This window comes from Diceros bicornis, chromosome 34 (genome assembly GCF_020826845.1).
Source record: "Diceros bicornis minor isolate mBicDic1 chromosome 34, mDicBic1.mat.cur, whole genome shotgun sequence".
Lineage (NCBI taxonomy): Eukaryota > Metazoa > Chordata > Mammalia > Perissodactyla > Rhinocerotidae > Diceros > Diceros bicornis.
Window position 1 is genome coordinate 24,943,096 of NC_080773.1, and position 106,848 is coordinate 25,049,943.

General features: G+C 55.0%; 7 protein-coding genes across 18 annotated transcripts; 5 read left to right on the forward strand and 2 right to left on the reverse strand.

The window, feature by feature from the left end:
* The first annotated feature begins 2,358 nt into the window (after positions 1–2,358).
* FCGRT (Fc gamma receptor and transporter) lies at positions 2,359–16,813 on the forward strand. 2 transcript variants are annotated; one of them, XM_058529866.1, is made up of 7 exons: positions 2,359–2,443; positions 3,274–3,345; positions 4,507–4,761; positions 4,833–5,117; positions 15,126–15,395; positions 16,100–16,216; positions 16,490–16,813. In XM_058529866.1, exons 1-7 carry the CDS (start codon positions 2,419–2,421, stop codon positions 16,567–16,569), a joined length of 1,104 nt encoding a protein of 367 aa, XP_058385849.1. In that variant the 5' UTR covers positions 2,359–2,418; the 3' UTR covers positions 16,570–16,813. The 2 variants fall into 2 exon arrangements, with proteins under 2 accessions (XP_058385849.1, XP_058385850.1); XM_058529867.1 differs by having other exon boundaries at positions 4,510–4,761.
* Positions 16,814–17,458: 645 nt separating this feature from the next.
* RCN3 (reticulocalbin 3) lies at positions 17,459–27,882 on the forward strand. The gene is made up of 7 exons (XM_058529868.1): positions 17,459–17,540; positions 17,946–18,193; positions 20,078–20,280; positions 21,350–21,522; positions 24,521–24,581; positions 27,086–27,285; positions 27,477–27,882. The coding sequence occupies exons 2-7, from the start codon at positions 17,952–17,954 to the stop codon at positions 27,582–27,584; spliced, it is 987 nt and encodes a 328-aa protein (XP_058385851.1). The 5' UTR covers positions 17,459–17,540; positions 17,946–17,951; the 3' UTR covers positions 27,585–27,882.
* Positions 27,883–36,196: 8,314 nt separating this feature from the next.
* On the reverse strand, positions 36,197–51,358 carry NOSIP (nitric oxide synthase interacting protein). Of its 5 annotated transcripts, none has more exons than XM_058529870.1 (9): positions 51,270–51,358; positions 41,320–41,390; positions 40,676–40,781; positions 39,541–39,622; positions 37,458–37,617; positions 37,266–37,384; positions 36,927–37,114; positions 36,704–36,812; positions 36,197–36,302 (listed from the first exon to the last, which is right to left on the reverse strand). In XM_058529870.1, exons 2-9 carry the CDS (start codon positions 41,387–41,389, stop codon positions 36,231–36,233), a joined length of 906 nt encoding a protein of 301 aa, XP_058385853.1. In that variant the 5' UTR covers position 41,390; positions 51,270–51,358; the 3' UTR covers positions 36,197–36,230. The 5 variants fall into 5 exon arrangements, with proteins under 5 accessions (XP_058385853.1, XP_058385854.1, XP_058385852.1 ...); XM_058529871.1 differs by having other exon boundaries at positions 41,320–41,418; positions 51,270–51,346; XM_058529869.1 differs by lacking the exon at positions 51,270–51,358 and adding an exon at positions 50,739–51,230.
* A 2-nt stretch (positions 51,359–51,360) lies between these two features.
* Positions 51,361–57,770, forward strand: PRRG2 (proline rich and Gla domain 2). 3 transcript variants are annotated; one of them, XM_058529876.1, is made up of 7 exons: positions 51,361–51,425; positions 52,859–52,956; positions 53,136–53,311; positions 53,483–53,522; positions 55,634–55,772; positions 56,578–56,730; positions 57,047–57,770. In XM_058529876.1, exons 2-7 carry the CDS (start codon positions 52,872–52,874, stop codon positions 57,063–57,065), a joined length of 612 nt encoding a protein of 203 aa, XP_058385859.1. In that variant the 5' UTR covers positions 51,361–51,425; positions 52,859–52,871; the 3' UTR covers positions 57,066–57,770. The 3 variants fall into 3 exon arrangements, with proteins under 3 accessions (XP_058385859.1, XP_058385860.1, XP_058385858.1); XM_058529877.1 differs by lacking the exon at positions 51,361–51,425 and adding an exon at positions 51,966–52,257 and having other exon boundaries at positions 53,139–53,311; XM_058529875.1 differs by lacking the exon at positions 51,361–51,425 and adding an exon at positions 51,967–52,257.
* A 145-nt stretch (positions 57,771–57,915) lies between these two features.
* PRR12 (proline rich 12) lies at positions 57,916–82,704 on the forward strand. The gene is given in 20 exon segments (XM_058529878.1): positions 57,916–58,447; positions 59,994–60,106; positions 61,063–61,224; positions 61,309–63,299; positions 63,301–64,061; positions 64,063–64,612; positions 65,144–65,810; positions 67,747–67,836; positions 67,839–67,880; positions 67,883–67,925; positions 67,927–67,996; positions 67,998–68,138; positions 74,199–74,315; positions 74,557–74,690; positions 75,051–75,523; positions 79,310–79,435; positions 79,547–79,644; positions 80,816–80,962; positions 81,061–81,156; positions 81,716–82,704. Coding segments are annotated over 20 exon segments (6,054 nt in total). The 5' UTR covers positions 57,916–58,361; the 3' UTR covers positions 81,863–82,704.
* A 4,257-nt stretch (positions 82,705–86,961) lies between these two features.
* Positions 86,962–90,912, reverse strand: RRAS (RAS related). 2 transcript variants are annotated; one of them, XM_058529895.1, is made up of 6 exons: positions 90,760–90,912; positions 88,771–88,858; positions 88,560–88,662; positions 88,367–88,475; positions 87,402–87,520; positions 86,962–87,328 (listed from the first exon to the last, which is right to left on the reverse strand). In XM_058529895.1, the coding sequence occupies exons 1-6, from the start codon at positions 90,910–90,912 to the stop codon at positions 87,244–87,246; spliced, it is 657 nt and encodes a 218-aa protein (XP_058385878.1). In that variant the 3' UTR covers positions 86,962–87,243. The 2 variants fall into 2 exon arrangements, with proteins under 2 accessions (XP_058385878.1, XP_058385879.1); XM_058529896.1 differs by lacking the exon at positions 90,760–90,912 and adding an exon at positions 89,047–89,262.
* A 409-nt stretch (positions 90,913–91,321) lies between these two features.
* SCAF1 (SR-related CTD associated factor 1) lies at positions 91,322–106,138 on the forward strand. Of its 4 annotated transcripts, none has more exons than XM_058529883.1 (11): positions 91,322–91,340; positions 95,297–95,410; positions 95,697–95,754; positions 96,466–96,560; positions 96,896–96,996; positions 97,085–97,200; positions 98,972–101,797; positions 102,503–102,585; positions 102,812–103,030; positions 105,240–105,368; positions 105,628–106,138. In XM_058529883.1, exons 2-11 carry the CDS (start codon positions 95,303–95,305, stop codon positions 105,817–105,819), a joined length of 3,927 nt encoding a protein of 1,308 aa, XP_058385866.1. In that variant the 5' UTR covers positions 91,322–91,340; positions 95,297–95,302; the 3' UTR covers positions 105,820–106,138. The 4 variants fall into 4 exon arrangements, with proteins under 4 accessions (XP_058385866.1, XP_058385863.1, XP_058385865.1 ...); XM_058529880.1 differs by lacking the exon at positions 91,322–91,340 and adding an exon at positions 91,617–92,609; XM_058529882.1 differs by lacking the exon at positions 91,322–91,340 and adding an exon at positions 91,617–91,902.
* Positions 106,139–106,848: the final 710 nt, after the last annotated feature.

The window sequence follows — 106,848 nt, forward strand, 5'->3', positions numbered from 1 at the left end:
AACCCAGGAGTGGGTTTGGGGACCCTGCTCAGCTTTACACCAGGAAGTGAAGGATCCAAACAGGCTTGGCCACGGGGAGGGGCCCAGGGCTGAGGGCACTTCGGGGCCCTCCCAGAGTGGGTGGCAGCAGTGGTTCCGTGAGGGCTCAGGACTGGTTCAGCTGGATTCCAGGGATGGGGTGGCTGACTCTGTGGGACATCAGCGTGGGCTCCTGAAGACGTTATCGCTGGGTCTCAGGACACTATCAGGGGACCCAGGGAGCAGAGAGTGGGGGCCTGAGATTAGTAGAGACCCAGGAGCAGGGTGGCGGCCTCCGGCCATGGTCCTGCAGGAAGCCGGGAGCGGCGTTAAAGCTGGTTGTTACGGCAGATCCGTGAGGGCTGCACTGGGGCCCCCCGGGGCAGTGCAGCAGACGCTGGGCCCCGCCACGGGGTCTTAATGGGCAACAGGCCTCAGAGTGGGATGACAGGGATACTATATTAGGGCTCAGGGAGCATTTAGATGAGTTCCGGGCCATCTTAGGGTGAGACCCAAGCAGGACCTCAGGGGGATGGTTTTCAAGCTTCAAGGAAAAGTATAGCAGGTCCGGGGGGGGTGGGTTGTCACGGGACGGTGACACTTTAAATCAGGGTCCAAGGAACATCCCAGCACAGTCCTGAGGGCCTTTAAAATGAGAGCCCAGGGGCTGCTGGATGAGTGCCCCGGGACACAGCTGGATCCCAAGGGACGTGGAGGGGACAGCTGGGCACGGCAGCCTCCTTGGGGTATTTTAGGAAAGAGCAGCAGGCGCCGTAACAGCGTTCATGGGACGTGAAAGCAGGATCCTTCTGTATCATGACAGGCGGACCCTTGGGTGGGTTAGTGGATATCCTAACAGGACCCAGGGAAAGTAATGAAAATCAATGGAGGCTCCTCAATAAATCGAACACAGATTTATCACCTGTAATGGTTAATTTCACGTGTCCACTTGGCTGGGCCGCAGTGCCCAGATGTTTGGTCAGACATTACTCTGGATGCACCTGTGAGGGTGTTTTTGGATGAGATGTACACCGGAATCAGTGGCCCCTGAGTAAAGCCGCCTACCTTCCATAATGTGGGTGGGCCCCATTCAATCAGTTGAAGGCCTGAGTAGAAGAAGAAACTGACCTCCCCCAGGCAAGAGGGAATTCTGCCACCTTTGGACTTCTTCTGCACGATGAGCTCGTCCTGCTTCTCCAGCCTGCCTGCCTTTGGACCTGAGCTACAACTCTTGCCTGAGTCCCCTGCCGGCCGGCCACTTGTGTCAGATTTTGGACTCGCCGAGCCTGTACGATCCTTGTGAGCCAATTCCTTGAAATAAATCTCTTTCCGTATGCGTATATACACATCCTATTGATTCCGTTTCTCCAGAGAACCCTGACTAGTGCATCATATGGTCTAGCAATTCCACTCCCGGGTATATATGTCAAAGAACTAGAAACAGCTGTCCAGGGGCCGGCCCCGTGGCGTGGCGGTTAAGTGCCTGCGCTCTGCTGCTGGCGGCCCGGGTTCGGATCCCGGGCGCGCACCGAGGCACGGCTTGTCAGGCCATGCTGTGGCGGTGTCCCCTATAAAGTGGAGGAAGATGGGCACGGATGTTAGCCCAGGGCCAGTCTTCCTCAGCAAAAAAAAAAAGAGGATTGGCGTGGATGTTAGCTCAGGGCTGATCTTCCTCAAAGATAAAAAAATAAAAACAGCTGTCCAAAAAAAAAAAAAGTCCAAAAAACATTGTACAAAAACATTCACAGCAGCATTATTCATATAGCCAAAAAGTGGAAACAACCCAAATGTCCATCCACTGATGACTGGATAAACAAAATGTGGTAGATCCAGAAAATGGAATATTATTCAGCCATAAAAAGGAATGAAGTTGATACATGTTACAATGTGGATAAATCTTCAAAACAGTCTGCTGAGTGAAATAAGCCAGACACAAAAGGCCACAATATTGTAGGATTGCATGTATCTGAAATGTCCAGAATAGGCAAATCCATAGACACGAAAAGCAGATTAGCAGCTGTTAGGGGCTGGGGGGAGGAGGGACTAAGTGTTTGTGTGTGCAGTTTCCTCTTGGGGTGATGAACAGTTCCCGGAACCAGACAGTGGTGATGGTTGCACAACGTTGTCAATGCACTTCATGTCACTAATGGTAGATCTTATGTTTTGTGCATTTTCCCACAATAAAACAAATGAATGGAAGCGTTATAGCCTGAGCGTGGGCTGGGGTGGGTGACTGGGAGTGATTTCCAAGCGTGGTCGTGGTATATTGGGACTGTGTTATTGAGGTCATCTGAGGTCATACTAAAGAACTGCAGGAGCACTTTAAGGGGACACTTAAGGGAGGAGTCCGAAGGAGGAAATATAGAAGCATCTGGAGACCTTCCATTATAGCTGGAGCTAATGGAGGCATGGGCCGTACAAGGGGGTAAGAAGGGAACCCACAGAGATCTCCCAATTTTGAACTCCGATAATGTTTATTCTCCACTTTGTCATGAATTCGCTGGGTGGCTGACACCCTCTAAATAAAAAATCGGAGCGGCAGAGAAAGAGACAAAAAAAAAAAAAGACAAAAAGTTTCAAGAGAGGCAGAAACCAGCACTCCGAGAGGCCGGGCGCGGGGCCCGGGGTGTGCCCTGCAGCTGGGGGCGGGGTTGGATATTCCTGGAGTCGGGGAGCCGTCTCCGGACAGGATGTGAGAGAGGAACTGGGGTCTCCAGTCACGGGAGCGGCCAGGCGGGAAGGGCCGTGGCTGCCGTAAGCGGGGCCGGGGCCCGGGTCCTGAAGGACAGGCTGGGGTCGGGGCGCCCGGTCCGCGGGAGGGGGGACCCCAGGGGGGAGGGGGCCGAGGGAGGAGGGCTGGGGGCCCGGGCTCCAGGGTCCGAGGGCGGAGGGGAGCGGGGGCCCGGAGTCCCCGGAGTCCTCCTCCTCCGAGGAGGAGGAGGGGGGGAGGAGGAGGAGGAGGAGGAGGAGGGGGGAGGGGGAGGAGGAGGAGGAGGAGGAGCAGGAGCAGGAGCAGGAGCTGGAGGCGGCGGCGGGGCGCGCTCCGAGAAAGAAACCTCAGCCTCAGCAGGCTCTGTAATTAATTAACCACCGGGGATCCCGTTAAGGGGTGAAAGGTCGCTGAGGAGGCGGGCGCAGTTGTCACCCGCCTGGACCGAGCCCGGAGCCCACAGCCCTGGTGGCCGAGCCGGCCGAGCAGGGGGAGGACGGGGCGGGGCGGGGGTCCCGAGCAGTCACGCGCCCCCTCCCGCCCAGGTCGCCCTCTCAGGATGCGGGTCCCCCCTCTTCTCCTCCTGCTCTTCCTGCTGCCTGGGACCCTGCGCGCAGGTGAGGGGCCGTCGGGCCGGGCGGGGGGCGCAGGGCGCGGGAGGGGTGGCGAGCTGTGCCGCCGGGAGCCCCGCGAAGGAAGCGAACGCTGAGGTTTCGCTCGAGCCCGGCGCCTCCTCCGCCGCCGCCTTTCACATTGTCGATCGCTTTCTCCTCCCGCGTCCGTGTGCCCGGAACCACCTGTCCCCTTCTGTCTGGGTCTATCTGCCTGACTCTGGGTCGTGCCCCGACTCTGGTTCTGTCCGCCCCTCTCTGAGTCTGCCCCCCAATCTGTCCCCTCTTCCCTGGGTCTGTCCCCCCTCTCTGGGTCTGTCCCCTCCTCTCTGAGCCTGTCCCCTCCTCTGGATCTGTCCCCCCCCTCTCTGAGTCTGTCCCCCCCTCTGGGTCTGTCCCCCCCTCTCTGAGCCTGTCCCCTCCTCTCTGAGCCTGTCCCCTCCTCTGCATCTGTCCCCCCCTCTCTGAGTCTGTCCCCCCTCTCTGAGTCTGTCCCCCCCTCTGGGTCTGTCCCCCCCTCTCTGAGCCTGTCCCCTCCTCTCTGAGCCTGTCCCCTCCTCTGCATCTGTCCCCCCCTCTCTGAGTCTGTCCCCCCTCTCTGAGTCTGTCCCCCCCTCTGGGTCTGTCCCCCCCTCTCTGAGCCTGTCCCCTCCTCTCTGAGCCTGTCCCCTCCTCTGCATCTGTCCCCCCTCTCTGAGTCTGTCCCCCCCTCTGGGTCTGTCCCCCCCTCTCTGAGCCTGTCCCCTCCTCTCTGAGCCTGTCCCCTCCTCTGCATCTGTCCCCCCCTCTCTGAGTCTGTCCCCCCTTCTGGGTCTGTCTCCTCCTCTCTGAGTCTGTCCACCTGACTCTGAGTCTGTCCTCCCTCTCTGGGTCTGTCCCCCCCTGGATCTGTCCCCTTCTCTCTGGGTCTGTCCCCTCCTCTCTGGGTCTGTCCCATCCTCTCTGGGTCTTTCCCACCCTTTCTGGGTCTTTCCCATCCTCTCTGAGTCTGTCCACCTGACTCTGAGTCTGTCCTCCCTCTCTGGGTCTGTCCCCCCCTGGATCTGTCCCCTCCTCTCTGGGTCTGTCGCCTGTATCTGGGGTTGAGTCTTCTCTCTCTCGGCGTGTCTGTCCCGCTCCCAGTCTAGCCCCCACCCCCTTCTGCTCTCTTCACCTGTTTCTCTCCAGCAGAGAACCATCTGTCCCTCCTGTACCACTTCACCGCCGTGTCCTCCCCTGCCCCGGGGACTCCTGCCTTCTGGGTGTCAGGCTGGCTGGGTCCCCAGCAGTACCTGAGCTACAATAACCTGCGTGGCCAGGCTGAGCCCTGCGGGGCGTGGGTCTGGGAGAACCAGGTGTCCTGGTATTGGGAGAAAGAGACGACAGACCTGAGGAACAAGGAGAAGCTCTTTCTGGAAGCTTTCAAAGCCTTGCAGGAAGAAGGTGAGACTGGGACTCCTGGGTCTAAGGGAGGAGGGACCCCCGGCTCGGAAGCCCTGCTCACGTGTGTGTAGGCGCCCCCGGTCCCTACACCCTGCAGGGCCTGCTGGGCTGTGAGCTGGGCCCTGACAACGCCTCGGTGCCTGTGGCCAAGTTTGCCCTGAATGGCGAGGAGTTCATGGAGTTCGACCTCAAGTTGGGCACGTGGAATGGGGACTGGCCCGAGTCCCTGAGAATCGGTAAGAGGTGGGAGCAGCAGGCCGACGCCATCAACAAGGAGAAGACCTTCCTGCTCTACTCCTGCCCCCACCGGCTGCTGGGGCATCTGGAGAGGGGCCGCGGAAACCTGGAGTGGAAGGGTGAGCAGCCTCCCGAATCCCTCACCACCACGATCTCTCCATCCCGGGGGCCCCGCCTCAGGCCTCCTCCTCTCCCCAGCATCCTCCCTGGCTTCCTGGCCTCCAGTTTCCCCGCTGCAGCTCATCCTCCACACAGCCCATAGGCTCTTTCTGTACCCAGAGCTGCCCCTGCCCCTCCCCTGCTCACAGCCCTCCATAGCTCCCCAGTACTCCCAGCGTAATGTCCTCATCAGACCCGTCCAGCTTTACTTGCCTCCACCAGGCACATGGCACCCCTAGCCACTCCACATATGAGCAGTGTCTTCCCTCTAAATCTTTGCTCGGGCAGCTCCCCCACCTCCCACCTCACCCACTCCCCCCCACCTCTGATTAAATCCCAGACATCAGAGGATTTCATTCGTAAATGCTTTAGTATGTAACTCTGTTCTGTAAGGGCTCTTTAAAACAATACCACAAAACCATTATCACGCCTACAAGTAATTAACTACGTTCCTTAACACGGTTAAGGACCCGGTTCGTGATGACATTTCCCTGATCGTCTTATCCATGTGTTTTTAAAGTTTGAATCAGGATCCACATGAGGTTTCAATGAGTCTATCTGTCTCTTCAGGGTCTTTTTCTTATTGTCGAGTTTTAAGACTTCTTTGTATATTTGAGATCCCATCCTTTATGGGATGTGTTTTGCAGTTATTTCCTCCCAGTCTGGGGCTTGTCTATCCCTTCTCTTCGCAATGTCTTTTGCAGAGCAGAAGTTTTTGATTTTAGTAAAGTCCAGTTTATCACTTTTTCTCTCATGGATCGTGCTTTTGGTGGTGTATCTCAGAAATCATCACCAAACCCAAGAACATCAAGATCTTCTCGTATAATATCTTTAGGAGTTTTGTAGTTTCGTGTTTTCCCTTTAGCTCTGTGATCCATTTTGAGTTAATTTTTACGATCTTAATTTTTGTGATCTTCACTGTCTTTTAATCTATCGGTCGCCCTATTTCTCTGGGTCTTTTTTCTTTGCAATTTTGCTTTGAGGAAAGTGAGTTGTTTGTCCTCAATCCCTGAGATGTTGCTGAATGTGATCCTTTTTCTGTTCTCCTGTTTCTCCTGTAAACTGGTAGCCCCCGATGTGGAGGCTTGATCACGTTCCAATTCGATTTTTCTGGCAAGAAAACTTCCTGGGTGGTTGGCGTGCGTGTCCGTGTGCACGGGCCCTGTCTGTCTGGTCGTCTCTGTGCTGTTCTGGCGCACCGTCGGGTTCAGGGGTTGTCATGAAATTCGCCGTCAGGTTTTCTCCTAACGGTGTTCGCTGCCATCGGTGACCCTTGCCTTGCTCCGTTATTTCATTAGGAGTTACAAAGCAATGGTGTATTCGTTTGCTTGGACTGCCATAACAAATACGACAGACTGGGTGGCTTAAATAACAGGAATTAATTTTCTCACAATTTTGGAGACAGGAATTTCAAGATCAAGTTGTTGGCAGGATTGGTCCCTTCTGAGGCCTCTGTCCTTGGCTTGCAGACGGCCGCCTTCTCCTCGCTGTGTCTTCACGTGGTCTGCCCTTCTCTAGGTGCATGTCTGTGTCCTAATCTCCTCTTCTTACAAGGACACCAGTCATATTGGATTAGGGCCCACTGTGATGACCTCATGTAACCTTAATGACCTCTTTAAAGGCCCTATCTCCAAAGACAGTCACATTCTGAGGTACTAGAGGGTAGGGCTTCAACTTAATGAATTTGGGGGGACTCAATTCAGCCCATAAAAGATGGCATTCTAATTCTTTCGTACCTTCTTCACTCATTTATCTGGAATTCTGAAAAGAGGGTCATCAGCTATCAGCTTTCAAGGGGACCAGTTAAGTTTTATTTTAAGTATTACTATGAACTCATGGATCTTATGTATGTTAATCCATTGAAGACCTTATTCTTTTTTTTTTTTCTAATTTTTGTTTATTTGTTTTTCCCCAAAGCCCCAGTAGATAGCTGTATGTCATAGTTGGACATTCTTCCAGTTGCTGTGTGTGGGACGCGGCCTCAGCATGGCTGGAGAAGCAGTGCATCGGTGCACGCCCGGATCCGAACCCGGGCCGCCAGTAGCGGAGCGCGCACTTAACCGCTAAGCCACGGGGCCGGCCCTAAGACCTTATTCTTTTGGAAGCTCACATTGAACCATCTTACACTATTGAGAGGGTCTTCAAATTGGCTCCTGAGTCTTTTCACATGACCCTACTAATCTTTTATGGCTTCCTTGCAGTATGCAATGAAAGGTCTCCAGGTCATCTGTTCTTGCCCGGCCCCAGTCCTGGAATGAGCCATTTCTCCGTGGACCCCTGGTTCCTTTGAGTGGGAAATAGTATTTAGAGACCACAATCTAGTCACTAGTGGTGTTTATTGCTGCTGGATTGGTGATTGTAAGCCTTTTCAGTGGACAGAGCTAGAAAGTAGACATTTTATTTTATTTTTAACTTTTTATTTTGAAATAACTATAGATTCAAATTTTATTTTTATTTTTAAAATTTTTTAAAATCTTTACATTTATTTATTTATTTTGGTGGGGAAGATTGGCCCTAAACTAACATCCGTTGCCAATCTTCCTCTTTTTTCTGAGGGAGATTAGCCCTGAGCTAACATCTGTGCCCATCTTCCTCTTTTGTATGTGGAGTGCGGCCACACATGGCTTGATGAGCGGTGGGTAGGTCTGTACCCGGGATCCGAACCTGCACGCCCTGGGCCCCTGAAGTGGAGCCCGTGAACTTGACCACTACGCAACTGGGCCGGCCCCTAAATTTTTTATTTTATTTTTTTAATGTGATATACTTGACATATAACATTGTGTAAGTTTAAAGTGTACAATGTGTTGAATGATACACGTATATATTACAATATGATTACTACCATAACTTTAACTAACACCGTCTATCACAGTCATATAATTATCATTTCTTTTTTGTGGTGAGAACATTTAAGATCTAGTCTCCTAGCAATTCTGAAGCGTATAATACAGTATTGTTGACTATAATCACTATGCTGTGCATTAGAGCTCCAGAACTTACTCATCTTCTAGTTGCACTCCACGCTCGTTGCAGCGTTATTCACAATAACAAAGATATGGAAACAACCTAAGTGTCTGTCAATGGATGAATGGATAGAGAAGTTGTGGTACATATATACAATGGAATATTATTCAGCCATGAGAAAGAAGGAAATCCTGCCTTTTGCAGCAACATGGATGGACCTTGAGGGCATTATGCTCAGTGAGATGTCAGACAGAGAAAGACAAATACTGTATGATCTCTCTTATATGTGGAATCTAAAAAAAGCCAAACTTATAAAAACAGAGTAAAATGGTGGTTACTGGGGGCTGGGGGTGGGGGAACTGGGGAGATGTTGTTAAAGGGTATATACTTTCAACTGGAAGATGAATGAATTTTTGTTTTTTTTAAGTGCAGTAAAATACACATAACATAAAATTTACCGTCTTAGCTGTTATTAAGCGTATAATTCAGTGGCATTAAGTACATTCACGTTGTGCAGCCATCACCACCATCTATCTCCAGAACTCTTTTCATCTCGCAAAACTAAAACTCTGTCCCCATTAAATGCTAACACCCCATTCTCCCTTCCCTCCACCCTGGCAACCTGCATTCTGCTTTCTGTCTCTATGAATTTGACGAGTCTAGGTACCTCGTATAAGTGGAATCATACAGTGTTCATCCTTTTGTGACTGTCCTATTTTACTTCACATAATGTCCTCAGGGTTCATCCATGTTGTCGCATGTGTCAGAATTTCCTTCCTTTTTAAGGCTGAACAATATCCCATTGGCTCTATACACCACATTGTGTTTATCTGTTCATCTGCTGATGGACACTTGGGTTGCTTCCACCTTTTTGCCTATTATGAAAAATGCTGCTGGGAACATGGGTGTAAAAATACCTCTTCAAGCCCCTGCTTTCAGTTCCTTTGGGTATATACCTAGAAGTGGAATTGCCCGATCATGTGGTCATTCTATTTTTACTTTTTTGAGGAACCGCCATACTATTTTCCACAGCACTGCATTATTTTAAATTTCCACCAACAGTGCACAAGGGTTCCGACTTCTCCACATTCTTTCCTCAAGTTTTATTTTTTAAAGGGAAAATATATCATGAATTCATGCTGATATTGACAAGTCACATTTAAATTTGCGGGGTTCTTACTTAAAACTTCTTTGATTTTGTGTTTGTATTTCTTTTGCTTTACTCTGAAAATTTTGGTTCCTCATGACATTAACATAATTCCTTACTTGCTCTATGCTAATATGTATGCGTGTGTTATTACCAACAATCTGATTGATTACTGAAAACAAGTAAAAATTTCTTGGCAGTTTTTTGGTCCTTAGATTGTAGCCATAAAGTGATATCGAGTCAATTTAATGTGGTTTTTTTTTTTCCTCCCAAAGCCCCAGTAGATAGTTGTCTGTCATAGCTGCACATCCTTCTAGTTGCTGTGTGTGGGACGCGGCCTCAGCATGGCCAGAGAAGCGGTGCGTCGGTGCGCGCCCGGGATCTGAACCCGGGCCGCCAGTAGCGGAGCGCGCACACTTAACCGCTGAGCCACGGGGCTGGCCCAATTTAATGTGTTTTAATGTTATTTGAATTAATTCCTGTCTCTGTGAAAACATCAGCTTGATGAAGACTTAGGTTCATTTATTTCATGCTGCTTTTCAGCTTTAGATATTGCTTTTCTTTTATCTGTTGTTTTCACATTTTTTGACCGTTTTGCAAAACAGAGTTCCAGAGTGGAATCTATGTGGCCAGGTGCATTCACAGAAGTCTGTTTCCTGTTCCTCTCCCCTCCACCCTTTTCCTTCTCTCCCTCATGGATAATAATTTTTTCGTTTTTGACTTGTTCTTCCTTTTTTTTTTTTTTTGTGAGGAACATCAGCCCTGAGCTAACATCCAATGCCGATCCTCCTCTTTTTGCTGAGGAAGACTGGCCCTGGGCTAACATCTGTGCCCATCTTCCTCTACTTTATATGGGACGCCGCCACAGCATGGCCTGACAAGCGGTGCATCGGTGCACGCCCGGGATCCAAACCCGGGCCGCCAGCAGCAGAGTGCGTGCACTTAACCGCTGCGCCACTGGGCTGGCCCCTGTTCTTCCATTTTTTAAAAATATAAGCACATGGAGTATATATCCAGAGAGGTCTTTCTACACCCACATCTGACTCCGCCCTCCGCTGGCTCACAGCCCTTGTGTGGCCCCCCGGATGGGTCCCAGCCCCTTAGCCTGGCGATCGCAGAGCCTTTCATTATCTGGTGACAACCGACCTTTCTCCCTGAGTTGCATACAGTGACTGTTCCTCTGAAGCCCCTCCTCCCCAGGCTGTTGGCCGTTTCTAGAACACAACAGGCTTTCTTGCAGTTGCCTGGAATGGCCTTCTTCGCCTTCTCCTACTGGCCAACTCAAATCCATTGCCTCCTCCTCAGGCCCCTTCCTCAGCTCAGACCCATCCTCCAACCCTGGACCATCACCACCCCAGCTTCCTCCTGGCCACTGGCCTCTCCCCTCCATCCACTCCTGGACACAGCTCGACTCCAAAGGGGCCTTTGTAGCCCCAGAGCTGACTCTGCCCCTCTTCTGCACACAGCCCCCCCGTAGCTCCCAGGACACGTTTTAAATCCCCCAGCCTGGCACTGAGGCCGCGCATGGCATGGCCTCCATCCCTCTCCTCAGCCTCACATTTCTCCCTCTGCTCCACTCAGCCGGAGTTCCTTGAGCTCACACCCACCCTCCCATTTCTTCCCCTTCGCCATTCTCCTTCCTGGTGTCACAGCCAGGGAGATGCCTCTGGCTGTAAGGCTTTCACTGGCCTCTGGGCTCCCACAATGCCTGTGTGACCTCCCTGACAGCACACATCCCTCTGAACTGCAATTACATGTGTCTGGGGAATTCTCCGGGGCTGGAATTAGAGCTCTTTTGTCCTCAGAGTCCCCCACATTGCAATCCCAGCTTCCATCTCGTGCCTCAATAGAGACCACCCTCTACCTAGCAGTCGGAGGAATATTTTAGAATATAAATGAGCTCCCGTCCTTCCACGGCTTGAAATCCTCCAATAGCTTCCACTAGTCTTAGACTAGAATCCAAACTCTGCTCATGGCCTGCAAGACCTGCATGGTCCGGCCGCCCTCCGCCACTGTAATTTCACAACGCCCCAGCTACAGTGGCCTTCTCCCTTTCCTCCAGCGTGTCAGGTTCTTTCCCTCCTCAGGGCCTTTGCACCTGCTCTGCCCTCTGCTTGCAATTCTCTTCCTTGGGATCCGGCCGTGATGGGGTCCTTCTCATTCTTCAGGTTTGACCTTGGATGTCAGCTCTTCAGCAGGGCCCTCTCTGACCACCCTGGGCAAGATCCAGAACATTCTCAGCACTTCAGGAGACTTCCTTATGTCCCCTCCCATTCCGTACCCTCAAGGGTAACAACCAACCTGATTTCTATCACCATAGCATTGCCTGATCTGGAACTTCATATAAGTATGAGCGTGTGGTCGTTTGTGACTGGCTTCTTTCACTCAACCTTGTGTTATGAGCGTCATCTCTGTTGTTGTGAATATCAGTAGTTCATTATTTTTCATGGCTGTGTTGTATTCCATTGCTTGGTTCATACCTCAGTTTACCAATGAATGGTTTATTTCCAGTTTGGGGCTATTAGAGATAAAGCTGCTATGAACATTCTTCTACCTGCCTCTTGATGAATCTATATTTTCATTTATTTTGAGTAAATACCCATGAGTAGAATTGTTTCATCATAGGGTGGGCCTAGGTTTAGCTGTAGAGAGTAGTGCTAACCATTTTCTCAAAGTGGTTGAACCAATTTTATGCTCCCATCAGCCATGTATGAGAATTCCGGTTGCTCAGAAGCTTGCCAGAATTTGACATTATCTGTCTTTAATTTTAACCACTCTGGTGGGTGTGTAGTGCTGTCTCATTGTGATTTCGGTTTTCATTTATCTGATGACTAGCGATGTGGAGCACTTTTTCCCATTCTTTGCCATTTCTGTGTCCACTTTTTTGGAGTGGCTGTGTGAGTCTTTGGCCTATTTTTAAATTGGAATTTTTGTCTTTTTTTCTGATTGAAGTTCTTAATATATTCTAGATATGAGTCCTTTGGATATATCAGATGATTCTATTTGAAATAACTTCTCCCAGTCCACAGCTTGTCTTTTCACTCTCTTAATGAAACCTATTGATGAACAAAAGTTCTTAATTTTAAGGAAGATCCAATTATCCGTCGTTTGTTCTATAGCTCTTTTGTGTGTTCTCTTTAAGAAATCTCTCCTCTCCCGAAGTTGTGAAGGTATTCTCCTGTGTCTTATTCCAGAAGCTCAATTGATAAATGGCTTTCACATTTAGCTATATGATCCATCTCAAGTTAATTGTGTGTAATGGTGTGAGGTAAGGGGTCAAGGTTCATTTGTTCCTCCTGTGGATATCCCGGTGACCCAGCGTCATTTGTTGCAAGACCATCATGCCCTCTCTCCCACTGACTTGGAGTGGAGCCTTTTTCCTAAATTAGATGTAGATCTGCTTCTAGACTCTCTCTTTTGTTCCACTGATCTGTTGGACTCAACTTCTGCCAATATTTAACCCTCTTTTCTTTTTTTTGTGAGAAAGATCAGCCCTGAGCTAACATCCATGCCAATCCTCCTCTTTTTGCCGAGGAAGACTGGCCCTGAGCTAACATCTGTGCCCATCTTCCTCCAATTTATGTGGGACACCGCCACAGCATGGCCTGACAAGCGGTGCATCGATGTGTGCTCAGGATCCGAACCGGGCCACCAGCAGTGGAGCACGTGCACTTAACTGCTATGCCATGGGGCCGGCCTCTCACCCTCTTGATTAATGTACCTTTATAAAAGGTTTTGCTATCTAGTACATAGTATCTAGTATTTACCTTAACTAGTATCAAGTTAAGTTCACCAGCTTTATTGCCTTGGTTTTTCTAGGTCATTTGCATTTCTATATACATTTCTGCCAAAAGAAAATCCTGCTGGAATTTTGATTGTGGTTGAATTGTGTCTGTAGATCAATGTGGGGAGAACTGACATCTTAACAATATTGTCTTCTAATCTGTGAAAGCAGTATAGGCCTTTACTTGTTTAGATGTCCTTTAATTTCTCTCAGTAATATTTTGTAGATTTTAGTGTAGAGTCTTACATCTCTTTGGTTAGGTTTATTCCTAAGTATTAGACATTTTTGTGACTTCCATAAGTGGTAATTCTAAAAATTTCATGTTCTAATTGTTTGTAGCTAGTTTATAGGAATAATACAGATTTTTATATATTTCCTTGTCTCCAGAAACTTTGCTGAATTCACTTATTTCTTTTTTTTTTTGTGAGGAAGATCAGCCCTGAGCTAACATCCATACTAATCCTCCTCTTTTTGCTGAGGAAGACCGGCTCTGAGCTAACATCTATTGCCAATCCTCCTCCTTTTTTTTTTCCCCCAAAGCCCCAGTAGATAGTTGTGTGTCATAGTTGCACATCCTTCTAGTTGCTGTATGTGGGACGCGGCCTCAGCATGGCTGGAGAAGTGGTGCATCAGTGCGTGCCCGGGATCCAAACCCGGGCCGCCAGTAGCAGAGCGCGCGCACTTAACTGCTAAGCCATGGGGCCGGCTCCCTTCACTTATTTCTTGTAAGTTTGTATAGATTCTTTTGGATCATGTCATCTTTGACATGTTTCATTTATTTTTTTCCTCCAATTTTAATAACTTTTATTTCTTTTTCTTATCTTATTGCACTGGCTAGGATCGACAGTACAATGTTGAATAGAGTGGTGATATTGAACATGATTATTGTCAAACTCACAAGGAAAGCGTTAAACATTTTACCATTAAGTATTATGTTAATCATAGCTTTTTTGTTGATGCCCATTGTCAAATTAAGGAAGTTCTCTTCAGCTCCTAGTTTGCTAAGGTTTTTTTTGTTTTTCTTTTCTTTTTATTTTGAATGGTGCTGAATATTGTCAAATGACGATTTTGCTTTTTCTCTCTTATTCCAATGTGGTGAATTATATTAACTGATTTTCAAATGTTAAACCAACCTTGCATTCCTGGAACAAACTTCACTTGATCATAATCACTTATATTATCCTTTACATAAATTGCTTGATTCTATCTGCTAATAGTTTGTTTAGGGATTTTGAGTCTATTTTCCTGTGAAATATTGGTCTTAAATTCCTTTTCTTGTTATGTCCTTGTGAGGTTTCGTTATTAACGTTATGCTGGCTTCATAAAATGTGCTGGGAGTGGTTTCCTCTTTTCCCTGGAGGAATTTGTGTAAGAGAACTATTCGTTCTTCCTTAGTTGTTTTGAAGAATTCACCGACAATATCATCTGGACCTAGAATTTTATTTGTTGAAAAGTTTTACATTATGGATTAAATATTTTAAATAGTTATAGGACTACTCGAGTTTTTAATTTCTTCTTGTGTCAGTTGCAGAAGGTTGTATTTCTAAGGAATTTGTCCGGTTCATTTAAATTTTCAAATGTGCTGGCATGAAATTTTTCATAATATCCTCTTACAATCATTTTAATGACTGTAGGGTCTGTCTTATATTCCCTCACCACAACACTTTTACAGTTTATTTCCCTTTCATTTATTTGTACACAAATATTTCTCTCTCTCCCCTTGTTAGAACATAAGCTTCATGAGGACAGGGACTTCTGTCTATCTTGTCCACTGCTGTGTCCCCTGTGCCTAGAAGCGTCTGGCACATGACAGATGTCTATTGTAGGAGGGAATGGATGAGAGATGGCGTCTTGAGGGGGATACCCTCACGCTGCATAGCTTGGGTCTCTAAGTCCTTCTGTCTTTACCACTATATTCCCCAGGCTCAGCACAGTGCAGGGCACATGGTGGGGGCTGCTGGGTATAGTGGAAGGAGTGGAGGCCTCTCTCTGTCCCTATACAGCCCCGCCCTGGGCCTGGCCCTGGGGGTTCGTGGGCTTGGGGCTTAGGCCTGTCTGCCTGTTTCTCTGCAGAGCCACCCTCCATGCGCCTGAAGGCCCGACCAGGCAGCCCCGGCTTCTCTGTGCTCACCTGCAGTGCCTTCTCCTTCTACCCACCGGAGCTGCAACTGCGATTTCTACGGAACGGGCTGGCAGCTGGCTCCGGTGAGGGCGACCTTGGCCCCAACGGCGACGGCTCCTTCCACGCCTGGTCGTCACTAACAGTCAAGAGTGGCGACGAGCACCACTACTGCTGCTGGGTGCAGCACGTGGGGCTGGCACAGCCCCTCACTGTGGAGCTGGGTGAGGGCCCGCTGGGTGATGATACTTCCTATTTCTGGCTGCCTTTTGCCCCTCTGCTGCAGCAATCCTTCCTGAGTCTGACCACCTTCCAACCTACTGCTGCCAGTCCTTCTTGAGTCTGACTGCCTTGTGCCTGCTATTGCCAATTCTCCCAAAGCTGGCAGCCTTCTGTCTTATGCTGCTTGTCCTCCCCAAGTCTGACTGCCTTCCGTCCTGCTGCTGCTGGCCTCACTGAGTCTGGCCACCTGTTAACCACTATGGACAGTCCTCCCCAAGTCTGACCACCTTCCATCCTGCTGCTGCTGTCTTCACGGAGTCTGACCATTCGTTGTCTGCTGCTGCCAGTCCTCACCAAGACTGACCATCTACTGCCTTGCTACTGCCGGTCCTCCATGAGTCTGACCTACTGCTGTTCTGTGCTCTGTGCCTGCCCCTCCTCTCCAAGTCAGAACAACACCCACGCTGCTGCCACAGGTTGCTTGGCCGGTGTGACTGAGACTCTTGCTGTGGCTGGTTTACATCCAACCTGGAGCATTCTGCCCCGACCCAAAACATAAGCAGAAGCCTCTGCTCTGCCCATACCTACTTCCCGAAACTTGGTGCTGGGATTTCTGAGGTTGGGAGGGACTGAGAACCCCCAGTCCCCTGTCATGACTCAGATGGGGTAGAGCGTCCATTCAACATCTCACATTTTCTGGCCGCAGAATCACCAGCCAGATCCTCGCTGCAAGTAGTTGGAGTCGTCATCGGCATCTTGCTGCTCACGGCAGTGGCCGCAGGAGGAGCTCTGCTGTGGTGGAGGATGAGGAAGGGGCTGCCAGGTGTGGGGCAGGACGAGGGAAAGGACCCGGAAAGAGATGGGCACACAGTCCTGGGGGGGACAGAGATCTAGAGAGAGAGAGAGAGACTCAGGGAGAAGTGGGGACAGAGAACTGGAGGGAGAAACAGACTCAGAGGGGGATGGAAACCCACAGAGTAAAACAGAGAGTGAGGGTGAGAAAGACACACACCCAGGGAAACGGGGGGGAGGGGCAGTCAGAGACCCAGAGGAGCTCAGAGATTCTGATGACCTCCCTTCCTTCCTCTTTCCTCAGCCCCTTGGATCTCTCTCCGTGGGGACGATATAGGGGCCCTCCTGCCCACTCCTGGCCTGCCCAAGGATGCTGACTCTTAGAATATAAAATGCATTCCCAGCAACTTCGTGACCCCATCCCCCAGCCTGGCTGCTACCAGCTAATGTAGTCAGGTCCCTTTCATGCCGTGAGACCTCGTGATATCCTGGTATTTCTGAGCCTCCAGAAGGAGTCCTGAGCCCGATGCCCTTCCTCTGGATTCCTCCTCCTGTGGTCTGCCTCAGTTTCCCCTCCCATATGTATAGCTCTTTTCCACCTCCACGTATAACATGAATTTGGGCCCGAGGCATTGTGTTCTCATCATTTCAACTTTTTAGGCAGGGGAGGTAAGAGAATGGGTGGGGGGAATAAATGGTGTAAGCCCTGGGCTTCAGATCTCTCCTGCAGCTAACGTGTTGCGTGGTGGAATCTCCAGTTTTATATACCAAGTCATGTATTTTTCATTCATTAAATTTCACAAATGTTTACTGAATGCCTACACTGTGCCAGGCATTTTGAGGAATTGTTGGCTGGAGTCTGACCTGAATCCTTCTTGGTGGATCAGAAGAGAAGAGTTGTTCCCTCTTTGAGGGAAGGGGTGTTTCCTCTGGCCCCTGGGTTCCCCTCTTCCTGAAACCATCCCCACAAAGGGAAAGAGATAAAAATACAGCTCCCATGAGGCTTTGGACTTAGTACAACTAGAGGTGGTCGGGGAGGGCGCCCCGACGCCTGCCGGGAGTTGTAGTTCTCCCGGGCCGCGTCACTCCGGCGTCGCCCACCCCGCCTGCCCGGGGAAGGGGCAGGGCCGAACCTCGTGGGCCGCGCTTTCCTTTGTGGACGTGGCGAGGGGCGTCCGCGGCCGGCCCGGCGCTCTCTGGCCCCGCCCCGTGGGGGCCCTCCTGAGCGCTCATTGGTCGGAGGGCGGGGCCTCTGCGCTGCCGGGGGCGGGGCCTGGCTGGAGAGCCGCCAAGTTGGGCATCTTTTCGGAGAACGCAGAGGGAGCGTGGAGAGCCGCGTGAAGCCGGATAACGGGGTAAAAAGAGGCGGGGGCGGGTGTCCAGGGAGGGCTGTCCGGGTCCACGCGGGTCGAGGATTAGGGTCCAGGCTGGAAGCAACGCCCGGGAGCCTGCCTGGTTTCTCTCTAGCCGCGACCCCGCCCTGCACTTAGCGTGGGAAGTGCGCCACGTCTCCCGCTTGAATCCCCCGCTTGCGGCTCTGGGACCCCTCAGAAGAGTCAGTCCCCACAGCTGGTTTTACCTCTGAGAACCCCGCGCCCCTTTTCCCCCATCCCCGGCCCTTCTTGAGCCCCAAACTTTGCAGCCAGCTACCATCTCTCTGTCCTGTTCGGGGTCCCCCCCCTCCCCTGCTCCTCATCCTCCTGTCCCGTCCCTGTCCTTTTTCCTGTGACCCCTGACTCCTAGCCTCCGCCACTCCCCAGGGACTGATGATGTGGCGACCATCACTTCTGCTGCTGCTGTTGCTGCTCAGGCGCGGAGCCCAGGGGAAGCCGTCCCCTGACGCCGGACCTCACGGGCAGGGGAGGGTGCACCAGGCGGCCCCTCTGAGCGAGGCCCCTCATGATGACGCCCATGGGAACTTCCAGTACGACCATGAGGCTTTTCTGGGACGAGAAGTGGCCAAGGAATTTGACCAACTCAGCCCCGAGGAAAGCCGAACCCGTCTGGGGTAGGCGAGAGATGGGGGCCTGGGGGGGGGAATTCAGGGTTGTAATTTTAAACAAGGAGGTCACAGGAGGCCTCAGAGAGAAGGTAATATTTGAACCGTGTAGGTATATGGGGGAATAGCCTTCCAGGCAGAGGGAAATGTAAGTGCAAAGGCCCTGAGGCAGGAGTGGGCTGGATGTGTTTGAGGAACAGTGAGGCCCGTGTGGCTGGAACCCAGTGATGAAGGGAGCGGGTGGGAGGTGATGGCAGAGAAGGAACAAAGGTCGTGCAGGGCCATTGGGACCATAGTGAAGATTTAAGCTTTTCTCTGATGAGATGAGAGCCATGAGAGGGCTCTGAGCAGAGGGAGGACGTGAGCTGACTTAAGTTTTAACAGAATCCTTCTGGTTGCCAAGTGGGGAACAGACTATAGGGAGCAAGAAGCAGGGAGCCCAGTGAAGAAGCAACTTCAATTGTCCAGGTGGGACACAAGAGACGATGGCGGCGAGATCAGGGTGGAGACAGCGGTGGTCGACAGGTCAGCTGCTAGGAGATCGTGCGTGGATGGGGTTGGGTGAAGGAGGGGTGGGCGAGGGAGGGCAGTGACAGGCTAACACATTGGCATAGCGCTACAATGCCAGACACTGTTCTAAGTGCTTTCATTTAATCCCCACAACCACGCTGTGGGGTAGATCCTATCATTTGTCCCCATTTTACAGAGGGGGAAACTAAGGCACAGAGAGGTTGAGTGATTTGCCCATGGTCACACAGCCAGCAAGAGGAGGCTGCGGGACTTGAGCCTCGAATTCCTGGCTATGGAGCCCATACTCTTAACCACAGCTCGAACCGCAGGGTACAGTGTGAGTCCTGGGGACAGAGCCAGCCCCCGACCCATCAGAACAGAGACAGCCTGGCGCGGGAGGGGGCGGTGCCCTGGGCAGGGCCGTCTCGGATTCGATCCGGGGACCGGGTCTCGGGGGCTTAGGGACAGAGAGGAGGGCTCCATGTGGGCCCTGTTAGCGGTTGGGCGAGGACCCAGACCAGTGGCTGGGCGTGGCCAGGGGAGACGGGAGGGGCCTGGGAGCCGACAGGAGCGGCCCGAGGGAAGGGGCGTGAGGTGGGAGCTCGATTTGAGATGCGGAGGCGCCCAGGATTAGGCTGAAGCACGGGGAGTGGGGCGTGCAGGCCCAGCCCGCGGGGTTGCGCATGGTGGTCCTAGGGCAATGCCTGACGACGGCTGGGGGAAGGTGGGGAAAGGGGCGGGGCGCAGCATGGGGCGGGGCTGGAGGGAGAGGGGCCTGCAATTGACGCGCGCAGCCATGGAGGGGGCGGAGCAGGGGCCGGGGTTAGAGCGGAGGATCCGAAGACCAGCAGAAACAGGGGAGAGGGCCGGGCCTGAGACAGCGAGAGGTCGGGGGCGCCATGGCAGCCGGAGTTCAGAGGGAGTCTTGAGACAGGAGCCCTGAGGGCGAGGGGCGCAGTGTGGCGCCTAGCCCCCTGACCCCACTCCAACTCGGTCGAGCAAGAGGAGGAGCACGTGCAGGATCGAAGGGCGGGGCCAGAGTGGAGGGTGTGGCCCTGGATTGTCGTAGGTCCTTCCCCCAACCCGGGCGTGTCCTGGGCGGCAGCTACAGCCATAGGCCCCCTGTGTCTCGGAAAGGGCGGGAGCCTGGGTTGAGGGGGCGGAGCCTGGATTAGAGGGGCGGGGCCATGTGGTGGGCGTGGCCCCAGGATTGACAGGTGCCTCTCCCCGGTGTGCCGGCGGCCCGTGGACGGCATTTTCAGCCCTATATGGAGGTGTGTCTCGAGTGGGGGCGTGGCTCTGTGTGAGGGGCGGGGCCTCGGCGAAGGCGGGACTCCGGGTGGGCGGGGCCTGAGACTGACTGTGCCCCGCCCCGGCTCGCAGGCGCATCGTGGACCGCATGGACCGCGCGGGGGACGGGGACGGCTGGGTGTCGCTGGCCGAGCTCCGCGCGTGGATCGCGCACACGCAGCAGCGGCACATACGGGACTCGGTGAGCGCGGCCTGGGACACGTACGACACGGACCGCGACGGGCGTGTGGGTTGGGAGGAGCTGCGCAACGCCACCTATGGCCACTACGAGCCCGGTACGCGGCGAGGCCCCGACCCCTGCTCCCCACACACACCGTGACCTTGACCTTTTTGACACCCTCATCCTGAGAACGTTTAGCGCCATAACCAGAATCCCTGACCTTTGACCTCCGACCCTTGACCAAGGTCTGCCCACTTCTTGGACCCCATCACACTGAAACCCTCAATCCTTGATTTCTGGCTTCTCATTCTGGCGTCCACGACCTCTGTAACCCCATGACTGGGGTACTTCTGATCCTTGACCAGGATGCCCTGTCATCCTGACCCTTGACCTCTGACCTCTCATCCTGAGAACTCCAAAGCCATTTACCCTGCCCCCTGACTCTCTGTCCCCACACCCCAGCCCTGGGCCCTCCACAGCTCTTGTTCTCTCCCTCCTGACCCTCACTCCAGCCTCCCCCTCCAGCTTGTCCCCCATATATCCCCCGAGGGATCTTTCCACACCAGAGCTGACCCTGACCCTCCCCTGCTCACAGTCCTGCGTGGCTCCCCAGGGCCCCCGGAAGAGAGTCCCAGCTCCTCAGCCCAGCCTGGCCCACCCCTCCAGCTTCGTTTTTCTGCATTTTCTGCCCAGCCAAGTCAATCTTCTGCAGTGTCCCTGAACTCGCCACGCTCTTCAAACCTCCATATTCTGCAGACTGTTCCCTCTGTTGCCAACACCCTTCCCCTCCTCTCTGTCCAGCAACCTGAGTCACTATAACCTATTGTACCAGAGCATGACTTTGAGGCCCAGTGGGCCCGTGTCAACTCCAAGGCCCTCATTCCTGGCTGTGTGACCTCATGACCAGTTTTCTGCTTCACACAGTGAGAATAAATGCAAGAACTCACCGGACTTGCTTTCTGTGAGAATTAAATGCAATTTTGTAGGTAAAGAGCTTGGCATATAATAAGCTGTCACTACGAGGTAGCTAATAAATACAAATAATGAACATATACTAATTAGTATTAATTCGGTGGCGGTCTCCCTGCCCGACTCCCCTGAGGAACATCCCTTTGTCTCGTTCCTCAACCGGCCTGGTGAGCCCTCCATTAAAGCCCATCTCACCCAGACCCCTCCTTCCCCAGGGGAAGAATTTCACGACCTGGAGGACGCCGAGACCTACAAGAAGATGCTGGCGCGGGATGAGCGGCGGTTCCGGGTGGCCGACCAGGACGGGGACTCGATGGCCACCCGGGAGGAGCTGACGGCCTTCTTGCACCCCGAGGAGTTCCCTCACATGCGGGACATCGTGATTGCTGTGAGCGAGGGCCTGGGGACCCGCTCCCTGCTTCCCACCTCCCTCCTGGGACCCAGGCTTCCTGTGCCAGGGCCGGCCTCCCCACGCCTACCTTGGGAGATCCAGTCACCTGGTCGTCAGCACCTTCCCCAGGGAACCCAGCTCAGTGGAGGGTGACATCTCCCATGCCACCTCCAACTCCCCGTGTCTAATCTCTCCTGGTCCGACCTCTCCCTTCCTGGGCTCACATTTGGGGTCCAGACCCCCCAGCTTGCCATCAGAAAAACCACATCCCCCAGGAGCGCCTTGAGAAGCCCTAATCCTGGCCGAACCCCAGGAAAACCCCAACCCCACACATGGAGTGTCCATCTGAGGCCTCTCCTGCTGGGCCCCCATCTTATTCCTTTATAATTTTTTTTTTGCCAGTTCCTTCTGTATTCTATAGTGGAAGGATTTTTTTCTCTTCTTTTTTTCCCAATAGACTAATTTTTAGAGCAGTTTTAGATTCACAGCACAATTGAGCAGAAGGTCCAGAGGTTTCCCAAATGCTCCCTGCCCCCATGCATGCACAGCACCCCCCAAACCAACATCTCCCACAGAGTGGTACATGTGTTACAATCGATGGACCTATATTGACGCATCATTATCACCCAAAGTCCATAATTAACATTAGGGTTCACTCTTAGTGGAAGGATTTATACCCACTCCGACCATGCCTAGCTTTTCACCAATTAATTTAAACATGTAATTATATGTATTTCTCAAATAGGTAACATATTGATGTGGTTAAACGCCCAAAAAATGCAGAAAAGGTGAATGATCTTCTGCCCTCCCCTCTCCCCCCAACCCTGCTCCCCACTACCATCCCCACAGGTGACCCCTTTCTTGTGTCTCCATTTCCAGAGCTGCTTTGAGGGTCTGTGGCAAGGCTGTTAGGATCAAGGGGTCTGAGGCCGGAAGGCCTGGGTTCAAATCCCAGCCCTGCAGCTTCCTGGCTGTGTGGCCTCGGGCAAGTTATTTAACCTCTCTGGACCTGGATTTCCTCATCTGTAAGATGGTGGTACTGATAATGATCCTTACATCGAGGGTGGTTATAGGGACTGTAAAATTGGCTTATGGTAAATGCTTATTACGTGACTTTATGCACACATGTCAACAGAGCTGCAGGATAAAACTTCTAGCAGTGGAATCACTGGATCAACGGGCTGTGCATTTGCAGTTGTGTTGGATATTTCTGAGGTATTTTAACTACTTTATGTGTTCATCTTCAAAGTGGGGCTTCCCACTTTGAATTCCAGCCCATTCCAGAGATGACTGAGATCCAGAGAGGAGAGATGTCATTAACCCAGGCTTCTGGAGCCCCCTAGATTCCCCATCCTGCAAGGCCCACGTCCCTCTTTTGTGACAGATAATGTCATACCTCCCCTTTACGCTCCTGAGTTGAAATTATTTAACAAACCCAGACTGAACATGTCCCATGTGCTAGGCACCCATCTGACACCTTTACCTGCATCACCTCAATGTAATCGTCATGGCAACCCTATGGGGGGGGCTGTCATCTTCATTTTACAGATAAAGACGCCTGGGCACAGAGAGGTGAAGTGACTTGCCTGAGATCACCCAGACAGGAAGTGGCAGAGCCTGGATTCGAACCCAGGCAGCTGAATCCATGGTCTAAACCAGGGCTCAGCAAACTATAGCCTGCGGCCACATCCGGCCCACAGCTTGCTTTTGCAAATAAAGTTTTATTGTAACACGGCCACACCCATTTGCTTACATATGCTACAGCTGCAGAGTTGAGTCCATTTGACAGAGACTGTACAGCATGCAACGCCAGAAATATTTACTATCTGGCCCTTTATGGAAAAAGTTTGCCGAGCCCTGGTCTAAACTCTGCTGTCATCTCCCACATTTGTGGATAGCGAGCCTAAGCGCCTCACACGCTGGATTTCCAAACAGAAACATTAGCCCTAACTGTGCTATGAAGGAGAAACTAAAGGAAAGTCACTTATAATAATAAGAATTTGGGGGCCAGCCCTGTGGCGTAGTGGTTAAGTTCGTGCGCTCTGCTTCAGCGGCCTGGGTTCGTGGGTTCGGATCCCTGGCGTGGACCTACACCACTCGTCAGCCATGCTGTGGCAGAGACCCACCTACAAAATAGAGGAATTTCAATGTGGAAGTGTTGTAGAGTTACCAGATTTAGCAAATAACACAGGGCATTCAATTCTGCTTGAATTTATAACACCAAATAATATAAACAACAAATAATTCTTTAGTGTAAGTATGTTGCACACAATATTTGGGACACACTTATATTTAAACAATTATTTATCTGAAATTCAAATGTAACTCTGTGTCCTGTAGCATAAGTATCTCCCATACAATGTTTGGGAGATACTTACACTAAAGCATTATTCGTTGTTTGTCTGAAAGTCTAATGTAATTGAGCAGCCTGTGTTTTATCTGTCAACCCTAAAATATTGGAGCTCGGCCTTGCTAGAAGCCATAGCAGAGTGTCAGAGGCCTGCACCCTCTTACAGGGAGTGAGTTTGAATGTGAAAGTGGGGAGCAGAAGCCGTTTGCTCGAGAAGTGAAGAAAAAACAAAGAACGGAGGTGTCGAGTGTGTGTCAAAATAGTCCACAAAGTACGTGGCGCTCGTATGCAAGGCGGAGTTAGAGTCGAGGCTCTGCTAAGTGGAAGGAGGCTTCTGCCCTTGGAGGGTGTCTGCTGGAATGTGAGAAGGTTGTTAGGGATACAGGACAGCTTGTGTGGCGCCAACCTGTGCATCCGGGTCCCTGCCCGCATCCACTAAGTGCGAGTAGAGCTGGCATCCTTATGACACCCCAGAAAGCCCCCAGATTTCCCACACACCCCTGGGACAGTTACACCCTGTTGAGACGGCTCCAATGCCTGGCCCCACAGCCGCCCCAGAGCGAGATTCTCCAAGGGAACCTCACGTCCTGACCCCAGGGGTCCAGCCCCCCTCGGGAGCCAGCCCCAATGCCTCTCTCTCCCCAGGAAACCCTGGAGGACCTGGACAAGAACAGAGATGGCTACGTGCAGGTAGAGGAGTACATCGGTGAGTGGGACCTGATTCCCTCCCCCAGGACGCCTGTCCCCTCCCCAGCATGGGTGGCAAACTGATGTGTGTCACCCATAAGAGAGCAATGGCCCTCTGAAGTGGCAGCAGGGGCAAAGCATAAGTCCATGCATCCACCAAACATTTATTGAGCACTTACTGTGTACTACGCCCCAAAAGCACTTATTGATCACCTACTGTGTGCCAGGCCTGCCAAACATTTATTAAGCATGTGTATTTGCTGGGCCCAGCAAATCTTTATCAAGCACCTACTATGTGCCATGCCCAGGAAACATTTATTGAGTAGCTTCTGTGTGCCAGGCCAAAAAAGCATTTATTAAGCACCTACTGTATGCCAGGATCAGTAAACATTTATTAAGCACCTACTGCATGTTAGTGGTTGAGGATACAGCAGAGAATCTCACAGACCAGATCCCTTCCTGGGAGAGTTTGCAGTTTCTACAAAATCAGGGCTCAGGGGCTGCATTTTCTTGGGGTGGGGAGTCAGGGAGCTTGTCTTGAACCTACAAATGCTGTGTCTCCTGTTACTCAGGATGTGAGGGAGCCCTCATGACACCCCCAAATTTCCCCTTGGCCCTTCCTCTGTCCCTGCCGCGGGGGAAAAGAATTTAGTTGAAGGGAAAGCTATTAAGCATAATAGTTTTTAAAGTTTGAAAACATTTTTTCTATAGAAGGTTGTTATGGAACAAACCCGCAGGCAAGATATTTTTATTTAAGCATAATTTGTCTTTTTACATCTGCGAGGAAGATAGAAGTCTTTTTTTTTTTTTTTTTTTTTTGGTAAGAAAGAACTTGAGCATCACAGTTGAATAATAACAGTAGCTGACACAGTCACCACATGCTAGACTCTCTTCTAGGTGGTTGACATCTTATGAATTCATTTAACCCCCACATCAGCCCTGTGAGATGGGTATTATTACCCCACTTCACAGATGAGAAAGCTGAGGCCCAGAGGGAGGTACTTGACTGAGGTGGAGCAACACCACCTCAGGCCCAGGCAGGCCGACCCCAAGGCTCCTTCCCTTCCCTGTGGGGTTCTGGGGACACAGATGTGGGCAGGACCCCAGGATCTCCCAAAGAAATGTAATTTCTCAACTTTTGAGTGGTGCAGGGAAGGACATCAGGGAGGCCCTGACCCGGGCTGGGGGTGTCAGGGAAGATGGGAGAGTGGGGTTGCACTGTGCTGAAGGGCACAGGTTCCGGAGCCAGCCTGCCTGGTGCCTACCTGCCACCTTCCAGCCGTGTGACTTTAAATGAGTCCCTTGCCCTCTCTGAGCCTCAGTTTCCTCATCTGTAAATGAGGGGAGTAGAGCACCCACCACGCACGGCCACGTATGGTCAACCCAAATGCCCATCAATGGATGAATGGATGAACAAAATGTGGCATATGCATACAGTGGAATATTACTCAGCCATGAAAAGGAATAAAGCACTCATAGATGGTACAACATGGCAACCTTAAAAATGTCATGCTAAATGAAAGAAGCCAGACATAAAAGGCCACAATATTGTATGACTCCATTTCTATGAAATGTCCAGAATAGGAAATTCATAGACATAGAAATTAGATTACTGGTTTCCAGGGACTGGAGGGCGGGGCGGGGATTAGGGAGTAACTGCTTAATGGGCATGGGGTTTCCTTTTGGGGGGATGAAAATGTTCTGGAACTAGAGGGAGGTGGTTGTTGCACAACACTGTGAATCTACTGAATGTCACTAATGGTGAATTTTAGGTTATGTGCTTTTTACCACAATTTTTTAAAACCCACACAACTCCCATCTCCCATTGCCATCATTTCCTATAAGAAATGATGACTTAGGACCAGTTAAAAAAAAAAAAAAAAAAGAGGAAGAAGCTCTGCGCTCCCCGCATCTTTGGTGACATTTTTGTGACAGCTCCCTGGCCTGGTCCCTGAGGGGAGGAAGGCACTTCGTCCTGATTATCACAGCGTTGTATCTGGTGTAAAAAGACTTCCAGGTTGTAATGTCTTCCAAATCCATCTGTGGAGTAGATCTTTCTCCAAGCCAGCCCCTGGGGCGGAGAGTTTTTCAAATATTTGCAAATAATTGAAATAAATGAGAGGCTCCACGACAGTCTTGAGGGAGTTCAAAAATGAGATAAGCTGTTCTAAGTCTAGCTTTACAGTATCTCCCGTTATCTGGCCAGACAAGTCTTCACTCATTCATCCTTTGTATGGGGTGCCACTGGGTGCCAGGCACTGCGCGACACCATGCGCACAGTATCTCATGTGTGTGTCAATCAAATTGATTGATCGTTCAGTCGATCAATGAACTAATCCATCAATCAAATCAATTTCACATGCAGCGTAAGGATGACCTGTAAGGCGGGTTTTATTAGTCCCGTGTAAATAGAAGAGAGGTGGGTTGCCCGAGGTCCGCGGGGGCAGGAAGGGTCAGAGCGGGGACTGGAGCCCCCTCGGGGCGGGACCGCCCCTGACGGCGCCCCCTGTCGCCCGACCCCAGCGGACCTGTACTCCGCGGAGCCCGGGGAGGAGGAGCCCGCCTGGGTGCAGACGGAGCGGGAGCAGTTCCGGGACTTCCGGGACCTGAACAAGGACGGGCGGCTGGACGGGGGTGAGGTGGGCCACTGGGTGCTGCCCCCCTCCCAGGACCAGCCTCTGGTGGAGGCCAACCACTTGCTGCACGAGAGCGACACGGACAAGGTGCGCGGGGCGGGGCGGGGGGTGATGCTGGGCCAGGTGTGCGGGGCTGCGGGGTCCCCGTGTGGAGAAAGAGGGGCAGAGAGACTGAGAGGGGGCCAGAGACCCAGAGAGACGGGAGCGCCGTCCTTAGGTTCCGAGAGGGCTCACCGGCAGGGCCCCTTGTCCCCGCTGACCGCGGAGCCTCCCTCCAGGACGGGCGTCTGAGCAAAGCCGAGATCTTGAGCAACTGGAACATGTTCGTGGGCAGCCAGGCCACCAACTACGGCGAGGACCTGACGCGTCACCATGACGAGCTCTGAGCCCCTGCGCGCCCGCGACAGCCTTGTCGCCCCGTGGGATGACCCGAGGAGGGGCCCCCAACCGCGGCCCTGTCCGGCTCTGCAGGATGCTGACACAGCCCCCGTGTCCCCCTGCCCTTGGGCTCTCAGGGACCCACTGGGTCAACTTCTCTCCCTGAGACACCACAGTCCCTCCCAGCCCGCCCCAGGGGCTCTCACAGACCCCAAGGGTGAGAAACCACCCATTTCTCACTGGCAGAATCTTCCAGCCCAGGCCAGGGCCCCCTACCCCAAGCTCAGCCTCCAAGAGCCTCCACTAACCACCAGATCTGAGCTTCAAGTCGCACAGACGAGAAACATTCCCCTGGCCCCGGCCCTGGCCCCAGCCCCGCACTTGCCCAGGTGGGTGGGCCAGGCACTCGCCCACTGGCACTGCCCCCAGGACGCCTCCATTCTGCCAGGGAGGCAATAAAATCCAGTGCTGGGGCCTTGTCTGTGTGTCTCTCTGAGAGGGTGACGGGGGCCTTGGGGAGGAATTGGGGGCTGTGACTGGGAAAGGAACATGCTGGGAGTCAGGGGGACTGTGGGCTCAAGGAGGGGACAAGGCATTTGAGGAGGGGGCTCTGGGTATTGACAGAGTTTGAGGGCATTCCTAGAGACAAACTAAAACTAGCGGCTTGGACCCAGCAGTGAACTAGCCAGATAGAAAGCTCTGCCTTCTGGATAGGGAGTGATGGTAGTGCTCTGGCAATAGAGTGGCCAGGAAAGGCCTCACTGGTACATGGAGTGAGGGAGTGAGCCCTGGGGAGATCTGGAAGGTGAGTGGGCCAGGCATAGGAAATAGCAAGTGCAAAGGCCCTGAGGCAGGAGTGGGCCTGGTAGGAGGATCAGCAAGGAGGCCAGTATGGCTAGAACAGAGTGAGCGAGGGAGAGAGGGCGAGAGGTGAGGGCAGAGAGGCAGCTGGGTTCATGTCATACAGGCCTGTGGGCAGGTCATTGTGCTCCCTGTTTGCTGGGACAGAGAAAGGCAGAAACCCAGAGGAAGGCAGAGACCCAGAGAGACGGGGACAAAATGTCCTGAGCAGAGGATGGCTGTGAGCTGATGACTTGGGTTCTAACCCAGCTTCTCTGTGCTGAGTTGGGGCAGGGGCGGAAGGATAGGAGAAAGGTAACAGGCATTCCAGCGAGAGAATGGTCAATCGTTTATTCCCTCTGCAGCCCCATGACGCCCACTGGTTACATTCACCTTTAGAGTTGAACATGCCTTAGTTCTGGCCCAGCAATTCCACTCCTGGTAGCTCTTGAACGGAAATGTAAGAACAAGGTCACCAAAATAAGGTTTGTAGCAGCTTTATCTGTAATAGCCCCAAACTAGAGACAACCCCCGTGCCCATCCGCAGGAGAAGGGGTAAATGCTTCTCCGTGGAGCCTTCACCCAGGGGAAGCACAGGGCAAGCAGCAAGAATGATGACGGGGAGGAATCTCACAAACATTATGCTGAGCAAAAGAAGCCAGATGCAGAAGAGCACAGGCCATATGATTCCATTTATAGAAAGTTCAAGAACAGACAAAACGAACCTAGGGATTAGAAGTCAGGACGGTGCTCCTTCTCGGTGGGGAGCACTGGAATGGGCCCGAGGGGGGTTCTAGGGGGCTCAGCTTGATCTGAGTACTGCTTCCCGGGGAGTGTTCAGCCTGTAAAATTTCATCCAGCTCTCCATGCATGATGTGTGCACTTTTATGCACAATAGACTTCAAAGTTTGCTTTCAAAAAATCCCCCTGATTTTCAGGGTAGTGAAACTATTCTGTGTGATACTTTAATAGTGGATAGGTGTCATTATACATTTGTCAAAACCCATAGAATGTACCATGCAAAGAGCAAACCCTAATATATTTGTGCACTTTAGTTAATAATAATGTATCAATATTGGCTTACCAATTATATCAAAGTACCACACTAATGCAGGACGTTAATAATAGAGGAAACTAGGGGCAGGGGCAGGGGGTATATATGGGAACTTGCTGTACTTTTCACTCATTTTTCTATAAACCTAAAACTGCTCTTAAAAATAAAGCCCATTAATTGAAAAAGTCATAAGCAACTAAAATAGAAAAAAATCTCCTTATAGATGAAGTCATAGATCTCCCATATTTGATTATTTTTTTCCTTCTTGGGGAAAGAGATGGAAATAACCCAGGGTGAGACTGTAGGTCAGTGTAGGGAAAGCTGGCATCTTAGTAATATTAAGTCTTCTAATCCATGAACATAGTATGTCTTCCCATTGATTTAAGTGTTGAAATTCTCTCAGCAATGTTTTGTAGTTTTCAGAGTAAAGGTCTTATATCTTTTGTTGAATTTATCCCTAAGTATCTTACGATTTTTATGCTATTGTAAATGAAACGGTTTTTTAATTTCATGTTCCAGTTTCTTGCTTCTAGAATATAAAATACTATTATTTTTGTATATTACCCTTGTATCCTGTGAACTTGCTAAAGTGATTTATTAGTTCTAGAATTTCTATTCCATTCTTTTGTATTGTTTTGTTTCTCCACTAAGATTTCTTTTTATTTCTTTTTATTCTTTTTTTTTTTTCTGTGAGGAAGATCAGCCCTGAGCTAACATCCATGCCAATCCTCCTCTTTTTGCTGAGGAAGACTGGCTCTGAGCTAACATCTGTGCCCGTCTTCCTCCACTTTATGTGGGACGCCGCCACAGCATGGCCTGACAGGTGGTGCGTGGGTGCACGCCCGGGATCTGAACCCAGGCCGCCAGCATCGGAGTGTGCACACTTAACTGCTACACCATGGGGCCAGCCCCTCTTTTTATTCTTTGTATGCATATTTTCTTTTAGGTTCTTGACCACAGCTATAATAGCTATTTTTAAGACCTTTTCTTATTCCCACATATAGGTCATTTCAGGATTGGTCTCAGTTAACGGATTGCCTGTTCTCTTGAGAATGGGTCGTATTTCCCTATTTGTTTCTATTTTGAGTAATTGTAGATTGTAGCCTGGATACACTGTAGAAACTCTGGAGTCCGTTATGTTCCTCTGAAGAGTATTGATTATTTTTTCGCTAAGCAATCCATTAACTTGGTTGAACTCAAACTGTGGTCTCTGTAAACTCTGTCTCTTCTGAAAAATTTGTAGCTCAAATTTCAGTTCCATTGTTTTTCAGGTGTAGCTGGGCTTCTTGGAGTGTATGCCATGCACGTGTGGTTCAAAGTCAGCTAGATATTTGAGCAGAGTTTATATAAAATATTTGGAGTACTCTCTCTCTGGCTTTCTCTTTTCCAGGATTTATACCTCACTTTCCTGTTGCCGTGGCGCTTCAGGCTGGGAAGACTGTGCATTTCCCCCTGGTATTTTAGGTGCCCCTCGTGGCACCGACTAGAACCTGCCCCCAGGCTAAAAGCTGTTCAAATGAGAAACTCACCCACTGCCTTGCCTTTTTTCTGAGTATCAGTTCCCCTCCAATTTCTCTCTGCTTCTGTTCATTTTCCAGTGCCTTTAAATAATCGTTTTCTGTTTTATCTGGAGTTTATAAATTATCTGCGGCAGTGTTGGAATTTGAATCCAAGTATATCTGACTCCAAGGTTTTAATTATGATAACACACTGCCCCCTAGTGGCTGGAGGTGGTTTAGGAAGGAGTAGGACAAATTTGTAGATCTCTAGGGCTACATGTTTGAAAACATTTTTGTTTTGTTTTGTTTTGTTATCAAAATAATACACATAGCAACAGATGACTTGTACAGAAAAGCTTATGATGGAAAACCGCCCAGCACCTTGTCACCCTTAGTGCCTCTCCCCAGAAGTTTTTTTTTTTTTTTTAATCTTTTGCACATTTTGTTTATTTTTAAATTTTGGCAATATACTCAGAGGATACAAAAGTCTAAATATACAAGATGCTATATACTAAAAACGAAGTCTTCCTTCCACCAAGTTCGCCTCCTCACAGGCAGCCAGTGTTTCTTTCCAGGGAGAATTTACATAGATTTAAGCAAATATGTACAAATTGTTTTTCTTTTTAGTAGAAATGATAACAGATGACTAACAATGTTTTTATGTTTCTTGTTTCTCTTAACAATACTTTTTTTTTTTGAGTCAGAATCCTCCGATTTTAAATTTTTAAAATTTATTTATTTTTTCATTGAGGTAATTAAGAATACATTTTGAAGACTATTTCAATTCGGTCCTCACAAAGAATGCTCTCATTTCCTTTGTCTTTTTTTTTTTTTTTAACAGCTGAGTAATACTCCCCTGCATAGATTATTTAACCAGTTCTCTACTGACCAACATTTAGGTTGTTTCTCGTCTTTTCTTTTACAAACAATGCTGGACAGAAGGCACTAGCACGTCTGTAATTTTCCATGAGTTTAACTGCAGATAAATTCCTAGAAGTGAAATTTATGAATTTGGTAAACAATGCCAAATGGCCAAGGACATCTGTTATTGTGAATTTAAGTAAATTTTTATGGGAGTATAACATAAGTATAGAAAAGCACACAACTCAAGTGTTGGGTGAAATGAATTTTCACAAACTGCACACACACACTTGCAACTAGTACTCAGACCAAGAAATGGACATGAGCCAGCCCCGTGGCCTAGTGGTTAAGTTCAGCGCACTCTGCTTTGGCGGCCTGGGTTCGGTTCCTGGGTGCAGATCTACACAACTCATTGGTGGCCATGCTGTGGCAGTGACCCACATACAAAATAGAGGAAGACTGACACAGATGTTAGCTCAGGGTGAATCTTCTTCAAGCAAAAAGAGGAAGATTGGCAACAGATGTTAGCTGAAGGCAAATCTTCCTCAGAAAAAAAAAAAAAGAAAGAAATGGAACATTATCAGGTCCTAGGAGGACCCAGACATCACCTCCCCAAGGGTAACCACTTTCCTGATTTCAAACATCGTAATTTTTCCTGTTTATTTACTTTTGAGAAATGGAACCATGCTGCATGCACTCGTATGTGTTGGGCAGATTGGTCCTTTTTCATTGCTGTATAGTACTCCACCATGAATGGCCCACAATTCATCCATTCTACTGTTGATGAACTTTGGGGTCATTCCCAGCTAGGGGCTATTACATCCTAGGTTGTGTTTTGTTGAGCCTGTTTGTGCGTCTTTTGGGTATGTACATCAGAGTGAGATCGCTGGGTCATGGGGTTAACATATCTTGAGCTTTATTAGATATTGCCAAATCATTTCCCCAGTTTCCATGCCTACCAGTGTGGTAAAAAAGTTCCAGTTTCTCCCCATCCTCACCAACACTTCTCAGAAGGAAATTCTAAACTGTTTCTTGCTTTAGTTCTTCCATTGGTGACCCCCCCCTCCCCACCCACCCAGATCAGCAGATTAAATCCACATGCATTGAGAGCCAGCCTGGGAGAAGCAGGTGGGGGCTCTGATGGTGTCAGATCTTCCGATTAAAAAAAAAATTGAGGGGGCCGGCCCTATGGCTTAGCGGTTAAGTGCCCATGCTCTGCTCCTGGCGGCCCGGGTTTGGATCCCGGGTGCGCGCTGACGCACCACTTGTCAGGCCATGCTGTGGTGTCGTCCCACATAAAGTAGAGGAAGATGGGCACGGATGTTAGCTCAGGGCCAGTCTTCCTCAGCAAAAAGAGAAGGATTGGCATGGATGTTAGCTCAGGGCTGATCTTCCTCACATACACACACACACACACACAATAATAATAATAATAATAATAATAATAATAATAATAATAATAATAATAATAATAATAAAAAAAAAATTGAGGGGTCAGCCCGGTGACATAGTGGTTAAGTTCGTGTGCTCCGCTGCGGCGGCCCGGGGTTTGCACGTTCAGATCCTGGGCACAGACCCATGCACCACTTATCAAGCCATGCTATGGTAGGGATCCCATATAAAATAGAGGAAGATTGGCAACAGATGTTAGCTCAGAGCCAGTCTTCCTCAGCCAAAAAAATAAATAAATAAAATAAAAAGAGAAATGGAAATCTACTCACGTGAAAGCCTCTCCTTTGTTTTTTGCATTTTTCAATTTTTGTGTGTGTGTGAGGAAGATCAGCCCTGAGCTAACATCCAATGCCGATCCTCCTCTTTTTGCTGAGGAAGACTGGCCCTGGGCTAACATCCGTGCCCATATTCCTCTACTCTATATGAGATGCCGCCACGGCATGGCTTGACAAGTGGTGCATTGGTGCGCGCCTGGGATCCGAACCTGCGAACCTCGGGCTGGCAAAGCAGAGCTCGCGCACTTAACCGCTGAGCCACCAGGGTGGCCCCTCAATTTTATTTTTTAATTCACATAAAGTCCACTCTTTTTGGTATACAGTTCTATGAATTTTGACAAACCACACAAATCATGGAACCACCCCAATCAAGGTACAGAACAGTTCCATCACCCTGCCCCAAATTCTCTTGCTAATCCCCTCCTTTGTAGTCAATCTGTCTTCCTCCCCGGGCAACCAAATGCTCCTTGTCTATATAGTTTTCGCTTTCCAGAATAAATCTCCCCATTTAAAAATCTTAACAAGGGGGCCAGCCCCGTGGCTTAGTGGTTAAGTGTGCGTGCTCCACTGCTGGCGGCCAGGGTTCGGACCCCGGGCGCGCACTGACGCACCGCTTCTCTGGCCATGCTGAGGCGGCGTCCCACCCACAGCAACTAGAAGGATGTGCAGCTATGACATACAACTATCTACTGGGGCTTTGGGGAAAAAAAATAAATAAATAAAATTTAAAATCTTAGCAAGTAATTGCAATCGTCTTAAAGTGCCATCTGTGGGTCTGTTGAGGCTGGAGCCGCCAGCAGGCACACCCCGCCCGAGATCAGCCCCACCTCGCCCATTTCTTGCTCTAAACTTTAGACCGCGGTCTGGGGAACTTCTGCTGAGAAAAGGCAAGATTTGTCTCCACTTCCTGTCTCTCCCTTCTCCTGCGGTGTGACTTTGGCTTCCTCTGTTACCTTTGAGACCTTAAACAAACCCTATTTCTTGGAGAGAGGACCTTGTCACACACCCCGGCCCATTCCCACAAAGGGTGGCCCAAAGGGCCTCAGAATAAGAGTGGAGATTTAGGTTCCTTGTGGAAATAAAGGTGCAAGATTGAAAATCCTTGAAGTTTTTATTTGGGGTGGGGGGTGGTCTGTACCACCCATGAACAAGACTGCAGTCCTTGAGGGGGCTGAGAGAAAACTGGAAGGACTGAGGGGCGGTTGAGGGCTTTTGGGAAAGAAGGCAAGGACTGGGGGTGTTTAGGGGAGGGGTGATTTGAAGCACTGTGCGTGTAAAGGGATGGGGTGGGAGCTTGCTAAGGTGGAGAGGTCTGTGGGGCAACAGTGTGGGAATAGCTGGGGGAGGGGGTACAAAGGATGGGGGAAGGGTGGCGGAGTTGGGGGTGAGGGTGGTTGACCTCTGGGTGAACTTGGCTTCCACCAGGGCCTTGAGCAGTGTGACTTTGGCTGTTTCGTCTTTTCAGCCTCAGTGGGCTGTTCTGCGAAATAGGTACAAGCATCCCTCTCCCAGGACTGTGGCAAGGATTCAAGGAAACCGTAGATTGACAGGCCCATGGAGGGCTCCTTGAATGTCAGCAGCAACTGGGGCAGTTTCCAGGGACTGTGGGCCCAAGAGTGGTGGGTAAGGACTCTTACGGACCAATGGAAGGTTCTAGAAGTGTCTAGGGGAGCAAATGCTGGGTCTGGGGGGCTCCCCAGGGTGCAAGGATGACACCACCCACCCTCCTGCTAAAATCTTTCCCTGCAGCCAGATGCACCACCAGTCCTGCACCAGACCCGGGCTTAACCAAATAGCCGTCAAGGACACTTCCTGGTCCTTTGAATTGAGTCTAGGCATTAGATGACGAGACCTTCTACCGAAATGAAAAGGCAGAGATTGCTCACTGAACAGCACAGTACGTGCACCGAGATCTCACTTGGCGGGAAAAAACTCGTGTGTGTGCACGCAGAGAAAGACCTAGAAGGACAGGATCTGGGTATCGCTCAGGGAGGCGGGAATGTTGTCTTTATTTTTTTCGTTTTTGTTTGTATGCTCTGGTTTCCACACCACCCAGAGAGTGCTTTGTGATTCACAGTTATGAAAAACAAAGTTTTGGGGCCAGCACAGTCGTGTAGTGGTTAAGGCCGCGCACTCCCCTTTGGGCACCCGGGGTCTGCAGGTTCAAATCCTGGGCACGGACCTATGCACGACTCATTAGGACATGTGTGGCGGCATCCCATATACAAACAGGAAGATGGGCACACATGTTAGCTCAGGGCTAATCTTCCTCAGCAAAAAGAGGAGAACTGGCAACAGATGCTAGCTCAGAGCCAATCTTGCACACACACAACAAAGCTTCAACGGCTGCCGTGCACTCCTGGTCAGGTCTGAGCTGCAGGCAGGTCCACCAGGGCCGACCCCTCCAACCTCCCCTCCGCCCTCTCCCCTCACGTGCTCTGCTCCTCAAACCCGCCCCTCCCCCGCGGCCTCCGCCTCTGCGGTTTCCTCTTCCTCTCCCCCACCAAGTGCCGGGGGAGGGTGTCCTGACCACCTTCCAGAGTTTCTAACTCGCACCCCAGCGCTGCCTGCGCGGCCCGGCTCCGCGCCCGCCGCGTCCCCGGGGCTCAGGGCGGCGAAGGAAGGCGCCACACGGCCGGTCGCGTCCCAGCCCGTTTATTTGGTCCCCCGCACTCAGGCCTGCATCACCGGCCTGGACTTTTCTGCCTGCAGCTTCACTCCGGAGCCCGCGAAGCCGGTGCCGCCCTGGGGGGGGTGGGGGGGAAGGCCAAGGTGGAGGTGGCCGGGGCAGCAGCCGCCCGTGGGGCACTCGAAGCAGAACCCCGGCTAGGAAAGGCGGGGGCGGGGCCGTGCCCGGAGGGGGCGGGCCTTCTGGGCGGAGGGCGGAGTCCCGGGGGTAGGAGTGGGCGTGGGGGAGGGGCCTGGGGCTGCAGGGGCGTGGCCGGGGCTGGACGGGCGGGCCTTCTGGGAGGAGGGCGGAGTCCCGGAGCAGGAGGGGGTGTAGGGGCGGGGCCTGGGGCAAAGGGGCTGGGCCTGGAGGGGCGGGCCTTCTGGGAGGAAGGCGGAGTCCCGGGATAAGGGCAGGTGTCAGGAAGGTGAGGGGACCGGGCCTCGGGGCGGGGGCGGGGGGGGCGTGGCGCGCTCACCCGCTGCAGCACGATGATGTCGCGGTCCGTGAGCTTCTCCCCGTTCACCGGGTCCACCATGTCCTTCCGAATGAGCTTCTCCACGCACTCGAGGGTGACCACGGCCCCACTGCGGTGAGAGTGACGGTGGGCGACGCCGACCAGAGGCCCCGCCCGGAAGAGGGGCAGCCACACCCCCGAGCCCGCCCAGCCCCGCAGACCCCCGTCCCCCCGGGGGCCTCACGAGGGCCGCAGCACGGCGCACGGCGTGGCGTTGCTCAGGCTGTCGCGGGTCACGGCGCACACGTAGCGCTCGCTGCGCGTGATGAGCCCCACGCGGTCCACGGAGCCGTCGAGCGGCGTGAAGCGCACGGGCGTCAGGTCCGACATGCGCAGCGGCTTCCCCGACATCGGGCAGGTCACGGTGCGCGACTGCGGGGCGGGAGGGCGGCAGGGTCAGCGCAGGGCTGCGGCGGGGGAGGGAGGATGGGGCCCCGGGGCGAGAGGGACGGAGGGGGCCCTCGGGACGTTGGGGGGACCCTCTGGCCACGTGCGCGCAGGGGCGCTCGCAGGCGGTGCTCACCGGCTTCTCCAGCTTGGTGGCCTTGGCCTCGGGGGTCAGCGACGGGATCCAGAAGCTGGGCAGCGCTGTGTCTTTGTCCTTGCCTGCGGGGCCCCCGCTGGGCCCGGCTCGGGCATCGTCTGCGGGGTGACAGCGGGTCGGATGCCGGGCCCCGCGGGACCCCCACCCGCCCGCAGGTCCGCTCCCCCTCACCTGGGCCGGTCCCCGAGGCGGCCTTGGGCGTGAAGGGGTTGAGGGGCCGGCTCACGATGGCCGCCTCCTTCTCCAGGAAGCCCCGCACCTGGTCCTGCGCCGCCGCCCGCTGCAGCTCTTTCTGCTCCTCCCGCCGGGCGCCCCGCTGCTTCTCGTAGGCCTGCGGGCAGCAGGGGAGAAGAGCACCGGCATCCTCCTGGGGCTTGTGGGTTTGGGACACCCTGGGGGGGGGGGGTTGGGGTGGTGCTTTCCATTTCACAGGTGGGTAAACTGAGGCCTGTGCCCCTGGGTGGGGGACAGTCCCGGCAGAGGCACTGTTTGGTAGAGGTTGGTGACCGCTTGGGTGTGCACCTTTAATCTGCATGTGTGGCTCTGCTGCCTTTGCTTGTCCCTTCTCCTACTGCAGGGCACAGAGGTCCTTTTGTGTTTAGCTGATTTGGGATTCAGTGGCTTCTTTGTTCCTTGGCAACAGAGATGGTTTATCAACAGCTTGGCTGGAGCTTAAACCCTGCCTCTGTCACTGATTAGCTCTGTGACCGCTCCTGGCCTCAGTTTCTTCATCTGTAAAATGGGCTAACAATGGCGACCTACCTTGGAGGCTCACACACAATGGTTTTGGTTTTTTGTTGTTGTTGAGGAAGATTAGTCCTGAGCTAACATCTGTTGCCAATCCTCCTCTTTTTGCTGAGGAAGACTGGCCCCAGGCTAACATCCGTGCCCATCTTACTCTACTTTATATGGGACACCGCCACAGCATGGCTTGACAAGCGGTGCGTGGGTGCGCGCCCAGGATCCGAACCTGTGAACCCCAGGCTGCTGAAGCGGAGCAAGCAAACTTTACCGCTACGTGGGCTGGCCCCAGGATGGTTTTTCAAACATGTAGAACTTTGCCCAGCACATAGTAAGTGCTCAGTAAATGTTACCCGTGGGCCATATTGTATTTATTATATAGTATATGTACTGTCTAATTTAGTTATCATACTGTGTATGTACTGTAGACCCTGTTCTGGCACAGGGGATGCGGACTCGTTCCTTCCCTTGAGGGGCTCAGGTTCCAGGAGATTAACAAGCAGCTAACGTTTATGGAGCCATGAATGCAGAGGCGGTATGTGAGGACGAGAAGATGCGCGGGCAGTGCGTGAGGACGTGAGGACGCGCGGGCAGTGCGTGAGGACGAGAGGACGCGCGGGCAGTGCGTGAGGACAAAGAGGGGTTACCGCAGTGCTGAGCTGTGACACTGCCCTGGGCCACCCAGCTGAGTGAGGAGGGAACAGTGACGGAGACTCATGCTCCTGAGGGCCTCCGACAGGGTCCCCATGATGAGGGAGTGCCCAGTCAGCCAGCAGGCTGTGGGGAGGACATGGGCACAGGGGCAGCCACTCACTCAAGACAAAGCCCAACCAGAATCTGACCCTCAGTGTTTCCCGAGCTCTGGAAAACCTGGCAGGAGGAGGAGGGAGATGCACCAGCTGTGCCTCAAACATGGTGAGAAAGCAGGGTGCCCCCCCACCCACAAAACGAGTCCACCTGTGGAAGGTGGGCCTGGCTCCAAGTAACTGCCTCGAGAATTCTGTTCTGTGAGCATGTTCCACGTGCCCTGCAGCGTCCTCTAATTTGGCCCTGTCGGCCCATTTTAGAGACAGTGAAACTGAGGCCTGGAGAGATGAGGTGACATCCACTCATTTAACAAGTATTTAACGAGAACCTAGGGCCACGGGGTGGGTGAGAGACCCGCCCCCTGCCCCTGGGGCCTGCCGTCTGGTGGGGTAGTGGACACATGTCAGACAGCCACGTGGAGTCACAACTGTGACAAGTGGCAAGAGAAGAGGTGACGAGGGCAGACCCTGAGAGCCCCGGACTATTAGGAGGTCAGAGGAGGCAAGGCCTGGGCTGAAACCTGGAGAATGAGAAGGACGGAACCAGGAGCAGTGGGTGGGGACGGTGCACCAGGCAGAAGAAACAGCACAGGCAGCAGCCCAGAGGGGAAAAGGAACTTAGGGGGAGGTCCAGAGTGGCTCTGCTTGTGAGCCCAGCATCCCAACCACCCACCCAGGCATGTGCCCCCTTCTCCCACCCCCATCACCTTCATCTGCCGGGCGATCTCCTTCTTCTGGTGCAGAATATACTCCAGGATCGCCTCCCGCTCATACAGGTAGCCATCCGGCCTGCAGAGACAGGGTGGGATAAGAAAACGGGCCTGACCCAGGCCACACAGCCAGGGGTTAACGATGCCAACATCGGCTCCCTGCCCTGGGCACCCACGTGGCATCTTACAGGCAGCAGCTCTGCTGTCTGACGTGTAGGGAAATCGTGTGCGGTCAAGGTGAGCTCAGTAGGCCTGGGTTGTCCAAACCCTGCGTGTTCTAAACAAACGCCCTTGACCAGCTCCTGGGAGACAACCTCTAAGCCCTTGGAATGTCCCGCCTGATAAAAGTGTCTTTGCTCCCCTGAGGAGCTTGGCGATGTGGTATCAGCTCGACATCTGGAAGGGCTGGAGACCAAGGTCTGCCACACAGCAGCCAGGCCTCCATGACCAACCCCCAATAAAAACCCTGGACACCAAGGCTCGGGTGAGCTTCCCTGGTAGGCGACACACCGTGCATGTTGTCACACGCTGTTGCTGGGAGAATTAATGCTGCTCCTACAGCTCCACTGGGAGAGACAACTGGAAGCTGGTCTCTCCCGGGCTCTGTCCCATGTACCTCTTCCCTTGGCTGATTTTAATCTGTGTGCTTTCGCTGTAATAAACTGTCACTGTGAGCAGAGCAGCTTTGCTGAGTCCTGTGAGTCCTTCTAGCGAATCACTGAACCTAAGGGTGGCCTCACGGACCTGAACCACAGTTTACTCCATCACTATCTCTGGGAAATAGACATGTAATCAAGCACTTATCTAGTCACTGGACTAAGTACCTTATACCCATTCTCTGGCTGAAGCCTTTGCCAGACCATAAGAGGCAGGTAATGTAAGTGTCCCACACGTGAGCCGTTATTATGGGCCAGGTGATGTTCCAAGAGCCCCACCCTCTACTACGAATGTCTTCTTTTCCACACCCCACGGAACAGATAATGGGATCATACCCATGTCTCAGATGAGAACACTGAGGCTCTGAGCAGTTAAGTGGCTTGCCCAGGGTGCCCTGGCTGTGCGATGGCCAGACCCAGGCGTGCAGCCCCTCCCTGCAGTCCCCTTGTCCTCACCACCCATGTTCCCAGCTCACGTGACGACAGGGTCGTGGCAGGGCTGCAGAGAGAGGCAGCAGCAGTCAAAGTCCTTGACGGCATCCCGGCTCAGTCGAATGTTCTGGGTCCCATAACCTGAGGCCGCTGGGGACAGAGACGGGCAGAAGAATGAAGGGACGGAAGACATGCCCCTCTCCAGACCCCAAGAGAGAGACACAGAGAGAACTCAGCGATGGGGGGACTCAGAGAGAAACAGACCGCCAAGAGTGTGGGCTGTGTGTCTGTGTGTCCCTGTGTTGGGGGCAGGGGCTGCACAACAGGAAGGGGTTAATCCCAGAGGGCAAGTGACAGGCTGTCACTCAGGGCCCATCCCTGAGGCAGCTCCGTGGAGAGGCCCGCCGCTGACTCCGCTTGGCCCCTCTGGCTCTGTGACCAAGCTCGAGTGCCTGAACCTCTCTGGGCCTCCGCTTCCTCCTCTGGAATATGGCCATGACAACAGCGACCCTTCCCTCCTCGAGAAGTTGGGCGGGGTTGGATGAGTTCACGTACACGAGGCACTTAACGCAGTGCCCACCACATGGGGGGAGGGGGTGGCTGGATGGTATGGGCTCTTACATGGTCGGGGGATAGAGACACACACAAACAGGTGCAAAGTGAGATGGCGGGCCCCCCACCCCAGTACCTGTGTCCTTCTTCTTCTCGTGGTAGGTGTAGACAGCCCCCGCCGTGCAGTTCTTGCCATGCCGCGTCATCCTGGGGTGAGGAAGGGACGGTGGCAGGGCTGTGGGGGCCAGAGGGGGCCTGCCTGAGGAGGACTGGACCCTTATGGCCCTCAGAGCTGATCTGCCCCCCAGAGGGGATAGCTGGGGGTGGGGCAGGGGAGGACAGTTTTACACACGTTAACTGGTGAAGAAATACCTACACACTCCAAAAAAAAATATGGCACTCTACCTTGAAAACGACCTAAAGTTGGCTTGTAGAAGTGGGTGTCGGAAGGGGTGCGCCTTGTAAGTTTCTGTGAGGTGGTGGAAGGAGGGCGATCTGAAATCCAATGGAAAGTTTTAGCACCAAATGCGGATAGGTGTAGCTCCTGACACACGTGGGGAACTGGGGTGCCTGGGGGATGTTCAGGGTGCGTGTGCACGTGTGCTCTGTGTATGATTACATGCTCATTTCAACTGAGCGCAGGTCTTGGGTTCCACTGGTCTTTCTGGTGGATGAAACCACTGGGATTTGCAGCAAAGGTGGAATTTGCGTTATGCTCAAATTGTTCCCTGATGTATTGATCACACTGGAATAAATGCTTGAGTTTTCACAAGTGTTACAGCAGAACTGAATGTCCGTGGAACTCTGGCAAATCAACAAGAAAAAAACCAGCCACCCCAAAAAGGGAAACGAGCAAAGGATATGAAAAGGAAATTTACAGACTAAGCAGAGTATGGAGAGATGCCCAAACTCTCCTCCAACGAAAACCACAGCGAGGTACCACTTGCCACCTATTGTCAGGCTGGCGGGCGAAACTTGCAAGATGAGTAAGACCAAGGCTTGGTGGGGATGTGGGGGTCAGTCACAGGACCCCTCGGGCCATGCTTGGGGGAGAGCGGACGTGGTTAGCATCGGAACAGGCTGGCAGTCGTTTGCAAAGTAAAGGGAGGCAGTTCTGCACTGGGGTGTATGTGCCCCAAAGACATTCTCAGAGACATCCACAGGGAGCGTGGACGAGGATGCTCACGCTGGTGTTCTTTATACCGGAGGGCAGTCGACAACTCAATGGCCCTCCCTGGGAGAACGGATGGTAACTCTCCATCCTGGAAACCACCCAGCCGTGAAATGCAACCGACTAGGTGTGTACAAAGCATCATGGGTGGATCTTAAAACCACAATACTGGGGCCGTCCCGGTGGCGCAAGCGGTTAAGTGCGCGCGCTCCGCTGCGGCGGCCCGGGGTTCGCTGGTTCAGATCCCAGGCGCGCACCAATGCACCGCTTGGCAAGCCATGCTGCGGCAGCGTCCCATATAAAGTGGAGGAAGATGGGCATAGATGTTAGCCCAGGGCCAGTCTTCCTCAGCAAAAAAAAGAGGATTGGCAGATGTTAGCTCAGGGCTGATCTTCCTCACACACACACACACAAAAAAACCCACAATGCTGGGTGAAAAAGGTAAGAAAGAAAACGGGATCGCTAACAATCTATGCATGCTCAAAACGATACGTTTTTTCAACGACCTACAAACAAAAGGACCACACATTAGAATGGGTGCCCGTGTAGCGGAGGGGATTAACTAGGGGTAAGTAAATGAAACAAGAAGGGGGTTGTATGGATCAGCGTGCGGAGGACTCAACAGTATGACCTTCTGCCTGGGCTTGACTCCAAGGTCAGCCCCCAAGGCTGTGTAACTCTGGACTGGTGGCTCCCTTTCTCTGAGCCCGTTTCTTTTGGTAAAAGTGGGGATAACTGGGGAATCTGGCTGATGGGACTGGATGGCTATGAGGACGGAATGGGGGCATGCTCAGAGCCTGGCACACAGCGGGGGTTCAGGAAACATTCTCTCGGGCTCTCTGGCTGCAGGGAGGGTCCAGAAGGCAGGGGTGGAAGTTGGGGGCACAACCAAGGGCTTCCAAAACGTGAACAGCAACTTCATCTTTATTTCCCCCTTCTGGCTGCTCTCAACAACTTGCCTTTCACGTTCAAAACTGGAACTGCAAACCTCTGTCTGAGCTACGGCTCTCGCGCTCCCCCTAGTGGCGTCTTCCTCCCACAAGCCAATTTTTGTTTTTGGGTGTATTTACATAGAATAGATGCACAGACCTTAAGGACGCAGTCTGAAGCGTGTTGACAAACGTATCCATCCTCGTAACCCCCACCCCAGTCGAGACACAGAACATTTCTATCACCGCAGTAGCGGCCAGTGTGGCTGACAGAAGCTAACCTTGGTCCAACACCCAACTCGACCCACAGCCCCTCCTCCCACCTCCCCTCCACGCCCCCCCCCCCCCCCCCCCGGCTTCTGAGCAAGTGTCCAGCGCCTGCCACCCGCTCCTCCGTCGTGGCTTCCGCCCCAGCACCCCCAACTGCCACTCGTGAAGGTCGCGCTGTCCTCCTCATGGACAAATTCCCCACTCTATTCTTAGTTGTCAACTGCCCTGACCCTCTGCGGTATTTGGCACTGGGCTGCCGGTCCTGTGGCCAGGAACAGGGGTTTCTGCGCTGTTTGGCTTCACCGACCGGGACGTTTTCCCTCCAAGAGTAAGAGGAACAGCTATAAAGGGAGCATTTTTTTACTTTGCCAGGAGATAATGGGAATCATCACAAGGAACATTGCTTCATGCCAGACCACATACCAACTCTTCACACCCCTATCTCATCCATCGTCCAACCTCACTACCCTCTGAAGTCCATCCCATCTCCACTTTGCAGATGGGCAAACTGAGGCTTAGAAGCAAAGCCATCTCCTTAGGGCAGTGGTTCTCAAATTAAGATCCAGGGACCCTGGTGGTCCCTAAGATACTTTCAGGGGGTCCACAAAACTATTCCCATAATGTTAAAATGTATTTGCCTTTGGTCTTCTTACTGTGTCGTGAGTATAGTTTTCTGGAGGCTGTGTGACATGGGAGAATGTCATCACTGTGACAGCTAACTGAATGTGTGCTCGTGCATCCCTGGGTTTTACAAATGTCTGTTATGTTATGCTAAGTGAAAGAAACCAGGTACAGGGCCAGCCCGGTAGCCTAGAGGTTAAGTTTGGTGCACTCTACTTTGGCAGCCTGGGTTCAGTTCCCGGGCACAGACCTACACCACTCGTCAGCAGCCAGGCTGTGCTGCCGACCCACATAGAAAATAGAGAAAGACTGACCACAGATGTTAGCTCAGGGCCAATCATCCTCAAAAAAAAAAAAGAAAGAAAGAAACCAAGTACAAAAGGCTATATACTGTTGATTCTGTTTATACGAAATGTCCAGAAGAGGCAAATCCATAGAGACAGAAAGTAGACAGGTGGGTGCCACAGGCTGGGAAAAAGAGAAATGGGAGTGATTGCTAAAGGGGTATGGGGTTTCTTTTTGGGGTGATGAAAATGTTCTGGAATCAGAAAGTGGTGATGGTTGCACAAAATAGTGAATATACTAAAAACCACTGAATTGTATCTTAAATGGGTGAATTTTGTGGTGTGAAATATATCTCAAAAAAAATTTGAATTTCTAATGTGGCAAATCTTGAGAGAGAGAACTCACACAAACAAAAGCTCTTTGGATTGAGAGCAAAATTTGAGGACCGCTAGCCTAGGGTGGAAGGGTGGGCAGGTGGTGGTGCCAGGATTTCTCTGGATTCTGAACTTGCACTCCTGCGCTATATTGTCTCCTTAGTGAGGCCAATTTCAAAACAGAAGACAGAACTACTGCCATCTACTGTTGCTAGTATTTCAGAGAAGACACATCTAAAATGCCGTCAGCTATTGTGTATCACCATCCCCCTGTAACAGGGGCAAAGACAGGCTCTCGGAAGCCCCCAGCTGGGAAGTGGCAGAGCCACGGACTTGAACCCAGGAAGCCAGACTCTGGAGCCGCCCTCTTAACCATGTGCCAACTGGCAGCCCTCCCAGGAAGGTCGCAATCCGAGACTAAAAGCCAACCCATTCTTGTTTTCATACGAAGTCCTCAAAATCCAGAGTATTTTTTACTCTTTCAACACATCTCAGTTTAGACACTAAATTTTCATTGGAGATATTTGTTCTATATTTGGGTTTCATAACATTTACAGTTGCAAACAGATCTTCACGTACTCTGGTTGTTCCAAACGTACTTAAAAGCTTTCCAATAACTGAATCAAATATTGGAGCTCAGGGGCCGGCCTGGTGGCCTAGTGGTTAAGTTTGGCACACTCTGCTTCAGCAGCCTGGGTTTGGTTCCTGGGTGCGGACCTACACCACTCATCAGCCATGCTGTGGCGGCGACCCACAGATAGAGGAAGATTGGCCACAGATGTTAGCTCAGGGCAAATCTCCCTCAGCAAAAAAAAAAAAAAAAAATCGGTGCTTAAATTTGAATTAAAACCAAATAATTAAAAAATTCGGGGCCAGCCCGGTGGCCCAAGTGGTTAAGTGTGCGCGCTCCGCTGCGGTGGCCCAGGGCTCACCGGTTCGGATCCTGGGTGTGCACCGATGCACCACTTGGCAAGCCATGCTGTGGCAGCATCCCATATAAAGTGGAGGAAGATGGGCACGGATGTTAGCCCAGGGCCAGTCTTCCTCAGCAAAAAAAGAAGACGATTGGCAGATGTTAGCACAGGGCTGATTTTCCTCACAAAAAAAAAAAAAAAAAATTCAGCCCCTCAGTGGCACTAGCCACATATCAAAGTGCCCCATGGCCTCTTGGGACTGGTGGCTTCCGTACTGGAGAGTACAGACAGCGCATGCTGAGACAGAAGGACTTACAGACGTGACCACGATACCATTAACACATTAATAATTCCTTGACATCATCTACTGTCCAGCTGGTGTTCAAATTTCCCTGATTACCTCCCAACTGTCTTTTTCTGCAGTTGGTTGGTTTGAATCCTGAACTAGTGGTCTGAATCTCTTGGCAGGGTGAGAGATCCCTCTGAGGATCTAAAGGATGCTGTAAGCCCCTCTCCCCAGAACAGTGTATGGTCCACAGACAGACGGGTGCAGGCCATCCCCGGGGGCAGAGGCCTCTGTGTTAAAGGAACCCACAGGGCTAATTACACCCAAGAAAATCACAGACAGGAAAAAGACGTGTTGAAAGCAGGAAAGAGAGAGTTCCCCAAGAGCGAGAGCGAGCATCTGAGATTTTCCATTAACAATGGCTCATATTTATTTAAGAAGTTCGGTGGGCGGGCCCCGTGGCTTAGCGGTTAAGTGCACGCGCTCTGCTGCTGGCGGCCCGGGTTCGGATCCTGGGCGCGCACCGACGCACCGCTTCTCCAGCCATGCTGAGGCCGCGTCCCACATGCAGCAACTAGAAGGATGTGCAGCTATGACGTACAACTATCTACTGGGGCTTTGGGTGGGGAACATAAATAAATAAATAAAATTATAAAAAAAAAAAAGAAGAAGTTCAGTGATCCCGGCCCTGTTTGAAGCATTTTACACTACTAACTCCACCGAACTCCATAACAACCCTACAGGTTGCTATGAAGGAGAAAACAGAGGCATGGAGAAGGTGCCCAGGGTCGTGCAGCCGGGGTTTAACACAGGCATCCAAGTCTGCAGCCTTGACCATCCACTGTGCCACCTGGCTGCAGTGACCTCAGGCATTGCAGGGGTCTCTCAGTGTGGAACAGGACAGCTAGTGTGTGTCTGGTCCTTCCCCTGGAAATCCTGTCCCATTCTTCCTCCCAGGCTCCTTCAAGGTGTCACCTCCTCCAGAAAGCCTGACCCTCCAAGCTGAGTTAGGTGTTCCTTACGCTCTGACAACGCCCTGAGTTACCCCCATTATAGCTGCTGCCCCTCAGGATTTCCCCCTCCAGACTAGGAGCCCCTAGGGACAGGGCCTGGGTCGGACCAGTATTGCCTGGCACCTGGGGGGGTTGCTCAGAGAGGTCATGATTGGCTCAGTTAACCCCTTCCAACCCTAGGGCTGGTGGAGGTGTGTAATCAATGAATCAACCCCCCAACCAATCAAAACATTGATCACAACAGCACTAAAGGAACAGAAATGATCATCACATCCTTCAAATATTTAGGCATCAGGGCCAGCCCCGTGGCTTAGCAGTTGGGTGTGCGCGCTCCGCTGCTGGCAGCCCGGGTTTGGACCCCGGGCGCGCACCGACGCGCCACTTGTCTGGCCATGCTGAGGCCGCATCCCACATACAGCAACTAGAAGGATGTGCAACTATGACATACAACTATCTACTGGGGCTTTGGGGAAAAAAAGGAGGAGGATTGGCAATAGATGTTAGCTCAGAGCCGGTCTTCCTCAGCAAAAAGAGGAGGATTAGCACGGATGTTAGCTCAGGGCTGATCTTCCTCACAAAAAAAAAAAAAAAAACTTATGCACTAGCCTTTGCAAAGCCCTTCACATGTCTGAACGCATCCAGTCCTCATGACAACCTCCTGAGGTGGGTTCTCCCCATTTTATAGGGGAGAAAATGGAGGCGCAGAGTGATTAACTGGTCTCCTCCTCAGTCCGTTCCTTGACAGACCAGCCCTGGGGAGCTTTTCAAAAGGGAACTTGGATGAAGTCACTGCCCTCAACTGCTTCTTGGATCTGGCTCAAGATAAACACAAACGGCTCCAATAAAAAATGTAGGCAGAATAATAGAACTGGAAACCACCATTTTGCAAGCCCTGATGACACAGGTGATCCAGGCAAGGACTGTCAACAGATTCCATTAAGAGAAAGATGGATGAGAACTGGATATCCGCAGGGTGCTAGTCCTCGCCAGAAAACGTAGCTTGACAATGGCAAGTTTGTATTCTTCCTACCTGTATTAGTCAGCTGGGGCCGCCAAGACAAAATACCAGAGACTGGGGGGCTTAGGCAACAGACATTTATTTTCTCACAGTTCTGGAGGCTGGAAGTCTGAGACCAGGGGCCAGCCTGGTGGGGTTCTGGTGAGAACTCTCTTCCTGGCTTGCACATGGCTGGCCACCTTCTTGCTATGTCCCCACAGGGCAGAGAGAGCACTTTCTGGCATCTCTTCCTTTTATAAGGACATCAACCCCATGGATCAGGACCCCACTCTTACGACCTCATTTAACCTAAATTTCTTCCCTAGAGGCCCCAACTCCAAATGGTCATATTAGGGGTTACGGCTTCAGTATATGAATTGGGGGAGGGGGGCAACAAGCATTAAGTCCATAAACACTATCTGAAGCCCCTGATCAGTTTCACCATCCTAAAAGTGGGACAACGAGGGTTAGGCAACAGGAAGCCACCAGCTCTGAAGTTGCCACACCAAAATGGCTGAACCTAAATTTAATCAAGACTTTAGATTTAATTTCCTGATTCTAGGAATTCAGAGGATATAGCAGGGATCAACTAAAAAGGGCCAGACAGTAAAGATTTTCAACTTGGCAGGCCATATGGCCCCTGTCACGACTACTCAATTCTGCCTTGCATGGCAAAAGCAGCCAGGCACACTATGTAAATGAGCGGGCATGGCTGTGTTCCAATAAAACTTTATTTATGGACACTGACATCTGAATCGCATATAATTGTCATGGATCACAAAATATTATTCATCCTTTGATTTTTTCCAATTATTTAAAAATGTTAAGGGCCAGCCCCGTGGCTTAGCGGTTAAGTGCGCGCGCTCCGCTGCTGGTGGCCCGGGTTCGGATCCCGGGCACGCACCATCACACCGCTTCTCCGGCCATGCTGAGGCCACGTCCCACATACAGCAACTAGAGGGACGTGCAACTATGACATACAACTATCCACTGGGGCTTTGGGGGAAAAATAAATAAATAAAATTATTAGAAAAAAAAAAAAACCACAATGAGATACCTGTTCACACCCACTTGGTTGACTATAATCAAAAAGTCAGATAATACCCAACACCTTCTTCTAGAGGGGGGACCCTCCCCACCCCCGGGGTCTGCCCAAATAAACTTCTTGGGGAAAAAAAAAAAAGTCATATAATAACAAGTGTGGAGAAACTGGAACCCTCATACACTGAGGGTGGGAATTGAAAATAGAGTGGCCACTTTGGAAAAGTCTGGCAGTTCCTCAAAGGTTCAACAGAGAGTTACCATTTGATTCAGCAATTCCACTTCCAACAGAAATGAAAACATATGTTTAGGCAAAAACTTGTACACAAATATTCATAGCAGCGTTATCTGTAATAGCCAAAATGTGGAAAGAACCCAAATGTCCACTAACTGATGAATGGATAAACAAAATATAGTACATCACATACAAAGAAATATTATTAGCCATAAAAAGAATGAAGTACTGATATATGCTACAAAATGGATGAATCTTTTTTTTTTTTTTTTTGGTGAGGAAGATCCGCCCTGAGCTAACATCTGCCAACCCTCCTCTTTTTTTTTTGCTGAGGAAGACTGGCCCTGGGCTAACATCCGTGCCCATCTTTCTCCACTTTATATGGGATGCCGCCACAGCATGGCTTGCCAAGTGGTGCGTCGGAGCGCAACCAGGATCTGAACTGGCGAACCCCAGGCCGTGGCAGCAGAGCGCGCGCACTTAACCGCTTGCACCATCGGGCCGGCCCCATGGATGAATCTTGAAAACACTGTACTAAGTAAAAGAAGCCAGTCAGAAAAAAGATTCCATTTATGTGAAATGTCCAGATTAGGTAAATACATAGAGATAGAAAGGAGATTAGTGGTTGCATAGGGCTGGGGGGAGGAGAGAATGGGGAGTGACAGCTAATGGGTACTGAATTTCCTTTTGGAGTGATGAAAATGATCTAAAACTGACAGTGGTGAAGGTTGCAGAACTCCGTGAATATACTAAAAACCAATGAATTGTACACTTCAAATGGGTGAACTATATGTTATGTGAATTGTTGGAATATGTTATATTCCAATAAAGCTGGTATTTTTCAAAAAGGAAGCCAGCAGACGGAATAAGTGAAATGAGATTAGAGAGAGGCAAAAAGACAAATTCAGATGGGGGAACCATCAACAGACTAACTGACCTAGTTTCTTCAACGCATCAATTACACCAAGAAAAAACCAGGATGGGAGATTGGCCTGGGGGGGGGGCAGTCCGAAATTAAGAGCAACTTAAGAGACACAACAGTAATGACTTGACTGGATTCTGATTCAAACAAATGAAACTTTTTTTAAAGGCATTTTTGAGACACATAATTGGCTTATTGACCAAGTAATAGGTGATATTCTGGAATTACGGTTGCTTTTGTAAAGTGTGATAACGGTATCGTGGTCATGTAAGAAAATGTCCCTAGTTTTTACACATGCATCCTGAAATCCTTAGGGGTGACATGTCATGATGAATAGGATTTGCTTTATATACTTAATTAAAAAATATATACCTAGCCAATACGGCAAAAACATTACTAACTGGTAAATCTGCGCTGTAGGGATTCCTACATTATTCTCTCATTTTTATAGAAGTTGGAACATTTTCATAATAAAACATTAAAGTAAAACTGCTTACAGGACGCTTCGAGGCCTAAATTCACACCGAATCAGCAGCACCATCAGGATGTGAACCCAGGACTACCAGACCCCAAGCGCCACGAGGAAAACGTGAAACCCTACACCAACCCCGAGAGGGCAGAGGCTGTCAAAAGGTGCAGAGAAGGCGGCGGCGGGAGACGGCACAATCCTTCTCCGCCCTTCTCATCACAGTCCGAGAAACCGAGGCCAGGAAAGGGGTCCTCGTCCTCAACTCCCACTCCTTGGGCCCCCAGGAGCCCTACTCTCCTCCTTCCCCTGGGACCCCCAGCCCATCGCCATCTATCTTGGAACAAATCTCGGGAGAACTGCCGGATGGAGGGTTGGCTACCCCCACGGGGTGCTGGGAGATGTAGTTCAGCTTCAAACTGGCGCGCCTGGAGCGGTCTATTAATGATGGACAGGGAGTCGGGAATTCGAAATCCTGTCCCTGTCTCCCTCAGGACCCCAGGACTCTAGCCCGCGGGAAGGCGATCCCAGCAACACTATCCCTTCACCACCTAGAACTCACCTGAAAAACGACTCCTCGCTCTTTCGTTGCTTCTCCAACTGTGCCCCTGCACCGGAAAGGAGCGCTGTTTTCCCTCTCCGCTCCGCCCACTTCCGCCCGGCAGAAGAGACCGGAAGTAAAGCTGCCCCTAGTTGCGGAGGTATCTCGTCTGGCTGGGTAAGTCCTCCCTTTTGCTCTGTCTCCCCCCGGAAACGTGAGTGGCAACTCAGAGGTTCCGGTTAGTGAAATTGCCGTGAATATGGGGCACGCTTAGTATATACTAGGTATTTCCCGGGGCGGGCAATTTCCTGTTTGTATCCAGGCTTTGCGTCTCTCCAAGCCCGAGTTTAAGGACTAACCACTTCCCCCAGAGATTGGAAAGCCCACTTCCCCAAGTATATCATCCACATTTCTTGCTGCAAGTTGAGACGATTGAGAAGGGACAATTCCTCTGTCCCCATTTTATAAACGGAGCAATTGAGAAATCAGAAGTCAAAGCCGTTCAAATCACCTCGGGAAACAGGAATTTACTATGGCACACCCTACCCCCAGGGACCAAGGCATACAGCTCCCGCCAGTTTCCAGATATCTAGATATCTGGAGACCTAGACGTTTATTTCCCTAACTTGCCACGGCGAGCTTGCGGGTGGGGGGGCGGGGAGGAAGACGGCGGGGGGGGGGCCCGAGTAGGAGGAGAGGAGGTGCATATGCTGTCGCCTAAGTGCCCCCACGGTGTCCGAGACCCTGGCCTCCCTATGGAGCTCTGGACCTTAGGCCTTTCATCATAAGGTCCCTTTAAATACTTTGTCCCTTACCTGAGTCCCGCCCAGGGCAGGTAATCGCAAGCCCCGCCCCTCGCCCAGAAACCTGGATCGGGCTGATTGCAGGCAGCGGGGGTCCTCCTCCTTCCTCTCCCCTCCCCTCCCCCTGCCCCCTTTCACATCTGGCCACAGCTGGCTCAGGAGGCCCCTATTACAGAGGAGGGGACAGTGCTCACAAGTCTGAGTAGGTAAGTAAATGTCCCTAGAGGCAGAGCCTGGCTTGATGACCCTGGTTCCTGGCTCCCCACTCCTCTGGGACCCAGAAGTTCAGGGGTCCAGGGCCCCTGGACCCAAGAATATAGGCCCCTGCTCTTGCCTCTCCTGCAATCTTTGATCTCTGTGGGTGGATGTGGCAATGGGTACACAGAAAAGCATCCGTGGAAATGACCAGGAAGGAAGCAATCCCCATCACCAATGGACGCCTTTATGCACACCTGCTATGTGCTGCAGACACAATGGAGAAAAAGAGAAGCTCCTTGCACCAGTCTCTGGAGGCACACTACCTTCCTTCAAATCCTGCCTCTGAATCTTGCAAACTGTATGCCCTTGGGCAAGTTCTTTTCCCTCTCCGTGTGTCCGTTTCCTCATCTATAAAATGGAGATCATAATAGCACTGCTGTGAAAATGAAACTGAGTTGATATAGGTAAACTACCTTAACAGTGTCTGGTCCAGAATACCAGCTACGTAAGTGTCTGCTATTATTGTTATGAGTCATGGACCAGAGTCCTGGCAGGGGATCTTGCCTCGTTCCCCAGGGGCTGAGATACCTGTGGTCTGTACCACACCAGGTGTCCACAAAATATGAGAGGCCCCCCCTCTCTGCTGCTGCTCTACCTGGGACTGATCGCCTGCCTGGACACCTCGCCCAGTGGGGAGCAAGATCAAGGTGAGTGTTTGGGGGAACAGCCTGTGTCCAGATGCTGACACCACCTTCCCTTGACCGAGGAACCCTTACCTCTAGTCCCTTCCTCCCCCGGGACCCCAAAGCTCTCCATCCCCTTAGGTTCAGGTTCCTCAATGTCCCCAGTCTTAAGAACCTTCCATTTTTCTGTCCTTTGGGCCCAGAAGTCTTCCTGGCGTCTCCAGAGGCCCAGAACTTTCTGGGCAGCCGGAGTCGGATTCCACGAGCCAACCACTGGGACCTGGAGCTCTTCACACCGGGGAACCTGGAACGGGAGTGTCTTGAGGAGAGGTGTTCCTGGGAGGAGGCGAGGGAGTACTTTGAGGACAATACTCTGACGGTGAGGGCCTGGGGGCCCTGGAGTCCCTCCATCCTTTCCAGGCCCTGGAGTGTCCTGGCCCTCAACTCCCTCCTCCCTTGGGTCTCAAAAATCAGGGTGGGCTGGTTGGGGGTGTGGAATCCTTCAGTTGACACGCTGCCTTTCCGCCTTCTCTACTCCTGCCCCTTCAAGGAGCGCTTTTGGGAGGACTACATCTACAATGGCAAAGGAGGTGAGTGGGGTCCAAGATCTCTTGTTCTGGGCTGCTAAGGCAGTCCCTTCCCGTGGGGGCTGAACCAACATCCCCCACCCCACATTCTGTGCTCCCTGAGTTCCTGGAGGTGGTTGTTCAAGGAATCCCCTCCTTTGAGACTAGAGCCCCTGCCTGAGGAACCCACCACACCTTATCCAGAGGAGGTCCCATGTCCCCAGGAAGGGGGAAGTGTGGGTGGAGGGGGCTACAGCCCTGGGGCCCTTCAGGGCTCAGAGGCGGTGGCCCACCTGAGCCCCTCTTTGGAGTCCAGAGCCCCAGCCGCTTCTGCAGCTTGGTTGCCAGGGGGCTGCTCCCTAGCAACGGGGCCGGGCCTGGCCAGGTGGAGGAAGCATGTCTGTCCTCACCTGCCCAGTCCACCCACTTCCATCCCTTCCTCTGAGTTCTGAGGCCCCATCATGGCTGCAGCTGTGTTGCTAAGGGGGGGGCTTCTCCTTAGCAACAAGGCCTGGCCAGGCCAGCCAAGGAAGCCGGCAGCACTCACTACCTGGCTGGCTTCCCCTCCCCCACAGCCCCATCCCAGCCTCCTTCTGGTTGCTAAGGAGGCCTTCTCCCTAGCAACTACACCTAGCCAGTCTCTGGACCCAAGGCCTCCTGCCCACTGGAGGACCCCCTCCGGGTACCAGGCACCCCACCTCCTTGTGGCCTGGTTGCTAGGGGTGGATGCTGCTTAGCAACCAGCCCTAGGTCTGGGCCGGAGTCTGCACATTGGAGCCTGGTTGCTAGGGGAGGTAACTGCTTTGTGACAGGCCTATCAAGGCCTGGTGGCTCCTTGCATCCACCTGAAACATGTCAGAATTTCGAGGGCTTTGCCTTCTTAGTACTTTTCGCTGAGAGCTAAAAGCCTGGGGTTTACTGTTTGAGGACATACCCCCGCTACCTGGGGCTACAGGAAGTATCCCCAGCAAACAAGACCTAGCAAGGCCTCAGGAAGCCAGAGTCCTCTCTGTACCCCCCTTATCCTCAGACACAAAGCCTTGGATTGCTCAAGGGGCTGGACCTCAGCAAAGAGTCCACATGAGTTCTAGACACTAGCAATCTGATACTGAGGGGAGGTCCCTAAATTCCTCCATTGATAAATGAATTTTTCCCAGCCTTCTAGTGAATTCAGAAGACTTCCTGTGGATTCTGCTCTTTTTCCAGAGTTGAGGCATGCCCCTCAGAGGCCTGGTTGGTGAGAGAGGTTGCATTCCAGAGGGGGCAAAGTTGCCAGATAAAATAAGGACCCCCCACTTTGAGTTAAATTTGAATTTTTTTTTTTTTTTTTGGTGAGGAAGCTTGGCCCTGAGCTAACATCTGTTGCCAATCTTCCTCTTTTTGCTGAGGAAGATTGGTCCTGGGCTAACATCTGTGCCCATCTTCCTCCATTTTTTTGTACATCGGATGCCATCACAGCATGGCTTGATGAGCGGTACGTCAGTCTGCGCCTGGGATTCGAACCTGCGAACCCCGGGCCGCAAAAGCAGAGCTTGTGAACTTAACCACTCCACCACTGGGCCAGCCCCTAAATTTGAATTTTAAATACACACAAATTTTTTTTTAGTATAAGTATATCCCATATATCCCATGGACATACTTACACTAAAGTTTTCATTGTATGTCTAAAATTCACATTTAACCTGGAGTTCTATATTATTATTTGCTAAATCTGGCAGTGCTCACTGTAGGGGCCTCGGAGCTCCCTCCCCTACCTGTAGTGTGTCAACTGCAGTCTTCGCAGACTGATTGCTCAGGAGGGTCTTGAATCACCCCATGTCCAATGCGGGGCCTCTGTCATCATGGGGATACGGCTGCTGTATTTTCTAGTCCCCGGTGAAGCTATCACAGGCCCTTCCTGCATTTATATAATCTGGTTGAATTTTGGCAACCTGTCAGGGAGGGGTTATGGGTCCCATTTTACAGGGCAGGAAATGGAGGCCCAGAAATGAGTGAGATGAGTTGCCTGAGGTCCCGCAGCTAGGAAGGGGCTCCAGCTCTGCGTGGTTTCTTGGCCAGTCTTCCTCCCCCAGGGAAAAGGCGTTTGGATGGGCGAGGTGACAGCCTCTGAGGCCGTGGCTCCCCTCACCCCACAGGGCGTGGACGAGTGGACATAGCAGGCCTGGCTGTGGGTCTGACATGTGGCATCCTCCTCATTGTCCTGGCCGGCCTGGGAGCCTTTTGGTATCTGCGTTGGCGACGACGGCGGCGAGGCCAGCAGCCCTGTCCCCAAGAGTAAGGGGCCTCAGGGAGGAGGGGGGGGAGGATGGGTCGATCTAAAGAGATGGGCTAAGGATTGGGGGCAGGTGGGTGCTGATGAAAGATCTGAGGAGACAGTCATATGGAGAGTGAGTCTGTGAGATGTGTGTCTAGTTGTGGCATCCGTCTGTCTGACTGTATCCTCTGTCCCTGGCACACAGTAGGAGCTCAATCAATATTTGCTGCCTGCCTGTCTCTGCAGTACCAGGTTTCTGTGTAATTGTCACTCTGGGTCTTGTATCTGGTGAGGCTGCAGTCTCTGGTCTCTGGGTGTCTGTGGTATGTCAGTTTCTGTGGTGACAGGGTGTAGCCTGTGCTTGCGTGTGTCTGGATGAGTTTTCTAGGTGTGTCATTCTCGGGGGCAGAGTCTAAGGGTGCTTGCAGTCTTGAAAGTCTAGGGGGTCTGGGGGTTTTGAGGAAGAATTTATTGTGAGAGTGGATCTGGGAAATTTGTGACTGTATTTCAGCGTTGTGTCTGCCAGTTTCTGTGTGTGTCAGCCTGCCTCTCTGCAGGGCTGTCTTTTTCTCCATTACTCTGCCTGTATCTGGAGAACGTGTGTGTCTGTGAATGAGAGTCTGTCTCAGCAGTTGTTGATTTCTCTGTCTGCCTGTCATTCTGTGTGTAGGGTCAGGTTGCAAGTGACCCTCTATTTCCCTGGTCCATTTCCCTTCCACCTCTGTCCCCCTACCACTCAGAATCTCTGTCTGCCTAAATCTTCTTCCTCCCAAGTCTCGCCATCCTGTAGGTTTCCCCTGCTAAGAGAGCACCTTCTATCCCCAGGGCCGAGCTCGTCAGCCCCCTGAGTGCCCTGAGCTCTCTGGGCCCGCCGACGCCCCTGCCTCCACCTCCACCCCCACCCCCAGGCCTCCCCACCTACGAGCAGGCGCTGGCAGCATCTGGGGTGCACGACGCACCTCCGCCCCCCTACACCAGGTACAGGGCTGGGCGTCTGCCCGGGGGCGGGGCGCAGAGGGGAGGGGCCTGCCGGAGGAGGGGCGTGAGCTCAGGGGCGGGACTTGGAATTTTGAGCCTATTATCCGGGGCGAGGCTTGGAGCGCGGGGGCGGGACCCTGTGCAATTGTCTGGGGGCGTGGCCCAGCGTTGTGTGTGTGGAGCCTTATAGGAGGGTGGGTCTTGTGCCCAGAGGGTCCGGGATTGGCTGAGACGCCCAGGGCGAGTCGGAGTGGTCTTGGTTGAGGGGGGAAAAACAGCCGGGTCTTTGATCCCCACTGTGCCCCTCCCCTTGCAGCCTCGGGAGGCCTCGCTGAAGAGCTGCTTCGGAGCCGGGGATCCCCGAACCGTGCCCCAGATTCACACTGGATTGCGGAAGCCCCCAGGCCTCTTAAACTCTGGACGGAGCTGAGCTTGGAGGGTGGTGGGAGTAGGGGTCGTCCGGCTCTGGCCCTACGCCTATCCTGGCACACGTGTTTCCGCCGCGTACGGATACACGCCTGTCCCGGGCCGAGGTGTTCCGGGGTCCTGGCCCTTCGTAGGCCCCCACGCTCTCCTGACTGTGGGGGTACCCGTCAGCCCCGCCCCCGGGGTAGGCGTGCGTGGAAACTCGGACCGAGGCGCGCAGGCCGGGTGTGCAGACTCGCGTGTGCAGGTGTGACATAGCCATCGCCTTCCAAGTGCCACGGGCCACGCACACGCAGGGCCACGCACACGCAGAGCCCCGCCTGTGCACACGCAGGTCTTCGTGCGCGCACAGGGGCGCTTTGCAACCCAGGGACAGGGTGGGGGGCATATTTGCAAGCGTGCTCGGTGGGGGCAGGCTCGCATTGCACCCGGGGGACTGGAGTTGAGCTCTTCCCCTAAATAAAAACCCTTTGGAAAGGAGACCAAAAAAAGTGAAACAATGCAAAAAAATTAAAATCAAATAAACTGAACCGCGTTCCCGGGCGCGTCTGCGCGCGGTGGAGCTGGCTTTCTGTACAAACGCAGCGCCCTACACCCCCAGGCCCTGCTTGCTCTCTGTGTGTGTGTCTCTCTCTCTCTCTTTTTTTTTTTTTTTTTTTTGCATTTGCACGGGATTGTGGGAGGAAGCGGAGCGCAGCCAGACACCCCGCCGCCCGCCCCCCCTTCCCCTCCCCCCCTCCCCCAGCCGCCTTGTGCAAAGATGGCTGCACCGTGAGCGCAGAGGAGGAGGAGGCGGCGGCGGCGGCGGCGAGAGAGCGAGCACCCAGCGCCCGCACCCACCCCGGGGCCGCCCGGGACGCCCCCTCCTGAGCGCGCGCCCCCCCGTCTCTCTTGCAAGCGCCGGGGCAAAGGCGGAGACAGCGGGGTCCCTCCTCCCCCCCGTTCCCTCCAGGGGGAACCCCCCTTCCCCCCTCCTTGGCTCGGCGGCTGCACCCCCTCCCTTGCCCGCCCCTCCGCCCCTGCCCCCTCCCTCCCCCGCCTGGGGCCTTCCCGGGCCTTCGGCGGCTGCAAAGAAAAAAAGAGAGAGAGAGAGAGAGAAGGGGAAAAAAAAGCAGTGGAGGGAGCGGCGGCGGAGGAGAGCGCGCGCGCGCCCCCTCCCTCCCTCCCTCCCTCCCCCTCCCCCCAATTTCCACCGCGGCCAATTCATGGACAGGAACTACCCCAGCGCCGGCTTCGGGGACCCGCTCGGCGCCGGGGCGGGATGGAGTTACGAGAGGTCAGCGAAAGCTAGGTAAGGAGCCGAGGATGGCCTGGTGGAAGGGGCCAAGGGGTGGGGGCCCAGCCGGGCCAGGCCGGGCCCGCCCGGCGACGCGTGCATCGCAAACTCCCCTCCGGCTTGCAAGGGAGCGGCCTTCCTCGGTTTGCAACAACGCCGCCGCCCCAGTTTGCAAATTGCAAACTCCGCCAAAGCCAGCTTCGGCATGCAAAGGGAGAGATGCAGCGGGAAAATGGGGGTGCAAAACAATTTCGGACGGAAAGGCCTTGGGAAGGTGGGAGGGACTGGCGAAGCAAGGCCTGGACTTCCCCCCATCCTTGGATTCCCGGCTTGCTGACCCCTCCCCCTCGCGCCCCAGGTTCTGCTCTTGCAAAGGTGGCAAGAAAAGAAGGTTCAGAACGCAGACCTGGGGGGCGCGCCCCCCCTTCCAGGTCCTATTGTTCCGGGACTGCGCGAGGCCGCGCCACTCGGGCCCCCCCCCCACGAAATTCCGCGCGCAGAGTGGGCACGGGGCCCCGCCCCCTTCCTAAGCTGGGGTTCTGTGTGTATAAGGGGGGGTCCTGGCATTTGAGACACGCCCCCTTTAACTCCCCCACCCCCAAAGGCAGAGAATCCTAGTTGATGGCGAGGAGCGGAGTGTTTGACCTCTTGAGTCTGGGCCATGGCTTGGGGCCCTTGCATGGGAAGATTGGGATGTTTCCCGGGCGTGTGGTTGTGTGTGGGAGCTTGGGCCCTGTGCGTGCGTAGCTAGCTGGCAGCCTGTTCACCTGCGAATCTGCCCCTTTCCTGCTGTTTGTGTGGCGCCCTCACTCTTCACCTGCCCCCCAAGCCCCCCTTCCCCCACACACCTGGGTTTCCCAGCATGGCTGGGCATGACCCCACGTGCATTAGGACTTTCCGTTTGGGACTCTTCGCTCTGTATCTTCCCTTCCCTACGGGTGAGTTGGATACTCGTTTGCATACATACCTGGCTTTGCATGGGCCCATGCATTTGAACCTCAACCCCGGGGGATGGACGGTGTTCATGTTCACACTTGTACCTGGTACTTTCCCCGAATCCTATCCCCTCCCTACCCTCCATCCCTTCCGTTTGGGGAACAATCTGCCTCCTGCTGCCGACTCGGTTTGTACCAACCCTTGAGGCTCAGGGGCCTATGTGTTCCCACGTGTCTGCAGAAGAGGGGGCGTCCATGTGCCGCTCTGGGGTTGGCCCCAGGGCCTTGTGTTACCAGCGGGGTCGGGGGCTGTGGTAGGAGGTTTATGATAACTCGAGCCACTTCCTCTGACTCTTGGCCCTCTCTGTGTTTGTCTCGTCCCTGTGATGTTTGTTTGTAAACGTGAGACAGGAGTTCTGTTTACTGGGGCTCGGGTGGGGACCATTTCTGTGGCTTCTTAGTTGGGTACCCCGATTCCCTTGTTTTCTCCACTTTAGGGCCCAAGGTTCCATAGGATAACCCCCAGTCACCTGGAAGATTTCCCCCAACTCCCGGGGGATTTGCTGAGTTCCCTTCTCCGAGAGCAGCTTCGGAGGACAACCTAACATCTCCCCCTTCCCCCCCAGCTTGGTCTATGGCAGCTCCAGGACCTCGCACCCCGAGACGGACATCTTACACCGCCAGGCCTACGCGGCCCCCCACCCACTGCAAAGCTATGCCACCAACCACCACCCGGCAGGTACGGCCCCCGTCCCGCCCCCCCGCGCCGGCCCTACCTCCGAGGCAGCTGATTGGCTGCTGAAAGTTCCACCTCTCCTAATTGGCCGTGCCCTGCATCCTGGCCCGCCCCTTGCTCCCTCTCCTCTGATTGGTTGCTCTGACGCTGCTTAATTTCACGCCGGATTTGTCCGCCCCTGTCTCTGGCCCCGCCTCTTTCGCTCCTATTGGCCCCATCCTTTCAGCCACCAAATCCCACCTTCTCTTCCAGGCTTTTCCGCCTCTCCAGCCCACCCCAGTCCCTTCCCTCTGGGTTTGCCCGTCCTCTTGGCTCCTTGGTTCTCTGAATTCTTTCTTCCTGATTCCATGGCTTCCTGATTGGCTCCGATTGTTTGGACCGCCCCCTTTTTAGATTTGCCCACTACGTTACTCTCCTCCTCTGGCCCTGCCTCTAACGTTTCTGATTGGTTTCCTTCCTCTAATCCCGCTGCCCTCCTTCCTGGACCAGCCATGAGACTGTTGTCCAGTTTGATCCTTGACCCTCCTGGTTGGCCCCTTCCCTTTTTTTTCTCTCCACCTTTTTTTTTCCTGGATCCTCTTACTTAGACTCAGCCCCTTTCGAGTTGTTCTCTATTCTTCCCAGTGGGTCCCGTCATCACATCCCTTCCCCTTCCTTGCTGGAAATGCCCAAATCCTTTGCCCCCCACCCCATAAGGACGCTCTGCTCTTTTGCTCCCCCTTCCTTCACTTCTGGATTTTTCTACTTCTTTGTCAACCTTTCTTCTCTGGGCCTCCCTGCGCTTATTATTGCATTGCATTACATCCCATTCTGTTTATTGTCTGCACTGTCTCCTCTTTGAATCTGCCCCTTTCCTTCCCTTCAACCCCTTTCTCTGACTCAGCTTGCCTTTGGCCTTTTCCTTTTCAACCCTGCCCTATCCCCCACCTAGCTGACTCTATCTCTCCGTCCCTGGCCAGGCCTCTCTGGACTCTTCGACACTGGCCTCCATCATGCGGGCTCAGCAGGGCCCGACGCCTCCGTCATGAACCTCATCTCGGCCCTGGAGTCCCGGGGCCCGCAGCCTGGCCCCTCTGCCTCCTCTCTCCTCTCCCAGTTTCGCAGTCCTTCCTGGCAAACAGGTAAGCCCATTGCCGGCCCAGGAGGGCCAGGGTGGGGCTGGCTTGTGGTCTGCTCTGACCTGTGGTCTCCTTCGTCATCCCCAGCCATGCACACGCCAGGCCCCACGGAGCTCTTCATCTCAGGCGCTCTGCCGGGTTCCAGCACCTTTCCATCTTCCTCTGCCCTGTCGGCCTACCAGCACCCGGCTTCCTTTGGCAGCCGCCCCTTCCCAGTGCCCTCATCCCTCAGCCTCCAGGACCCCCCATTCAGTCCCCCAGCTAATGGGCTCCTGTCCCCTCATGATGTGCTGCACCTGAAGCCCTCGCAGGCACCCACGGTGCCCTCCTCACTAGGCTTTGAACGCCTGGCTGGGGGCGGTGTCCTGGGGCCCGCTGGTCTCGGCCCAGCCCAGACCCCTCCTTACCGCCCTGGTCCCCCAGACCCACCACCACCTCCCCGCCACCTCCCAACTCAGTTCAACCTGCTGGCTTCCTCTTCTGCTGCTGCCGCCGCCGAGCAATCCTCCCCACAGCTCTACAACTTCTCGGGTGCTGCCCCGGGACCGCCGCCGCCAGAGCGGGCCCTGCCCCGCCAGGACACCGTCATCAAGCACTACCAGCGGCCGGCCAGTGCCCAGCCCCCACCGCCTCCGCCACCAGCCCACGCCCTCCAGCACTACCTGAGCTGTGGAGGCAGCTATCCCTCTATGGGCCACCGGGCCAACCTGGCCTGCAGCCCCCTGGGCGGTGGGGAGCCCTCCCCGGGCGCTGGGGAGCCTAGCAAGGCTGGGCCCAGTGGAGCCACGGCCGGGGCGTCGGGCCGGGCTGCAGGCCCTGAGGCGGCCGGGGGAGGTGGGGCCGGGGGTGGCGGCGGAGGTTACCGCCCCATCATTCAGTCGCCTGGTTACAAGACGGGCAAAGGCGGTTACGGAGCAGCTGCGGGGGGTACCAACAGGCCCCCACCGCCCCGTTCAACCGCCACGCCCAAATGCCAGAGCCTGGGTGGGCCAGCAGCGGCCTATGCCACTGGGAAGGCTTCTGGGGCTGGCGGCACAGGAGGCCAGGCTTATTCCCCTGGGCAGCCCCAAGGGCTTCTAGGACCCCAGGCCTATGGGCAAGGGTTTGGAGGGGGTCAAGCACAGGACTTGAGCAAAGGCCCTAGCTACTCAGGGGGGCCCCCGCAGCCCCCCAGCGGCCCCCCGCCTCCTGGCTTAGCCACGTGTCAGAGTTACTCCCCTGACCAGCTGCAGGGGCAGCTCTATGGGGTGCAGGGCGAGCCGTACCCAGGGCCAGCTGCCCACTCCCAGGGGCTGCCCACGGCCAGCCCCTCGCTCAGCTACAGTACTGGCCATTCCCCAGCGCTCTCGGGCCACGGGGGTGGCTGGGGTCCCAGCTCCCTTGGGGGCGGTGGAGAGGCCAGCCCTTCCCACATCATCCGCCCGTTGCAGTCCCCGCCTGCCCCCGGCCGCCCGCCTGGAGTCGGCTCTCCGGGAGCCCCTGGCAAATACCTGAGCTCTGTCCTGGCCTCAGCCCCATTCCTGGCGCCCCCAGGAGCCGGCAGCTATGCGGCTGGAGCAGGTGGCTACAAGGGCAAGGGGGACGGCTCAGAGCTGCTGGCGGGCCCCGGTGGGCCTCCCGCCGAGCGCACGGAGGATGAGGAATTCCTCATCCAGCACCTCCTGCAGGCGCCCAGCCCCCCACGGACCTCAGGGGCGGATGGCTTGGTGGGCGAAGATGGGGCGGCGGACGCCTCTAAGGGACTTGGAGGGAGTGGCGGGGCCGGGGGTCCCCCAGGCACACCCTACGAGCTGGCCAAGGAAGACCCCCAGAGGTACCATCTGCAGAGCGTCATCCGTACCAGTGCCAGCCTCGATGAGGGTGCCACAGCCGCCCTGGAGCTGGGCCTGGGGAGGCTGAAGGAGAAGAAGAAAGGGCCAGAACGGGGCGGCGAGACCCCTGAGGGGTTGGCCACCTCAGTTGTCCACTATGGGGCAGGTGCCAAGGAGCTGGGGGCCTTCCTCCAAAAGAGCCCGCCACCCCCACCTCCCACGGGCCAGCCCGCCCAGCCCACCCCCCACGGCCTCCTTCTGGAGGCGGGGGGGCCCTGACCTCCCTCTGGTGCTGCCCCCACCTCCCCCCCAGCTGCTCCCCTCGGTCCTCAGCCACGCCCCCAGCCCCTCTTCCAGCGCCCCCAAAGTCGGTGTCCATCTCCTCGAGCCAGCCACCCGTGATGGGGCGCCCCAGCCGCCCCCGCCGCCCCCTCCTCCACCACCCATGCCTCTCCAGCTCGAGGCCCACCTCCGCAGCCATGGCCTGGAGCCCGGCGCCCCCAGCCCCCGCCTGCGACCTGAGGAGAGCCTGGAGCCTCCGGGGGCCATGCAGGAATTGCTTGGGGCCCTGGAGCCGCTGCCCCCTGGGCCTGGTGACACTGGTGTGGGCCCGCCTAACGCCGAGGGCAAGGATCCCTCGGGCGCCTACCGCAGCCCCAGCCCGCAAGGCACCAAGGCCCCCCGCTTCGTGCCACTCACTTCTATCTGCTTCCCTGACTCTTTGCTCCAAGACGAGGAGCGCAGCTTCTTCCCCACCATGGAGGAGATGTTCGGGGGAGGGGCAGCCGATGACTATGGCAAGGCCGGGCCACCCGAGGACGAGGGTGATCCCAAGGCGGGGACCGGGCCACCTCCGGGCCCCCCTGCCTATGATCCCTACGGGCCCTACTGCCCTAGTCGGGCACCTGGAGCCGGGCCGGAGACGCCGGGACTGGGCCTGGACCCCAACAAGCCGCCTGAGCTGCCCTCCACAGTCAACGCCGAGCCCCTGGGCCTGATCCAGAGTGGGCCACACCAGGCAGCCCCGCCGCCCCCCGCCACCCCCGCCGCCACCTGCCTCGGAGCCCAAGGGAGGCCTGACCTCGCCTATCTTCTGCTCTACCAAGCCAAAGAAGCTGCTCAAAACGTCCTCCTTCCACCTGCTCCGGCGCCGCGATCCGCCCTTCCAGACGCCCAAGAAGCTGTACGCCCAGGAGTACGAGTTCGAGGCCGATGAGGACAAGGCCGACGTGCCCGCAGACATCCGCCTCAACCCCCGGCGCCTGCCTGACCTGGTGTCCAGCTGCCGCTCCCGCCCGGCCCTCTCGCCACTGGGCGACATCGACTTCTGTCCCCCCAACCCGGGCCCCGATGGCCCCCGGCGCCGCGGCCGCAAGCCCACCAAGGCAAAGCGCGATGGCCCACCCCGGCCCCGGGGGAGGCCCCGGATCCGCCCGCTGGAGGTCCCCACCACCGCTGGGCCCGCCTCCGTCTCCACGCCCACCGATGGGGCCAAGAAACCCCGGGGCCGGGGCCGCGGCCGGGGCAGGAAGGCTGAGGAGGCAGGGGGCACCCGGCTGGAGCCCCTGAAGCCGCTCAAGGTGAGGGGGACTGGAGCCCAGATGCCTGAGTCTTAGAGAAAGGAAAGGATGGGGGCCACACCTGAGGTTCTTGGGCGTGATGGAGGATACGGTTTACATTCCTGAAGCTTTTAGGGAAATGAATGTGAGGGCTGGAATTCCAGGGTTCTTTTGTTGGAAAGATCTGAGAATTGAAATTTGGTTCTAGAGGCAGGCAGGGAGTTGAAACTTGGGTTCTCAGCTTCTAGATCTCAAAGGACTAGTGATCAGAAGGGTCTAGATTCCTGGGTCTTACGGGAGGAGGGTCTGGAAACCTGGACTCCTGGGCTGTAGGCAAGGAGAGATCAGTGAGTAACAAGGGAGGGACTTCAGCCTTGTCATTCTGGAATCTGAGAGAAGGACTGTGGGCTTGAATTCTAGAATTCTGGGAATTTGAACTTTAAGGTCTTAAGTGTGGTGGGGGCGGGGGGCCCAGGCTCCTGGGTCTGAGGGAGGGGGAGACTAGGGGCTCCTGACTCATGGGCTCTGACTCCCAACTGCCCCCATATCTAGATCAAGCTGTCTGTGCCCAAGGCCGGCGAGGGTCTGGGAGCCTCCTCGGGTGACGCCGTATCGGGCACTGACCACAACAGCCTGGACTCGAGCCTGACTCGGGAGAAGATCGAGGCCAAGATCAAGGAGGTAGAGGAGAAACAGCCAGAAATGAAGTCGGGCTTCATGGCCTCCTTCCTGGACTTTCTCAAGTCAGGCAAGCGCCACCCACCACTCTACCAAGCCGGCCTGACGCCCCCACTCAGCCCCCCCAAGAGCGTGCCGCCTGCTGTGCCAGCCAGAGGCCTGCAGCCACAGCCCCCCACCGCGCCTGCCGTGCCACACCCCCCACCCACCGGCGCCTTCGGGCTCGGGGGCGCACTGGAGGCAGCCGAGAGCGAGGGGCTGGGGCTCGGCTGCCCTTCGCCCTGCAAGCGCCTGGACGAGGAGCTGAAGCGGAACCTCGAGACACTGCCTTCCTTCTCCTCGGACGAGGAGGACTCTGTCGCCAAGAACCGGGACCTGCAGGAGAGCATCTCCTCGGCCATCTCCGCCCTCGATGACCCGCCCCTTGCTGGGCCCAAGGACACCTCCACCCCCGACGGGCCCCCCTTGGCTGCAGAGGCTGCAGTCGCGGGCCCACCCCCTCTCCCGGGGCTCCCCAGCGCCAGCAGCAGTGGCACACCTGGTGAGCTCTGGGAAGATGGTGTGGGGGCTGGGCAGAGGTTTCCTGTTATTCGGATCACTGGGTACGGTTGTTTAGGTTTCACACTGTTTAAGGGACACATTCATGTTGTTGGTGATGTAGATTTGCGTATTTATGAAAGTAGCTTCCTGACTGAGGGCAAACGAGTGTTTTGAGAAAGGGATGTCTTTTTTTAATCTGCCCACAGCTGCTAAGTAGACTAGTGGGGGCCCCAAGGTGGGCAGTGGAGAACGTTGGGGGACAGGGGAGTGACAGAGCACTGAGAGAACTTTTAAAACTGGTGGTGTATATTGGCCTGAGAAAGGCTCTGGGAGTTAGAAGTGTGTGATAAAGGACAGAAGGGTGTCTGGGGGGCAGAGAGACACAGGACCATTGACTAGTCAGGTCTTGGGGGCAGGAGGGAAAGGCTGGGGGTGCAGTCGGATCTGGATGGGGTTCTGTCTTGAGAGAAGCTTTGGACAAAATTTAAAGGGCTTTGATGGGGGGAACAGGCATTGGGGGTTGAAGGAGGTGGAGTTTGGAGGGAGATACTGGGGTGGTCAGTGAGGCACTTGAGGGCTCAGGGGGTTCTTAAGGAATGGAGAGGGCTTCCAGTGGGTTGTAGAAAAGTGGGAAACAAGGAGTGAGGAAGCAGGAGGTGTGAGGCTGAAGGGAGACATCAGAGAAGAGATGAGAAACACTGGAAGGTTCTACATGGAGTGCCAGGGTCTGCTTACCGGGAGAGAGCATGAGAGTGAGAGCCTTGGAAGGGTCAGAAAGGCTTGGAACTAAGGACCCGAGGATGGAGAACCAGCACTTTTAGGAGTCAGGAGAGAGTTCAAGGCGATAGAGGGGAACGGTACAAAACCCGCTGGGCAGTTAGCAGGAAAGAGGGGGCGTTCGCGGTCCCGAGAATCCAAGGAAGGCCCAGGAAGGGCATGGGTGGAGGAGAACGAGACCTCTGAGCAGGACATGAGGTAGAGGCACAGAGGGAATGACTGAGGAATTGGGAGGAACGGTAAGGAGTGGCTGTGAGGCAAGAAAGAGGCATTTCAGGACTAAAGGGGGCATTAGGGATAGGAGACAGGTTGCAGGGGCTCAGAGTAGCCAATGGAGCTGGGAAGGGGCAGTCAGGGAGGGACTTTGATGTAGCAGAAGGGCTATGGGGGAGCTGGGTGGCTGTAAGGGGCAGAGGGGCTGTTGGCACAGGAAGGGATATGCAGGGACTAGAATGAGGCACTACGGATGGGTGGTGAATGGCATTTGGGAATCAGGAGGCATGTCAAGGAAGGCAAGGAGCTTTGTGGGGACTAGGCTGGGGGCGGGGCACGGGAGAAATGACCGGGGTGGGGGATGGTTTTGATGGGACAGGAGACGACTCTCGGCCATTGCAGGAGGGACATTGAGCAATGGTATTGGGACACAGAACTACACTAAGAGACGGGTCTTTGGAGGCTGGGGAAAGATAGGCAGGAACAGAGCCGCATGTCTGGGTGGGAAGGCTTATTTTAGGACATTGGAGAGAGAAGTTAGAGGGACATGGGCTGCTTGTGGGTGTTTGGGGACAGGGGTGGGTAATGAAGGTCAAGGAGGGGACAGGGGACAGGTGAGCAGGGTCACACAGGAGCTTTGAAGAAGGAGGAGGGGCAGCAGGAGAGGAATAAGAAGTGGAGATGGAGGGGGATTGGGGGCAGAGATGGTGTTAGGTGAAGAACTCAGTTTGATTAGGAGGGATGCTGTGGTGCAGGCTTGGAGACAGCCAGGAAGGTCTGGGAGCGTCTTTCACTGACTGGAGATGTGCGGGGCACTGAGGGCCTGAGTGACGTGCGGGGGATGTCGAGGGGCAGCGAGTTGATGCTCGGAAGCCAAGCCCGGGAGGAGGGGGTGGAGGGGGGCTCGCGGCCCCGACGTCCAGCCCTGACGCCCCTCTCGCCCCCAGAGCCCCCGCTGCTGGAGGAGAAGCCCCCGCCGTCGCCGCCCCCCGCCCCGACGCCCCAGCCGCCGCCCCCCGCCGCCAGCCCTGCCCTCGCCGCCCCCCGCTCGTGGCCCCCGCGCCCAGCTCGCCGCCCCCCGCCGCCCCCCGCCGGCCCTGCCCTCGCCGCCCGCCCCGCCGCCCCCCGCCCCCCGCGGCCCCTCCCGAGGAGCCCGCCGCCCCGTCCCCCGACGACCCCGAGCCGCCGGACGCGCGGCCCGCTGCACCTGGCCAAGAAGCAGGAGACGGCGGCCGTGTGCGGGGAGACGGACGAGGAGGCGGGCGAGAGCGGCGGCGAGGGCATCTTCCGCGAGCGCGACGAGTTCGTCATCCGCGCCGAGGACATCCCGTCCCTCAAGGTGAGTCCCCGTCGGGGACTTGGTCCCTCGAGCGTTTGTTGAGTGCCTGTTGGATGACAGGCCCGGTGATGGGGCTGCAGGTCCAGGGGCCCTCCTCAGTTCATGGTCTGATGGGGCTGCTGGAGGTGGCCGGCTGGCACCGTGGGGGACGCATGGGCCTCTGAGATGTGGTTTGGGTGTGTATACGTCTGTTACCTATAAGTAAGATACAACCATTGACGTTTATTGCCGATCCCCTGCTATGGGTGCTCAGGTTATGGAAGGAACAAAGCAGGTGAGGGTCTGGTCTCATGGAGCTTCCAGTAATGGCACAAGCTAAGACAGACGGCTTTACAGTGTGGTGGAAACCTGAGGTGGTGACATAACGTAGCTCTGAATACACACATAACTTGCAAATAAAATAGCCAATGCATTGTTCGAGAATGCTTGTATGTCAGGCCACATCCTGAACACTTTATGTGGACCAGCCCAGTCACTACTTGTGGTTACTCTACACCAAGGGTTTGCAAACTCCCGGGCCAAATCCAGCCCTCTGCCTGTTTTTATAAATAAAGTTTTATTGGCATATAGCCACGCCCATTCATTTATATATTGACCATGGCTGCTTTCCCCATACCATGGCAGAGTGGGGTAGTATAAGTGTTTGACATGGGGAGGTGACATCAGACACGTGTAGTGCCTGTCACAGGGCATGAGGGTAGGTCAGCAAACCGTTATCACCCTGATGGTGACACCAAAAGCTAAGGCCGTTCTCCGTATTAGTCACTGTCGCTGACTGGGTATTGACAATGAGGCAGCAACCATGTAGGGCCCTTGATGAACATTGTCATGTTTAGTCTTGGATGTCGTTTCTTCTAAAATATGGATGGAGAACTTGTGGGATGAATTAATTATAAGGATAATGACTATTATTATACTTTCTTAAGTATGTTTTGTGAGATGAACTTTATGTGTTTTTTGCTGTATTATTTTTAATGTATTTTATTGGGGGAAAAGTAGAGCAGATGGAATCATGGGACTGTGTGTACCCATTACTCAGCGTCCACCATTGGCACCTCCTGGCTGGTCCTGTTTCCTCTCCACTCCAGCACCTTCTGCCCCCTGCTCTACCCCACCAACCCTACACAGCATATCCTTTCATCCATACTTTATCATCTTTTTAGCATATTTGATACATCCAGAAGGACATCCATAAGAGATATGTAGGTTATAAAGCAAAATGCTAGCGTGAACACTCATGTCTCCACCACCCAGCCAGCAACCAGAACATTCCTGAGGCCTCGAGTCTTGCGTGTCCCTCGCCGGCGAGGCCTCCTGCGTCCCCCACGGTCATACTCACTCCCGTGGTGTCCGGTGTACATTATTTCATTTTAACTTCACGACTTCTGAGGCCTATTTGGCCATCAATCTTGGACAGGTGAGGAAGATGTCAAATGAACAGCAGTGATAGGAACAGCTGTCAACTCCCAGGCGACAAGATCTGGGAGATGTCACAGTCAGAATTTAGTTTGATCCTTTTTTTTTGTTTAACTGTGACCACGTCATATGACGGAATTTATCATTTTAACCTTTTTTTTTTTTTTTTTTTTTTTTTTTTGGTGAGGAAGATCAGCCCTGAGCTAACATCCATGCTAATCCTCCTCTTTTTGCTGAGGAGGACCGGCTCTGAGCTAACATCTATTGCCAACCCTCCTCCTTTTTTGCCCCAAAGCCCCAGTAGATAGTTGTATGTCATAGCTGCACATCCTTCCAGTTGCTGTATGTGGGACGCGGCCTCAGCATGGCCGGAGAAGCAGTGCGTTGGTGCGCGCCCGGGATCCGAACCCGGGCCACCAGTAGTGGAGCACGCGCACTTAACCGCTAAGCCACGGGGCCGGCCCTTAACCATTTTTAAGTGTACCGTTCAGTGGCGTTAAGTCTTTATGTTGGGCAACCATCACTATCATCTGTCTCTGAGTTGTATCTTTATAATCACCTTTTGTTATAGGGGTTAATATCCCCATTTTACAGGGAAAGAAACTGAGGCTCAGCGTGGTAAAGTAGCCATCCCAGGTACCCGCACGCAGCTCCACCGGCCCCGGGAGCCTGTGCTCTCAGCTCCTGATTCACTGTTCTCTCTGTACATTCTGTCAAACATTGATGATGGCAGCAGCCAGTGCGGCTGGGTGCCCAGCACTGGGCCAGATGAACAGAGCTCTGGAGTGGAGACTGTGCCTGTCCCCAATTTATAGATGAGGAAATTCATGTTCAGAGAGAGGCAATCATTCAGGTGGCAGGTGCCAAGCCGGGATTGGAGCCAGGGCCATCTGATACCACCTCCCAGCTGGCACGGGGCAGGGGAGAGGGCCAAGGAAGGGCTTAGATGCTTAAAATACAGCACGAGTGTGCGTTATAATGGGGGACACAGCTCCAGGACTGAGCCACTCATGCAGACACTGGGGACTCATTCATGTGACTGGAGTCGGGGCAGGCTGGCAGCATGCTTATTGAGAGCCCAGCTTTGATGTTAACATGCCTGGTTCGAATCTCTGCCACTTCTGAGCTGGACTGGTGTCGAACCTTCCTGAGCCTCCACTTCCTCATCTGTAAAATGGGGCTGATCGTTTTAGTAGCTCCTTCATGCAATGTGAGGACTCGGGCATTACGGCTTGTCCAGCGTTCCAACTGTGGGTGACACGCAGAAAGTGCCCTATAAGCTTTGCTTCTGTTGCTCATCTTGGTGATCTTGGGCAAATCTCTAGTGTGGAACTTGGCATACTTTTTCTGTAAAGGGCCAAATAGTAAATATTTTAGGTTTTGCAGGCCGCGTAGGGTCTGTGCCACATATTCTTGGTTTTTGTTTGTTTGTTTGTTTTACAATCCTTTAAAAATGTAGGAACCATTCTTAGCTCGTAGATCTATAAAAATGGGCCACAGCCCGTAGTTTGTCCTAGAACGATGAGTGCAGTAGAATTTTCATATGAGCCATGTACATCATTTAAACTTTTTTGTATCCATGTTTAAGAAAAGTTAAATGATGGGTGAGATTAGCCACAGGAATGTATTTTCTTTAACCCAGCATGTCTAAGATATGATTTCAGCATGTAATCAATCTAGAAAAAGTTAATGAGATGTTGTCCGTTCTTTTTTGCATACCAAGTCTTCGACATCCAGGGTATGTTTTACGCTCATGGAACATATCGATTTGGATCAGCTGTATTTTAAGTGCTTAAGAACCACGTGTGGGGAGAGGGGCTGCTGAATTGGGCAGTATGGGGTTAGCCCCCTCTTTGCTTCTGCTTCCTCTGTAAAATGGGAGTGATAGTATTAACTCCCTGTACTGGGGGATGTTGAAGATTTAGCAGGATGTAAACTCTGAGCATGTAATAGTTTGTTAGGATGGAGAAAAGTATGGGGAGGATGGTCCAGGCAGAGAGAACAGTCTGTGCAAAGGCCCTGTGGTGAGGGGCAAAGCATGGTGTTTGTGATGTGCAGGGATGCAAGGGATTGAGTGGCTGGGCAGTGAGTGCTTAGGCTGGGAAGGTGGGCAGGGGCCAGATCGTCCTGGGATGAGATCAATGGGCACCTGCTTGAGAATCCATTCTGGGTTGTCCAGTGGTTGCTGGAACCCCTGGCCAGCAGACAGATGGCTGGGGAAGTATCCAGTCCTGATGACAGTCTGTCCACTGCCTCAGTTCTGTGACACTGACTCCCCTATTGGTGAACCCTGTAGCTTTCTCCTTAACACCAGGCTCCTTGCTTCTAGCTGACTCACATCCTGCTGCTTACCACCCTTGTCTCAGCTTCAGTTGTCACAGTTCAGATTCCCAGAAGAGCGTCTGATGGGTCCAGCTCAGCATTTGGAGTCAAGATGGGGTTCAGGATTTGCCTGTTGATTGGCTGCCGCTACTCTGATCTCCTCCAATCAGCTGTGGCTTCCATTGAGTAGGGGCTGTGGGTGGGGCAACTTCCCTAGGAAGGGGAAGTGGGCGTGGTCAGTGATATGATGGACATGAGGAGAGGCAGGAAGGACCTGGCTTTGGGACTAACTGGCTCTGGTTGGGGAGCAGGCAGGGATGATGTCAGGGGCTTGAGCCCAATGACTGGGGTCGGGGTTGGGGCTGGAATCCTGGGAGGAAGAGTGGTTTTGGGGGAAGATGCCAAGCCCAAATGGAATGTGGTTAGCCTAGGGGCCCCAGTCCAGCTGGAGAATTAACCGGTACCTTGGAGGAGGCAGATAGGCAGTGGAAGGAGACACAGAGGAGGGGGTGATCTCCCCAGGCTGTGGGGGCTGCTCTGGTGGAAGGAGACACAGAGGAGGGGGTGATCTCCCCAGGCTGTGGGGGCTGCTCTGGTGGATTTCTACAAGCTTCTGAGAACTGAAACAGGGAACATCATATTCACATTAAGAGGGAAAAGGCACGCCTGGTGGGGGCCCTGCGTATGCAAAAGCCTGGAGGTCAGAAAGTCTGGGGCTTGTCTGCTGAGTTTTGAGAGATCCAAATGGCCTGCTGGGCAGGGGCAGGAGAAGGGAGAGGAAACTGAGGCAGACTCTCTCTGTGCCAGGCTGCGGAATCTGCAGTGGGGGCCCCGGAAAGTTTTGGAGCAGGGCAGGATGCAAATGAACTTTTCAGTCCTTGAAAAGGATTTGAAATGGACTTTTCAATGCTTGGTCCTCTGGTCCGGCTCCCTGAGGAGCCAGGAGGGAGGACAGAACCGTGGTATCCTGGAGGAAGGCATTTGGGGTTGGGAGGCCTACACCCCTGTCTCATCCTGCCTCACTCTTTAGCCAAGAGCCTTTCTGGACCTCATTTTCATCAGGTTATTGTAACCCCTTCTTTGTATTCCCCTGACTGATCTGAGGGACATGAAAAATCGTGGATGTGGACAGCAATTGACCCAAAACCAAGGGTAGACAGCCAGTACCTGGCACGCAGGATCAAGTGTTGTAGCTGCTGCCAGTGGCAGACATCACTAATTGATCCCAACACATTGAGCCTGGTGCTCAGGGCAGCCACGATCAATCAATTAGAGTTATCATCTGAATCCCGTTTATCACTTGACTGTGGATCCTTTGACTGCAGGGCCTGCCCCTCATTCATCTCTGGGTTATCACATGCCCAGTGCCTGTTTCCCGCCATGTTCTTATTCTTTACTTCTCTGTGCCTGTCAGTTCCTCTCTTCTAGAGGCACAGCTGTCGCACACTTTCCCTGGCCTTCCCTGGTCATCTGCCAGCCCCCTCACAGAAGACATGGTCCCTCCAGGACTCATTTAGTTGTCCCTTCCAGGAAGCATTCTTGGATTTGGATTAAGTTCAGAGTCCTTCTTCTAGGCTCCCAGGGCATCTGCCACTAACACATGTATTACTTGTGCTGTTATTTTTTTGCGCCCATGTGTGGCTCCCCTGCCACTCCCCGCTCACTGCTGAGATCAGATGCTGGGTCTGACCCACAGCTGCCCGTTCCCAGTGCCCAGCCGGGGACACACAAGCCTCGGAGTGGGGGTAGTGGTCTGAGTGTGGTGGGGGGAGTGGAGGTGGGGGAGCCTTTCTATCACTGTGTCCTGCCGTGCTGTGGACAGGCTGATGAAATAAATGGTCTCAGGTGACCTGTCACCTGTCTGTCCTTGGCACCAGCCACAACCTTGCCCTGTTTTGTCTCTTTGCTTGTCTTTCTTGTTATTTCTGTAATGAAGACCCCACGAAAGGCTTTGTTTATCTCACTTGCCGCTGTACCCCCGGGGCCCAACACGGTATCTAGAAAATTGTCGGTGGGTGCTCAGGTTTTGTCATTATTTTGAGTCACGCGGGAAGCTTATACCATCACACCGTAAAGCTGTAATAACTAAAACCTTGGAGCCCCAGAATGAGCATCCTGGTTGTGAGTATTGGACCAGACTCGAGCTGCATCCCTGCATCCCTAGGGCCAGAAGAGACCTGTCAGCCGCATGTTTGTTGATGCTTGTTGACGATGATGTCTTTTTTCTAAGGGGGTGTAGGGGGAGGACAGGGGGCTAGGAATTGGGGGCGGGAGGGGCAGGAATGGATGCTGACCCTGTTGGCCTCGCTGTGCCCCCGCCAGCTGGCATTACAGACAGGGCGTGAGCCCCCACCCATCTGGCGAGTCCAGAAGGCCCTGCTGCAGAAATTCACTCCAGAAATCAAGGATGGGCAGCGGCAGTTTTGTGCCACCAGTAATGTAAGTCTGCAGAGGGGAGCGAGGACTCGGGGGGGGGGGCCGGGGGTGGGTGTCTGGTAGACGGGGTCCCCCTCACACATGGCTCTGATTCACCCTTGGTATAAAGTGTGTCTGGAATGGGGTCTTCACCTCCCTGCAGGCTCCAGGCGGCTGCCATGGTGGCCCCAGGGCAGGGTGGGAGTCCTGGTTTGTTGGGCTGCCTATCTGGGGTGGGTGAAGGAGTTCCTCTTTCTCTCCGTAGTATTTGGGGTATTTTGGGGACGCAAAAAATCGGTACCAGCGCCTTTATGTCAAGTTCCTGGAAAACGTGAACAAGAAGGATTACGTGAGGGTCTGTGCTCGGAAACCCTGGCACCGGCCCCCAGTGCCCGTCAGGTAGCTTGGGGGCTGAGCGGTTGGGGGTGGGTAGGGCCAACAGGCATCGCGATGGAAATATGCAAGAGAGGGAATAGAGTAGGGGGGAAGGGACGGGGGGCGGGGACAGAGAGAGCCAGAGGGATGGAGACAGATACCCAGAGAGATAGATCCTGAGGTGGGGGAACAAAGACTCAGAGAGAGATGGAGAGAGGCCCAGAGTAGGGGAGACAGAGAGCTGTAGAGAAAGGAAACAGAAAGTCAGCAAGAGCGAAGCTGGTTCTGTGCTTAGAGCTGTGGGCTAGGCCGGGGGTTCCCAGGGAGGAGAATTTGGGTTTCTTGGGGGCTGCTGGCTGCAGTCTCTTCTATGTTTCCTTCCAGGCGCTCCGGGCAGGCCAAGGGCCCCATGTCTGCGGGGGGCAGCTCTGCACCTCCCCCCAAGGCCCTGGCACCACCTCCTAAGCCTGAGACCCCTGAGAAAACAACATCTGAGAAGCCCCCAGAGCAGACGCCCGAGACAGCCATGCCCGAGCCCCCTGCCCCTGAGAAGCCATCTCCCCCACGGCCCGTCGAGAAGGAAAAGGAGAAGGAGCGGGTGACACGTGGGGAGCGGCCGCTGCGGGGTGAGCGAGGCGTGACTGGGCGACAGACACGGCCTGAGCGGAGCCTCACTGCGGGACAGCCCGCCACGTCCCGGCTGCCCAAGGCCCGGCCCACCAAGGTGAAGGCCGAGCCGCCCCCCAAGAAGAGGAAGAAGTGGCTGAAGGAGGCGGCGGGCAACGCCGCAGCGGGCGGGGGCCCCCCAGGCAGCTCTTCGGACTCGGAGTCATCCCCCGGAGTGCCCAGTGAGGACGGTGAGGCCCTCGACGGCCACTGGACTGGAGGGGAGGCAGGGAGCAGTGACCCCGGGGCCTCCAGAAGGAGGCACGGGTGAGGGTCATCGAGAGGGCACCGCGTAGCATCAGCAAGACAGTAACAATCACAATAAGTAAATTAAAAATCATAGCAATACTAACAGTTATGTGGCACCAAACTACGTGACAGACTGTCTTCTAAGTTCTTTACGTATATTAACTTGGTTAATTTTCACAGCAGTCCTAGCGAATAGATACTCTTATTATCCTCATAGACAGATGGGGAGACTGAGGCACCAATAGGGTGCTGGGATGTGGCGTCCCACCCAAGTTGGAAGGCAGCCAGCCAAGCCTCAGGCTCTGTTCTTCCATGCTGTGCTGTTTTGTCTCAGAATAGGCAGGATCTGAGGGAGATGGGGGCCCAGCATCCATCCTGGAGGCCCGGAGATGGTGGTGTTCCTGGTGACCTGCTGGGTGACTCCAGGACTGGGGCATCACCTCTCTGTGCCTTAGTGACCTCACCTGTAAAATGGGTATAATAGGTAAAGCACGGAGGAAGGTACCAGCTGTGAGCTTCGTTGCTTAGAATGATGTCTGGTTTGTGAGGACAATCACAACCACAGAAATATGTGTAACAGCTCACTTTTGTTGAGTGCTCACCAGGTGCCAGGCATCATTATAAGCATTTTACACATTTTTATCTTTGCATAAACCCTGCGTAGTAGGTGCTATAAAATTATCCTCATTTAAAGATGAGAAACTGAGGCACTGGGAGGTGACGTGCCTCGCTCAAGGTCACACACTCTTTGAGGTATAGTGGAAGGGTGGCTGTTTGAACAGAGACTGAACATACAGCTAGTCAAATGAGAGATGGAATTCTCTCCATCAAAGCCCTGATGTAGGTTCATGGAGAATAAGAGGCTCTTCTCTACCTTGTCCGGGGTCCCAGGGTCTCACCTCTTTTTGCTCTGCTGTCCCCCAGCATGCTCTCCTCAACCACATGGTCAGAGTAGGAAGGGACACAAGGGCAGGGGAATGGGCTGGCCTTTTAAGTGTGAGATCTGGGTGTGGCCCACATCCTGTCTTCTCATATCCCATTGGCCAGAACTAGTCACATGGCCACACCTGGCTGCAAGGGAGGCTGGGAAGTGTAGTCTTTTAACTGTACCGTGCTCCGTCACGCCAGGTGGAAATAGGTAAAGCTGGGACAGGGGAGGGTGTGGAAAGGGAGGTTTGCGAAAGGCCCAGGTTTGCAGGTCTTTCCTTCTCTGGCACTCAATTTTCTTTTCTTTTTTCTTAAACAACTTGATACATCTAATTCACATACCATATAGTTAACCTATTTAAAACATATAATTCGGTGGCTTTTAGTATAGTTGTAGAGTTGTGCTTCCATCTCAGCAATCAATTTGAGAACATGTTCATCACCCTGAAAAGAAACCCTGCACCCTTTGGCTATCACTCACCTTTCTCCCTTCCCCCCAGCCCTTTGCAACTAGTAATTTCCTATCTCTATAGATTTGCCTATTCTGGACGTTTCACGTGGGTGGAATCACACAACGTGTAGCCTTTTCTTCACTCAGCGTAATGTTTTTGAGCTTCATCCATGTTGTAGCGTGGATCCGAACTTCAGTCCTTTTTATGGCCAAATAATATTACATTGCGTGGATATACCACATTTTGCTTTTCCATTCATCAGTTGATGGACATTTGGGTTATTTCTACTTTTTGGCTATTGTGAATAATGCTGCTATGAACGTACATGGACAGGCACTGGATTTTCTGAGCCTGGGGAATGGGGGGGACTGAACTCTATACTCTTAGGGGAGCAGTTTCCCCGCCAAGGGTCAGTAGCTTCCTCTGGGTCTGGGTCTGGATGCCCTGAAGACTTCGCCCAGCCCATGAAGCCTTAGAATCAACCCTCTTGCTTGTCCAAGAACGGTCACCCTCCACGTGCTGGACGCTGATGCTCTTCTTTCTTGTATTCACAACGAAGGTTTTAGAAAGGGGCTGTGGTGATGTCCTCTTTGCCTCTTTCTTTCATCCACTCCCATCTGGCTTCCTCAGCCCCTTTCTGTAAGCATTTATTGAGCACCAACTATGTGCCATGAACTGGGGTGCCAGCAGTAAACAGAACAGACGAAAATATGTGTCCTCGTGGGAGCTTACAGTCCCGCTGGGGGAGTCGAGCAGATAAATATGTTATGTAATAGGATACAAACCAATATGAAAAATCATCAGTGTGAGGCTGGGCGGGATGAAAGAGTTAAGAAAAATAAATCCAGCAAAGAGGATCCAGCGGGATCCTGGGTGATATTTTAGGGAGAGGGGGGTGTGGGGAAGGCTTCTGGAAATGCCATTGGAGCAGAGATCTGAATGCGATGGGGTTGGGGTCGTGTGACTTTGGGGAGAGAACATTCCAGGCTGAGTGTGTCTGAGGATCAGGAAGGAGGAGCGAGTCAGTAAGGGGAGATGACAGGGAGAAGGGAGGACAGAGAAGAAAATGGACCAGATGTTGGAGGGATGAGGGGCCTGGGGCTTGGTGACCCCATGGGAAGGATTTTGCCGTGAGCGAGACAGACGCCGTAGGAGGGTTTGGGCCAAGGCCTGACAGGGTGTGACTTCCACTGCCAAGTAGTCACTCTGGCCCCTTGAAGCAGCTGTCACCAAGGTCACTCCCCCATGTGGATAAATCAAGTGGACTTTTCTCGTGCTTCTTCCTAAGGGTTGTTTTGGGGCCTTCTCATGGGCATCTGCTTCTCTGTCCTCCCTGTACTCCTTCTTGAGTTTCTCTGGGTGTCCCTCAAGTCCTACCCTTGGCCTTGTTGCTTCTTCTTCTGCACCTTTCACTTGGCAGGCTCCCAGAACTTTCCAGCGAGCCTCAGACTCATTGCTTCCCCTGGCCACCCTCCAGGCCCCTCCCCCCAAGTCCCCTCCCTCCGGATCCCACTGAGCTCCCTGTCCTGGTTTCCCTATCTCTGTGACGGCCCCACTGGCTACCCAGTCACCAGTCCAGACCCTCCGGGCACCATCCTTTGCTCCCTTGTGTCCACAGCAGAGAGGCCTCAGCCCTTCCCCTCCCGCCTTGACTGCCCCCATCCCCTCTGCTCTTTCCCACAGCCCTGGCCCAGATGCTGGCCCTCCTGCCCCCTCTATTGCTGTATCTTATCCCTACGGCCCTGCTTCATCCTCATCCTGTCTTACCTGGTCCATTGCTCTGGTCTCTGGTCTTACCCATCCCCCACATGGCCTGGGAGGGGTCTTTCTACACTGACCCTCGCCCCTCCCCTGCTCAGAGCTCTCCCATAGCTCTCTAGTACCCACCAGAAAAAGCCCTTGCTCTTTCCGCCTCACATTGGAGGCCCTGCGTGGTCTGGCCTGCACTGTCTCAGCTCCCATCTCCCTCAGTTTTGCCCTTTGTGATCTGATCTCTCTGACTTGATTCCCTGGTTTGGAAACTAACTATGCTGCTGCTTCAGACTTTATTGAAGCCATATCGAACTAGTCAAACATGAAGTTCACTGGCCTGGAATGCTCTTTCCTATCACTCAAGACTCAGCTCTTGTGTGACCTTGAACAAGCCTTCCCCAGCTCACCGGGCCAAGCTTGTTCAATGCTTGTGATTTTCTGCCGTTAGAGCGTATTACACCGGTGCTTGTCAGTGTTCCCCAGCAGACTGAGGGCAGAGGTTTCTCTCCGGGTCCCCGACGCTTAGAACACTGTCTGCCAAACAGGCAGCCTCGGAGGAAGTTGGAATAGCGAGCCCATGTCCCATTTTTCCCCCAGAGCGGGCAGTACCCGGGCGTCTGCTGAAGACCCGGGCGATGCGGGAAATGTACCGGAGCTACGTGGAGATGTTGGTGAGCACAGCGCTCGACCCGGACATGATCCAGGCCCTGGAGGACACACATGGTGAGCCGAGGCCTGGGGAGGCAGGACTGGGGACCCAGACTCCCGACCCCTCCTTTGCCCTGTTGCATTGTGGGGCCGCAGCTCTTCTGACACCCCTTCCTCATCTTTCAGACGAGCTGTACCTCCCGCCCATGCGGAAGATCGATGGCCTTCTGAATGAGCACAAGAAGAAAGTCCTGAAGCGGCTGTCACTGAGCCCAGCCCTGCAGGTGCTTGCGGGGGGCCTGGGCAGCAGGTGTCTGGGGCCCAGGGGTCAGCCATGAGGAGGCTTGTAGGTGTCAGCCACCGCGGTGGTCCCCAGAGCATCAGGCCCAAGAGGGGGCAATCGTTAGAAGGATTGGGCTTGGCCAGAAGGAAAGTTGAGGGCAGGACTGTCAGGAGGAGGTCTTGCAGGCCCAGATGGAGGGGAGCTGGGATGGTGTGGAGGGGTCATTGTGAAGGTCTGTGGTGGGTTGCTGGGCAGGCCCAGCAGAGCCTGGTTATGGAGTGCAAGCTTGGAGACAGAAGGTAGACTAGAGCCTGCACCCAGTTCGCTCGGGGGCAAAGCGATAAGCAGATTCTGGTGGCTTTTCCTTAGATGTAATGCAGCCTATTATAATCTCACGCTTAATATTAAGTCATCTACATAATTTCCCTTCTAGAATGGCCTAGGGTTCTGGGATGGAATAATAGGGCGGCTCTGAGAATTCTGTGATAGAATGTTAACCTGGCTCTGAGAATTCTGGTGGTGATGTCAGTGCGGTGCTGAGAATTATGAGATAGAATGTTAGAGCGACTCAGAATTCTGGGATGGAGTGTTAGTCTGGCCCTGAAAATTCTGGGGGGGTGTTAATCTAGTTCTGAGAATTGTGGGATGGATTCTAGGCTGGCCCTGAAAATTCTGGGTGGGATGTTAGTCCAACTTAGAAAACATGGGATAAAATGTTATTCTGATTCTAGAACTCTGGGTGGGATGTTAGGATGACTCAGAGAATTCTGGGTACGGTGTTAGGCTAGAGTGAAGAATTCCATTGTAGAATATAAGGATAGGTCTGAGGATTATGGGATGGAGTATTAGTTTGGTTTTAGAGTTCTGGGATTGAACATTAGCCTGGCAATGTGAATTCTGGATTCTAGGCTGACTCTGAGAATTTTGAGTAGGATGTTAGGCTGGTGCTGAGGATCCTGGGTGGAATGTTAGTATCTCTGAAATCCAGGGCTGGGCCACAGAGCACATTGTAAGGGTCCCCAGACAGGGCTGGGCTCCTTTGCCCTTTGAAGAGACCAAGACTCCTGAGTGTCTCTCCTGATCTGCAGCCTGGGGGAAACTGAGAACTGGGTGGTGGGTTTCAGGTGTGTGGGTCCAGGGAGGTGTCTTACTGACTCGTCTGCTCCCCGCAGGATGCCCTGCACACGTTCCCCCAGCTGCAAGTGGAGCAGAGCGGGGAGGGCTCCCCGGAGGAGGGGGCCGTGCGGCTGCGGCCGGCCGGGGAGCCCTACAACCGCAAGACGCTCAGCAAGCTCAAGAGGAGCGTGGTCCGAGCCCAGGTGGGGCCCGGACGGGAGGGGCCGGTGTGGGGGCGGTGGGGAGAGGGGCTGCCAGCGCCGGGCAGTGGGGCTGAGGCTTCTCCATTCTGTCTGCCCAGGAGTTCAAGGTTGAGTTGGACAAGTCGGGATACTACACGCTCTACCACTCACTCCACCACTATAAGTACCACACCTTCCTGCGCTGCCGGGACCAGGTGAGCGCGCCCCCCCCCCCCCCAGCCCCACCGACGCAGCGCCCTGGGCTTCTCCCCCATGCTAGCGCTTCCAGGGCCCCAGCTCCTCCTCCCTCAGACCTGGAAGTCCAGCCCCGGCCCCTCCTCCCTCAGACCCGGGAGTCCAGCCCCGGCCCCTCCTCCCTCAGACCCGGGAGTCCAACCCCGGCCCCTCCTCCCCAGACTCACTATCTGTTTCTCCGTGTACTTGTTGGAGCTCAGCAGGGTCACGGCCTCCGTGTGCCCAAAGTCAATGTCGTGGCCAAGCAGGAAGATGAAGAGCAGTTTACACACATATTTCTTCTTACTGTAGCCATCCAAGGCTTTGTCCCCTGGGGCCAGAGGAAGGAGGAAAGGGGAGGCAGAATGAGGATCACACCTAGAAGTCTCAGGAATCCTGGCCCCCAGCCCCTCCTCCCTCAGACCCAGGGGTCCAACTCCCAGCGCCCCTCCCCCTGGGACACTGATCCCTAGGCCCCCAGCCCCCTCCCACCGCAGGCCCTGTAGCCACCTGCCCCAGCTCCGTGTTTCACCCCTGCAGACCCTGGCCATCGAGGGCGGCGCTGAGGACCTGGGCCAGGAGGAGGTGGTCCAGCAGTGCATGCGGAACCAACCGTGGCTGGAACAGCTCTTCGACTCCTTCAGCGACCTGCTGGCCCAAGCACAGGCCCACAGCCGCTGCGGGTGACCCCACCCCACCTGCGGGGGGCGGGGTGCCTCCTCCATGAACCGAGAATTGGGACAGAACTGTGTCCTCAGGAGCTAACCCCGGGGCCCGTTGCCAGGGAAGGGGGGGGTCATTGGTCAGGGTGTCTCCATGCTGCCCCCCAGGGCAGGGTTCAAAGTTCGACTCCCCCCACCCCGACCCCCAAGCCCTCACCACTCCTTCCCCATTCCTCCCACTGTCCGGTGTACAGAGAAATTATTTATATATATGTATAAATGTCTATTTAGTAACGGTTTCCCTCCCCCCTTGCCCCCAATCCCCCCTCCACGGCCATAGCCCCCGCCCCCTCCACCTTGTACATAATGTATAGGAAAAGTCTATGTATGGTTGAGGGGGTGGGGCGGCTTCAGAGAGCTGGGGGACCCCCTCCCCCCCAAATCACTCCTTAATAGGCCAAGATCTTTGCTAAAGGCCATTCCCTCCCCAGGGCATTCGGCATCGGGTGGGAGGGGGAAAATGCATCTTGTTAATTATTTTTAATCTTATTTATTGTACATACCTGGGGCGGGGGGCTGGGGAGGTGGAGGGGGAGAAGGGTCCCCTCCTTTTGCCCCTCCCATTCCTTTTCTACTGCGATTTGTCTGTGTCTGCCCCTCTTCCCCACTGCCCCCATCCCATTGTCGTCTGGATGTGGTTCTATTTTTTATCGGTTTCCTATCCCCTCCTTCCTCTCTCTAACCTCTCTGCTCCCACCTCCCCGCCACCCTTCGTCTCTTGCTCTTTCTTGGGCTTCTGTACAACTCAACTTGTATACACTGTGTACACACAACCAGCCAAACGAAAACCCAACGGCAAACACTTTATCAGCTGGCTGGAGTATCTCTGTCCTGCGGCGTGCGGGCGGGCCTGGAGGTGGCACGGGCAGAGGGTCTGGAACCGAATGTGGCTTTTCTGGAGCCCTGGCAGGTGGTTGGGCTGAGGTCGTTGTATCCATTATGTCTCACCGTGTAACAAATTGGCCCACCCCAAACTTGAGTGACTTAAAACAAGAAACATCATTGTTTCTTGTTTGGTTGTTGGTGTCTGAGGATCATGGGAGCAGGTTAGCTGGGTGGTCCTGGCCTAGGGGCTGTCTTGAGGGTACAGGCAGTGGTCAGGCAGAGTAGTAGTCATCAAGGGATCAACTGGGGTTACAGGATCTACTTTGAAGGTGGCTTGCTCATGTGGCTGTTGGCTGGCGGCCTCAGTTCCTTGCCACGTGGGCCTCGCCCCTATGGGGATGGCTGGCAGCTGGTTTCATCAGCAGCAAGTGATCAAGGGGAGAGAGCAAGGAGGAAGCCATGAGATTTTTGTGTGCTTATCTCGGACATCATACACCATTACTTGTGCCACGTTGTTCATTAGAGGAGTGTCATTAAGCCCAGCACGCTCAGGGAGAGGGAAATTCAGCTCTGCTTCATGAAGGGAAAAGTGTACGAATTTTGGGATGTGCTTTTAAACCAGTACAGGCAGTGATGGCTGTCGGAAGTTGACCCGCTTTTCTTGGCTCCGTATGTAGACTTGAGGGCGGGTCTCTATTCTGGAACCCTGAATCCACAAGGTCGCCAGGGGACTGGCAATTCAGAGGCCGGCTGCCAAGTTGATGGATTCCTCGAGCCTTGTGGCTGCTCAAGGTGTGATCCAGGACCACCAGCCTTGGAGTCCCCCAAGAGCTTCTAGAAATGTAGACTCGGGCTGTTTTTCAAATCTATTGCATCACAGCCCACTTTTTTTGTGTGTGTGTGTGAGGAAGATCAGCCCTGAACTAACATCCATGCCAACCCTCCACTTTATATGGGATGCCGCCACAGCATAGCCTGGCAAGTGGTGCGTCGGTGTGCGTCCGGATTTGAACCCGGGCCGCCAGCAGCGAAGCACGCGCACTTACCTGCTATGCCGCAGGGCCAGCCCAACACAGCCCACTTTTTAATAAGATTCTGGGAGGATTCTATGATTTTATTTATTTATTTATTTATTTTTCCCCAAAGCCCCAGTAGATAGTTGTATGTCATAGCTGCACATCCTTCTAGTTGCTGTATGTGGGACGCGGCCTCAGCATGGCCAGAGAAGCGGTGAGTCTGTGCGCGCCCGGGATCCAAACCTGGGCCGCCAGCAGCGGAGCGCGCACACTTAACCACTAAGCCACAGGGCCGGCCCTGGGAGGATTCTATACGCGTTCAAGTTGGAGGAGCGTGTTCTAGAACAAAAGTGTTAAAAATGTGGTGGTCAACTGGCAGTATTCTAGAACCCAACCTATAAAGTAGTGAGTAGGCCGTTGTCATTCTGGAACCTGGACCCTTATCATCAAAGATGGACTGTTGGTACCCAGAACCCTCGAGTCAGCATTGAGGATGGCTGGTCGTGGGTTGTGAGATTTAAGGCTGGATCATCAGCGTTCTAGATTCCTTTCTGGGTGAAATTGAAGAACAGCCCACGTTCTAGAACCTTGGATATCGTCTAGACCGTCACCAGTGTTACTGATTCTAGAGCCCTGGTTTTACAGAATAGAGGATGGATAGTAGCATTTCAGAACCACAATGGGAGAGTCGATGATGGACCATGAACTTTCTAGAATCATGGCGTTAAGTGGTTGTCCATTAGTGTCCTTGAACCATGGCCTGTAGCACACTGGAGGCGCAACCTCTGAGAGGTGGTTGCTCATTCAAGGTTCTAGACTGGGTTGTCAAATTAGGGCCAAAGAATCAGGATCGGTGTTGTCCCAGGTCAGATAGGATAGAAAGTGGATGGAGCGTTTGGAAGGTGGACGGTGGGGGCAATATCATCTCTTCGGGGGCAGAATAACCTTGTGGTTGGCCTTTGGAATTGAATTGCCCAGACCTGAATTCCAGCTCTAGCACTAACCAGGTGAGTCGGATAATAGCCTCCATCCTCAGCTTTGTCATTTGTAGAATGGGTTTTTGTCAAGATGGAGGAAAACAATTCATTTGTTTTCATGATTTAGCTCCTGTCACCCATAGCAGGAGACCCCAAGAGGCTTGGTGGAGGTCCAAGAGAGATCAAGAAAGGAAGAGAGACAGGACAACAAAAATGGATAAAGAGGAACATCAAAACCTGGAGTGACTTAGAATCATTACCAGGGCCCGCCAAGCCTGGGGGTTGGGGGGAGGGCAGGAACCAGAGTATCAGGCACACACATGTGCCTTGAGATGCCGACTAGTCCATCCCAGCCTCTTCGCTGTTGTCTGGTGAGCTTTGGAATGGTGGCCATGAACCTTCCAAAAATGGCCTGCCAGTTGTCGCGTGGGTTTGTACGTCTGCCTTTTGCTGGGAGCAGGCCGTAGGTTTCGTCACCTTCTCCAAGTGCATCTTGGCCCTTTCAGAAGCAGAGTGTCCCGGCCAAGAACTTGGCCCCGTGAGACGATGCAGAAAAGACAGACCTACTAAGGAAGTGTTGGCGGTGGGACCCGGGGAGAGAGAAGTTGGCCCAGGACGCTGCTGGTTCCTCTTGAGGGCTCCTCACCCCCGGCTGGAGGTGTCAGATCTTGTCTGGAAACTGATGGAAACGCCCCCCCTCCCCCATCCCACAGGGGTGGGCCCCTGAGGCTCTGGAGGAGAGGGAGTGGATTTGTGGCACAATACATTTGAGCCACGCTTATTCCCAGAGCGGAAGGTTGAACGCAGGCCAAGGATTCTGTGATAATGAAACCCGGAAAGGGATATTTAGCTAATCATTGTTCTCATCTGGAGGACAGAGGGACATTCATGGTTCTGGGGCAGGAGAACCACAGGGCCTCGATCATTGGTACAGCGCTTAGTCTGTGCCCGACGCTGTTCTCAGTCTCTGCGTGCAGATTGGCTCCTAAAAGCCTCGGGCCCTGGGACGTAGCTCTGTGATCGCCCCCGTTTTACAGATGAGAAGACTGAGAGGTAGCAGAGCTGGTTTGGAACCCAGGCAGCTGCTGCCAAGGGCCAGGCAGGGCCATGACCTACCCCAGAACCAGGAGGCGGATTCTGGGGTGCGAGTGAAGGGAGCATTCCAGGATCAGGGGCTCAGAGAGATTCTGTTGAAACTTAGCAGATGTGGGAGTGAGGGGAGCAGATAGAGGCCAAACTTCCAGAGCATGGGGACATCTTGGTTGAGTTTAAGTAGGTGTTGGAGTTCATAGACCACCTGTCAGATGGGCTTGGGAGATGGGTGAGTGGTGGTCTCCAGTTCTGGCTCCAGCCTTCCAGGTTAACAATTAGACCACAGAATTGGGGGTCTTGGGTTGAATGTGGGGGGGGGGTCTAAGGGTTCCCAGACTGGAGTGTGTCGTCAGCTTATCTGCCGTGGCCTTGAGATGCCCAACACTTCAGCCTGTCCCAAGAGAGAAGCTCAGATGGGGTGTGTCCACACCTGCCTCAAGAAGGATTCCAAGTTGAGACTCAGACATCAGCCCAATTGGGAACTTTCTGGAACTGATAACTTGCCAGCCAGCTGCTTGGACACCATTCCACCCACCTGTCTCTTCTCTCTCTTCCAGCCAAAAGGACTTTTTCAATATACATTGGAAGTGAGAGGGGGGCAGGCAGTGTTTGTAGCAGTTGCTGCCTGTCTCCAAGGTCCCGGAACCTTCTAGAACACCACTATTAGACCTGTTTGCAGTAATGAAGATGTTATATATTTGCCCTGTCCATTAGGACAGGTAGCCTAATTCACAGGTAGCCACTGGCTACCTGTGAATATTGAGCTCTTGAAATGTGGCTAGTGTGACTGAGGAACCAAATTTTTAATTTCACTTAAATAGCCACATGTGGCTCCTGGCTCCTGGCATATTGAACAGTGCAGTTCTAGAACTTTCCAGAAAATTTTTTTTTGTTTCTCAGACATTGAGGTCCCAACAAAACGTCCACCAAAACAGAAAAGGGTAGAATCGCCCTGTTGAAGGGGAAGTGGGGGTCCAGATGCTTGGCTCAGGCTTGTCTGTGACCCCTGCCCCCCAACCAACCAAAGGGTTCTAGATCTGATGGTTCTAGGTAGAGCGAGGCTTTAGCGTCTGTGTGCCTTGTGTGCCGTGTGTGTGCGCGTGCGCGTGCGTGCCCCCTGAGTTCACACACCTCTCCTGAGCCCTTTTTCCTTTTTTAAAAAGCACCTTTTGACTTTGGCAGTGACGTTTATTTCTCTGGGGAGGGGAGTTATATACAGCAGTGACCCGGATGCCCGGGAGCCCCTCACCCCCACCAGGGGCTCGGGTGGGGGAAGGAGGCGTTGGCAGAAGGCACACAGTGGCAGTGGCCCGGAGGAGGCCAGGAATTACGGGAGGGGGTGTAGTGTATCCTGGGAGACCCAGATGGGGAAACTGAGGCTCGGCGAAGGCAGCTGGTCCCGAGAGCTCGTGTTGGTTGCTCCTCTCACGCCCAGGCTACAGGAGGACGCAGGGGCAGCCCCTGTCCTTCTTCCTGGGGGCACTGGGCGGGCTGGGTGGGAGCTCTTGTTCTTGGTACTTCCTGTGGGAGGAGGGTGGTGAGTTTGGGCTGCGGGGGCTGGGGACAAGGACGATGGGAAGGGGGCTCCGCTCACCGGACGGCCCGCACCAGCTGCTCGAAGGCTTCGTCCACGTTGAGGCGCAGTTTGGCCGAGGCCTCGAAGTAGGCCATGTGGTGGGAGGCGCTGAAGGCAGAGGCTTCAGATCGGGGGACCTGGGGTGGGGGTGGGGGACATGGGGAGAAGTCAGGTCCCTGCCTTCAGGGCGGGTCCCGGCTGGGGGAGGCAGAAAGACACACTGTCACACACCTCTAATGGGGGTTACATACTGGGGGGGCTCAAGTGAAGAGGAAAAGTTCCAGCGAGACCACGGGGGAGATGCCGAAGGGGCTCAGCACCATCTAAGTAGGGAGTCAGGGAAGGTTCTATAGACGTTTGCTCTTCTGAGCCATTAGATCATTTAACTGTGAGTTCGTGGGGCAGAGAAGTCAGCGTGTTCCCAGCAGAAGCCTGAGCAAAGCTCTGAGGGCTGGAAATCCCCAAAGGCTTGATCTAAAAGATGAGTTCTGGGTGGAAATCAGGCAGTCTGTGTATACAGGGAAGTCATGAAAGCAGAGAAAGGAAGGGACAAGACCATGCTGGGCATCAAGCGCCAGGTGGGAGAGCTGGCGTTTTCTCCCAGGGGTGCTGGGGAGCCATGCGAGGGCTGGGAGCAGGGGAGGGGCAGCTCGGGGTGGGGGGTGGGGTGGGAGGTTGACTGGAGAGAAGAAACAGGAGGCTGGGGCAAGGGTCCAGGTGGGAACAAGAGGCAGGGACAGGGCAGAGATTTGGGGCTGGTTGACCTGGGGAGGCGGGGAGGTGCCCTTCTTTCTATCCAGCCATCTCTCCTGGGGACTCCTGTCTGCAATGCTGGGGACTCAGGAGGTCCCCCTTGGGGGCAACACATCTAGTGAGGTGTGTGACAAGGGAGGGAGCAGGACTGAGGAGCCAGAGGGAGATGCTGACGTGAGGGGATGCAGGAGGTGTCCCGACCGAGATGGGGTCCCTGGGGGCTCCCAGACCTGGCGCTGTGTCTCCAGATCTGCCTTGTTTCCGACCAACACGATGGGGAAGTCGTCGCGGTCCTTGACTCGGAGGATCTGCGTGAAGAGCTTGCCTACCTCGTTAAAACTGTGGATTGGAAGCCGGAGGCATGAGGTCCAGCCAGCCACTCGGACCCGGTCCCCCCTGCTCTGCCATGGCAACCCCTCTCACCTCTGCCGGTCGTTAATGGCAAACACCAGCAGGAAGCCGTGGCCGGCACGCATGTACTGTTCCCGCATGGCACCGAACTCCTCCTGGCCCGCAGTGTCCAGGACTGCAGAGAGGGGGAGAGGGGCCGTGGTGGGGACGAGGTTCCCCTTAGCTACCTCCAAGAGCCCTCAGCCCCGCCACCATCCCCCCATCCACTCCCTGCCGCCCTCACTGTCCAGCCGGGCCGGGACGCCATCCACGGTGCAGATCTTCGTGTAGGAGTCTTCAATGGTGGGGTCGTAGTCAGACACGAAGTAGGACTGGGGGGGTGGGGAGAGGACACTGTTACTGCAGCGCCCCAGCAGGGATGATGGAGCCCTGCCCCTGGGCCCCGCCTTTCTCTGCCCCTCTCTCTGGGTCTCTGTCCCTCCCCAGTCTCCTCTCTCTGAGTCTCTCCTGGTCCTCTCCCTCTCTCTGGTATAAAGTACATCTCCCACATTGTGATTACGTCCTGGCTGTGTGGCATTGAACAAATCGCTTTCCCTCTCTGAACTTCAGTTTCCTCATTTGGAAAATGAGGATAAAAATAGCACTACACTTAATCCAGTGTTTGTGAGATTCAGGGAAAATCCCTGTTAAGCATTTAAATATCATCTGGACATATTAGGTGCTCAGTTATTGGGAGACGCTGTTGTCCAGAATGTCTCCCCGTCTCTCTCTCTCCCTGCTCTTTCTCTTCCCTTTTTTTCTTTTCCTCCTCCTCCTTCTCCCTCCCCCCTTCTTTTTCCTCAGGCGGCTTCCAGTGTCTCCTCCCAGGGGAAGGTCCCGGTTCCAATCCCGCTGCCGAGACGCTGCCCCGCCTGCAGGCCGGGCCCCTCCCTTCCTGCCTGCGTCCCGCCCGCCTCCAGTGAGGCCTCTGGCCAGCTTTGGGTCTGCCCCTGGGTGCAAGGGGCCCAGGGCCAGGGCCTTTCTCAGCACAGGCAGGGGCTCCCATGCAGGCACTGGCTGGGGTCTCTGGAGGGGCCTGGGGCCCAGGGGCTTCTGCGGTAGCATCTCGGGAGCAGACACCGTTCTAGAGTTTCTCCGAGGTGGGAGGGTTTTCCTTGGGAATGGGGTGGAGGTTTCCTGAGCAGGGGTGGATTTTCAGGAGAGAAGGGGTGATCTGGCAGGTGAGGGTCTGAGGGCTGCATCCTGTCTGTTAGGGGGGCACTTGGTGAGGGCTTGTCCTGGAGAGAGAGTGTAGGGACCAGGCCCTGGGGGGATTAGAGGCGTGTCTTCAGAGCACATGGGGAAAAGTTCAGGGGTGAGAACTGGGAGAGAGCCCCAAGGTGGCTTGGGTGCATTGGGGACGTTTGTTATAGAATATAGGTGTGTGTCTGGAGAGTCTTAGAGACCCTGAGACGCATTTACGGGATCAGAGAAACTCCCAAGGAGCGGGTCTTTCTGGGGGTGTCAAGAATCTGGGGGCTAACTAGGGTTTCTGAGAGGGGCTCAGGGAGCCGGAGTGGAGGACAACTCAAGATGGAGGAGTGGTTGGTTTTCCTTGGGGGAGAATGGAGGTCTGGGTCTTGGGGGATGGGGCATCCCCAGGACTTGGGATCTTAGAGTTCTCTGAAATGGCCCAGGGGCAGGATCTTTGAAATCTCTTGGGTTTGAGAGTGCCTCTCAGGACTGGGTGGTCCCAGATAGGTCTCAGGGGCAAAGTCTGGGTATAAATTCTAGATTCTGAGGGAGGTCCCTGAAGGGGCTAAGCACTCAGACTGGGGGACTCTCAAGGGTGTTGGGCACAGGTGTTCTCCCAGTTAGGCTCTGAGTGGCTCAGAGGGGAACCTGGGGTCTTGGATTTGGGGGAGATGGGGATCCGGGTGGGGGGAGGTGGCACCTAGGGGCATGGGGGCCCATGAGAGTGCTTAGGGTCTGAATGGGGCCACTCTTCTAGATTTCGGGTGCTCGCAGGAGGCGCTCAGGGTCAGGTCAGCAGTGAAGCGGGGTCTTGGGTATTGAGGGGAGGGATGGTGGGTCTCAGGATACAAGTATACGACGAAGGTCTCTCGTGTAGGAGGTGGAGGCCCAGGGTCACAATATGAAGGGACTTTTTAAGATTAGAGGGCCTCACGGGAGGGTCTCAGTGATGGGTCGAGGGGAACTCGGGGTCTCAGGGATCTCCCAAAGGGCTCAGTTCTGACTCCCGCGGGCACCCCCCCGGGTGAGGGCCCACTACCTGGATGAACTGGATGGTCAGCGCGCTCTTGCCCACGCCGCCGCCGCCCACGACCACCAGCTTGTGTGTCTCGCTGGGTGGGGGGTCCCCGGGCCCCGGCCCCCCGCCCCGGGGCCGCCCCCGCCCCGTCCCGGACGCCGCCCCGCTGCTCATGTCGCCACTGCTGCCGCCGCCGCCGCTACCGCCTGGGGGAGCCGGGCGGGGCCTAGGGGCGGGCCACGCTAATAAGGCTACTGCATAATCATGAGCTCCGGCAAGAGGGGCTCGAGTCTCGGGACACTTAAGGAGGAGGCAAGGCCAGGGAAAGGGAGGAGCTATGCTAATAAGGGCAGGAGAGCTGCGGTCGCTGCAGAGAGGAATTCCGAATGGGGGCGGGGATATGCTAATGAGAGAACTGTGCTCACCCCGAGCCGCGCCACGCGCCCTGGCCTGGCGGGACGTCTAGGGGCGGGTCTATGCTAATAAGGGCTCTCATTCTTTCGGCAGACCGGCCTGGAATATCGTTCGGGGTGGGGCTATGCAAATGAGAAGCCTGCGACGCAGCTTCGCAGGGCAGCATCCCGGAGGCCGAGTTCTAGTAGGTGGGGCTTGCCGACTCGCGCGCGGCCGTATATAGGCGCGCTCTGAGGAAGGAGCATGTCCTGGGATCCTAGCCAAGCTCCCGACCCGGGTGTCTGGGCTGGAAGCTGGAGTCTCCGCCCGCTAAGGGACCCAGGCTTCCGGTTCCTGCTGTCCCAGCCAAGCGGAAGACAGACTGGGAGGGGAGATGGGGCCCTGGAGGGGGACAGCCGGGTAACGGGGCAGGGAGGGGCCGTGAGATCACTGCATTCCTAATCTATGAGCCAGCTCGTTCAAGCCCGGACGCCTGGGTCATGAAGGGCCTAGGGCCAGGCTTTCTGGGTCTTGAAGGAGGAAGAAGCTGAGGGCCCAGACTCCTGGGTCTCTAGGAAAGAATGGGCCTGGAGGCCTGGTCTCCTGGGTCCTGGGGAGGAGGGCATCCGGGGGTTCTTACTACTAGATTCTGTAAAGGAGGGAGCTGGGGCCCCAAACTCTTGGGTCCAGGGGTTGGAGGGGCAGAGGACTCAGAATTCTGGATCCGAAGGAGCTCGGGTGGGGAACCCGAACACTTGTGTTCGTGTTAAGGTACGAGCTTGAGACCAGGAATAGTCTAAGGGAGGAAGGCCTGAGGGTCCGACTCTTGGACGTAAGGAAGGAGAGCTCGGACTCCTGAGTCGTAGGGAGGAGGGAAATGGGAGTCCAGACTCCTCTGCTCTGAGTGAGAGGAATCGGAATTTGGACTTTTCTAACCTAAATGAGGAGGAGGCTGTAGGGCCGGGCTCCTTGGTTCTAAATTTAGAGGGTACTGGGAGATCGGGATTCTGGGATCCCCAGGATGTGGGCGGGGCAAATCTCAGCCACTCCAGCTGTTTTTCTACCGCCCACTCCGCGGAACTACAATTCCCTTGCATCTGTGCCGTGGATGCGCTGTACGTCACTTCCTGTTCCGCAGCTCTTTCCGCGCGCGCGCAGGGCATTGTGGGCCTCATCGCGGGCCACCGCCACCCCGCCCACTTCACCTCTCACCCCCATGCTGTCCCCGCGCGACGGAGGCGACGCGCGGACTACGCCTCCCGGCGTGCGTCGCGCACACCTCTGCCCATGTGCCCCGTTGACTGCTGGGAAACTGAGTCCGGAGCCTTCCCACTAGCCTTCAGGGCACCGTGCTCGGTACTTGAAGTCCCGGCAAGCTCGGCGGCGTTTTAGCTCCGCCCCTCGCCTCCCTCCGCTCGCGAGCCCCCCCAGCCCGCCCCGCCCCGCGCCGGGGCCGGAGCCGCAGCCCGAGCGGCGGGGTAAGATGGCGGCGGAGGTCCGGGCCGCGGGGCTCAGGCCTATCGGGGTGGGCGGGGCGGAGTCGGGTCGCTAGTTGTCCCCGAGTCCTCCGCACACGCCGCGGGGCCTGGAGGGCTTAACGGGGCGGCCTCGGACCGGGCAGCGGCGGCGGAACCTGGCGCCGAGAGGGGGGCCTTCTCCAGGCCCCAGGACGCGTCTCTGGGTGCCGGGGGCATCTACGGGGCATCCCCGTGAGGACTAGGGACGTCCACAGGGCCTGGACCGAGACTGGAGCCTGCCCTCCATCATATGGCTGGCCTGGGTCATTTCTGTAGGCACTGTTGATCGTCTTTATGGACTGACCGGAGGCTAGGGTCTGTTTAGAGGGTTCTGGGGCCATCTTGAGATCTTGAGATATGTCCCAGGGGTGAAGGAGGTCTGCAAGAACTGAGGAGTATCTGCAGAGCCATCTGTAGCGCCTGGGGTATGTCTCTTAGGTCTGGGAAGTATCTGCATAGGCTGACCTGAGGATGCAGCTCACCTATATGGGTCTGGGGCCATTTAGCGGGCCTGGAGAAACTATCCAGGGCTAGGAAGTCTTTTAGGGCCACGCAGAGGAGTGGGATGTACCCACCAAAGGAGGGAGGCAAATATCGAGATGTGCTGAGAGGCCTGGATGGGTCTCCAACGTCTGGGGAGTGTCCAATCTGGGTGACAGGAGGCTGGGGGCAGTTAGAAGGACCTGGAACCATCTAGGTGGCTTTGAGTGTGACTGCAAGAATGCAATCTCTATGCCTGGAGCAAATTCGAATGCCTTTTGGGGCCCGATAATCGCATGGAGAATGAGACAAAGAATATTGGAAAATTTGCCCAGCTCAAATGTACTAGCACTTTAGAATGTAATTCAAATGAAAAATGTTTGAAAATGCTGCGATGCCCTGGGGCTACGGAGAGAGGATTAGTCCACGTTAGTCTGGGAAAGTCTATAAGATCATGTAGTGTCATGTTTTTCAAACTCTTTTGACCTTGATCTACAATAAGAAATACATTTTTCATTGAGACCCAGTACATGCCCACATACGTATTTAACTAATGCCCAAGTCCCATTAATTAACATTTCCAATGATTACTTGTGATGTACTGTGAAGAATTTTCTGTTGTGTTCGATTTACTTTTTATAACAAGCTATTTGTGAAGCACTATACTGCTATCAGACTCTGTAGTTTGGGAAACACTGGTCTAGAGGGCCCTAACAATGGCTGCAGAGCTTTCTCATGTTGAAAAGATCTAAGGAGCCGTGGGTGTGTCTGCAAAGCCTGGGGCACGTCTACATGGGCAAGGGAGCATCTTCCTATGCCACAGAGCATTGGGGATCTGAGTGTCTGAAGTCAGCAGATCTTGATCAAGCTTCTGTTATGTGACAGTCACTGTTCCACGTTAGCATAGGCTTCCCCCGGAGGTGCTGAAGGGTGGCTTCAGGGCTGGGAACTGTCCGTAGGGGCTTATCAGGGCGGGACATGTCAATGGGGGTTAGGGAAGGAGCCGCAGGCTCTTAGAGAGCTGGGAGGCTGCATGTGGGAGCTTTGGCATGTGTTGAAAATCTGTGGTCGGGGGAGACCAGGACCCAGGTCTTTTCTTTGCAGATATGCAGCTGGGCGCATAGGGGAGACAAATGTAGGGGAAACCTGGGCCTTAAAGGCTAAAAATGATAATTATTGGTACTCCGTATTGAGCATTTGGGCTGTGCTAACTGTGTGGCAGAAGTTAGTCTCCTTTCAATTCCACAGCCTTTCTCAGAGGTAAATTCTCCCATTGAGCCCATTTACAAATCAGCACAAGAAGTTGGAGGTTAGGGGTTTTGAAACTTTCTAGGAACTTGGAGACTGGATATTGTTTTTAGAGTAGCAGATTTGGTGGTCGCAGGGAAGCCTACAGCCAAAATATATTTTCTGAAGCGCCAGTCAAGACACTCACCAGTCTGAAGGATGATCTTTCAAGTTCAGTATAATCTGAGAATTTCTGTGACATTGCAAAGCTTCAGCCCTCTTTCCATACAGTGGGCAGATAGGCAATAGGCAGGTGCCCCTATGGGGTCTGGTGGGACAGCATCCCTTTCTGGAATTAGTGCTTTCCTTTTAAAAGTGGCATACTGGTTTTGTAGATCACACTCTCACAGTTCCATCTTATATTAGGTATGTAAATACATTTTTTTGGCCCCTCACCATCAAGGAAAATTGATGCTTTAGAAAGTTGTGTCATGTTTGAGGCGCACCCAGCACCCTGGCACATACCTCAGTTTGGGGAAGGTGGGTTTATGAGGCTGTGGAATACACTATTTGAAATCACAGTTCAACAGAAAGAAATCTTGGCATTGAGCTGGCTCCCATGAGGGTGGGCAGTGAGGTCTTAAAGGAAGCTGTGAGAACTGGGGAGAGGAGAGTTGAAGTAGAAGGCCTCCCTTCCACAGAGGAGGCAGCTGAAATCCACACAAGGGAAGAGAGTTGCTCCAGTCCCTTGGGTGTCTGCGCCGGAGTTGGTACTGGCCCAAGGCCTGGGATGAGGTGGGGGAGGGGAGGGATGCTGAGGAGGATGCTGATGGGCAATGCTGGACGCCCTTCCTGTTCATTCCCTGCTTGCACCGCCTTCTACTACCACTCCGTCCCCACCCCCAGCCTCCACTCCAAACTCTCGCTCCCTCGACCACCAGGTGACCATGGAGGAAGAAGATGAGTCTCGAGGGAAGACAGAGGAGTCGGGCGAGGATCGGGGCGATGGTCCGCCCGACAGAGACCCCACGCTTTCTCCTTCTGCCTTTATCCTGGTGAGGCTGCCAGACATCTGGGGCTGAGGGAGGGAGGGGCTGGGAGTCCAGACACCTAGGGCTGAGGGTATGGCGGGGCTGGGAGTCCAGACTCCAGGGCTGGCCTCCTGGGCCCTGGAGGGGAGGAGGGGCTGGGGGCCTGGACTCTTGGCTCCTCTGAAGGGTTTGAGTCTGGTTGTAGGGGTGTCTGGAATGGCCGTCTCTCAGGAGCAGAGCTCGTGGCCATTGCACGAGTGCCCTGACAGCCCTTTCTTTCCGCCCCCTTCGCCCTCCACCTTTTCCTCAGCGGGCCATTCAGCAGGCCGTGGGAAGTTCCCTGCAGGGGGATCTGCCGAATGATAAAGGTATGATGAATTCTGATCCCCTTAGCCCCCTACCCCATCTCTGCGTTCTTTATCCTGATTTCATTCATGTATACTTTTCTGAGGGCTCCTGGGTGCCACCCTTGTGCTGGCACGGAGAGCCAAAGGTGGGTCAGACCCTGCGGCTGCCTTAGGGGGGTTCACAGTCTGGTGGAGGGGAGACACAGTCACAGCACAGAGGTAGCCCGTGAGAGGGCAGGGGGCCAGCCAAGCTAGCATGGAGGGGGATGGAGTCCTGGAAGGCTTCCTAGAGAGGGTGACAGGTGAACTGGGTCTCTGAGGATGTACTGGAGTTGTCTGGTAAAGAAAACAGCCTGATAGGCAGAGGCAACGGCAGGCACACAGCACGGGCTTGTTGCAGGCCTGAGTCGTGGATTTTAGGGGCTGGTGGGCAGGGGGAGGCAGGAGAGGTCCGTGGGACTGTGTCACAGCAAGGCTGAAATGCCAAGCTGACTTGTCTGGACTTCATCCTGCGGGCAGCTAGGAGGCCAGGTGGGTGAGAGTTGGAGCCTCAGAAGGGTGCCGGGGAAGTCCTTCTGGGATCCTTGTTGGGAGGTGGTGGACGGAAGCCTGGAGAGCAGGCAGGAGCTGGGTTCCCTGTCGCGAGCTAGGGCAGGCTCCTCTTTCCTCTGCTCCTCAAGGTCTCTGCATCTAGTCCCTTGTCTCCAATCCCCCGTGCAAATCTCTCTCCAGATGGCTCTCGGTGTCATGGCCTTCGATGGAGGCGCTGCCAGAGCCCACGGTCCGAGCCCCGTTCCCAGGAATCCGGGGGGACTGACACGGCTACTGTGAGTAAGAAGAGGGGGCTGGGGGCCAAGACTCATGGGGCTGGAGGAGGGAGGGCATTGGGGCCTGGATGCCTGAGACGGAGAGATGGGGTGGGGACCCAGACTCCTGGGGCTGGGCTGCTGATCGAGGGCAGTGATGGAGGGTCTGGGGCCTGATCCTTGGGGGCCAGGCCTTGGGCCCTGGAGGCCGCCAGGATGAGGGAATTGGTTAGATCCCCGCATTTTCTTGGGGTCTCAGATGCCTGGATTCTTGAGTTGTTAGGGGCTGGGGAAATGGGATTTGTGGGGCCCCACGTGAGCAGGGACAGGGCAGAACCCCTCCTGGCCTATTCCAGGTGTTGGACATGGCCGCGGACAGCTTTCTCGCGGGGCTGGTGAGCGTCCTGGATCCCCCAGATACCTGGGTCCCCAGCCACTTGGACCTGCGGCCTGGCGAGTGAGTAGCTGGGCAGCCGGATTGGGAGAGGCCCCGACGTGGGACCTGGAGGCGCCCCTGAGGCTCACTCACCCCTTCCACCTTGCAGAAGCGAGGACATGCTGGAGCTGGTGGCCGAGGTCCGGATCGGGGACAGGGATCCGATCCCTCTGCCTGTGCCCAGCCTGCTGCCCCGTCTCAGGGCCTGGACGACGGGCAAAACGGGTACGTGGTGCCGGCGCTGTGCGGGAGTCAGCTACTGTTGGTAGGAACGGTAGTGATGATCGTGTTATTTAGACAAAAGCTTTATTTTACCATTTTTTCCTATCAGACTGAGTAAAGGTTGTACGTAGGTACAGACGTACATGAAGTAAAAACGGATACGATAGCTAGCACATGTGTGGCACCCAGTGTAGGTGCATTGGGAATTCGTCCCCCCAGGAGGGGGGCTTTTAGCATCTCTATATTCCAGAGGAGAAGGCTGTAAGAGGGAAGCCACTTGCTCAAAGTGGCACAGCCAGAGGCTCTGTGGTCGTCCTGGGCCCTGAGCCCCAAGCCCGGGTCCGTCTGAGTGTAAAACCCAAGTGTTTGACTTCTGCCATGTGCAGCTTCCTGTGAGTCTGCTCCCCAACCCTGCACGCCGTGAGTAGGTGCAGGTGTAAGGCTGTGAGCAGTGCAGAGCAGAGGTTCTTGAAGTGGAGCAGAATCACCAGGAGGACTTGTTAATCCACAGGTTGCTGGCCCCACTCCCTGGGGTTTCCCATTCAGCAGGTCTGGGGTGGGGCCTGGGAATTTGCATTTCTAACCAGTTCCTTGGTGGTGGTGCTGCTGCTGGCCCCCTGGGGCCCTGATGAGATCCCCAGGTTTAGACTTCCCAGAGAGTGCCTGGCACAAAATAGGTGGTCAATAAATGCGTGTTGACTGAATGAGCAAACTCCTATTTTATAAATGGGGAAACTGAGGCAGACAGAGGTTGAGTTCCTGGCCAGCAGTCGTGTCGCAGGTGAGGCTGGAGCCTGGGATCCGGATTGGGAGGTGGCTCCCGAGCTGCCCTCTCCACCTGCTACTTCCCTGGCACTGTCCCCATGGCTGTACTGGTGTCCTCACCACGGCAGGCTCCTTGCAGTTACATGGGTTGAGAGAGTGGCCTCTGGACTCTTACGTGTGTGTCTGAGTCCTGGCCTGGCCACCCGCCCGAGGTGCAACCGTGGTCAGTTGTCTCCACGTGTGTGACTTATGGCCCTGGGACTGTGTAGTGCTTAGCAGGCAGGGTCTCAGGAGGGCGGACGAGGCGACGTCAGAAAGCACGATGCCTGGCCCGTAGGAGGGAGTGAGCACTGGTTGTCACTGTCACTGGTCAGTGATGTCTCTGAGTCCTGAGCACAGGTGGCCCCTGGGATGGGGCTTGTCACAGAGTGAAGAGCATGGGCTGAGGACTCAGGCAGTCAGGGCTCGGCCACTTCCTGGCTCTGGGAAGGGAATTTCACCTTTTCAGCCTCACCTTATTCCTTCTGGAAAACAGGATAAATTCCTGCAAAGGCAGCTGGTGCAGTTGGCCGGAGCTCGGCCTCGTGGACGGTGTCTCCCGCCCCAGCCTGTGCCTCCTGTGGTCACGTTGCCGCTGTCGTTGGTCAGGGTGGTCTTGGGCTGCAGGCCGGTGGACGTCTCGGGATATGGGAGTGCAGGCTCAGGGGCTACACTGAGCGAGTTTGCACCCTGACTTTCCCCCCCTTGTGTGTCCTTGGGGAAGATACTGCAGCTCTCTGTGCCTCAGGTTCCTCCCGTGCCCCAAGGGTCACAGTACCTACAGTGGGGAGCTGTTAGGAGCATCCTAGGAGTTGACACAGTAAAGCACGGGGAGCAGGCCTGCTGTGAAGCCAGTGCTGAGTGGGGGGGCAGTGGCGGGGTGCTGTCCTGCCTGCGGTCCCCTCCGCTGGGGGACAGGGAGGAGGGATGTGTGCCTGACCGGGGTTCTGTCTCCTCTGTTCCTTTGCAGTTTCTCCACAGTCTCACTCTTCTCAACCCCCTTGTGCCCGCCACCTCCTCACCTTGGGGACCGGAGACGGGGGCCCCGCCCCACCCCCTGCCCCCTCCTCTGCGTCCTCCTCGCCTTCCCCTTCCCCCTCATCATCCTCCCCTTCCCCTCCTCCCCCTCCACCCCCCCCAGCACCCCCTGCCCCGCCTGCTCCCCGATTTGACATCTATGACCCCTTCCACCCCACCGACGAGGCCTATTCCCCACCACCCGCTCCGGAGCAGAAGTACGACCCCTTCGAGCCCACTGGCTCCAACCCCAGCTCCTCAGCCGGGACCCCCTCACCTGAGGAGGAAGAGGAGGAGGAGGAGGAGGAGGAAGAGGAGGAGGAGGAAGAGGAAGAGGAGGAGGAAGGCCTGTCCCAGAGCATCAGCCGCATCTCAGAGACCCTAGCGGGCATCTACGATGACAACAGCCTGAGCCAGGACTTCCCAGGTGACGACAGCCCCCGCCCGGACCCCCAGCCCCCGCAGCCGACTCCAGCCCCCGGAACACCACCCCAGGCGGACTCCACCCGGGCCGAAGGAGCCACCCGCCGGCGCGTCTTTGTGGTGGGGACCGAGGCGGAGGCCTGTCGGGAAGGCAAGGTCTCGGTGGAGGTGGTGACGGCCGGCGGGGCCGCCCTCCCGCCGCCGCTGCTGCCCCCCGGCGACTCAGAGATTGAGGAGGGCGAGATCGTCCAGCCCGAGGAGGAGCCCAGGGTGGCGCTCTCCCTCTTCCGGGCCCGGGCCGCCCGACCTCCTCCCGCGGCCGCGGCCGCGGCCGCCCCCGCGGCCCAGCCCCCGCCGCCGCCGCCCGCGCCGCGGGCCCCCGAGGGCGACGACTTCCTGTCTCTGCACGCCGAGTCGGACGGCGAGGGCGCCCTGCAGGTGGACCTCGGGGAGCCGGCCCCGGCGCCGCCGGCCGCCGACACGCGCTGGGGCGGCCTGGACCTGCGCCGCAAGATCCTGACGCAGCGGCGGGAGCGCTACCGCCAGCGCTCGCCCTCGCCGGCCGCCGCCGCCCCCGCCGGGCCGCCCACCCGCAAGAAGTCGCGGCGGGAGCGCAAGCGGAGCGGCGGCGAGCCCAAGGAGGCCGCCTCGTCTTCGGCCGGCGCGCAGCCCGCGCCGCCGGCGCCCGCCTCCCCCTGGGACTCCAAGAAGCACCGCTCCCGGGACCGCAAGCCCGGCTCGCACGCCTCGTCGTCTGCCCGCCGCCGCTCGCGCTCGCGCTCCCGCTCCGCCCGCCGCCGCTCGCGCAGCACCGACCGCCGCCGCGGGGGCGGCCGCCGCTCGCGTTCGCGGGAGAAGCGGCGCCGGCGGCGGCGCTCGGCCTCCCCGCCCCCCGCCACCTCGTCGTCGTCGTCCTCGAGGCGCGAGCGGCACCGCGGCAAGCACCGGGACGGCGGCGGCAGCAAGAAGAAGAAGAAGCGGTCGCGGTCCCGGGGCGAGAAGCGGTCTGGGGACGGCGAGAAGGCCGCGGCGCCCGGGCAGCCGCCCCCCGGCTCCGGCGCCCCAGGCGGGGAGCGGGACAGCCGCCGCCGCGGGGCCGTGCCGCCCTCCATCCAGGACCTCACGGACCACGACCTCTTTGCCATCAAGCGGACCATCACCGTGGGCCGGCCGGACAAGTGCGACCCGCGAGGCGCCTCCCCGGCCCCCGCCTCGTCGCCCAAGCGCGAGGTCCTGTATGACTCGGAGGGACTGAGCGCCGAGGAGCGGGGCGGCAAGAGCGGCGAGAAGGACCGGCGCCGCTCCGGGGCCGCCGCCGCCTCGTCTTCCTCCCGGGAGAAGGGCTCGCGGCGGAAGGCGCTGGATGGAGGGGAGCGGGACAGGGACAGAGACAGGGACAGGGACAGGTCATCCAAGAAGGCCCGGCCGCCCAAGGAGTCGGCCGCCTCCTCAGGGCCCCCGCCGAAGCCGGCGGTCAGCAGCGGCTCGGGCTCCTCGTCCTCGTCGTCGTCCTCCTCCTCCCGGAAGGTGAAGCTGCAGTCCAAGGTGGCCGTGCTGATCCGCGAGGGCGTCAGCAGCACCACGCCAGCCAAGGAGGCCGCGTCCGCCGGCCTGGGCTCCATCGGAGTCAAGTTCAGCCGCGACCGCGAGAGCCGCTCCCCCTTCCTCAAGCCCGATGAGCGCGCCCCTGCTGAAGTGGCCAGAGCAGCTCCGGGCAGCACGAAGCCCAAAAAGACCAAGGTCAAGGCCAAGGCTGGGGCCAAGAAAGCCAAGGGGACCAAGGGAAAGACCAAGCCGTCCAAGACCAGGAAGAAGATCCGCAGCGGGGGCGGCAGCGGGGGCAGCGGGGGCCCGGTGACGCTCAAGAAGTCCAAGGCGGATAGCTGCAGCCAGGCGGCGGGAGCCAAGGGGGCCGAGGAGACTTCCTGGTCCGGGGAGGAGCGGGCAGCCAAGGCCCCCAGCACCCCGCCCCCCAAGGTAGCCCCTCCACCCCCTGCTCTCACGCCGGACTCACAGACCGTGGATAGCAGCTGTAAGACACCTGAGGTCTCCTTCCTGCCTGAAGAGTCCACGGAGGAGGCTGGGGTCCGAGGTGGGGCAGAGGAGGAGGAGGAGGAGGAAGAGGAGGAGGAGGAGGAAGAGGAGGAGGAGGAGGAGCAGCAGCCTGCTACCACCACGGCCACCAGCACGGCTGCAGCCGCCCCAAGCACTGCCCCCAGCGCCGGGTCCACAGCCGGCGACTCGGGGGCCGAGGATGGGCCGGCCACCCGCGTCTCCCAGCTGCCCACACTGCCCCCGCCCATGCCCTGGAACCTGCCTGCTGGTGTGGACTGCACCACCAGCGGCGTCCTGGCCTGTGAGTGTCCCCGGGGGCGGGGTGGGTTGGTCGGGGGGAGGCCAGGGCAGGCTGGGGCAGACAGAAAGGATGGGGGAAGGCGAGGTCGTATGGAGACACACTTGGAGGCGGTGGGGATGCCTTGGAAATGGTGGGTGTATAGTAACCCAGGCTGGGAGGGCTGCAGGTGGGTGAGGGCTGGTCAGGGTCTGTCCGGGAGACTTCTAGATGTTTGGGGCAATGGAAGAGAGCAGGGCAGATGGGACCAGGGGGTGGCCCGCTCAGCACAGACTGGAGAAGTGAGATGTGTCTTGGGGGTCCTCGTAGAGGTGGACCAGGATAGTCTTGGTGGAAGGACCGGAAAGGATGGGGTCAGCAGAGAGTGGTGTCTCTTAGGGGATGGCAGTAGCCTTTGCCAGACCACAGAGGTGGTGAGAGACTAGGATGGGCCACAGGGGGCTCAGGAGACAGAATCCCACTTCTGCCACCACCTCGTCACTGAGTGCCCCGGCCATGTCCCCCCCCGACACACCTTGAGTCCCGAGAACATGTGGAGTGTGGGGTGGTTCAGTGGCCGAGGCCCCTTTGCCCAGTTCTGAACCTGAGCCCTCATGGCCCGTCCAGAGGCCCAGGGAGGGAGAGGGTGGCAGGTGGCGAGGTGAGGTTCACCGTTGCCTCTCGTGTCCGCTGCCGATCTCCCTGTCGTCACCTCTCCACCTCCCACAGTGACTGCACTTCTCTTCAAGATGGAAGAAGCCAACCTGGCGAGCCGAGCAAAGGCCCAGGAGCTGATCCAGGCCACCAACCAGGTGAGCTCCCCTGGGGCAGAGTCCTCACAGCCCTTTCTCTTGTCCCCTGCCTTGGGTTAGGAGAGGAACTACAACTCCCAGCAGGCCTTGGGGCAAGGTATTGGCCCGAAGAGGAGCCTGTTGCCCCTGGGACTGTTGGGAACTCAGGGTGGGAATAAGAGGGCTACATGCTCTCTCTTCCCTTCCACCTCCCTTTGTTCATCCTCCCTCCAACCTCTTCCCACAGATCCTCAGCCACAGGAAGCCACCCTCCAGTCTGGGGGTGACCCCAGCTCCTGTGCCCACCTCTCTGGGTCTGCCCCCTGGCCCTTCCAGCTACCTGCTCCCTGGCAGCCTCCCTCTGGGGGGCTGCGGCTCTACCCCTCCCACCCCCACTGGGCTGGCTGCAGCGTCTGACAAGAGAGAGGGCAGCAGCAGCTCCGAGGGACGTGGGGACACAGACAAGGTGAGCTAGGCTTGTGAGAGGTGGGCTGATGGTGACAGTTTTGCAGAGAACAGGAACAGATACTGAGATGCGGGGGCCCAAGGAGAATGGCAGAGACTGATGCCAGCAGGTGGGAACTTAGATAGAACTGAAGTTGTTAAATTTTAAGGAGCTGAACTCTCTCTCAGATGAATGAATGGGGAATGGGTGCTGAGCAGATTTTCAAAAAAGTATATGTGCATATATATGTATATATAGAGAGAAATCCAGATACAAACACCTTCTTCCTTACACACTTCCTGTACCCACTACAGTCTACCCCTTGGTTAGCAATATCTATCTATCTTCCTCTCTCCCTCTCTCCCTTCCCATCTTTTTATGTAAGGGGGAGAGTGGTTTACAGAAGAAAAATTGAGCATCTGTTCCTAGACCAAGGGAGGAGGAATGGGTGCTGGGCAGACACAAACAGGTTTTTATCCAGCTACGTTGGCTCCTACTCCTGGGCCTCGGGGCTGTTTCCTTTTTGTCGTGTCTGGATGCTTTTCGTTATGGTCCAGCAGGCTCTCGCCAGATGTTGGTGCTGCCCACCGCTTACACATCTCATGTGCGGTGCCAGGGGGAGAGCAGAAGAAACCCCATGTGGGGGCCCAGCTCGGATGGTCACTTGTCTGTGGCATGTGCCATGGGCTGCAGGACAGGGGCAGTATGGACCCTGTGACCAGCAGCGGGTCCCTTGCTCTGCCAGGGAGGCTGTGCTAGTCTGTTCTCTCACCATTGCCCTCCCTTGCCACATCTGAGATGGAGGTGGGGAACAGCTCCTTTCTCTTGGCCACTTCTCTTTATTTTTTTAAGTGAGGTTTTCTTTTTTTTTTGTGAGGAAGATCGGCCCTGAGCGAACACCCATGCCGATCCTCCTCTTTTTGCTGAGGAAGACTGGCCCTGGGCTAACATCCGTGCCCATCTTCCTCCACTTTATATAGGACACCGCCACAGCATGGCCTGACAAGCGGTGCCTCGGTGCACGCCCGGGATCCAAACCCGGGCCGCCAGCAGCAGAGTGCGCGCACTTAACTGCTACGCCACAGGGCCGGCCCCAGCCACGTGTGTTTAGAAACCCACTTCCTGTCGGGCTGGGGAGGCCGGAGGGTGCCCTGCAGGTGGCCTGTGGCTCTCCTAGCTCCTCCGTAGCTCATCCGACAGTTTGCATTCTTGTTGTCATCTTGTCCGAGGTATCGGCCCTGAAGTCTGGGGTGTCGGGCCCTTGCCAGGCCTCACTTTACTGCTCCCATCTTCCTCCAGCCCTGGGGCAGTAGGGAGCAGTTGCCTGGCTTGGGAGAGTGACCTCCTGGGTTAATTCTCAGGGGGACCATCCCCTGTGCTTGGGGGGAGTCCACGACAGATGGCCGGCTCTGGTCGGGGTTTGGTCTCCCTCTGGAGAGTTCCTAGGGCTCCACTTTCATGAAGATCTGACCTGAGCCAGGGGTGCAGCTCTTCCACCCCAGCAGGCTTGGGGGTCTCCCTGCTGCTCTGTGTCCCGTCCCCTCCTCTGCTCCCCACCACCATCACCCTCAGAACAGCCACAGCTGCACTGGATTGGCTCCTTGCTGTGGCCACCATGTGTGTTGCCTCATTGCTTCCCATTTTACAAGCAAGCTGCTCAAGGGTTCAGTCCCTCCTCCCAGCCTTGGAGTGGCAGACTGCACCCTGAACTCTGAACCTGCCAGCCGCCCAGAGCTCAACTCCCACCCCCTGTCCTGTGCTCCTAGCCAGTCTCAGCCCCCAGTGCCCCTCGGCCCCGCTGTCCACTCAGGAGTCAGGGCAGTGTCATAAAAACCCCCTCTGAGACTTATCCCTCCCCCGCTGAAAAGCGTGGCCACGCTTTCCTGCTGCGATCAGAACGAGCCCTGTAGTCGGATTAAGACAGTCCTAATTGTTTGGCTAATGTCTGTCTCCCCACCAGACCGTGAACTTTGTCAGGGCAGGGACCACGTGTCCTTGTCGTGGCCGCCTGGGACAGCCCAGGGTCCAGCTAGAGGAGATGCTCAGTGACATTCAGAGGCCCGGGCCTGGCCTGTAGTCCAGGGTGACTGTAGCGAGGGAGCACAGGGCAGACCATAGGCAGGACTTCCATGTCCAGGAGCAGCTGGATGGTGAAGGAGGCCGAGGGTTCCGCAGGAACTCATCTGGCCTCTGCTGTCTCCCTTTCCCACCCTGTCACCACCGCCGCCAGTATCTGAAGAAGCTGCACACGCAGGAGCGGGCGGTAGAGGAGGTCAAGCTGGCCATCAAGCCGTACTATCAGAAGAAGGACATCACCAAGGAGGAGTACAAGGACATCCTGAGGAAGGCTGTCCACAAGGTGGGGCCCGGGGGACAGACGCACAGAGGCGGGGGAGGACGCGATGGAGAGACGCACGTGTGCAGGCAGCTGTCCGCACGTGGGGAGACGGGCGGGGGGTCAGTCTGGAAGGTGAGGGTGACAGGATTTCCTCAAGCACACCTGGGCCTGTTCTGCTGGCATCGGGGGCGCCACTCCCATCCGAGTCCCCGCTGCGCTCAGCAGTCCCGGGGGGCCCCCGGGGGCCCGGCGGTGACTGCAGCTGCCCCTCGCTCCCCAGATCTGCCACAGCAAAAGCGGGGAGATCAACCCGGTCAAGGTGAGCAACCTGGTGCGGGCCTACGTCCAGCGCTACCGCTACTTCCGCAAGCACGGCCGCAAGCCAGGGGACCCCCCGGGGCCCCCCCGGCCACCCAAGGAGCCGGGGCCCCCGGACAAGGGTGGCCCGGGCCTGCCCCTGCCCCCTCTCTGAGACCCCCAGCCACCCCTCCCCTCCTGCGCCTCTTGGGAATTCTGGACGTATTTATGGCTCCGCCTCCCCACTTCCCTCCCCCGTCAGTGGGGTGATGGGGGAAGGTTGCTGCCGGGAAGAGGAGAGCCCCCTGCCCTGCCCGGCCCATGCCCAGCTCCATTGTCCCCGAGCCTGTCCCCGTCGCCCCTCCTCTCTGTTCGTGCCCCTCCCCCAGTTTCATTAAAGATTTCATGAAATGTTACTCCCCAAGCCCCATGATTTTAGCCCTTTCTTTTCAGAGACCGGTTTGGGAAAGGGTTGGGGAGGGACACGCAGGGGGCTTGGCCCAAGTCTGAGGGTGGTTAGCAGGGAGACCAGACTGTGTGACTTGGGGCCGGTGCATGCCCCCCTCTGGGCCTCAGTTGGCTCCTCATCTATAGAGTGGGCCTTGTGAGGATCCAGACAGAGCCAGGCAGGGAAGCACTTAGCACCACACCCGGTACGCGGTGAGCTGCTGACAGGAAGCAGTGGTGATGGGAGGTGGGGTCCCAGGCCTCCCTGGTCACTGTCTTCTGAGCCCAGAGCTCAGGGCACCTGGGTGCTATTTGTTTGCCTTGGAATTGCCCCAGAAACTGGATCTTTGTTTCCCATTGAGTTGGATTCCCTTTGTCCCAGTCCTGTGAGGCTGGGGTGCTCTAACCCACTCTCCTGAGATGGAGAGGGAAACTGAGGCATAGAGCAGCAAGGGCCACACGGTGAGTCAGGGCTGTGCTGGCCTCCCTCGGTCCCCATTCCCCAGAACCCAGGCACAGTGAGGGAGGTGCTGGTGGCCGGGCTCCAGGGCGCGGTGCAGAGCTCCTTTACAACTGCCCGTTCCAGCCCCAGGCAGAGGAGAGCCCATGCCAGAAGGAGGACTTGCCTGAGGTCACCCAGCAGGAGGTGGGAGGGGACCCAAGGTCCCGGACAAACAGGATGGTCCAGGAGAAAGGCTCTCTGCTCACTGGACATTGGCCCAAACTGTTTCTAGGCGAGATGAGGGTTCCAGATTCA

Bases quoted from the DNA above. Each gene is read 5' to 3' on its own strand.
- RCN3 (XM_058529868.1), top strand. From the start codon at position 17,952: ATGATGTGGCGACCATCACTTCTGCTGCTGCTGTTGCTGCTCAGGCGC. The intron at 21,523-24,520 runs GTGAGCGAGGGC...CTCTCTCCCCAG, and splicing joins TGCGGGACATCGTGATTGCT to GAAACCCTGGAGGACCTGGA. The intron at 27,286-27,476 runs GTGCGCGGGGCG...GCCTCCCTCCAG, and splicing joins ACGAGAGCGACACGGACAAG to GACGGGCGTCTGAGCAAAGC.
- PRRG2 (XM_058529876.1), top strand. From the start codon at position 52,872: ATGAGAGGCCCCCCCTCTCTGCTGCTGCTCTACCTGGGACTGATCGCC. The intron at 52,957-53,135 runs GTGAGTGTTTGG...CTTTGGGCCCAG, and splicing joins CAGTGGGGAGCAAGATCAAG to AAGTCTTCCTGGCGTCTCCA. The intron at 55,773-56,577 runs GTAAGGGGCCTC...TTCTATCCCCAG, and splicing joins CAGCAGCCCTGTCCCCAAGA to GGCCGAGCTCGTCAGCCCCC.
- SCAF1 (XM_058529883.1), top strand. From the start codon at position 95,303: ATGGAGGAAGAAGATGAGTCTCGAGGGAAGACAGAGGAGTCGGGCGAG. The intron at 95,755-96,465 runs GTATGATGAATT...ATCTCTCTCCAG, and splicing joins GGATCTGCCGAATGATAAAG to ATGGCTCTCGGTGTCATGGC. The intron at 105,369-105,627 runs GTGGGGCCCGGG...CTCGCTCCCCAG, and splicing joins TGAGGAAGGCTGTCCACAAG to ATCTGCCACAGCAAAAGCGG.
- FCGRT (XM_058529866.1), top strand. From the start codon at position 2,419: ATGGAGGCATGGGCCGTACAAGGGG. The intron at 15,396-16,099 runs GTGAGGGCCCGC...TTCTGGCCGCAG, and splicing joins GCCCCTCACTGTGGAGCTGG to AATCACCAGCCAGATCCTCG. The intron at 16,217-16,489 runs GTGTGGGGCAGG...CTCTTTCCTCAG, and splicing joins GATGAGGAAGGGGCTGCCAG to CCCCTTGGATCTCTCTCCGT.
- RRAS (XM_058529895.1), bottom strand. From the start codon at position 90,912: ATGAGCAGCGGGGCGGCGTCCGGGACGGGGCGGGGGCGGCCCCGGGGC. The intron at 88,663-88,770 runs GTGAGGGCGGCA...CCCTCTCTGCAG, and splicing joins CGTCCCGGCCCGGCTGGACA to TCCTGGACACTGCGGGCCAG. The intron at 87,329-87,401 runs GTGAGCGGAGCC...CTCCTCCCACAG, and splicing joins CAGCTGGTGCGGGCCGTCCG to GAAGTACCAAGAACAAGAGC.
- NOSIP (XM_058529869.1), bottom strand. From the start codon at position 50,782: ATGGTGCTGCTGATTCGGTGTGAATTTAGGCCTCGAAGCGTCCT. The intron at 41,391-50,738 runs GTAAGCAGTTTT...TCCTCACCCCAG, and splicing joins TTTAGGCCTCGAAGCGTCCT to GATGACGCGGCATGGCAAGA. The intron at 40,782-41,319 runs GTACTGGGGTGG...CTCTGTCCCCAG, and splicing joins CGAGAAGAAGAAGGACACAG to CGGCCTCAGGTTATGGGACC.